This window comes from Hemitrygon akajei, unplaced genomic scaffold (assembly GCF_048418815.1).
Source record: "Hemitrygon akajei unplaced genomic scaffold, sHemAka1.3 Scf000136, whole genome shotgun sequence".
In the NCBI taxonomy this organism is placed as follows: Eukaryota; Metazoa; Chordata; class Chondrichthyes; order Myliobatiformes; family Dasyatidae; genus Hemitrygon; species Hemitrygon akajei.
In genome coordinates, this window is record NW_027332022.1 from 1 (window position 1) to 107902 (window position 107902).

At 44.7% G+C, this 107902-nt stretch overlaps 2 protein-coding genes across 2 annotated transcripts; one reads left to right on the forward strand and one right to left on the reverse strand.

Moving 5' to 3' along the window:
• The first annotated feature begins 34646 nt into the window (after nucleotides 1–34646).
• On the forward strand, nucleotides 34647–100293 carry LOC140723789 (uncharacterized). Its single transcript, XM_073038323.1, has 16 exons — nucleotides 34647–34660; nucleotides 36442–36536; nucleotides 50031–50197; nucleotides 61871–62036; nucleotides 62134–62199; nucleotides 70914–71080; nucleotides 72003–72174; nucleotides 72273–72323; nucleotides 80793–81368; nucleotides 82206–82530; nucleotides 88354–88440; nucleotides 88597–88749; nucleotides 95432–95564; nucleotides 95941–96250; nucleotides 98657–99087; nucleotides 100228–100293. The coding sequence occupies exons 1-16, from the start codon at nucleotides 34647–34649 to the stop codon at nucleotides 100291–100293; spliced, it is 2979 nt and encodes a 992-aa protein (XP_072894424.1).
• A 2720-nt stretch (nucleotides 100294–103013) lies between these two features.
• LOC140723790 (uncharacterized) lies at nucleotides 103014–107370 on the reverse strand. The gene is made up of 2 exons (XM_073038324.1): nucleotides 107320–107370; nucleotides 103014–105080 (listed from the first exon to the last, which is right to left on the reverse strand). The coding sequence occupies exons 1-2, from the start codon at nucleotides 107368–107370 to the stop codon at nucleotides 103668–103670; spliced, it is 1464 nt and encodes a 487-aa protein (XP_072894425.1). The 3' UTR covers nucleotides 103014–103667.
• Nucleotides 107371–107902: the final 532 nt, after the last annotated feature.

Consider the following 107902-nt stretch of genomic DNA (forward strand, 5'->3'; position numbering starts at 1 on the left):
TAATTGAGTTTGAGATTAGTTTGTGCCTTAAGCGAATTTCCGACTCAGGCAACATTTGCATTTCGTCACACTGAAAGGGATCAAAGGAGGGTTATATGGTGTCTGGCCTCATTCCTCAACTGAGTGAATTTAATCAACAGGATAACGGTGAAGGTGATGCGCAATTCCAGTGCGCCAGCTATTTCTGGTGCATGGTTTTAGGAGCGGTCGGATCCGTGGCTTCAGCTTTTGGTTAATTATAGTTGGGAGAAGACGTGGAGCTGAGGGGAATAGTCATGTCGGGATCAGGCAAACAACCCACCCGTTCGGACATGTTCAACGATGAGTAGCGAGGCGAAGCGGGTTGAAGACAAGAACCAAACGGAGAATATTTGCGGCTTTTGTGATGAACAAATCCAAATATCAGAGAAGGGGTGGAACGGCCAGAAGCCGCGATATTCCAGCTGCAAAGTGTGTCCCCGGCTTTAAAATGCGGGACAGTGAGTGCGTTTGCATTGGATGTGGGATGATCTCTGCAAGGTCTTGACGAAACCCTGTGGGAACATGTTTCCTTTTGTGAATAAAGGAGGATCTACCGCGTGCAAACTCAAATTATATCCCTCAGAGCAAAAACAAAGATGGACCGTTTAGAAGTTAAATACACGCCATCTACAGGGTGAGGGGCGAGCACAAAACAAAATAGAACATTCGCAGCTGGAGAGTCGTCCTGACAGCTGCGACATCCATCTAAACAACGCATGTTCCAGATGAAGTTCAAACTCACAGCGTCAGCATTTCCCCACCGTGTACTGACATATAGCGGGGCCCTGCAGAGTCAGCATACGGCTTTGAATATCAGGAATGTCGGCTGAGAATAAAGACTTTTCTGAATAATGGCTGCCTCATCTTTCAGAGAGACAAACACTCATTCGGGAAGCAGGGTAGGAAGGAGAAATGAATATCTGGCCCGAAGAATGACTAAGCATCTACGTGCAAATACAGGTAAAAGTTTCTTCGGAAAACACCATGACGAAATCCATAGTTGAGTAAATCACAGTCTGACCGCCTGATCCATGGGAGATTTTATTTGGTGACAATAAAAACCTTCCCTTCACTCAAAGCGAACGAAAGCGGCACCAGAGCGGACCTCTACCGAACACCACTAATCAGCTCCGTTCAGTCCCACTCCTAACATTTTGCCATTCGCACAATCTTCCATTCATCACAGTATATTTCTGTATTAAAGACGTTTTATCCTGTTTGAAGCCTCAAGCGCGGAACAATGTGAAAGGCCTTCTGAAAATCCAAGTAAACAACATCCACTGACTCTCCTGTGTGGAATCTGCCTTTCGATTTCCTCAACTCATTCCAACAGATTTATAAAGCTACATTTCCCCTTTAGGAAACTACGGTAAAATCCGCCCTATATTATCATTAGTCGCCATATACGAGAAATCTCATCATTATTAATGGGGTCCTGCATCTTTCCAACCAGTGGGGTCAGGCTATCCAGCCTATAGCTTCCTGTCGTTTGCCCACCTCTCTTCTCAGAGTGGCGTGGATTGACATTTGTTACTTCTTACTCTTCCGGATTATTCCAAAATCCAATCATTATTCAAAGTTCACCGCTAATGCCGTCCTCAGCCACGTCTTTCAGAAAACGCAGGCTGTTGTCAGATCCACAGCCCCAGATTCCCCGGTGCAAATACTTTGCATCTGGCAACAGATGGCAACAAACTGATCAGACATCAATGCGTCTGTGAACCAGACAGAGCATCCTGGCCTCCTCCAGCTGGTCCAGATGATTAGTGCTTCGAACTTCGCGTATTTCAGCCTCTCAAACATCTTCTCCTCAGCAATAGCAACTACACTCACTTCCATCAATAACAGTCGCAACATTCTTTCATACTGCTGGTGTCATTCACGCTGCAGAATGATGTGAAATATTAGGTTCATCGTTACCGTAAAGGAAAGAGGGATGATATTAATTATTGTATTAATGGGCGTGTGGATGAATTGCAGAGTTTGATTAGACGGTGGAATATTAGTGGGTGGGTTGAGAGAGAGGCGAAAAGGATTATATTGGGTACAGCATTAAGCGGCGTGTGGGAAGGACATTATGGATTTACACTAGGTGAAGTGTACGAGGTTAAGTGGATAAAGCGGAATTTGGAATTCTGTCTTGTCTGAGGAGGTGACATGGCGTAGGGTGAGGTATTAAGGGAGCGAAGAGGGTTGGAATAGACGGCGAAATTATTTTTTTTCGAAGGGAGATCTAGGTGTAACGATACTCATTGATGTGTTAATGGGTGTATAGAGGGAAAGGTTGTTAGGGAATGGGAGATATTGATTGAAGGAAGTTTAGAATGGGTTTGAAGCACTAGAGTAGTAATCTTTCTGTATAGGGAGAGGACGTTAGCGGACGGGAGATGCTAACCGGATTCTGGAAGGATGTTAGAATGAGTTTGTAATACGATTGTAGTAATCGTTGTGTCGGGGGTGTTCGGTGACGGGAGATATTACTCGGAGTGTGGAGCTAGATAAGAATGGGTATGAAATAATGGTGTGGGAATCTTTGTGCAGAGGGAGAGAAGATTGGTATTTGAGTGGGGATATTAATGGCTGAATGGATGATGATAATTCGCGCAGTGAACTGGTGTGTGATGGAATGGGAGACTCAATAATGATCGTCAGTAGGTCAAGCAACATCTACGACAATAAATAAACAGTCTACGTTTTCGCCCATGGTTTTTCATCAGAGCTTGAAACGAAAGTAGAAGTTGCCAGAATATGAAGGCTTGCAGGAGAGGAGAAGAGGTAAGATACCAAGGTGGAGAAATGAGGAATAAGGAAGGAAGTAGGGAAACATATCAGAAGTTAGATGAATCGATGGTGATGCCATTAGATTAGAGGATACCTAGACGGAATATGAGGTGTTACTTATCCAAACTAAAAGTGGCCTCATTATGGCACAAGATGAGACCATGGACAAACATGAAACGGAGTGGGTAAGTGTATTGAAAGTGTCTGGCACTGTGAATTCCCGCATTTTTGGTGGATAGAGCTGAGGTGCTCGAGAAAGTGTTAATCAATATGATTAACAGTTTCCCTGCGTTCAGTACCAGTTTACAATTTAGATTTGTACATTAAGATTCTACAATTTAGTGCCATACCTCATCACAATTGGGATTTTACTTGAATGACATCATGTTTATTTTTACCCCAGCTGTTGGAAGACACGTCAGCCTTGTGTAGTATTGAATATTCAGCGTGCTGGAGAGAGTATAAATGAATGACCGTGGAGATTCATCAGCTCAGAGTTTCTTCAGCGAGATCGCGGGCAGCTGGAAGACAGGCTGAATCTCACACAGCATGATTGAAACATTTTACCGTGTGAGGAAGATATGGTACATGATCATTGCCGTTATCGGTGTTCCTGGTAAGAACATGGGCGAAGTAACATTTGCGGCTGTGACTGCGCTTTCTTTAGACTAGTTCGGTTGTTATGCGGTTATAAGTGCGGTGGAGACATTGTGACAGCACTCCGTGTTCGTTGTGAAGTTTCTTTGCAGTTTGATCCGTAGACTCGGCCGAAAATAGATCGGCAGCTGAAACAGATGTAGAGTGGAAGATCGCGGAGACGAATTCATTTTGTGGGTTCATGGCGGGCAGTTTTGATTTATCAATGCAAAGCATCTGCTAAAGTAAGTTCCGATAATCTGGACCGCTGGGCATCTTTACGGACTATTGGTGTAATTCCGTATCAACACTGTAACATTCTTTAAATTCAAATTTAAAGGTACTGCGCTATGCGTTTAGAAATCGCTACAAGTTTGAAGGGAATGCGAGAAGAGAATCGCCGCTGAGATTTCGGGAAGAAACGCAGACAGCACTTGTCAGTCTCAAACATCCGGAGTTTCGAAAGATTAAAGAAAAAGTTCTGTGTAGGTCCAGTGTAGCAGGATTTGTTTTATGCCCTGTTATCCGTGAACTGAAGAGGGAGTGAAGGGACAAGATCGCGAAGTCTGATGAAGCTTAGCTGGGGTAAGGTCCCTGCGATTCTCCGCTCAGGAACAATGAGCATTGAAGTATTTGGAACAATGCTGTAGCAGTTTGGAGCAAGTCATGACAAGACATACGAACGGGGGAAATCTGCTTTTCTAATGGACAGAGGCGGATAGGCGGTGCTTCGCTGTATGAGGAGAGTGTCAGTACATCGGTGACGGGATCGCGGCAGTGAGAAATGCACAAGAGTATCCAGACTTTACACATCAGCCTAAAGGAGGACAATGTTTATGAAGTGCCTATGTTATTCCTTTTTTTCTTTATGTATTGGATGTTCAAAGCACTAACGTGCAAGATACATCAGGCATTCAGTGGACCAGACAAAATTATTAAAAGGGCGAATAGGAACTTTCTGGTCGGACACTTTGACATGGTGTGAAGGACCCCGGGAAGGAGTAGCTGCAGAATTTAAAAGAAGCGAGGTAAGCGGGGCCCCTGCGGGCGGGTGACGAACGGAAATCAAAGAGGGGACGAGGACATGCGACGGGTGGCTGTAAATTTGCTTTGGACTGTGTAAGTGGACAGAGGCGGAGGGAGCGGGACCGCTGTATCGGGAGAGTGACAGATCATAGGTGACAGTAACGCGGCAACCATCATCGCTGAGAAATTTGCCCTGGTAGCCAGGCTCCACGTATCACTAGAAAACCTGATTGCTGGAGATTTACATTAATTTCTCCAAAGCCCTCTCGGCAATCAATTGACAATGCCTTCTTTCCAAACACTGCTCCTCTTCCAGTACCGAACATTTGTAAACTTCCAGAAATGAGTTGTCTGCGAAGTTGTAATGTGCTCAATTTCCAGCTTATCTGTGGCTTCAGACCCACGGAACGGTGAGACAGTAATTCACATTTTGTTTTTTTGCTGTTCCCGCAGTGAATTTAGTGGCGATTCTGATCCTGTCCCGGGGAAAGTGCGGCCTCTCCACCTGCACCACTCGCTACCTGGTGGCAATGGCAACAGCGGACCTACTAACCATTATATCTCAGGTTATATTGTGGCGGATCAGTTATTATTACTTCCCAGGAACTTTCCTGGACATCACCCCCGTGTGCAGAGTGATCTTTGCCCTAGGACAGGCAGCCGCTGACTGTTCAGTCTGGTTCACCGTCACTTTTACATTTGATCGGTTTGTTGCCATTTGTTTCCAGAAGCGGAAAGAAAAGTATTGCACCGGGAAAACTGCGGCTGTGGTTCTGACAACAACCGGCGTTTTGTTCTGCTTTAAAAATGTACCCAACTTCTTTATATACCAACCTGTGACAGTGATTGACAATATACCCTGGGACTGTACTGAAATACCGGGCTACTATACAAATCCCGGGTGGGTGGGATTTGACTCGCTTTCTACCGTCCTAACGCCGCTACTCCCGTTCGTGTTAATACTGCTGTTCAACGCTCTGACAGTCAGACACATTTTAGTGACTAGTCGCGTCCGTAAGGGGCTGAGGGGTCAGAGCAAGACGGAGAACGGCAGTGACCCGGAGATGGAGAGCAGGAAGAGGTCTGTGATCTTACTTCTCACCATCTCCGGAAGCTTCATTATCCTGTGGTCGGTGACTGTTGGCGAATTTCTTTATTGCACGATTTCCGGATTGGATCAGAATAATTACAATGATTCGGAATATATATTTGGACACACGGGAGATATGTTGCTGGTGTTAAGTTGCTGCACAAACACGTTTATTTATGGGGTAACTCAGTCCAAGTTCAGAGAGCAGTTCATCAGCGCAGCAAAATTTCCGCTCTTGTCAATTATTCAACTGATTAATAAATAATATATATTGAGTTGTTTTTACAGGCGGTCGCACTGTTTTCCATCTTGACACTGCAGAACTGACTGTCACCGGACAACGTGCCAGCGGGGGGAATAAAACTGGGGGAACAGGAGGGGCAGGACTGGCAGCTCAATGCTCCAGGGTTCGGATGTTTCAGACGTGTTAGAAGCAGAGGAAAGACGGGTAGGGGGGCATTGCTAGTTAGGGAAAATGTCACAGCAGTGCTCAGGCAGGACAGATTAGAGGGCTTGTCTACTGAGGACATATGTGTGGAGCTGAGAAACAGGAAAGGTATGACCACATTAATGGGGTTGTGTTATAGACCACCCAATATTAGGCGAGAATTGGAGGAGCAAATCTGCAGAGAGATGGTGGACAACTGCAGGAACATAAAATTTTGATAGTAGGGGATTATAATTTTCCACATATTTATTGGGATTCCCATACAGTTAAAGCTCTAGACGGTTTAGAGTTTGTAAAATATGTTTAAGAAAGATTTCTAAACCAATATATAGATGTACCAAATAGAGAGGATGCAATATTAGATCTCCTATCAGGAAACGAGTTAGGACAGGTGACGGAAGTGTGTGCAGGGGAACACTTTAGTTCCAGTGATCACAGCAACATTCGTTTCAACATGATCATGGTTAAAGATAAATCTGGTCCTCGGGTTGAGGTTCTAAACAGGAAAAAGAACAAATTTGTAGAAATGAGAAAGGATCTAAAGAGCGTGGATTGGGACAGGTTGTTCTCTGGCAAGGATGTGATTGGTAAGTGGGAGGCCTTCAAAGGATAAATTTTGAGAGTGCTGAGTTTCTATATTCCTGTTAGGATTAAGGGCAAAGTGCATAACAATAAGGAACTTTGGTTCTCGAGGGATATTGGAACTCTGCTAAAGAAGAAGAGAGAGATGTATGTCATCTATAGGCAACAGGAAGCAAATCAGGTGCTTGAGCAGTATAAAATTGCAAAAAAAATATACTGAAGAAAGAAATCAGGAAGGCTAAAAGAAGACATGAGGGTGATTTGGCAGTCAAGGTGAAGGATAATCCAAAGAGCTTCTACAAGTATATTAAGAGCAAAAGGAGAGTAAGGGATGCAAATGGTCCTCCTGATGAACAGAGTGGTCGGCTATGTATGGAACAAAAAAAAAATAGGGAGATCTTAAATGGTTTTTTTTTGCATCTGTAGTTACTAAGGAAACTTGCCTGGAATGTATGGAAATAAGGCCAACAAGTCATGGAGGTAGTAAATTGGATGATAGGAAATAGAGGAGGAGGTGCTTGGTATCTTAAGACAATTCAGTGTAGATAAATCCCCAAGACCTGACAGGGTATTCCCTCGGACCTTGAAGAAGACTGGTGTTGAAATTGCAGGGGCCCTGGCAGATAAAATGTCGGTATCTGCGGGGGAGGTACTCACGGATTAGAGGACAGCTCATGTTGTTCCGTTACTTAAAAAACGCTCTAAAAGTAATCCGGAAATTTATAGGCGGGTAAATTTGACGCCATTACTAGGTAAATTATTGGAAGGTGTACTAAAAGATAGGATCTACAAATATTTGGTTAGACAGGGACTTATTAGGGAGAGGCAACACGGCTTTGTGCGTGGTAGGTCATGTATAACCAATCTATTAGAGTTTTTCGAGGAGGTTACCAAGAAAGTGGATGAAGGGAAGGCAATGGATGTTGTCTACATGGACTTCAGTAAGGCATTTGACAAGGTCCGCATGAGAAGTTAGTTAGGAAGATTCAGTCCTAGGTGTACATCGAGAGGTAGTAAAATGGATTAGACATTGGCTCAATGGAAGAAGGCAGAGAGTGGTAGTAGAGGATTACTACTCTGAGTGGAGGCCTGTGACTAGTGATGTGCCACTGGGATCAGCGCTGGGTGCATTGCTATTTGTCATTTATATCACTGATCTAGAAGATAATGTGGTAAATTGGATCAGTAAAGTTGCTGATGTTACAAAGACTGTAGGGGTAGTGGCCAGTGAGGAAGGTTATCAAAGCTTGCAGAGGGTTTTGGACCAGCTGGAAACTTGGGCTGAAAATGACAGATGGAGTTTAATGCAGGCATGTGTGACGTATTGCACTTTGGAAGGACAAACCAAGGTAGAACATACAAAGTAAATGGTAGGACACTGAGGAGTTCAGTACAATAGAGGGATCTGGGAATACAGATAAAAAGTTCCCAAAAAGTGGGGTCACAGGTAGCTAGGGTCGTAAACAGAGCTTTTGGTACATTGGCCTTTATAAATCAAGCTACTTAATATCAGAGTTGGAATGTAATGGTGAGGTTGTATAAGGAATTTGAGAGGCAGATTTTGGAGTATTGTGTCCACTTTTGGTCACCTAATTACAGGACAGATATTAATAAGGTTGAAAGAGTGCAGAGAAGGTTTACAGGGATGTTGCCGGGATTTAAGAAACTGAGTTACAGAGAAAGGTTGAATAGGTTAGGACTTTATTCCCTGGAGCGTAGAAAAATGAGGGGAGAATTGATAGAGGTATATAAAATTATGATGGGTATAGATAGAGTGAATGCAAGCAGGTATTTTCCACTGAGGCTAGGGCAGAAAAAAAAAACAGAGGACATGGGTTACTGGTGAAGGGGGCAAAGTTTAAAGGGAACATTGGGGGGGGGGGGCTTCTTCACACAGAGAGTGGTGTGCGTGTGGAATGAGCTGGCAAAATAAGTGGTAAATGCGGGCTCACTTCTAACATTTAAGAAAAACTTGTACATGTACATAGATGAGAGGGGTTTGGAGGAATATTGCGTATTTGCAAGTCAGTAGGACTAGGGAGAAAATGATTCGGCAAAGCCAAGAAGGGCTAAAAGGCCTGTTTCTGTGTTGTAATGTTCTGTGTTTCTGTGGTCCAGAACCTGAGGGAGACATAGCTTCGGAACTGTCGTCACCCAGCCCACGATAACCACTTCCTACCAATTATTATACTCGCCCTTCCCTTTGTTTTCATTTATTTTTTTCAACCATAGTCCCGGTCTTGTCAACCGGCATACCGCTTTCGATATTGAATCCAGCACGCGAACGTAAATGTTCATCGGTTAACAGGCCAACAAAGCCGTTACTTCCCGGCGAAAACTCCGGAGAGGACAGGCCGTAGGATCCGATCCGGTGGGGACCGTGATTCGGTGGAGACAACGTGGGGAGTCTGCTGCGGATCGATGAGTCCGGGTTTTGGAAGTTTTGTGCTCCAGCCTGTGCACATTCAGTAATATTTCAGCTCTAAATAAACTTCTTTTATTTGCATACCGTGTGAATTTGTTATCTCCTGCGATGAGCTGTAACAGGGCAGCAAAACACACAGCATTCAGACAAATGCTCAGGCGTGGGTGGGCGGGACATCCCGATCTCACGGACTGGCGGGACCGAGCGTGTAAACCCCAGACGTACCAGGTTGGAGAATTGCGGGTTTCTCGGCGCTGAGTTGGAGACTGCCGGCGAGGGCGAAGGAGCCGTTTACTGAGACGTCCGGGAAGAAAGGGGGTTTCCGAATCAATTCTGAGATTCGCCACGACCTCAACTCCAACGACACCCCGATATCTGTGATCGTACCTGTATTTGACGACACATCCCGAAATGCATACATTGCCAAATCCCTGTACACCCGCAAACTCGCTGACATCCCCACATGCACACATCGTTATCCGAGTGAAAAATAATAATAATCTCAAGTAGTTCACAAAATAGTTGTCTCCTCGTTAAGGAAGCAGTTTAAAGTTCAGTTTAAAGTGCATTTATACATTTATTAGTAAAGTATCTAGAAATGAAACATTCCTGAGATACGTCACGTGTCCAAATGCACCGACACTCTGCAAATTCGTGCGCAGCCACATATTTGACGACACGCCCATAAATCAGCGCACATCCCGAAGTGCTTGTGCATCCTAAAACCGCGTACAGCCACAAACCTGCTCAAACCCCCATCTGAATATTTCATTATCTCAGAGAACGTGTCATTTCAAACATTTCACGGAATTTCTGCCTCCATATTAGAGACGTAGACAGAACAAGTTTCAGTTTAAGCCCATCTATTATGAAAATACCTGTAAATGAAGTAAGTTCGAGACCCAGGTCCACTGGCAACCCCAAATCCGTGTGCATCCATATGCGCCAATAAATCCCTAAATCTGCTCACGTACTCCCACATCCGAGTGCACCCTAAATTCCTCTGCGCCAATATTCCCCAACACACTCCATAATCTGCGCACATCCCTAAATCCATATGAACCCCAAACCCGTCACATCGCCAAACCTGTTGACACCCCACACGCTCATTTGATTATCCCAGAGCAAGAAACCTTTCAAAAAGTTCAGAAAATAACTGTATCCACGCTACTAATACAGCAAGAGCAAAGTTCAACATTGAAAGTGCATTTATTGTTTAGGCGTCTACAAATGAAACAGCCTCGAGATTGTCATATCTCCAAATCAACCGACATACGCACTTGCAACCGTTTTTCACCAACACAACCCTAAATCTGCGCACAGCCCCAAATCTACATGCAACATCAAATCAGTGTGCAGGCCCAAATCCATGGGCACCACCAACTACGCCTGAACCCCACAAATCCACACACCCCGACAGACGCAAATCTCCGCACATCCCCGAAATTCGTTTGCAATTTCAGAGTGGCTGACACACGGTTAAATCAATGAACATACCCAAATTAGTGTGCACCTCCATATTGGCGGACATATGTCGATGCAATGCTCCTCAGACAGGATGAAGAGGTCAATACTCCCCAATGCCATTAGGCTTTACAATTCAACTGCCAGGACTTAAGAACTTTTTTTAAAGCTATTATTAATGCTTTTTGAGTTAGTGATTTAGATGCATATCATATTATTACTGAGTTAAGTATTGTATGTAATGAGTTTTTGCTACAACAAGTGTATGGGACATTGGAAAAAATGTTGAATTTCCCCATGGGGATGAATAAAGTATCTATCTATCTATCTATCTATCAATAAATCACAGAGCAGGAATCATTTCAAACAGTTGAGAAAAAAATGACTGCATCAACATTAAAAATCCGCACATAACATAACATTGCTTTTCAGCTCCAGATCCGCGTGCACCCCCATTTTCCAGATCACACCCCTAAGACTGCGAGCATCCCCAAATCCGTGCACCCAGCGAATGCTTCCGCGCTCCCATATTTGAAGCATACACCTAAATCTGTGCAATCCAAAATTCAGTATGTAGCCCCATATTAGAGAAAACACCCTAAATCCGTCCGCATCCCGAAATCCGGACAGATTTGTGGTGATTGCTGAGGACTTTAACCACACCAGCTTAAAGACTTGTGTTCCCCAAATTCCTGCAATATGTGGATTTCAAAACCAGCGGAGACAACACACTGGACTTGGTTTATACCAACACCCCACAGGCATACAAAGCAGCCCCCTGCCCCCATCTTGGCCACTCTGACCACATATCTGTCATGTTAACACCAGCATATAAACCACAGTTTAAACATGTGAGATAAAGAGAAAAGGCAGATAAGGGTCTGGCCAAAAGGATCAGCCTCGGCACTACAAGACTGTCTTTTGCACACAGACTGGGGCATATTCAAAACAGCAGCCTCCTATGATGACCATACAGACATTCAGGAGTATGTGGAGGCAGTAATCAGCTACACAGCCAAATGCACGGAGGATGTCACTGTGATGAAAATCTTCACCGCACGTGGTTATAAAAAGCCATGGATGACAACAGAGGTGCGTTCACTACTGAAGGCCCGTGATCAGCCTACAGATCGGGGGACAGGTGTACGCTTCGCTCAGCCAGGTCTGCGCTTTCTCTAGGGATCAGGAAAGCGAAAAATACATGGACACTTCTGTGACACAGGTGACACCAGACGGATGTGGCAGGGAATTAAAGCTCTGACAGTCTACAAGATCAGGCAGAAAACCGATGACAACGTCGCCTCTTTTCCAAATATGCTTAACAAATTCTTTGCACGCTTCGAAGCATCAAACAATACAGCAAGGGGGAGAGCCAGTCCCTTCTTACCATCTGACCAGCCGGCTCCAATCATTGATTCAGAGCAGACACAGAGGACCCTTGCCATAGTCAACCCACGAAAAACGGGAGATCCCGACAACATCCCTGGAAGTGTGCTTTAGGAATGTGCTGATGTATTAGCAGATGTCCTGTCAGACATTTTCAACATTTCCCTTAGTCAAGCCATTGTCCCCAGATGCTTCAAAACCTCCACAATCATCCCTGTAGCAAAGAAATCAGTTGTAGCCTGTCTGAATGATTACCGTCCCGTCGCCCTGACCCCCATAGTGATGAAATGTTTTTAACGGCTTGTCAAGCCTCATATCACAGCCAGCCTCTCCTCATCGCTGGATCCTCTACAGTTTGCTTATCGTCCAAATCGCTCTACGGAGGACGCAATATCCACCACACTGCACACAGTTCTCTCTCACTTGGACAACAAAGACGCTTATGCCAGAATCCTGTATATTGATTTCGGTTCAGCGTTCAATACCATCATCCCGCAGAGACTAGTGGAGAAACCGTCACTGCTTGGCCTTAACACTGCCATGTGTCACTGGATTCTGGATTTCGTGACAGAGAGACCACAGTCAGTCCGTGTTGGTCGGAAGATCTCTGACTCCATCACACTGAACACTGGATCCCCACAAGGATGTTTGCTTAGCCCATTGCTGTTTACATTGCTAACACATGACTGTGCAGCTAGATTCAAAGCGAACCTGATCATTAAATTTGCTGATGATACCACAGTGGTGGAGCTCATCAGCAAAAATCATGAAACAATGTACAGGGAGGAGGCCAAACACCTAGAGAGCTGGTGCAGTGACAACAACTTGTTGCTTAATGTCACCAAAACCAAGGAGATGATCGCCGATTTCAGACGGTCTCAGCCTGAGTACACACCCCGCAGCATCAGCGGCTCCACAGTGGAGTGTGGAAAACATCAAGTTCCTTGGGGGGCAGATCTCGGACAATCTTACCTGATCCAGGAACACCACTGGGATTGTGAAACGAGCCCAGCAGAGATTGCACTTTCTGAGGAAACTTAAACAAGCATCACTCCCCACTAACATCTTAACTACATTCTACAGAGGCGTGGTTTAATGTGTGCTGACCTTTTGCATCACCACCTGGTACTCCAGCTGCAGTGCTGCCGACAAAAAAGCCTTGCAGAGGGTGGTTAGGGGAGCAGAGAAAGTTATTGGGGTCTCCCTACCTTCTGTCCAAGACCTCTTTCAGAGTCGATGCCTCCAGCAGACACAGTACATCATTAAAGACCTGTCACACCCTCTCCATGAACTGTTTGTTCTTCTGCCATCAGTCAAACGTTAGAGAAGCATCAAAACAAAAAACACAAGGCTGCCAAACAGCTTCCTCCCACAGGCAGTCAGGCTGCTAAATAGCTGTTCTACCTAACTTGCACTGAACACTTATAACTTGACTTTAACTGACATGTGGCAGTTGTGTTTTACTATTTATTGATATGTTTATTATTTAGTGTTGCATTTGCTATGTTATGATTGCATTGCCCCTGGGAAACACTGTCTCAATCTGCCCTGCAGAGTTGATGTACGGTTAGAATGACAATAAAGTTTTTGAATCTTGTAAAAATCCCATCATGAACACTAGCTTGCCTCTCATCGAGGATCCCTTCAAAAGGAAACATTAAGGACACAGAACCAGACATGATACACCCTTTTCTCATTAATGCCATTGTTGAGGAGGTACAGACTCATGAAGACACACACTCAATTTTTACGAACATCATTTCGCTCTCCAGCATCAGTTTCCTGGACGAGCAGGAACTATTTTTGGTTTGGTAATGATTATCTATCTATCTATCTATTTATTTATTTATTTATTTGTTTGTTTGTATTTTCATATTTTCAGTTAATTAAGGCATCAGTTAATTTGGGTAGCAATTTATTTGGGACCACTCTTGAAGAATATAAACGAAGTAGTTAAAATGTCCGGAAATTCCCTTCATTTATTGAGGACACTATGCCGCTTAATTGAGTCCTTCATCTATCTTTGTATCATTGGCAAATTTATCTACAATTCCATTAATCCCATAATTCACATCACAGACATATATCTTAAAAAGGAGCGGGTCCAACGCAGAACCCTGTGGAACTCCACCGGTAACCGACAGCCAGGCAGAATGGGATCCCTTTATTCCCACTCCCTGTTTACTGCCGAGCAACCAAAGATTCACTGATGCTAGTAACTCCCCTGTAATTCGATGGGCTCTTCTGTTGCTAAGCAGCCTTGTGTGCCAAATGACTTCTGAAAATACAAGCACACCATATCCACTGCATCTCCTTTGTTTACCCTGTTTGTAATTTCCTCAAAGAATGTAGTAATTTTAGGACACTATGCTGACATTAGCCTATCTTGTCAGGTGCCTCCAGGTACTCCGCAATCTCATCCCTAACAATCGATTCCAACAACTTCCCAACCACTGATGTCAGGCTAACATGTCTATAGTTTCAATTCTGCTGCCTCCCACCTTCTTAAGTAGCGGACTAACATTTGCAATTCTCCAGTCATACAGTACAATTACTGGAAGATCATTGTTAATGCCTCCGCAATCTCTCCAGCTACTTCCTTCAGAACCCTGGGGTGCATTCCATCAGGTCCAGGAGATTTATCAACCTCCCGACCATTAAGCCTCCTGAACACCTTCTCAGTCGTAATTTTCACTGCACATACTTCACTTCCCTGACAGTCTTGTATATCTTGTATACTGCAGACGTCTTCCACTGTGAAGACTAATGCAAGATACTCATTCATTTCCTCTGCCATCTCTTCGGCTCTCATTACAATAACTCCGGCATTAGTTTCCATTGGTCCTATAGCTACCCTTTATATCTTATCTATATCTTTTACCCTTTATATAGTTATACAAAAACGTTCCTATCTTCTTTGATATTAGACGCCAGCTTCCTTTCATATTTTATCATTTCCTTCTTAATGACCTTCTTAGTTTCGTTCTAGAAGTTTTTAAAAGCTTCCCAATCCGCTATCTTCCCACTAACTTTGGCTTCCTTGTATGCTGTCACTTTTGTTTTGGCTTTGGCTTTGATTTAATTTGTCAGCCGCGGTGGTGTTCTTCTTCCATTCGAAAATTTCTTCTTAATTGAAATAGTTCTGTCTTTCACTTCCAACCTTTTTCGCAGAAACTCCAGCCAATGCTGTTCTGCAGTCATTCCTGCTGGTGTCCCTTTTCGTTCTGCCTTGGCAATTTCCCCTCTCATACTATTGCCATTTCCTTTATTCCACCGAAATAACGACACGTTGGAATTTAGCTTCTCCTCCTCAGATTTCAAAGTGAACTCGATCATATTGTGATCACTGTTCCCTAAGCGTTCCTTAAACTTAAGTTCTCTCATCACCTCCGGATCATTGTGCAACACCCACTCCAGCACAGCCGATCCCTTAGGGGCTCGACAACAAGAAGTACTAAAAAGCCGTCCCTTAGGCGTTCAACGAATTTTCTTTCTGAGGTCCAGTACTTGCTATTCACTTTCATATTAAAATCCCCAACAATTATCATGACATTGACCTTCTGACACGCCTTTTCAATCTCCTGAAATTTGTAATCCCTATCCCGGCTGCTGTTCGGAGGCCTGTATACAGCTGCCACTACGGTACATTTACTCGCCAGTTGTTTCCTCAACCCATAGAGACTCTACAACTTCCAGTCATATGTCATCTTTTCTAATGCTTTAATATTATTTCTTATAAGCAGGACCACTCACCTCTTCTGCCTACTAACCTATCTTTCCGATACACCGTATACCTTTGGAAGTTCAGCTGCCAAAAAAATGGCCATTCTTTAGCCAAGTTTAAGGGATGGCCACAACGTCATACTTTCCAACCTGCAGCTGAATTTCACGATCGGCCATTTAATTTCTTATTCTGCGTGCATTCAAATACCACACTTCCAGTCCAGTATGTGCCGTTCGTATTGTAACTGCACCAAGCTTCTGTTGTCCTGTAACTCATCCCACTGGCTGTGATTATGCCTCGTCTCCTGCCTGTCCTTTCTGTAATCTGTGTCGCGCACTATCTCTGATTTATTTCAGTTTTCCCTTTCCTCAGCCCCATCACTCCACTTCCCATCCCCTTGCCAAATTTGTTTAATTAAATTCCACTTGTTAACGTTTTCTTCCATAGTGATGATTCATCTTTCTGAACTGGCCTCTCATTTAAGTATTCTGGTCTGTATTTCTTAGCAGACTTCCATATACTCTCGTGGAGTGCAAAATCCTGTTTATTTTTTATATACAAGTACATACTTTAGAAGTGTTATCAGACTGTTGGGTGATTTTTTAAAAAGTCTGTATAGCGTTTCCTCCTTCTGTCCTCGGTAGTGTTAATCTAAGTGGTTTTCAGTGTAAACAGTGCATTATTTTTTAATTTGTCGTTTCAGTTCTTATTTTTCATTTGTAAAGTTTCCAGGTTGGAAAGGGAGGAAGTAAATTTTGCCGAAATAATACTTAAATATTGGTATAGCAGAAGCGTTTATTGCCTTTGATGTATTTGCTATACAATGGAGATCTGCTTGGCAAATGTTCTTAAGCCTTGCAGTAAATTTTGTCATGTTTTCCCTTTATCGCACGATTTTATATTTCACTTGCCTGTTGGCATTCTAGAAACCCGCGTATCAAGAGTTCTGATGCAGCGTCTTAGCACAAAACTTTGATTCCCGTCCATAAATGCTGCCTGACCTGGTGAGCCCCTCCAGCACGTTGTGTGTATTGCTCTGGATTCCCAGTATCTGCAGTATCCAGCACATCTCATGTGTCCGATATACTTGTAAGTTTCTAGAAAGGACGCACAGGGACGCAGAAAAGGTTGCTTAGCTCTGTTGGTGAAAAAATCAAATCAAATTTTAGCATTCCTTTCAAGAGGACTTGAAGATAAAAGCAAGGACTTAATATTGAGGCTTAATAAAGTACTGGCGAGGTTTCAATTGGAATACTGTAAGCAGTTTTGGGCCCCTGATCTTAGAAAGGATGGGCTAACATGAAGTGAGTTTAACGGAGGTTTACGAAAATGATTCCAGGATTGAATATCTTGTCATAAGAAGAGAATCTGATGGCTGTTATAATTGAAACCTATCTAATGTCTCGATGGATTGGATGTGGAGAGAATGTTCGATGGTGGGAGAGTCTAGAACCAGAGGACAGAGTTTCTGAATAGAGGTGCGTCCTTTTGGAACGAAGATGAGATTAGCCAGAGAGTGGTGAATCTGTGGAATTAGTTGCCAATGGCAGTTGTGGAGGCCAGTTCACTACGTTTATTTCAGACAGTGTTTGATAGATTCTCCATTGGTCAGGAGATGAAGGGATATAAGGAGAAAGCAAGAGATTGGGGCTGCGTGGAAAGTTAGATCAGCCATGATGAAATGGCGGAGCAGACTCGATGAGCCAATAATTGCTCCTGCGTCTTATGGTCTCATGTTTCATGCTCATCTCTTGGTGGTATTGTATCTTGCTGATTCTACCAGCTCTATTACAACTTTCATGCTTTACTTTGCTCTGCAATTATCTTGTCCAATGTTCGTGTTTATATCTTTAGATATAAATTCTATTAATTAAATTAATTGCTCTGCCTTTGATGATGAAGCAGCGATCGTCCGCCTGTAGAGGATTTGTCGACCTATAACAAACAATTATTATATTTATATTGTTTCTCAGCTCAAGCTGGTAAAACTGGGAGTCCGGGCAGCGCGAAACGGACTCATTTCTCAGTTTGCTAGGAACTTGTCTGCTCATCTCGCGGGGATGTTTTCAATGGAGGGACATTAGAGGTTAACTTAATCTTCTATAGTGACCATTTCTTCATTTCACTGGATTGTGCTTTCACTTAAGTTTATCTGTCTGTACTTCTTATTATTTTTACACATCCGTCATGGAGTGCGAATCCTGGTTTCGTTATAGAAAATATATCCTGAGGAGATTTTTTACTTCACCACCCCCCTCCCTGTTTCATCAACAAACTACCTTATACTTCCTCCCCTGCCCCGTACACCTCTTACTCTGACTTACCATCTATTTCCCCACCAATACCAATAATGAAAGCGCAGAGGGGGCAGAAGTGAGCATAGATGCGATTACTGAGGAGAAAATGTGCTTTGGAAGCTGAAAGGCCTGAAGATAGATAAGACTCCTGGAGCAGTATTCAGAAAAAGGTAGTGGAAGAGTTTGTGAAGGCATTAGAACCATATAACACTAAAACACAAAAATCCCATTCGGCCAATTTAGTCTATGCCAACTCCGTACTCGGACCAGTTCCAGCAATCTCCAGCGGAGCCATATCCTTCCGTACCCCTCGCTTCCGTGTATCCATCCAAATTCACTGAAATGTAGAAATCGATACAGCCACTTGCTCTGTCAGCCCATTCCACATTCTCACCGCCTCTGAGTGAAGAAGTGCAGCCTCATGTTTCAATTACAGAAGGAGTAATGATCTTTCAAGAGGTTTTCGATTTTGGAATGTTTCTGGGGACTAGAAAGTTGCAAATGTCACTCCACTCTTTTAAAAGGAGGGAGGAAGAAGAAAGAACATGATAGAACAGATGGTCTGACTTCCGTGGTTGGGAAGACTTTGGATTCCTTTCAGGATGATTTCTCGGTCTACTTGGAGGCGCATGAGTTTTCCTTTGGGGAAATCTTTCCTGAGAAATCTGTTGGAATTCTTTGAGTAATTAATAAGCAGGATAGAGAAATGAAAGGCAGTGGATGTTGTTTGCATGAATTTTCAGATGATCTTTAGCAAGGTTTTGCACATGAGGCTGCTTAACAACATCACAGGTCATGGTATTACAGGAATGCTACTGGCATGGATCGAAGGTTGGATTACTGGCAAGAGCAAAGAGTCAGTACAATGCGAGCCGACACTCTTTGCAGCCGGTAACTAACGGTATGTTGCTGGGGTCAGTATTGAGAACGCCTCTTTTCTTGTTAGATATCAACTATCTGGATGAATGATCAGTTCTGGATTCTGGACCAATGATCAGAATTTATGGCCTGGTGACCAGCTTTTCAGATGATACAAACGTAAGTGCAGGATAGGCAGCTTCGAGCAAAATGAGTGTCTGCAGAAGTACTCAGACAGGTTTGATGAACCGACAATGAAGTGGCAGATGGAATACAGTGTAGGGACTGCGGTCTGCAGTCAGGTACTCAGCTTCCCTCAGTATAATATTGCATGAACATTATTAGCAAAAAAACTGCGCCACCATATAAGTTTCATTTCGTTACAGACAGAAATTCCATCTTGGTACTGCAAGTACATTTCCACAGTGGCGGAGGAACACCCAATCACCCCTCGCCATCCGTAAATCCCTTTCAACCCCTACATTACTCCCCATTTCTGTAAAACCCTCCGACCCCTACAGCACTCGGCATCTCAGCAAAACCCTCCACCATCCACCCTGGAGCATTTAACGACAGCTGACCCGAGAAAGACGCTGTCCGTGGCCGAAGGAAGGGCCCATAAAACACCCTGCTGACTAAAAGAAACTACTGTCTGATCAAGGACAGGGGAAGCAGACACACCAGTTCTCTCTGTTTCCCCCGCGAGTTTGTCTACTCTTGGATAATCTAATCAGAGCAACTGAATGTGGACACAGGAAGCTTCAGGTGAAGATCTGCTAAACCTGAGACCATTCTCAAACAAGTCGCCATTTGTTATGTTAAGGGACTGATTTCTCTACCTCCCCCCCCCCACCCCCACACCATTCGGTGGACTCTGGACGGATTCTTGCTCTTGGATAATCTAATCAGAGCAACTAACTATGGTGGAAGGTTCAGGTAATGATCTGCTAAACCTGAGGCCATTCTCAAACAAATAGCCATTTGGATTCTGAACTGATTCTTGATTCTGGGACAATCTAATGAGAACAATAAACCTGAGACCATTCTCAGAGGAGGAGCTACTTGTTATGTAAAATGCCAGACCTACCAAAGAAGAAATCTGTAATCTCGCGAGACTCTGTCTGGTTTGCCTCATTGAACTGGCGTGGACCAGTCAGAGTGTAAAGACACAAATACAGAAGGCTGAGGTGGGCAGAGGCATGAAACAATGTTGGTTGTAGCCCTGTACAATGACCTGTAACCAGGTGACCCAGGTCGGTCAGGTGACCTTGAGCCAATGGGTTGAAGATCCAATGGTTCAATTGATAAGGAACAATTTATGACGCAGGAGCTCCAAATATGCAGGGGAGATAACTCTCCAGCAGCCAGGACCAACCATCGTGGAGAAGGAGGACCGCACAGACACGTGGAGATCGAGATCGCGAGGAAAGCATGATCAGTATAGACTCCTTTCCCGGTTAATACCTTTTCTTTTCATTGACTGTTCATGGAGTGTCAGGAGTTCTAGTAGGGTGCACACAGATAGATAGCGTGTGACCCTACGCGCCATTTAGTTGAAATAGTAAAAGATACTTGTTGTTAAATACCGATTCTCTGTGACTCACTGATCATTATTAGACGGGGTGATCCTTGTAACAGTGGCGTCCATCATTAAAGCCGCCACCAACAGTACACGCCCTCTGCACAGTTTTACCGTCGGGAAGGGGAGTCAGAAGCCTGGAAGCTCACGCTCAGCAATTCAGAAACAGCTTCTTCCCCGCCAGCACTTAGTTTTTCCCTATTTTTATTTATCCTGTATTTCATTGTACTGTTGCCGTAAAGTTGACAAATTTCACGACGTATGGCTGTGATTTTACATCTGGTTCCGATTCAGATTCAGATGCGGGGTGGGGGTGTTAGATTGAACTTAAATTAGTTGAAAGGTTCTTAGAAACTCGTGGGACGAAGGGTTGTATTGTGCTGTAGTATTTTCTGTTCTATGCCTTGTCTAGTCTACTGTATCATACGATCTCCGTCCAGTCGATGAATTATTTAAAGCTACGACGCCTTGCTTTTCCAGACAGCTCTCAAAGCGTTTGATAATAAAATGCTGGAGGAGAATTTAACACGAAAAGGCCATAAATGTCAATGCCGGCCGCTGGGTGATATCGATAGTTTTGCTTGGAAGGGACTCGTCAAGTATTACGTAATGAGGATTTGTCCTCGGTGTTCAGATTACGCTGGTCATGGGGTATGAAGAGAAGTATATGAACAAAAAGGAACATGAGCGACAGTCAGTATGGGCCAGTCCGTACTAGGTCATGTCTAACCAATCTTACAGGCCTTCACATGGTACTGACCAGGAATGGCGTTGAAGGCAAGGCAGTGGATGCCGTCTACAGGGACTTCAGCAAGGAATTTGCAAGGTTCCGTATGGGAGAATGCTCGAGAAGGTTCGGTCGCTTGACTTTCACGATAAGGTATTGAATTGGATTAGCCATTGGCTATGTTGGGGAAGCTAGTGTGTGGTAATAGATGGCTGTCTCTCTGACTGGGGACCTGTGACAAGTGAAGTGCCGCAGGGGTCGAGGCTGTGTCTGTAGTTGTTTGTCATCCATTTCAACGAACTGCATAATAATGTCGTTAACTGGATCAGCATATTTGCCGATGACAACAACACTACGGGTGTAGTTAACAACGAGGAAGTCTGCTGGAGCCGAAAGCGGGATCTGGACCAGATGGAACAATGGGCTGAAAAATGGCAGATTGGAATTAACTCAGACAAGTGTTAGATTTTGTCCTTTGGGCGGACTAGCCAGGGTTGGTCTGACACAATGAGAAACAGGGCACAGAGGAGTACGATAGAACAAACGAATCTGGGAATGCAGGTTCATAATTCAATGAAAGTTCCGGCGCATTTTGACAGGGTCGTTAAAAAATCTTTGCGCGCATTGGACCTCAGAATGGAAATCAGAATCAGATTCATGTTATTATCGTCGGTGTGAAACGTGAAATTTGTTAACTTAGCAGCAGCAGTTCAATGCAAAAGATAATATAGAAGACAAATAATAATAATAATGATGCATAAGTAAGTAAATTAATTACAGTATACGTACATTGAATAGATTAAATATCGTGCAAAAAGCAAACAAAAAGATACATATTTCAAAAATGAGGTAGTGTTCACTCGTTCAAAGTCCATTAGGAATCAAATGGCGGAGGGGAAGAAGCTGTTCCTGAATCTCTGAGTGTGTGACTTCAGGCTACTGTACCTTCAGCCTGATGGTAAAAGTGAGAAAAGGGCATGCACTGGGCGCTGGAGGCCCTTAATAATGGACGCTGCTTTTTTGAGACACCGCTCCTTGAAGATGTCCTGGTGAACTTGTGGGCTAGTAACTAAGTTGGAGCCTATTAAATGCACAACCCTCTGCAACTTCTTTTATTTTAAATCTACGCACGATTTCTACTATATTCAATAGATGTATACTGTAATTTACTTATTTATTTGTTATTATTATTTTATTCTGATTTTTTTCTTCTATATAATGTATTGCATTGAAATGCTGCTGCTAAGTTAACACAATTCACCTCACATGCCTGTGATAATAAACCTGATTCTGATTCTGATTCGGAGCTTCGTTCGGTCCTGTGCAGTAGCCAGACCAGACAGTAATGCAAGCTATCAGAATGCTTTCATGGTACATCCATAAAAGTTTTTAGTGTATTTGTTGGCGTACCAAATCTCCTCAAATTCCGAAGGAGGATTCGCATGTGTTCCTTCTTCTTACCCTTCCTGATGTCCACAATCAGCTCTTTCGTCTTACTGACGTTGAGTGCCGGTTTGTTGCTGTGATACCACTCAAGTAGTTGGTATATCTCACTGTTCTACGCCCTCTCCTCGCCATATGAGATTCTACCAACAATGGTTATATCATCAGCGAGTTTATAGATACTATTTGAGTTATGTCTAGCCACACAGTCATGCGTATAGAGAGAATAGAACAGTGAGATAAGCACACGACCTTGAGGCGCATCAGTGTTGATCGTCAGCGAGGAGGAGATATTTTCACTTATCCGCACAGATTGTATACTTAGGTTAGGAAGTCGAGTGTTCAATTATAGAGGCCGAGGATCTGTAACTTCTCAATCAGGATTATGGGAAAGATTGTCCATTAAAGTACTGATTACATGGAAAGTTATGTTCATGTTGTTTAAGACTTTGTTGAGGCTTAATTTGGAATGTTATTGCAGTTTTGTTCAGCTACCTGTAGGAAATATGTAAATAAGTTTGAAGGAATGCAGAAAAAAATTGCACGGCTTTTGCCGGGACTGGATGTCTTGCATTCAAAGAAACGATTACATATGTTAGCACTTTATTCCCGAGCGGAAATTGGAGGTGGGAAACCTCGGAAGTCGTTGGATGCTTGGAGTTGTGGAGTCGTCATATTTTTATTGTGTTGAATATTAACTCGTCGACGATATTCACTCCGGGACCACTTTTGGGGCAGGTGTGACCCGTACAAAAAGAAGGGTTACACTTTAATCCTAGGGGGACCAATACCCTGGCGGGGAGATTTGCTAAGGCTACTGGGCAGACTTCAAACTAGAATGGTTCGGGGGGGGGGGGGGTGGAAATCAATTTGAAGAGACTAGGGGAGAGGAGGTTAGTTCACAAATAGAGCAAGCTAGTAGACAGTGTGTGAGGGAGGATAGGCAGGTGATAGAGAAGGGGAGCGCTCAGACCGAAGTTGTCGGGGAGAAGGAGGAAATAGATAATAAAGTTGATTGCATTGTTAGGGATAAACAGAGAGGAAGAGGTGGAGAGTTTCTTAAATGCATCTATTTTGATGTTAGGCGCTTTGTAAGAAAGGTGGATGAGCTTAAAGCATGGATTGATACCTGGAAATATGATGTTATAGATATTAGTGAAACATGGTTGCAGGAGGGGTGTGATTTGCAACTAAATATTCCTGGATTTCGTTGCTTCAGGTGTGATAGAATCGGAGGGGGAGCAGGAGGTGTTGCATTGCTCATCCGAGATAATGTTACAGTGGTGCTTTGGCAGGTTAGATTACGGGGCCCATCTAGGGAGACTATTTGAGTGGAATTGAGGAATGAGAACGGTGTAGTAATACTTATATAGGCATGTATTATAGACCACCTAATGGGGAGCGAGAATTAGAGGAGCAAATTTGTAAGGAGATAGCAGATATTTGTAGTAAGCATAAGGTTGTGATTGTGGGAGATTTTAATTTTCCACACATAGATAGTGAAGCCCATTCTGTAAAAAGGCTGGATTGTTTGGAGTATGTAAAATGTGTGCAGGATAGGTATTTTTTGCAACAATACATAGAGGTACCAACTAGAGAAGGGGCAGTGTTGGATCTCCTGTTAGGGAATGAGATAGGTCAGGTGACGGACGATTGTGTTGGGGAGCACTTCGTGCCCAGTGATCACAAGACCATTAGATTCAATATAATTATGGAGATGGATAGGACTGGACCCAGGGTTGAGATGTCTGTTTCGAGAAAGGCTAACTTTGAGGAGATGCGAAAGGATTTAGAAGGAGTGGATTGGGACAATTTATTTTATGGGAAGGATGTAATTGACAAATGGAGGTCATTTAAAGGTGAAACTTTTGTGGGTACAGAATCTTTATGATCCTATTAGGTTGAAAGGAAAGGTTAAAAGTTTGAGAGCACCATGGTTTTCAAGAGATATTGGAAACTTGGTTCGGAAAAAGAGGGAGATCTACAATAAATATAGGCAGCATGGAGTAAATGAGGTTCTCGAGGAATATAAAGAATGTAAAAAGAATCTTAAGGAAGAAATTAGAAAAGCTAAAAGAAGATACGAGGTTGCTTAGGCAAGTAAGGGGAAAATAAATCCGAAGGGTTTCTACAGTTATACTAAAAGCAAAAGGATAGTGAGGGATAAAATTGGTCCCTTTGAGAATCAGAGTGGACAGCTATGTGTGGAGCCGAAAGAGATGGGGAAGATTTTGAACAATTTCTTTTCTTCGGTATTCACTAAGGAGAAGGATATTGAATTGTGTAAGGTCAGGGAAACAAGAAGGGATCTTATGGAAACTATGACGATTAAAGAGGAGGAAGTATTGGCGCTTTTAAGGAATATGAATGTGGATAATTCTCCGGTTCCTGACAGGATATTTCCAAGGACCTTGAGGGAAGTTAATGTAGAAATAGCAGGAGCTCTGACATAAATATTTCATGTGTCATTAGAAACGTAGATGGTGCCAGAGGATTGACGTATTGCTCATGTGATTCCACTGTTTAAAAAGGGTTCTAGGAGTAAACCTAGCAATTATAGTCCTGTCAGTTTGATATCAGTAGTGGGTAAATTAATGGAATGTATTCTTGAGATGGTATATATAATTATCTGGATAGACAGGGTCTGATTAGGAACAGTCAACATGGATTACAAATTGTACATGCAAGGTCATGTTTGACAAATCTTATTGAATTTCTTGAAGAGGTTACGGGAAAAGTTGACGAGTGTAAAGCAGTGGATGTTGTCTATATGGACTTCAGTAAAGCTTTTGACAAGGTTCCCCATAGAAGGTGAGTTAGGAAGGTTCAATCCTTAGGTATTAATATTGAAGTAATAAAATGGATTCACCAGTGGCTAGATGGGAGATGCCAGAAAGCAGTGGTGGATAACTGTTTGTCAGGTTGGAGTCCGGTGACTAATGTTGTGCCTCAGGGATCTGTTCTCGGTCCAATGTTGTTTGTCATATACATTAATGATCTGGATGATGGGTTAGTAAGTATGCAGATTATACTAAGGTAGGTGGAGTTGTGGATAATGAAGTAGGTTTTCAAAGCTTGCAGAGAGATTTAGGCCAGTTAGAAGAGTGAGCAGAACGATGGCAGTTGGAATTTAATGCTGATAAGCGTGAGAGCATTGAGTATAGGAGTTGGGATGTAATGTTAAAATTGTACAAGGCATTGTTAAGGCCGAATTTGTATTGTGTACAGTTCTGGTCACCGAATTATAGGAAAAATGTCAACAAAATAGAGAGAGTACAGAGAAGATATACTAGAATTTTACCTGGGTTTCAGCACCTGAGTTACAGTGAAAGCTTGAACAAGTTAGGTCTTTATTCTTTGGAGAGTAGAAGGTTGAGAGGGGACTTGATAGAAGTATTTAAAATTATGAGGGGGCTAGATCGAGTTGACGTCGATAGGCTTTTTCCATTGAGAATAGGGGAGATTCAAAAAAGAGGACATGATTTGTGAATTAGTGGGCAAAAGTTCAAGGGTAACACGAGCCGGAATTTCTTTACTCAGAGACTGTTGGCTGTGTGGAATGCGCTTCCAGTAGAAGTGGTAGAGGCAGGTTCGATATTGTCATTCAAAGTAAAATTGGATAGGTATATGGGCAGGAAAGGAATGGAGGGTTATGGGCTGAATGCGGGCCAGTGGAACTAGGTGAGAGGAAGCGTTCGGCACGGACTAGAAAGGTCGAGATATCCTGCTTTCGTGCTGTAATTGTTATATGGTTATATGGATATATTACTTTCTGCGTCTCTTTGTCTTGGAGTCGAAAGGCTTTACTAAATATTGCATGATTGCAATTACAGATGTTTGCTAACTATTGAACAAATAAGGGTATGTCATTTTCTGCGATATTTTGAAAATATGAATGCATTGGGGATTTAATATATAGCACGAGGTTTGGACATATTTGAGTTCAATTTAAAGAGAAATAGAAAGATTACAGCCATGAATGACTTCATGGTAGTCATGTGTTTCTGCAGATTGTGCTGGATGGATAATTAAATTAATCTTCTTTTACACCATACATGAGGCAGACAATTTGTGTCTCCTTGCGAGAAGTGTTTTCCAGGAACTGATGCGAAATTCGGAGACTGCATATCTTTCCGAAATTTTAAAGAAGTGCTAATGTATGTGAGTCTCAGGTCTCCACGTCTCACTCTGCTAGGTTCTCTAGAATTCTTGCTGAGGCCTTTTGCTTTGGAAATTGTTTATTCTATATTTCCCAATTGCCTGCGACGGTGTTGCAGGAAGGCAAGTGTGAGCCCGGATGTTTGGTTTGCTTGCGCCGCTTTTTTAGTTTGTGTAGTTATGTATGCTTCATTTATTATGGATTTCTGATGGAGACACGGACTCCACACCGGCGATGTGGATTCAGGATTAAAGGGATCGAAATTTGACCGTTTCTACACCCGAAACAATAAAATCACGATTCAGAGGTCAATTGGATTTAGGTTAAATTGGTGGGTACTTGAATTGGCATTTTGGAAGGCTGGTTCTTTCAATGAGAAGCAAAAGCTGCTGCTGAACACTTTGAAATGTTGGCATTAAGTTGTAGGTCTCCTTGGAAAAGATCGTTTTGAGGTCATTGTACCATTTGCCCTGTAATATGTAATTGACAGGTCAGTTTAGATAACGTGGCGGTGTAGTCAATCGCTCAGCGATTTGCTTACGTCATCAGCCCTAATTCCATAAATTATCCAGCTGCTGCTGGGTGGTCAGATTAAATCGGTTATTTCCCTCTATAAATGCAAAGTCCAAATATAGTTGAAAAGTGTACCGAAATTTCGACCCACTACTGACATAATACTCGCTGGACTGCAATTCGAAGGAGTATCCCTATTATCTCTCGTCAACAAAGGACTAACATTTGCAACCCCCCCCCCAACCCCCCAATCTTCTTGTTCTACTTCCATGGCCAGCTGAGACATAAATATTCCGTCTAAAAGTACAGCAATATCTTCGCTCGCTTTCCAATATTACCTGGACTGTATCCCTTCTGACACCGGAGAATCATCTATCATAATGTTTTCAAAGTTTCTTAGCGTCGGCATGTTCTAGCCTTTTGACGCTGTGTTCACATTCATCATTGTATTCAGTGAGGATCCTTCACCGCCTCCTTTGATTCCAAACACAGTTTTCCTCTTTTACCCCTGATCTGCCCACGCTCGATCTAGTCATCCTCCTGTTCTTCGCTTACTTTAGTGCAACTCGCGAAGGCATTCTCAAGTCCCCTTATGTCTTTTCTAAGTCCACTGTTAAATTATTTCCTGTCTGCATTGAGACTCGCCATTACCCTACCAGATCCTTTCTTGCTAAACCTAAACTACCTTTTTCTTCTTCTTGAATCGTCCATATTTCTTGTTACTTTACGCTATCATTCTTTCCCTGCGTCAATGAGACAAGCACGTACTGAACCCCGTGTCAATGCTCCCTAAACAATGCTCACATATCTGCTGCGCCTTTCACTGAGTACATCACTCTTGGCCCTCTTTTACTCTTGAGACAGCTGATAAATGATTTTGGTGTCCAATTTTACATTACTGGCTAGCTTGTATTCATATTTCACATTTTCTCTGCATATTGTTTTTTAAATTGCCGCTTTTGATTATTGAAAGCTCCTAAATTCTCTAGTTTCAACTATTTTTGCTATTTGGGATGACATCTTAAATCAGTATCTAGATAGACCAACAAAAGCAGGAGCTGTAATGGACCTGGGTTTGTGTACTTATTCTTGCAAGATGCCCGACCATTTGGTAGTTGAACAGTTAGGGCAGAACGCCTCAAGTTTAAGAGAGCTAAAGAGAAGGAAAGTGTAGACTTTGCGGGAAGGTAATCAATTGGATCAGTGTAAATTTCGAATTCATAAGGCAGGAACTAGGGAGAGTTAATGGGAAACAAAAGCTTCTGGCAAGTCCACATCTGACATGTAGGAGGCATTTAAAGTCCATCTGCACGGAGTAAAGGACGGGTATATTCCAGTATGAAGAAATGACGAGATTGGCAGCGTCAGAGAACCTTAAATATCGTGAGAAGTGATGAATTTAGTCAAGCAAGATAAGGAAAAGTATGTAAAGCTCAGGATGGTCGAATCAAACAGAGCCCTCCAGGATGAGTGTGGTCCTTAATGAGTAACTTACATCAGTAGTTACCAAGGAGAAAGATATGGAGGATAGGGAGATCAGTGTGGAGAGTACAAGTATGCTCGGGCATTTTGAAATAAAGGATGAGACAGTGTTGGGTCCCTTAAAGTGCATTAAGGCGTATACGTCTCCAGACCCATCAGGGTACAGAGAGAGGAAAGTGAAGAGTGAAGGCCTTGATCAATATCATTGTGTCCTGCCTAACCACCAGCAAACTCCTAGAGAACCTCATGTAGATGCATTATTCAAGAAGTGATCCAGGGAATAAACCTGATCAGCATTGAAACTGCCGAGATACAGTTAGCTATGAACCAAGTGCTGATAAATGGGAGCAGTGTAGACAGTAAGTGGATGGTCAGAAAAGGTATGGCTGGCCAAAGGCCTGTTTCCGTGCTGTGTAACACGCCATTCCGGACATGCTAAGCTAACGATGGTGGCACCGCAGGGCGCAGATTTCAAAACACCACACCCCTCTCCAACCTGAAATAAACCCCTTTGTCACCACTGGGAATATCTGTTTCTGTCAAGGTAACGTAACGATTGGACACTTCTGCTAATCAACTGGCAATTGATGAAGTTCCTGTGTCTTCTTCCATTAATGTTGTTTTCTTACAGTAAAACTAAACCTCTCACTGTGTCAGAATCAGTGATTAAATCCGGGCCAGACACTGCTTTCATCCCTGCACATTGTAACTTGAACCATCTCACTGAGGGTCTGATGGAGATCCAAACCCTGCTCTCAACACATGCGATCACATCTCCCCTGCTTCTGACATTTCAAATACCCTCAGAATGGTTTTCCGATTCAGTCTGAAGGTTATGGTAAATTTAACTCGTTTTCAGACCTGACAAACCATGTCTTCCCACAGCCAGTTCCACCTGTTGGTGTGTCCTCTTTCCTCCACCTCCAGGGAAGCTGCATTTCCATAAGACCATAAGACCTCCTTCCAATTAGGCACTAATTTATCAATGCTAGAATCTTTCCTGCAACACCACGGGCTCGTAGCTTGCTAAGCAGCCTCGAGCGTGGCACCTTGTCACAGGGCTTTCGAAAATCAAAGTACCCAACATCAACATCTCTAACCCGCCTGTTATTTCTTCAATTAGAAATAGCCGAATATCCTGCTACTAATTCAATATGCCAGCAACAACCTCCGACAAATAAGAGACCCCGTGAATTTAATGTTTCGAGTTCTTCCATCACTCATTGATGAAAAACGCTTGATGTATGTTAAAGTAAATGTGATATCAGGCAAATTCACCAGCGGGAGATAGTCTAAATTTCATATTATGGCGCTGTGATCCTACAATTTGTTTCCAGTAAGTGAACGATAAACTGATGGAGAAGGGCATCCTTATCTTGCTGTCGATTTTGACTGGTGGTTATCTCTGGGAGATAGTAATCTCGGCACAGCCGCTCCCCACTTGCCCATTACCCTAATGTTACAACTGCAGACAACTGTTAAGCATGTTGAGTCTTTCTGTGGTTTAACACAAGCGTTGTGGAACAAGGTGTGGTGTTACATGCTGAATAGGGTGAAGTTCAGGTTTACGAGCGTGTTATCAACTGAACATTGCTCAGGGTGTGTTCACTTACTGTTAGTGTCCATACAATTCAGATACTCGGATTCACTGAATCCAGACCCAGGAGTCCTGCATCAGGTAGGAACAGGGAGTGTATTCGGCAGTGTTATGGTGTTTTAATAAGCCCACTTACAACGGCAGTATTTCTGATGTTTCTACCATATCAATATTATCATTGAGATCGCGCGGCTTTACGGATCTGTGTGCTTGATTGTTCTGTATATGTTGTTTTTTAGGGAAGACGTGGTACTTCTGGCAGTGATATTTATATTAAAAAATAATGTGGTAATTCTCACTGGCCGTAGTTAAAAATTGCAAATTCTACCCCCAGTGGGCACTTTACAATGTACCTCCTGTACCTAATAATGTGGCCACTGATTGCATGTCCGGGGCTTCTGATGCCGTTGCCTGTCCACTTCAATGCTAACCACTGCGCTGTAATCGCTGGTATTCGATAAAGACGGGGAATTGATTGATTCCTTGTTATTTAGGAGGTGAGGAGGTTGTATCCGCTGATTCCTTGCTGGGGACATTGAGCATTACGCGGAGTCTGCACAGGAATGTGGCGAACACGAGGAAATGTGCAGATGCTGGAAATTCAAACAACACACACAAAATGCTGGTGGAACACAGCAGGCCAGGCAGCATCTATAAGGAGAAGTACTGTCGACGTTTCGGGCCGAGAGCCTTCGTCAGGACTAACTGAATGGAAATATACTAAGAGATTTGAAAGCAGATTTGAAGCGAGGGGGAAATGCGAAATGATAGGAGGACCGGAGGGGGTGGGATGAAGCTAAAAGCTGGAAAGGTGATTGGCGAAAGTGATACATAGCAGGAGAAAGGAAAGGATCATGGGACGGGAGGACTCAGGAGAAAGAAAGGGAGAGAGGGGACCAACACAGGTCCGGTGCTGCCGTTGTGGCCTTTTATATGTTGGTGAGACCCGACGCAGACTGGGAGACCGTTTCGCTGAATACCTACGCTCTGCCCACCAAAGAAAGCAGGATCCCCCAGAGGTCACACATTTTAATTCAACGTCCCATTCCCATTCTGATGTGTCTATCCATGGCCTCCTCTACTGTCAAAATGAAGCCACACTCAGGTTGGAGTATCAACACCTTATATAACGACTGGGTATCCTCCAACCTGATGGCATGAACATTGCCTTCTCTCCCTTCCATTAATGCTTCTCTTTCCCTTCTAAACCCCATCTCTGACATATTTCGCTGTTTGTTCTTTTTTCTCTCTCTCTCTGCCCATCACTCTGCCTGTTCTCAATCTCCATCTGGTGCTCTCCCCTCCCTTTCTTTCTCCCGAGGCCACCCGTCACATGGTCCTTTCCCTTCCCCAGCTCTGTATCACTTTGGCCAATCACCTTTCCAGCTCTTAGCTTCATCACACCCCCCTCCGGTCTTCTATCATTTCGTACTTCCCCCTCCCCCACCAGTTTGAAATCTCTTACTATCTTTCCTTTCGTTTAGTCCTGACGAAGGGTCTCGGCCCGAAACGTCGACAGCGCTTCTCCCTATAGATGCTGCCTGGCCTGTTGTGTTCCACCAGCATTTTGTCTGTATCGTAGGAATGTGGCGAACATGTTTATGAAACACAAGAAGATAGATGAGGTTATTTTTCTGAGGTGGAACTAATGTGTCTTTGGAATTCTCTTCCACAAATGAAGGTAGAAACAGAGCATTCTTTCAATGTGCTTAATTCTGCAGAATACAAATTCTCTACAGGCAAGGGAGTGAACTGTCCCAGGCGGTCGCAGGGGTGTGTCACTGAAATCACAGTTCAGCTGTGGTCATAGAGATTGGAGGAACAGGACTGAGTGGACGAATGTCCTGTAACTAATTCAACATACCAACAGCGCACTCTGAGAGATCAGAAACAAAGTGAATTTAGTGTTTGGTGATTTTTCTATCGATCTCAGCCGAGGAACGGGAGATGTCCTAGTAAAATAAGTGCGATGCCAGGCAAGTTCGCCAGCGGGAAAAGATCATAATTTTATGTGATTCTACAGAGACATGGTAACTTGTTTCCAGTAAGTGAGTAATAAACTGAAGGGGAAGAGTGTTCTTATCTTGCTTTTGAATTTGACCGGTTGTTATCTCTGGAAGATTGTTATCTCGGCACAGTTCCTCCACAATCGTCCAATTGTTCTAATGGTCCAACTGCGGACTTCTGTTAAAGTGGGTCTTTATAAACAGGCTGACATTGAAGTACCTCCTTCAGGCAGCCGGGGCACACTTACAGAATGCCCAGTTTTCAAAAGGAAACGAAAAATAAATGGCTCCAAATGCAGAATATTTTACAACCGTTGACTGCGCCCTTCCTTCTGCTGTCTCTGTGCAATAAACCCACAGCGATCTTTGCCCTGAGCTGTCTCTGGGGTTTATAATCTGACAATAAACTAGTCCTAAGGTGAACAATAAATTAAAGCCGACGACACCAAAAGAACCGAACCAGGATGCGGGTTGTGATTCCTCTCTGGAGCGGATCAAATATTCTAGAGAGGAAATTACTGCATCGCTTGCGCTGTAGTATTAATTCTAACTTAGACCACTTTTAAGAGTGACTCATTCATGTAAAATAAGGTTTCATGTGGTTTAACACAAGCGTTGTGGAACAAGGCGTGGCGTTACATGCTGAATAGACTGAAGTTCATGTTTATGAGCGTGTTATCAACTGGACATTGCTCAGCGTGTGTTCACTTACTGTTAGGGACATAACATTCAGATGCTCGGATTCGCCGAGAGCTGACTCAGGAGTCCAGCCCCAGGTAAGAACAGGGACTATCGGCGGAAATGTTATGGTTGTTAAATCGCCCACTTGTCCCGGGGTAGCATTTCTACCCTCCATGGAGAATAAGAATAGTCTGCAACCACTCTTTGCCTACTGTGGGCAAGCCAATTCTGGATCCACAGAGCAATGCCCCTTCGGATCCCATACCTCCATTCTTGGTTCTGTTACGTCACGATCATCTCAAAATGCGTTGACAATTCCCTCACTTTGTAAGATGCCCCAAGTGCTTCGCTCTGTAGTGATCGCCCAAAAATTGGAACTGTCATGAATTACAGTAACATATCACTGATTCCTTTGGCTATTGAAACCTGCAATGATACTCTTGCCCTCCAGTGTAGAGTTGTACAGGCCTCTGCTAGCAACAAACTCATTTGAAGTCAAATGTCCTATCATCACCTTTCATTCAGACCTAACTAGCAAATGCCAACCAATAATTTACATACCCTGGAGTCATCAAGTACTTTTCTACTAAATAAGTTGTAAGAACGATTGAACCGCTAATTAAGCGGTATTGAAATAAAGTTATGTTCCAAATTGACCCTGTACCAAAGGCGTGGCTTATCCCTGTACTTGCAATGATTGCAGCCAGGTCAGCTGGAGCTGCCGGGGTCGGTTTAAACTCAGTTATTGCGGGATGGGAACCAGAGTATTGGGTCAGATGATGGATCGGTTGATATAAAGGTAGGTGCGATGTTCAGAGAGGCTTTGGAAGGATTAACTCTGGGCAGGCATCATGTAGCAGTTGGGTTGGTTGAAATGTGTTAACTTTAATACGGTATGTATTAAGAATAAGAGTAACTTAGAACATGGTTCAGTACATGGATGGTACGTGTTAACACCGTCACACAGACTTGACTGTTACAATGACAGAATTGTAACAGAATTGGCTATTTGTTGCAAAGTGTAGTTGTTTCCGAATGCATATAGAGGGAGGTCAAATGGGGACAATCGTTATGACTAATCAGCGATGGTATCACGGTACAGGAACGGAGGACATCATGGAGGGACCGTCTACAGACTCTGTTTGGGTGAAGGTCAGTAGCAGGAAGGGCCAGTCATACTGGAGCATTATATAGTCCTGCCCCCAAAGCTTCTAGGATAATGAGAGCAGATAACCTGACAGTTTTGGGAAAGGTACAAATGCAACAGCGTTGTTATCATTGTTGAACTCAACTTTCCTGACGTTGATCCCACCTCCTTGTTCCAAAATGTGTCAATGGGACAGAATGCGTTGTGTGTCCAGGAAGAATTCTTGACCTAGTATGTGGATGGGCTAACTGGAGGAGTTGCCATACTGCATCTGGAATGAGGCAATGAAGCTGGTCAAGTGACAGAAGTCTCGATGAGTTACGTTTTTGAGATAGTGACTACAACACCCCAACTTTTATCATGGTCAATTATAGTAGCAGCCGATACGGGATAGTATTTAATTAGTGGATGGACAATTATGACGGTATTGTTAGCAACATGGGAGCGTAAATTGGGAAAATGTTTCTCAGAGAAATGCACATCTGATTTGAGGAGGTGGTTTCAGGGACACTTTTATAGGGTTCTGGATAGATTTGCCCAGCAGTCATGGAAATGATGTTCAGATAAACAAATCATGGTTCACAAGAGGTAAGGAACATTTAGGCAAGAGGAAAAATTAAGCATTATTCAGGGTTAGGAAAAGAATATTCAGCAAAGGCACCAGAGAATTTTAAGTTAGTCAGGAAGGATCTTAAGAAGGATTTAGAAGTCGAATGGGACTTGAGAAATCCTTGGCAAGGAGGATAAAGGAAATCCCCAAGGCGTTTTACACGAGTGAAGAACAGAAGGATGAATAGTTTGAGAGTAGGACTACTCAGGAGCAAAGCTGAAACCGTGTCTGGAGGATGAGGTGAATGGTGAGGTTCTTAATGAATTACTTGTTTCAGAATTACCAAGTAGATGGGCTGTGATTGAGACATTAATGTAGGAACACGGCAATGTTAAGAAAGAGCTGTCGATGGAGCTTCCAATATACACCACGTTACTACGGGAAGTGAGGGAGGAGTTTACAGGAGCATTGACACTGACCTTTATGCCCTTTCCGGCCATAGGCGTAGTAACACCGGATTGGAGTATAGAAAATGTTCCGTAAGTCAATAAAGGTAAAAAGGATAATCCTTGGGATTATAGACCAGTGAATGTTACATCTGCTGTGGGCAAAACCTTCGAAAGGATACTCGCGGACAGGAATTTTGTACATTTTGAGAAGCAAAATATTATTAATTGTTTCCATCATGGCTTTTTATTGGTGAGTGGAGAAAAGTGTAGGGGAGATGCCAGAGATAATTTTCCACAATATGTGCAAGTTACGCACAGAATATATACCAACTTTTGGATCGACAGCGTCTGATCATGAGTACCAGGGCATTGTGCATGGAAAGTTGTTGTTTTTTAAAAATAATACCTTTTAAGGTTTTTGAAGATCAGTGTCAATGAGGGTAGGGGTGTGGATGTTGTACATTGGACTTCTGCAAAGCCTTTGACAAGGTGCCACATGACAGCTCGGTCTGGAAGATAAAATTCCATAAGATCCAAAGAGATCAATGTAGCTGGATTCAAAATTAGCCTTCAAGGGAGCAAACAAAGTGTGGCTGCAGAAGGTTTCTCCTCTGAATGAAGTCTCGTAACTAGTGTGCGCCGCAAGGTCTCAAAGTAGGGACTGGCCCGAAACGTCGACAGTGCTTCTCCTATAGATGCTGCCTGGCTTGCTGTGTTCCACCAGCATTGTGTGTGTGTTGTTGTTTGAATTTCCAGCATCTGCAGATTTCCTCGTGTTTGGACTTTAGATATGTGTTAATTTATAGCAATGATCTCGATGCGAATGCAGAAGGCTTGATCTGTAAAATCGCAGCTGACACAAAATTAGGAGATGGAGCTCGCGGTGAAGATTATCGTAGTTTATAGTGTATCTAAATGGTCACTGGAGTGGTAAATAGGTTGCTAAATGAACACGAGCAGCAATGGTTTCATGTGGAGGCTGGTGATCTTCTGGAGGGAGCAGCCAGAGGAGGTGGATGAGACAGGCACAATTGTATAATTCCAGAAGCAGCTGGAATATGAAAATGGAGTGAAGAGGCAAGGAGGGAAATGGACCCATCACAGGAAATTGGGATCATCTTGCTGGGTACTGTGGTCGGCATTGTCTCGTTACGCAGAAGGGTCTATATTGGTGTTCTATTGCTCTATGACCATATCGGTAGAGGGCGCAGGTATCACTGGACAGACGTTCACAAATGGCGTAGAAGTTAATGATAACGGGGAATGTTTAGCCCCTAAGCCAACTGCTGCACTGATACAGGGGATGGAGATACTATCATATTTGCAAAGTCATCGTTCTCTGTCTGACTCAGCTTGTTTTTGTAATTCAGAGCATCACCAGCAGGTGGAGCTTTCTTGCACCCGGACCAGTGGAAAAAGGAAGACGAAAATCAGCAATCGTCAATCACAGTCAGAATGACTACAGGTATGTTCACTAGGATCTTTATGAATAAAATTCTGTCCTGTTGGTGCACAATAGTTCAGATGAAGAAACTTACACTGGCCCTAACGGAGCACAGAGAAGTTTCATGACGCATGGTCACTGATCCCACTGGTAAAGCTGCATTAAGTAATTAATCAGTTCCAGCGCAGGGACCTGACACCGGCAATGGTCGAATCACTCCGGTCATCATGCAAAGCTTCAGCTGTGTGAAAGGAGCAGAGACTCCTGAATCAGGTGGATGTGAGTGAAACACAGGAATGCAACATCGGGCTTGTGCGTTGTGTAAAAGTCCAGGGTCAGTTTCTGCTTCACGTCTAGACAGGCCCTGACAACTACAACTTTCACTTATAAAATTCAGAGCAAAATGGTTTGAGCATTTCTAGGATTTCAGAGATTTTGTGCTCCCTGTTTTCTGTAGCCGAGCCGAGAACATTGCCAGCTTTGATCAGGAGACCCTTCATTCTAGTTAAATTTGTGTTCTGTTTCGGCGTTTTATTATCAGTATCTGGGCTATGGAGAAATGGTGATCGTGGGTTTCTCAAAAGACCTTTAAGGAACATCAAAGCTCTCAGGGCACAGGGAATGTAAAATAGCAGGAGATAAACATCTGGACCAATGTCATTGATGAGTAGGATTACAGTGAATCTCACGGCATTTCATGGGGCTAATTCGATCTGGTAACACGCAAACAGATGGAGGAACTCAGCAGGTCAGTGAACATAGATGGAGGGAAATTAATAATTTAAATCTGAGCCGAGTCTCTGAATAAGACCATGTGCATCGGATCTAATCTCCTATAATTGAACTATTCGGTCTGCAATCCCCAGTACTAATAGAACCCTCCAGTATACTGACCCAATCAGCAGGTTATAAACGTTAAAAGACCACGCTGCAATTTTATTCTGTGCTGCAGCTAATGAAGACAAACATGCCAATTATCCACGCCACACTTTGCTACCAGTAATCTTCGGAGAATTAGAAGTTCAAAGTGCACTTTCGTTTAATCAAAGTTCATATACGTCATCATATATAACATGGAGGTTCATTTTCTTGCAGGCGAACTAGCCAACTGGATATGAAATTGCCTATGCGGAAGGATTCAGAGGGTTAATAACAGAGTGCTATTAAATTTGCAGGCTTGAGGCTAGTGGTGTGGATGGGCTACAAGGTCTACTGTTTGTTTTTTTGATCTTAATGATTTGGTAGATAAAGTTGTTAATACCGTTCGTAAGTTTACAAATGACATCAAAATCGGTGGTATAAAGGGGTTATATAAGATTACAAGGAGACTGAGACGAACGTGGAAAGTGCATTCTGGAATAGATTCACTTTGTAAAGTTAAACCAGAGCAGGAGTTGCACAGTGAATATTAGGGCCCTGGAAAGTGTTGTAGAACAGGGGCAGCCAAGAGTACAGATGCACGATTTGCTGGAGCTGTTTATACACATGGGCAGGACACAGGAAGGATGTCATTAAGATGGAAAAAAGCACAGAGAATATTCCGGAGGACATTACCTGGAGTGTAGCTATTGAGCTATAAGGGGAATCAGGACAAGTTGGCACTGTTCTTCCTGTTGCACGATCTATGTGTCCTTATCTTGAGGAAGAAGCAGAAAAAGTTCCATATCCTTCCTCCAATTTTCGTGTCATCTGGAAAGTTACTCAATCAACCTTCCGCCTCAAAATCCAGGTCATTTATTAAAATCACAACTAGCAGGGGTCCCAGGACTAGGCACCACTAGTCACCGACCTTCAGGCAGAATAATTATATGCTGATGCATTTTGGAAGGACAAACCAGAAGAAAGGATTAACGGTCAGTTAGTTAAGAGTACAGATGAACAAAGAGACCTTGGGGTTCAAATCCATACATCCCTCAAGGTCGCTGCGCAGGTTGATAGGGTAGTTAAGAAAGCCTATGGGATGCTAAGCTTCATTAACCGGGGTATTGAGTTCAAGAGTATAGAGTAGATAGGTCATGTTGCAACTCTACAAATCTCTGGTGAGACCGCACTTGGAATATTGTGTTTAATTCTGGTCACCTCATTATAGGAAGGATGTGGAAGTTATGGAGAGGGTGCGGAGGAGATTCATCAGGATGTTGCCTGGTTTGGAGAACAAGTCATATGAAGCAAGGTTAGCAGAGCTGGGACTTTTCTCTTTGGAGCATAGAAGAATGAGAGGGGACTTGATAGAGGCCTACAAGATTATGAGAGGCATGGATAGGGTGGATAATCAGTACCTGTTTCCCAGGGTACCAATTGCAAATATCAGAGAGCATATGTACAAAACTAAGGGAGGGAAGTTTAGGGGAGACGTCAGGAGTACTTTTTTTATATACAGAGGGTTGTCAGTGCCTGGAATGACTTGCCAGGGATGGTGGCTGAGGCTAAAACATTATGGGTACTTATGAGCCTCTTGGACAGGCGCATGGTTGAAAAAAAAATGGAGGGTTATGGGGTAGTGTGGGTTTCGTACTTTTTCTTTTAAGGATTACATTGGTCGGCACAATATGCAGGGCTGAAGGGCCTGTACTGCGCTGTAGTGTTCTATGGTTCTATGGCAATGCTCAGTATTCAACCCAAGTGATGGGACAGCGTGTTGTACAGTGGAATAACAGATCTAGCGGATTGGACAGTATGTAATCCAGTGGCTGGTCTGTGATTGAAACAGGTGACTGGAAACTTTGTGATATTTGCTTGTGGGAGATAGTCACAATGATAGTCCCAGTATCACCAGGCACTGTTTCATTAAGATTGTCTGGTCATCCGTTTGTTCAACTTCCGCTTTCAATTGGGGCACGAATGCGCAAGCGCGTGGACGTCAGCTAGTGAGAACAACGAGGAGAGTTTAAAAGCGAGAAGGCTTTACAGAGCGGGCTACGAAGGAGCAGGCGATGGAGTAGAGGAAGACAGAATAGGAACGCTTTGGTTCACCGGGGCTTAAACAATGAAGGGTTGAGAAGAGGTAGGCTGCCTGTGTAGAATTAGAGACAGGAAGCATGTGTGTGAGGCCGTTGGTCTTTGCTGGGTGTCAGATGTGGGAAGACCTGGAGACTCTCAGCTTCCCGGTTGGCCACATCTGCGCCAGGTGCGTCGATCTGCAGCTCCTGAGGGACCGTGTTAGGGAACTGGAGATGCAGCTCGATGACCTTCGTCTAGTCAGGGAGAGTGAGGAGGTGATAGAACGGTGCTATAGGCAGGTAGTTACACCGGGGCCCAGGGAGACTGACAAGTGGGTAACAGTCAGGAGAAGGAAGGGTAAGAGTCAGAGGCTAGAGAGTACCTCAGCGGCTGTCACCCTTAACAATATGTACTCCTGTTTGAGTACTGTTTGGGGGCGACCGACGTGCTGGAAGCAACAGTGGCTGTGCCTCGGGCACAGAGTCTGGCCCTGTGGCCTAAAAGGGCAGGGAAAGGAAGAGGACGGCAGCAGTGATAGTGGGCTCTATAGTTAGGAGTCAGACAGGCAATTCTGTGGAGGCAGGAAAGAAACGCGGATGGTTGTTTGCTTCCCAGGTGCCTGGGTCCGGGATGTTTCTGATCGCGTCTACGATTTCTGAAGTGGGAAGGAGAACAACCAGGGGTCGCGGTACATATTGGTACCGATTTCCCATCTTGTAGCTTATGGATTAAGTCGCGTTCCTAGCGGCTCTCTCTCTTTTAATATATTTTATATCCCACTAACAGATCCTTTTTAGTTTTGATGATTTATTACTTCTACTGAAGGATTTACGACTTAATTACAATGGCCGAAAAAGATGATTCTGGTATTGAACTGAGAAGCGGCAAGATTTTTTCTGAAATGGAACAAACGGAACAACCAAGAAAACGAAGGAATCTGTTACACGAGCAGGAATATTTTCTTCAATACAAGATATGAAATCGGAATTCAGATCGCTTAATATTATAATTGATAAGCTGGCCAGTTCAAACGGGTAGCTTGAAAAAGCTCTTTCTACGATTCAAGATTCTTTGAAAAACTTGGACTCTCAATTTCAAACACTTCAGCAGATTGCAACCCAAATTGAAAGTGAGCATGATCTATTCAAGCAAACTATTAAAGATCAAGGAATGAAGATATCTTCGATGGAAAAGAAAATCAATGAAATTACCTCGGAACTATCTAAAACGAAGAAAAGAATGATTGATCGAAATAGTAGAGGGCGTCGGCGGAATCTGCGTATTCTGGGACTGCCTGAATATACTGAAGCTGGCGATTTGTTAAAATTCTTTTCAGATATCCTGTACTCACTTTTCAATGAGACTCTTGAAGCTCGCCACTTAATCGACAGAGCTCACAGAATTCCATTTTCTCGCCGTTCAGCCGAATTACGTCCTCGAGTAGTTGTACTTTCTTTGCATTATTATACGACTAAAGAAGCCAGAAAGAAGCGGATGTGATGTTTAATTCGACACAGATTCGTATAGTCGAAGATTATCCTCCCGAGACTTTTGCCGAAAGAAAAAAATATCGAGAAGTTATGAGTGAAATGTATAAATTAGATGTAAATCCCTCCCTTCGCTTTCCAGCAAAACTCATAATTTTTCCTGAAAAATCTCAATTATTGAGAATCTACTCTCCTCAAGAGGGATGGGAATATATTAAAAACCTTAAAGTGAAGCCTACCGAATAAAATATTAAAGTTATTCCGATTACTCAATAGGCAATTTTGAAGTATTTGCTGTATGAGTTGTTTATGGAGCTTCTGAGTTAAGTACATTCTATACCTTTTTATTCTCTGGTATGGGACGTGGTTGATTTTTTTTACCTTATTAGTAATTAGTACATATGTAACTGTCTTGTAGGGAACATTTATAGTATTGTACTTTAATGGTCATTGAAGGACCTGCTGTGCATTGATCTTTTTATTTATTTTATTTGTTTCAATGCTTATAGTTTTAGGTCTGTGTTATACATATATATATATATCTAAATATTTATATATATACTCATTTATTTTTCTTCTTCGAGAGAAAGAATATTGTTTGTAACATAATTCGGCCGGATTTATTCTTTTTTCTGAATATGTGTTTAAGCTACTTTGATGATTCTAAGATGGCCGTTGTTGATTCTGCTTTTATTAATGTTAGACATAACATTATAGTAGTTGAATTCTGTTTGTGTCTTTCATTATGGCTATTTTCCGTGGGATTTTTGCTTTATTTTTACTATACGGAGCTGCAAGACGGAGAACAGGTTCAAGGGTTATTAGTCAGCATGGGACCAGCCTATTGGTTCTATAGTCTCTATCTTTTGGGTGGGGGGAGGGGGAGCGTTCTATTAGAGTAGGTTCTTTTCTTGATTGGGCCGTTCTTTTGATGGATTTCTCTTTCGTAAATGCATCACTCCTTCTGGTTGTACTCGCGCCTTTGGGTTTGATCTGTAGTTGTGAAACATTCCTTTTATATAATATTAAATTCAATTTTAAACATGGATGTTAATAAAAGCAATATAATATCTTGGAATTGGAACGGTGTTAATCACCCCATTAAGCGTAAAAAGATTTTTAAGAAATTACAAACACTTAATTCAGATATTATTTTTGCGCAAGAAAATCATATATGAAAACAGGATGAGGACAGGTTTTTCCGCTTTTGGAAAGGACCCTATTTCACTCGCTGTCGGATAGTAAAATAAGAGGCATTTCTATATTTCTTAGTCCCAAAATCCCTTTTGTACACTTTAATACTACTACTGATTCGAATGGAAGATATTTAATTGTTACTGGTTTATTATGCGAGCAAAAGGTAGCTCTGGTGTGTGTATACGCACCTCATGTAGATAATTCTGATTTTTTTTAAGAAACTTTTTTCGGAGTTACTGAATCTCAAAGAATATAAGCTGATCATGGGTGATGACTTTAATTGCGCCTAAATCCGGCGATTGACAGGTCATCAAACAATCTGTCGCTTCCTAATAAAGCGGCAGCTTGTATTAACTCTTTTTTATTAGTATATGGCCTTGTCGATATTTGGAGATATAAGCACCCCAATGATAAAGATTTCTCTTTTTTCTCACACGTCCATCACAAGTATTCTCGAATTGATTTTTTTTTTAGATACTTGTCTGTTAAACTCCGTTGTTGAATGTGCGTATGACATCATTGCGCTCTCAGATCACGCGCCTTTAAAGTTAATCCTTAAGCTTTCGGATAGATTTTTGAAAATCTCACAGTGGAGATTGAACCCCGTATTGTTACAGGATCCAGCTTTTGTTAATTTTATTAAGGAGCAAATTTCTATATTTTTTGAATTTAATGCAACTGAAGAAATGTCAAATCTGGTTATATGGGACACCTTGAAATCTTTTCTTAGTGGACAGATAATCTCATATTCAGCAGCCTTGAGAAAGAAAACTAAAGCAGAATTGTCAGTGCTTATTAATAAGATTAAACAGATAGATAAAGTGTATTCAGTTAAACCTACTGAAGACCTATATAAAGAAAGGGTCGAACTTCAATCACAGTATGATTTGCTCCTGACCTTCCCCATTGAACAGCAATTTTTTAAAACTAAAAGTTTATTTTATATACATGGGGAAAAATCTGCCAAACTTTTAACGGGTCAGTTAAAGGCTGGGATGCTCAGAGGACAGATTTTAAAAATTCTCCGACCAGATTGAACAGAAACTTTAGATCGTTATGAAATTAACAAGATATTTATGGACTTTTATTCTAATCTTTATAAATCTGAACTCTCTGATAGTACTATTGCTATGAATAGATTTTGCAAATGTTAAACATACCTCAGATTTCGATTCAAGATGCTGATATGTTAGATGCACCTATTAAACAAGAGGAGATAGCCAAGGCTATATCCCCAATGCAAATACGTAAAGCTCCGGGACCGGATGGTTATATGGTAGAATTTTACAAGACTTTTCATGAAATGCTTATACCACATCTTCATCAAACGTTTACCGACTCTACGTCCTCTGGGAAACTTCCTAAAACTTTTTATGAAGCACTAACTTCATTGATTCCAAAAAAAAGAAAAGACCCACTGGAATGTATATCCTACAGACCTATTTCTTTACTGAATGCAGATTTTAAAATTTTCTCTAAGATTCTAGCAAATAGGCTTGAGAACATCTTGCCTAATGCTATCTCCAACGATCAAACACGATTTATAAAAAATAGGTACTCACATACTAATATTCGAAGATTGTTAAATATCATTTATTCCCCCTCAGCCAAAGAATCTGAATATAGTGTATCTTTGGACGCAGAGAAAGCCTTTGATACGGTGGAGTGGCCTTATCTATTTCAGGTTTTGAAGAGGTTTAATTTTGGTCCAGGCTTTATGCCCCGGTAGCTGCGGTTCTAACTAATAATCAAACGTTTCCTTATTTTAGATTATATAGAGGTACCCGTCAGGGTTGTCCCCTTAGTCCTTTATTATTTAATTTGGCTTTAAAACCACTTGCTATTGCTCTTAGGGATTCTAATTCTGTGCAGGGTATTAGGAGAGGGGATAAATTACATAAGGTTTCATTATACGCGGATGATTTACAAGTTTACATCTCAAATCCTAGGAAATCAATTTTTTATGTTACCTATATGTATGGAATTTGGTATTTTTCTGGATATAATCTTAATTTACATAAAAATGAATTATTTCCTATTAATAATTATTCTGATTATTATGATCAAATACATTTTAATATTGCCAAAAACCATTTTACTAACCGTATCAAAATTATTAAAAATGTTAAGGACCTATATAGGTATAATTTCTTTCCTTTAGTTGAATATACTCAACAGACGCTTTCTAAATGGTCACCTGTGCCGATGTCATTGATAGGTCGAATAAATGCTACAAAAGTGGTTATTCTACCGAAATTTATGTATATATTTCAAGCAGTTTCCTCTTTTGTTCCAAAAACATTTTTTTCTTAAAATAGATTCTCTGCTTTTGTCTTATGTTTGGAATAATAAAAGCTCTAGCGTGAATAAACTTTTATTGCAAAAATCAAAAAAAGATGGAGGCATGGCTTTACCAAACTTTAGATTTTATTATAGGGCAATTAATATTTGTTATATTACTGTGTGGATTTATGATATAGACGACCAAGTTCGCCCTTCATGGTTACAGCTGGAGGAAAATTCAGTAATGGGGTTTTCGTTAGCTTCTTTATTAGGAGCTCCTCCTCCGTTTTCGCTCGCCAGAATAGGTAGACAAGCTTTCAACCCTATTGTCAAACATACGTTAAAAATTTTGTTTCAATTTCGTAGACTTTTTGAACTAAATGATTTTCTACTTTCTGGTAATATTTATTCAATTTTCTTTTTTAAACCATCAACTTTGGATAAGGCTTTTTTAACATAGAAAATTAAGGGAATAAAAACTGTTTTAGATCTGTTTTTACAAACCTTTAATGTCTTTTTCACAGTTAATAGATGAATATGATATCTCTAATGCACATTTTTTCAGATATTTACAGGTTAGGAATTTTTAACGTGTTTTTTTTTTTACCGAATTGCTTCTCGGCCTGCTCTTTAAATTTGGCTTATGGTAGTTTTCAGTTTAAACCTTTTCAAAAACGATTAAAAGCTATCATTTATAAACAGTTAATGAATGCTTGCATGTCGCCTAATGCTAGGGTTCAACGCACCTGGGAAGTAGAACATCAGCATTCACTTTCAGATAATCAATGGAGTAAAACTGATTATTTAGTCAATGATTCATCTATCTGCGCACGCCATATCTTAAATCGTTTTAAGATAGTACACAGGGGCCCATATGTCCAAAGATAAATTGGCTCATATTTTTCCTAATATAAAACGCAGAAATGGCTACTTTAACTCATATGTTTTGGTCACGTGTAAGTTTCAATAATTTTTGGAGGGATGTGTTTGGAATATTATGCAAAGTTATAGATGTTGATATTCAACCGAATCCACTTACAGCAATTTTTGGGATAATTCCAGAGCAAGCAAACAAAGTTTCTGCTTCGGCCCAACACGTGATAGCTTTTTCAACTTTACTGGCTAGGACAGCTATTTTGCTACACTGGAAAAAATCTAACCCACCTACTGTTTTTTATTGTCTTTCCTCCATTATGTCGTGTCTTAGCTTGGAGAAAATTATAAGCCGCATATTTGATATATCCTTTAATTTTGAACAAGTCTAGCGACCCTTTATTCAGTATTTTCACATGGTTTAATTAATTTTTATTGATTTATTTTTCTTTATTCTCTTTGAGGAAAATCCTTATCCAGGAAGGTTCGGAGATGACTGGAAGGATGTTTCTTCTCTCTTTCTTTAAAATTTTCTTCTCAATTGGACTGCCCAATCTTTCTTTTTCTTTCTTTTTTTTCTTTCTCTTTTTTTTGGTTTCAGGTTAGTTAGCGTTTTTCTATCAATATAATTTCCAATTTTTTTATGATTGCTATGAGGAGTTGTAGTATTTTTGACCATTGTATATATAACAGCATAATATTTTATCTATCTGATTTTGAAATTATATACTTTCTGTTTTTATTATTGCTGTTTATATGTCTTTTATATTATCTGTTTGCTAAACTCCTCCTGTGATTTGTATATTCTTTATTTGAAAATCAATAAAAAGATTTAAAAATGAAATGTACATATTGGTACCAACGACATAGGTAAGAGAAGGGAGGAGGAAACAGATTACAGGGAGTTAGGAAGGAAGCTGAGAAGCAGGACCTCAAAGGTAGTAATCTGGGGATTACTGCCTGTGCCTCGCAACAGTGAGAATAGGAATAGAGAGAGGTGAACAATAAATGCGTAGCTGAGGGATTGGAGCAGGTGACAGGGATTCAGATTTCTGGATCATTGTGACCTTTTTCGGGGCTGGCGTGAACTATACAAAAAAGACGGGTTGCACTTCAATGCTGAGAAACCAATATCCTGGCGGGGAGGTTTGCTAAAGCTACTGGGGAGAGTTTAAACTGGAATGGCTGAGGATGGGAATCGAACTGAAGAGACGGAGGAAGAGGCTGTTGGCTCTCAAATAGAGAAAACTTGTAGGCAGTGCGAAAATCAGGTGATAGAGAAGGGACGCGCTCAGACTGCTGATTTGAGATGTGTCTATTTTAATGCAAGGAGTATTATGCACAAAGCTGATGAGCTCAGAGCGTGGATCAGTAAATGGAATTATAATGTGCGTCCATTACAGAGACTTCGATGGCTCAGGAGCAAGAATGGTTATTTCGACTGCCAGGCTTCCGATGTTTCAGAAAGGATAGGGAGGGAGGCAAAAAAGGTGAGGGCGTGGCACTTGATCAGAGATAGTGTCACGGCTGGAGAAAAGGGGTATGTCATGGAGGGATTGTCCACAGAGTCTTTTTGCTAGAGGTGAGAAACAGGAAGTGATCAATAACTCTACTAGGTTTTTTTAATAGACCACCCAATCGTGACAGGGACATCGAGGAGCAGATAGGGAGACAGATTCTGGAAAGGAGTAATAATAACAGGGTTTTTGTGGTGGGAGATTATACCTTACCAAATATTGATTGGCATCTCCCTAGAGTGCGGGGTTTAGATGGAGTGGAATTTCTTAGGTATGTTCAGGCAGGTTTCTTGACACAATATGCAAATAAACCTACAAGAGGAGAAGCTGTACGTGACCTAGTATTGGGAAATGAACCTGTTCAGGTGTCAGGTCTCTCAGTGGGCGAGCATTTTGGAGGTAGTGATCACAATAATATCTCCTTTACCATAGCATTGGAGAGGGATAGGAACTGACAAGTTAGGAAAGCATTTAACTGGAGTAAGGGGAAATATGAGGATATCAGGCAGGAAGTTGAAAGCATAAATTGGAACAGATGTCCTCAGGGAAATGTACGGCAGAAATGTGGCAAATGTTCAGGGGCTATTTGCATGGAGTTTTGCAGAGGTATTTTCCAATGAGACATGGAAAGGATTCTAGGGTGCAGGCTCCATGTTGAAAATCTAATCAAGAAGAAAATGAAAGCTTATTAACGGTTAAAAAAAAAACTAATTAATGATGGGCATCTAGAAGATTATATGGCTAGCAGGAAGGAGCTTAAGAAGGAAATTAGGAGTGCCAGAAGGGGATATGAGAAGGCCTTGGCGGATAGGATTAAAGAACATCCCAAGCTATTCTACAAGTATGTGAGGAGCAAGAGGATAAGACGTGAGAGAACAGGACCAATCAAGTGTGACAGTGGAAAAGTGTTTATGGAACTGGAAGAGTTAGCAGAGGTACTTAATGAATACTTCGCTTCAGTGTTCACTACAGAAAAGGATATTAGTGACTATAGGGATGACTTGCAGCGATTCCGAAGGATTGGAGGGTTGCGGATGTTGTTCCCTTAATCAAGAAAGCAAGTAGAGATAGCCCAGGAAATTATAGACCAGTGCGTCTTACTTCAGTGGTTGGCAAGATGATGTAAAAGATCCTGAGATGCAGGATTTATGAAAATTTTGAGACTTATAATATGATTATAAATAGTCAGCATGGCTTTGTCAAAATCATGTTGTGCCTTAAGAACCTGATATTATTTTTGAGGATGTGATAATACACGTTGATGAAGGTAGAACAGTAGATGTGGTGTATAGGGATTTCAGCAAGACATTTGATAAGGTAGCCCATGAAAGGATTATTCATAAAGTAAGGAGGCATGGTAACCAAATGGATATTCCTTTGTGAATCCAGAATTGGCTTGCCCACAGAATACAAAAAGTGGTTGTAGATGGTTCAAATTCTGCATGGAGGCCGTTGACCAGTGGTGTGTCTCAGGGATCTGTTCTGGGACCCCTTCTCTTCGTGATTTTTATAAATGACCTGGATGAGGAAGTGGAGGGATGGGTTAGTAAATTTGCTGATATTACAAAGGTTGGAGGTGTTGTGGATAGTGTGTAGGGCTGTCAGAGGTTACAGCGGAATATTGCTAGGATGCAAAACTGGGCTGAGAAGTGACAGATGGAATTCAACCTGGATAAGCGTGAAGTGGTTCATTTCTGTATTTCAAAAAGGATGGCAGAATATAGTATTAATAATGAGACTCTTGGCAGTGTGGAGGATCAGAGGGATCTTGTGGTCCGAGTCCATTGGACACTCAAATCAGCTACACATATCGACTCTGTGGTTAAGAAGGCATACGGTGCATTGGATTTCATTAATCGTAGGATAAATTATGGGAGCCGAGAGATAAAGTTGCAGCTATTTAGGATCCTGGTCAGACCACACTTGGAGTACTGTGCTCACTTCTGGTCTCCCCACTACAAGAAGCATGTGGAAACCATAGAAAGCGTGCAGTGGAGATTTAAAAGGATGTTGCCTGGATTGGGGAGCATGCCATATGTGAATAAGTTGAGTGAACTCGGCCTTTTCTCCTTGGAGTGAAGGAGGATGAGAGGTGACCTGATAGAGGTGTTTAAGACGATGAGAAGCATTGATTGTGTGGATATTCAGAGGCTTTTTCTTCCAGGGATGGAATGGCCAACAGGAGGGGGCACAGTTTTACGCTGCTGGGAAGTAGCTAGAGAGGAGATGTCAGAGATAAGATTTGTTTTTACGTGGAGAGAGGTAAGTATGTGGAATTGGATGCCAGCGACATTGGTGGAGGCGGATACAATAGGGTCGTTTCAGAGATTTCTGGATAGGTATATGGAGCCCAGAAAAATAGTGTGCTATGGGTAACGCTAGGTAAATTCTAAGTTAAGTACATATTCGGCACAGCGCTGTGGGCTTTCAATGTTTCAACCGCATAGTCATTGTCTATCCTGTTGTTTTTCTGGGAGTGGATGTGCCCAGTTACGGGTTCATCGAGGTGGTCACCTGGCAGGAGGTGTGTTTCACATTCACCAGCACAGTCCCACTCCAAATCTGGTCAGCCAGAGTCTCGGCTCCATTGCAGACACCCATTGTGAATCCTTGTTCTGTTCGGCTCATTGAACACGGAATTCACAAGTGCACGACAAGGAGCGAGTAAGTGATATACGAGAGTGATGTGGTCGCAGAATGCGGTTCCTTGTTTGAGGTTGGTCAGTTGGTTACGGGGGAAATGTGTGGGTGTGATGCATGTGTTGTAGTGGGGCAAACGTTTCCCCACTACAAGAAATGTTCTACCTGCTCTTAGGGTTTCCAGGATGGGTAGCAGAGCATATGGAGCTATACGGATGAAGAGTGCACTTCTGGGGTGTGAATTAAGGGACATGTAGCCGCCCAGAAGCAGAGGGTATCTTTATGAAGTGAGCATCATTGGCAATCCCAGCATTTATTACCCATCTAAAATAGAACTGTAGTGGAGTGGAGTGCGTGAGTGGAGTGCCAGGGTATAGCTTCTGGCAAAAATGGTCCTTTTTGGTAAAGTAACTCCCAGTTCATTGTTGGGTAGGGTTTAAGGCCAGTGTTGGATGTTGGGAGATAATCCGCGTTTGTAGCTGAGTGCCGGAGTCTCGATACATGAATGGCCTATGGTGAGAGCGTTGGAGACGTGGTAATTTGGGTTAGTGTCTGCTTTCTTCTTTTCATATCCGCAGTCGCAGAGTCTACAATCTCCGCCCTCCTGGCACAGTGGGACGAATATGGACTGTACGAACTAACAGAGTACTACAGGGACAGGCTGGAACAAGCGATAGAAGAAGGGGTCAAAACACTCAGATGTATGTCTGGACAGGAAGGACATTTCCGTGCAGAAGAACATGAGGTAAGTGTATTTAGATAATTATCATATAACTGCTTATATCAGGGGGGATGGTGATCAAAATTAATCTCCTGTACGTTCTGGGTTCCACATGGCAAAATGTTTGATCTCCGAATTGCGTTGAGCAGAACAGGCCTCAGCCATGAACCGATTAAGGTGGGAAGCGGCTGATATTCTCCTCAAACCTGCTGTAAAACGGAGGTCTTTTAAAATCTGCCGGACGATGCTGGGGATGTTCTCCGAGTCTGTGGTGGCCAGTGCTATCATATTTGCTGCTGTGTGCAGGGGCAGTAGGCTGAGGGTAGCAGACACCAACAGAATCAACAAACTCATTCGTAAGGCCAATAATGTTGTAGGGGTGGAATGGACTCTCTGACGGTGGTGTCTGAAAAGAGGGTGCTGTCCAAGCTGCATGCTTGTTTCCCATCCACTCCATAAGGTACTGGTTAGGCACAGGAGTACATTCAGCCAGAGACTCATTCCACCGAGATGCAAAACTGAGCTTCATAGGAAGTCATTCCTCCCTGTGTTCATCAAACTTTACAACTCCTCCCTCGGTGTGTAAGACACCCTGAGCCAATAGGCTGTTCCTGGACTTATTTCTTCTTGGCATAATTAACTTATTATTATTTAATCATTTATGGTTTTATATTGCTATATTTACATACTATTCTTGGTTGGTGCGACTGTAACGAAACCCAATTTCCCTCGGGATCAGTAAAGTATATCTGTCTGTCTGTCTGTCTGTCTGTATTTACCAGTGTGGCATTAAAACAGTTTCTGCATAACCGGACTGTTCAACAGGCAGTCGATTTCAAACTAACTACGCATCTTATCAGGGCAATCGGTAAAGTTCAGTTGACCCGCTGGCTTCATTGCAGCCACTGAGGGACGGAACTCTTGCAGCGATACCAGCTCTTCTCCATCTGAGTTCGCAAATAACTCATTGGGTGACATTTCTTGGAGATATAGAGAAGTAGTACACATTGACAACCTTCCCTACTACTACTATCCGTATACTTGTACAGCATCATCGACAGCCTCCCGAACCCCTACAATCCCTGCACCCATATAGCACAATCGACACACTTCCCTACACCTGCCATTTGTGCACCAGTACAGCAGCATTGACAGTGTTCCTATGCCTACCATCCGTGTACCTGTACAGCACCAGATCACAGCCTTCTCTACACCCATCCGTGTACCCGTATAGCACTATCGACAACCTTCCCTACATCCATCCGTATATCTATACCGCAGCATCGACAAATTCCCTACATCCACTATCAGTGTATCTGCACAGCACCAGAGAAAACCTTCCCTACACCAATCCATGTACCTCTACAGCACCATTGACAGCCTTTCCGACACCCATCCGTGTACAGCGCCATCGACGGCTTTCCTACCACAATCCGTTTCACTATACAGCCAAGTCGACAGCCTTCCCCACACCCATTCGTGTACCTTTACAGCGCCATCGACAGACTTCTATAGAGTTATCCGTGCATCTGAACAGCACAATCGTCAGCCTTCCCTATACCTGCCAATCCTGTACCTGTTCAGCACCATCAGAAGCCTTCCTTACACCCATCCGTGCAACTGTACACTGCCATCGACAGCTTCCGCGACCTCTACAATCCTTGTTGTATAGCGCCATCGATAGCCTTCCCTACCCCCATTCGTGTACATGTACAACACCGTCGACAGACTCTCCAACACCTACCATCCGTTTACGTGTACATAACCATCTCCAACCTTCCTACAAGCACTGTTCCTAGACTTGTAAAGCACAATCAACAGCCTTCCCTACACCTGCAATCCTTGTACCTGTACAACACCATCGATAGCCTTCACTAAACTCACCCCTGCACCTGTACAACACAATGGACAGCCTTCACTACACCCATCCGTGCCTGTACAACACAATCGACAGCCATTGCTACGCCTACGATCCGTGTACCAGTAGAACATCATCAACAGCCTTACCAACCACCACATTCCATGTACGTATACTCTCTACAACCTTCCCTTCACCTGCTATCCGTCTGCCTTTACAGCGCAATCGACAGCCTTACTACACCATGTACCTGTATAGTAACATCGACTGCCATTCCTACACTTGCCATCCGTGTATCTATACAACACAATTGACAGGCTTCCCTACTTCTACCATTTTTGTACCTGTACAGCACCATTGAGAGCCTTCCCTTCACCCATCTCTGTAACTGCACAGGACCACTGACAGGCTTCCCTACACCCATCCGTGTACCTTACAGCTCCATCGACAGTCGTCTCTACCCCTACAATCTGTGCATGAGTACAGCACAAACGACAGTGTTCCCTACCCCTATCCATAGCTACTATAAACGTTGAGATCGAACTTGTTTGCACCACTTGTGCTGGTAACTTATTTTACACTTTCTCGCCCCACTGAGTAAATAAGTTTCCACTCCTGGTCCCCTTGAACCTCTTACATTCTCCCCTTAAACCATGATATTTAGTTTTAGTGCCACTGAACCTCAACTCAAAAAGCTTGCATGCATTTCATTTATCTGTGCCTTATACGGTGTGTGCAGCATGGGCCTATACATTAGTGTCGTTGCGAACAGCGGCACTAGAGTGACCTCTCCCCGGTACAAGCCAGGGCGGAAGGTGTAGAGTTCCAGTCGTCAAGATCCCATTCTTGGCCACATCGCTGAGGACAACGGAGAGCGATGCAATTCGTTCGGCACCAACTTGGCCACAGCAAGACGCTGGAAAGATGCTCAAGTCAAGTCAAGTCTCTTTTATTGTTATTTCGACCATAGTACTACAGCTGGTACAGTACATATTAAAAATGAGACAACGTTTTTTTCAGGACCATGGTATTACATGACACAGTACAAAAAACTTGACTGAACGACGTAAAAAAAAAAAACAACAACACAGAGAAAGCTACACTAGACTACAGACCTACACAGGACTGCATAAAGGGCTCAAAAACAGTGCAGGCATTACAATAAATAATAAACAGGACAATAGGGCAAGGTGTCAGTCAAGGCTTCGGGTATTGAGCAGTCCGATAGCTTGGGGGAAGAGACTGTTAAATAGTCTGGTCATGAGAGACCGAATGCTTCGGTGCCTTTTCCCAGATGGCAGGAGGGAGAAGAGATTGTATGACGAGTGCATGGGGTCTTTCAGAATGTTGTTTCCTTTGCGGATGCAACGTGTAGTGTAAATGTCCATGATGGCGGCAAGAGAGACCCCGATGATCTTCTCAGCTGCCCTCACTACCCGCTGCAGGGTCTTGCGATCCAAGATCGTGTAATTTCCGAACCAGGTAGTGATGCAGTTGCTCAGGATGCTCTCAGTACAACCCCTGTCGAATGTGATGAGGAAGGGTGTTGGGAGATGGAGTTTCCTCAGACTTCGAAGAAAGTAGAGACGCTGCTGGGACGGAGACGGAGCTGGTGTTGAGGAACCAGGTGAGATTCTCCGTCAGATGAACACCAAGAAATTTGGTGCTCTTTACTATCTCTACCGAGGAGCCGTCGATGTTCAGCGGGGAGTGGTCGCTCCGTGCCCTCCTGAAGTCAACGACCAACTCTTTTGTTTTGTTCACATTCAGAGACAGGTTGTTGGCTCTGTACCAGTCTGTTAGCCCCTGCAACTCCTCTCTGTAAGCTGACTTGTCGTTCTTGTTGATCAGACTCACCACGGTTGTGTCATCGGTGAACTTGATGATGTGGTTCGAGCTGTGTGTTGCAGCACAGTCGTGGGTCAGCAGAGTGAACAGCAGTGGACTGAGCACACACCCCTGGGGAGCCCCCGTTCTCAGTGTGATGGTGTTTGAGATGCTGCTCCCAATCCGGGCTGACTGAGGTCTCCCAGTCAGGAAGTCTAGGATCCAGTTGCAGAAGGAGGTACTCAGGCCCAGTAAATTCAGCTTTCCAGTCAGTTTCTGAAGGATGGTGATGTTGAATGTTGAACTGATCTCTGTGAACAGCATTCGAACGTGCGTGTCTTTTTGTCCAGGTGGGTTAGGGCTAGGTGGAGGGTGGTGGCAATGGTGTCATCTGTTGAGCGGTTGGGACGGTACGCAAACAGCAGGGGGTCCAGTGAGGGGGGCAGCTCTCACCGAGAGGTCTTATTATCTTCATGACGAGCCACTCAAAACACTTCATGATAATGGATGTGAGTGCAATGGGACGGTAGTCATTTAGACAGGACACTGAAGAATTCTTCGGCACGGGGACGATGGTGGCGGCCTTGCAGCACGTTGGAACGGTGGCGCTGCTCAGGGAGATGTTGAAGATGTCAGTGAGAACATCTGCTAGCTGGTCTGCACATCCTCTGAGCACTCTACCAGGGATGTCGTCTGGTCCAGCATCCTTCCATGGGTTGAACTGCACACGGTTCTTCTCACGTCGGCCACGGTGAGACACAGCGCCTAGCCATTTGTAGGAGGGGTGGAGTTCCTCGCCGCCACATCATTTTCCGCCTTAACAGGGCGTAGAAGTTATTCGGCACATCTGGGAGGGAGGCATCACCTGCATAGTCAGGTAATGTTGTCCTGTAAATGGTGATGTTCTAGATGTCCTTCCGCATGCGCCGCGTGCCGCCGCTGTCCTGGAAGTGGCTGTGGATTAGCTGAGCGTGTGCACCCTTTACCCCTCTGATGGCTCGGGACAGTTTGGCCCTTGCTGTTATTAGAGCTGCCTTGTCACTTGCTCTGAAGGCGGAGTCGCGGGACCTCAGCAGCGCACGCACCTCTGCGGTCATCCATGGCTTCTGGTTGGCACGTATAGTGATGGTCTTGGACAGAGTAACATCATCAATGCACTTGCTGATGTAGCTGTTCACTGATACTGTGTACTCCTCTAAGCTGGTAGAGTCGCCATCAGTTGCAGCCTCCCTGAACATGTGCCAGTTAGTGTGGTCAAAGCAGTCTTGAGCAGAGATGGCTCCTGCTGGCCAGGTTTTCACCTGCTTCTGAACTGGTCTGGAGCGCCTGACGAGCGGTCTGTATGCTGCGATTAGCATAACAGAGATGTGGTCTGAGTATCCGAGGTGGGGGCATGACTCTGCCCGGTACGCGTCGGGGATGATCGTGTAAACCAAGTCCAACACGTTCTCCCCCATCGTTGCAAAGTCCACGTACTGATGGAATTTGGGGAGCACTGACTTAAGGTTCGCGTGGATAAAATCACGTTCATTTGCATCCAGCTGCCTTTGGAGCCCCACAGCGATTTTTTCAGTCTGTGTTTATTCCCAGAGCCTCCGTCTCTCCCGAGGCTGCCTATAAGGCAGTGGGGCTACTTACCTATAGCTAGGGATCTTTTATTCGTGTTTTCATTTTCCCGGTAGATAAGTGACCTGAACTGCACACAGTCCTCCAAGTTAGACCTCCCCAACGTCATATACAACTTAAACATCCTATCTCCTCTAATCAATACTTTGATTTATGAAGACCAATGTACCAACAGCATTCTTAACTACGATGCCACTTACAAATAATTATAGACCTCATTCTCAGATACCTTTCTTGTACTACACTCCTCTGTGTCCTGTGCCCTACCGTTCCCTGTGTAAGATCTGCCCACGACTAAAGTGCAACTCCTCGCACTTAGCTGTATTAAGTTCCATCTGTCATTTTTCCAGCTGGTCCAGATCTCACCGAATGCTCTGATGGTCTTCCTTGCTGTCCACTGCACTCCCAAGTCCTTGCGTCACCTGCAACTTTGCAGATGCAGCTAACCATGTGATCATCCAGACTGTTGATATAAATGACAAACATCTAGGAGTCCTTCACCAACCCCTGAGACTCGCCACTAGTTACAGGTCTCCAGTCAGAGAGGCAAACATGTGCTCCCACTCGATGGCTTCTCGCACAAAGCTAGTCTAATACAATTTACTACCTCATATTGAATGCCCAACAACTGATCATTTTTGATCGACCTGCTATGTGGGATCTTACCAAGTGCCTTGCTAAAGTCCATATAGAGAACATCCATGACTTCATCAACTTTCCTGGTACCTTCCACCAAAAACTAAGCTTCATTAGACATGACCTACCACGATTGAAGCCATGCTGACTATCCTTAGTCACTCCAATTGTAGCCAAACACTTATATATTGAATCCCTTAGAATAACTTCCAATAACTTTCCCACAACTGATGTCGGGCTCTCTGGCCTATAATTTTCTGTTTTATTTCTCGAGTCTTTCTTGAATAGATGAACGACACTGGCTATCCTTCAACAATCTGGTACCTAACCTATCGTTAAAGATGATAGGTGTCAAGCAAATCCTGCACTTGCCTCCTGCAGGGTCTGAGGGACCACTTTGTCAGGCCTTAGGGACTAATCCACACTAATATGCCCCCAAACAGCAAACATCTCCTGATCAGTATGGAGTTCATGATGTTTTCTCTTACGTGTATAGACTTTGTGCCCGTCTCCTGAGAAAATATAGATGCAAAAATGCATTTGAAATCTTCCCCATCTCTTCTGGCTCTATGCACGATTCACCAATCTGATTTTGCACAGGACGAAGTTTGTATTTGCTCAATTTCGTCCAGTGCAATTCTTTTGCTCTTAACATTATCTGTAGAATCTCTTTGAATTCTTCATCATTTTGTCTGCTAATGGAAGCTCATGACTCCTATTAGCACCCCGATTTCTTTTCTTAGTACTTTTTTGCATTTCAATACTCCATAATCACCTCATTTTTCCAAACAGCCTACACCTGCAATGCATCTCAATTTGTTATCAACCAGGGCCTGAATATCGCTTGAAAACCAAGATTCCCAAATTTGTTAGATTCACATTATATGCCAGTAGGCATATAGTAGGCTTTGTACTATTAAAATTTCACTTCTGACATCTCCCACTTATCAAGTACACATTTGCCAAAAACCAGCCTGTCCTATTCGGCACTTGCCAGATCATTTCTGATACATTCAAGATTACCCTTCATCTAATTTCGAATAATTTAGTATCGCAACCCATGGATCAGGCCTATCTTTTTGCATATTCACTGTGAAACTAATGGCACCGTGCTCACTAGATGCAGAGTTTTCACTAGACAAACTTCTGTCACCTGCCCTGTCTCTTTCACTAATAGATAAAGTAACGCACATTTTCTCATTGGGATTTCTGTGAGCTGATTAAGAAGACTTTCCTGAACACATTTGACAAACTCTATCCCATCTAATCCTTTTAGACTATGGGAGACCAAGTCATTAAGTGGAAAAAGCAAAAGTATCATAATTCAGCGATTGTCTGAGTTCATCATCCTTTCCTTCTATACGTATTGCATTGAGATATACACTCCTCAGGACTATATTCACCCAATGCTCAATCTTTTGATGCCTATTTTTGATTTTTAATGACATATATCTCTACACTCTCCCCACTATCTGGGCCGGCGCTTTGGTTCCCATCCCTCTGCAATTCCAGACTGAACACACTCTACACTCCAACACCCCGCCCCCCACTCATAATGTATAACACAAGCAGACCTTCCCATTACGATATGTCCTATCCAGCCAGTAGCGGTATTAGAACATTATGTGCATGACCCAAGTGATTGACTCTGTTGTCGGCGCTATAAGTAATTAATCAGGCAAGTGTAGCAATTTGTAAATATGTATTTTCATCTATAAATTCATCATCTAAAGACTTCAGTTTTACTGGTATGGAACTTAAACCTTTCAATCCCTTTCACAACTGTAACTCCTCGGACCCGGTAGTAGTGAAACTGAGGGATTATTTTCCAGTGCAGTGGACCATAAGTAAATTATGCTGAATTATTCCATAATTATTTGCACTATTCCTGTTAGGGGAACTCATTCCATTTTCCTACTGGTGCCCTTTCTTGGCGATCTGTCGTTCTAGTCCCAGAACATCACTAGCTATTTCTCTGAGCAAAGTCCGAGGCCGATCTATCTTCAGTTGCATCCTGATCCTCCATTCCATCATAAGGTGTTAGGTGTATGTTGGCTGAAGATAGATATAAATATCCACTATAAATATACCCAATGACTTAATCTCTACATCCATCTGTGCCAACGATGTCTGCAGATTCGCTTCTCACTGGATAAGGAAATTCCTCCTCATCTCCTTTCTAAATTGAAGTCTCTCTATTCTGTGGCTGTGTCCTCTGGTTTTACACTCCCCCAATATAGGAAACATCCTCGCTACATCCCTTCAATGTTTCACAGGTTTCAATGAGACTTCCCTTAAGCCAAGGAGTACAGGCGCAAAATTACTCAAGGCTCCTCATACGTTAACACTTTCATTCTAGGAATCTTCCTCGTGATTCTTCTCTGGACCCTCCCCAAGGCCTCTCAATCCCATTCTCTGGCAAAATAAATTTCTTCCCATCTCCGTTCTAAAACGATGACCATCTATTCTGAGGCTGTCTCCTCTCGTCCTATAGTACCTATACTCTCAAACCATAGTAAACATTCTCTCCACATCCTCCCTATCAAAGTCTTTCGCTATTCAGTTGATTTCAACGAGGTCTTCCCTCGTTCTTCTCATTTCTTGTAAAGACAGGCCTAGAGCTTTCAAACGTCCTTCATATAACAAGTCATTCAATCCTGTAGTCTTTTTCGTGAACCTGTTGCACCCTCTCCAGTTTCAGCACATACTTTCCTAGATAAAAGGATCAAACATGCTCACAATACTCCAAGTGGCGTCTCACCAATGCTTTATAAATGTTTTTGCTCTATATCATTGCTTTTATATTCTAGACCTCTTGCAGTGAATGCCATCATTGTTGTTGTCTGCCTCAACACAGACTCAACCTGCAAATTAACTTTTAAGGAATTTTGCAGAAGGACTCCCAAGTCCCTTTGCACCTCAGATTTTTTTAAATTTTCTCTCTATTTAGAAAATTGCCAACAGTTTATTTTCTTCTACCAAAGTACATGAACATACCCCAACACTGTATACTTTCTGCCATCTCTTTGCCCGTTCTCCTAATCTGTCTCAGTTCTTCTGTTGCCTCTACTTCCGCAAAACTACATGCCCTCCACCTACCTTCATATCATCTGCAAACTTTGCAACACAACCATCAATTCCATAATGCAGATCACTGCTGTATAATATAATGCAATCGGTCCCCACACAGACTCCAGTGGAACACCACTCATCAACGTCCCCCAGCCAGAAAAGGCTTCTTTTATTCCCACTCTCTGTCTCCTGCCAATCAGCCACTGCCTTATTCAAGCCATAATATTTCATGTAGTGCCATGCTCTCATAGCTTGTTAAGCAGCCTCATGTGTGGCACATTGTCAAAGGCTTACTGAAAATATCAATCAAGTGCAACCAGCCAATTATGCATGCATGCAGTTTAGACCCCAAATCTTCAGTCAACCGCAATAGAGCTTTGCCCCTGTCAAATGAACACTGGAGTGCGCCAGCTATATGTGCCTCTTTGCTGGTAACTATAAAACAGGGAACCCCGCGGCATAAGGCCCTCAGACCAGTCCACAGCAGGACTTGTTTTCTGCCGAGCGAAACACTGGGAGAGAGCACTGACTCCATCCTGGAGGCTGTGTCACACCAGTCCCGGGCTGTGAACTGGTTTTAACTTCTCTCTCCTGGCTTAAGTTCATATCCTCACTACGACCGCTACCACGCAGCTGTCCCGCCATCCTCCACTGTTCTCAGCCCAATAAATTAGGGAATAAAACTTGTGGCATGCCAGGAAAAGCGACCATGACTGCCACTCGCTATTAGATTGTAAACCTTCTCAGACTCAGGAAGCAGCACGTTGAGTAGTTCCTTGATGTTCTCCGCCAGCGAAGAATTCGCTGATTGTGTTGCCCAGCATTAAGTTAGGTTCTTAATGCACAGAAGGATCTAGCGATCATTAGGACCGTTAGCGACACCGATTAGGATCATTAGTGACCGAACGCGCCCCCAACTTACCGAATGCCTGTTTCTCTGACTGTGGCCTTTTCTAATTATCTGCAGTGTAGCTTCTGAAAATTCAGTTATGTTCCTATCTATGTGAGATTTGATCCCATAATCCATCTTTTTAACTCTCGCTCTACCCTCCCCTTGCCTTCTTGTTGTCAGACTGTAATTTTGTCATTTGTCACACTGCTTTGTTTCCTCATCATTCTGCCATTGTCAACTCCATCAGATATGTGTCGTTGGATGGAAGAAAAAGTAACATTCACAGAAATACAGCCTGCACTAACCTTCTAATATATTGCAAAATATGTGGAGAGGGGTTTTATATCAGCAGTAGTTGTGCCAAAAGAACATATATAACAGGTCAGATGTAAATTTTGAATTATTCAGAGCTTCTTATTAAAGCAACGGGGGTCGTTGCGGAAACATGACGGTGATGTCTGTTTGCTTGCATTCATCTTCAGTAAAATGTCCTTTTAATTAGATATGTCACTTGCTGCTGGCTTGGATTAGATGAAACCCTGAAGGATGAAATGATGAAGTTGTGGAAACAGCTCTAACATATTCAATAGTTGACACATATTGATATCTCTACTGATGAAATATTTGAAACATAAACCTTATTCCACTCTCCCTAAATAACGGATAAACTGCCAATTATTTTCATATTGTGTCGTTTTGTTTTGCTTTGTAGTATTGATTTAATTTTATACAGATGTTTCATGCCACTGTTTGGTAAACTGATGCTTATCTGACAGATTGAGCAAACTAATCACAATGAGCATCTGCAAACTAATGTGAAAAAGACTAAGGAGCTGGTGGTGGACCTGAGGAGGGCCAAGGCACCGGTGAACCCTGTTTCCATCCAAGGGGTCAGTGTGGACATGGTGGAGGATTACAAATACCTGGGGATACGAATTGACAATAAACTGGACTGGTCAAAGAACACTGAGGCTGTCTACAAGAAGGGTCAGAGCCGTCTCAATTTCCTGAGGAGTCGGAGGTCCTTTAACATCTGCCGGACGATGCTGAGTCTGTGGTGGCCAGTGCTTTCATGTTTGCTGTTGTGTGCTGGGGCAGCAGGCTGAGGGTATCAGACACCAACAGAATCAACAAACTCATTCGTAAGGCCTGTGATGTTGTGGGGGTGGAACTGGACTCTCTGACGGTGGTGTCTGAAAAGAGGATGCTGACCAAGTTGCATGCCATCTTGGACAATGACTCCCATCCACTCCATAATGTACTGGTTAGGCACAGGAGTACATTCAGCCAGAGACTCATTCCACCGAGATGTAACACTGAGCGTCATAGGAAGTCATTCCTACCTGCGGGCATCAAACTTTACAACTCCTCCCTCGGAGTGTCAGACACCCTGAGCCAATAGGCTGGTCGTGGACTTATTTCCACTTACAGTGATTAACATATTATTATTTAATTATTTAATGTTTTATTTTGCTATATTTCTACACTATTCTTGGTAGGTGCGGCTGTAACGAAACCCAATTTCCTTCGGGATCAATAAAGTATGTCTGTCAGCCAAATCTTCTCCTGCTGAGGGTCGCTAAAGCCTTATTCAGGCACAATATTGACTTGCAATTTCATTCAGCTACGCTTCTCTCTGAATGACAATGCCCAGATCTTTAGAGGGAGGATGAAATAGTGAAGTAGCTGAAGTAGCATTGACTGTGCCTGTTCAGAAAGCAACCGAGCCATATTCTCCATGTCTTTTCGTGTGCAACAAAATGAATTCACTGCTTCCCTTTTATAGAAAGTCACTGAACTGAAGGGAAACCGGATAGAGAGTTTCAGACTATTCATCAGTTTGGTGATGGGCAAAGACTCGCAGACCCGGAGGGTGATGTGGGAATCCATTGTGAAAATGCGGTCTGAGTTACAGAAGTTTGACAAAATACTCAAGGATATACAAGTGCTCGGTATGTTAAAGATAAGCATTGAACACAAAGTGACATTGAATTATAACAATTTTAGATCATAAACTCTGTTTTCATGAAAGCCTTTTGATTTAAACAGGCCCCGACCCACAGGAGTACATGAACATCGCCCAAGGGATATCTGAGTTACCCACTCAACTGATAGGTGAGTGATGAAATGCACAGTTCAAACGGCATCTCAAATCTTAGACTGAGGCTTGGCAGAACCTGGGAATCGATTTTTTTTTCACCATAATCATGTGCTGATTTCTGGATGCATTATACAATTGAAAGAATGTCGCGTTGCACCCTGAAAATGCTACAATGTATTTTAACATAGAACATAGAATAGTACAGCACATTGCAGGCACTTCGGCCCACAATGTTGTGTCGACCCTCAAACCCTGCCTCACATATAACCCCCCACCTTAAATTCCTCCATATACCTGTCTCTTAAACTTCACTAGTGTGTCTGCCTCCACCACTGACTCAGGCAGTGCATTCCACATACCAATCACTTTCTGAGTGAAAACCCTCCCTCTAATATCCCACTTGAACTTCCCTCCCCTTACCTTAAAGCCATGTCCTCTTGTACTGAGCAGTGGTGCCCTGGGGAAGAGGCACTGGCTGCTCACTCTGTCTATTCTTCTTAATATCTTGTACACCTCTATCATGTCACCTCTCATCCTCCTTCTCTCCAAAGAGTAAAGTCCTAGCTCCCTTCATCTCTGATCATAATCCATACTCTCTAAACCAGGCAACATCCTGGTAAATCTCCTCTGTACCCTTTCCAATGCGTCCTCATCCTTCCTGTAGTGAGGCGACCAGAACTGTACACAGTACTCCAAGTGTGGCCTAACTAGAGTTTTATAGAGCTGCATCATTACATCGCATCTCTTAAACTATTTATCCGTCGACTTATGAAAGCTAACACCCCATAAGCTTTCTTAACAACTCTATCTACCTGTGAGGCAACTTTCAGGGATCTGTGGACGTGTACCCACTGATCCCTCTGCTCCTCCACACTACCAAGTATCCTGTTATTTACTTTGTACTCTGTCTTGGAGTTTGTCCTTCCAAAGTGTACCACCTAACACTTCTCCGGGTTGAACCCCATCTGCCACTTCTCAGCCCACTTCTGCATCCTATCAATGTCTCTCTGCCATGTTCGACAATCCTCTACACAATCTGCAACACCGCCAACCTTTGTGCCGACTGCAAACTTGCGAACCCACCCTTCTACCCCCACATCCAGATCATTAATAAAAATCACAAAAAGTAGAGGTCCCAGAACAGATCCTTGTGGGACACCACTAGTCACAACCCTCCAATCGGAATGTACTCCCTCCACCACAACACTCTGCCTTCTGCAGGCAAGCCAATTCTGAATCCACCTGGCCAAACATCACTAGATCCCATGCCTTCTGACTTTCTGAATAAGACTACCGTGTGGAACCTTGTCAAATGCCTTACTAAGATCCATGTAGATCACATCCACTGCACTAACCTCATCTATATGCCTGGTCACCTCCTCAAAAAATTCTATCAGGCTTGTTAGGCACGATCTGCCTTTCACAAAACCATGTTGACTGTCCCTGATTAGACCATGATTCTCTACATGCCCATAGATCCTATCTCTAAGAATCTTTTCCAACAGATTTCCCACCACGGACGTAAGGCTCACTGATCTATAATTACCTGGACTATCCCTACTAACTTTTTTGAACAAGGGGACAACATTCGCCTCCCTCCAATCTTCCGGTACCATTCCTGTGGACAACGAGGACATAAGGATCCTAGCCAGAGGCTCAGCAATCACTTCCCTCGCATCGTGGAGCAGCCTGGGGAATATTCCATCAGGCCCCGGGGACTTATCCGTCCTAATGTGTTTTAACAAATCCAACACCTCCTCTCCCTTAATATCATCATGCTCCAGAACATCAACCTCACTCATATTGTCCTCGCCGTCATCAATTTCCCTCTCATTGCTGAATACCGAAGAGAAGTATTCATTGAGGTCCTCGCTCGCTTCCATAGCCTCCAGGCACATCTTCCCACTTTTATCTCTAATCGGTCCTACTTTTACTCCTGTCATCCTTTTGTTCTTCACATAATTGAAGAATGCCTTGGGGGTTTCCTTTACCCTACTCGCCAAGGCCTTCTCGTGCCCCCTTCTTGCTCTTCTCAGCCCCTTCTTAAGCTCCTTTCTTGCTACCCTATATTCCTCAATAGACCCATCTGATCCTTGCTTCCTAAACCTCATGTATGATGCCTTCTTCCACCTGACTAAATTTTCCACTTCATTTGTCACCCATGGTTCCTTTACCCTACCATTCTTTATCTTCCTCACCGGGACAAATTTATCCCTAACATCCTGCAAGAGATCCCTAAACATCGACCACATGTCCATAGTACATTTCCCTGCAAAAACATCCTCCCAATTTACACCCACAAATTCTAGCCTTATTGCCTCATAATTTGCCCTTCCCCAATTAAAAATTTTCCTGTCCTCTCTGATTCTATTCTTTTCCATGATAATGCTAAAGGCCAGGGAGCGGTGATCTCTGTCCCCCAGATGCTCACCCACTGACAGATCTGTGACCTGACCCGGTTCGTTACCTAATACGAGATCTAGAATGGCATTCCCCCTAGTCAGCCGGTCAACATACTGTGACAGGAATCCATCCTTGACACACTTAATAAACTCTGCCCCATCTAAACCCTTGGAATTAATCAAGTGCCAATCAATATTATGGAAGTTAAAGTCACCCATGATAACAATCCTGTTAATTTTGCACCTTTCCAGAATCTGCCTCCCAATCTGCTCCACGGTATCTCTGCTGCGACCAGGGGGCCAATTGAATACACCCAGTAGAGTAACTGCTCCCTTCCTGTTCCTGACTTCCACACATACCGACTCAAAAGAGGATCCTTCTACATTACCCACCCTTTCTGCAGCTGTAATAGTATCCCTGACTATTAACGCCCACCCCTCTTCCCCAACCCCCCATCCCTTTTAAAGCACTGAAATCCAGGAATTTTGAGAATGCTTTCCTGCCCTGTTGCCAGCCAAGTCTCTGTAATGGCCACTACATCATAATTACATGTATGGATCCAAGCTCTCTGTTCATCACCTTTGTTCCTGATGCTTCTTGCATTGAAGTACACACACTTTAGCCCTTCTACCTTACTACCTTTACACCCTTTATTCTGCTTCTCTTTCATCGAAGCCTCTCTATATGTTACATCTGGCTTTACTCCATGCACTTCTTTAACTGCTCTAATGTTCCGGGTCCCACCCCCCTTGCAAATTAGTTTAACCACTCCCCGAACCATGCTAGCAAACCTACCTGCAAGGATATTGTTCCCCCTCGAGTTCAGGTGCAATCCATCCAATCTGTATAGGTCCCACCTTCCCCAGAAGAGATCCCAATGATCCAGAAATCTAAAACCCTGCCCCCTGCACCAACTCCTCAGCCACGCATTCAACTGCCATCTCCTCCAATTCTTACCATCACTATCACGTAGTACTGGCAGCAATCCTGAGAACGCCACCCTTGCATTTCTGTTCTTCAGCCTTCTGTCTAGTTCCCGAAACTCACACTTCAGAACCTCATCCCTCTTCTTGCCTATGTCGTTGGTCCCAACCTCTGGTTGCTTTCCCTCTCGTACCAGGATGTCATGCACCCGGTCAGAGACATCCTGGACCTTAGCACCCGGGAGGCAACAAACCATGCGGGTGTCCTTCTCACGTCCACAAAATCTCCTGTCTGCTACCCTGACTGTAGAGTCTCCAATGATGACATCTCTCCTCTTCACCGTCCCATCCTTCTGCACCACAGAGTCAGACTCAGTGCCCGAGGCCCTGCCACCGTGGCTAACACCTGGTCGGTCGTCCTCGCCAGCAGCATCCAGGACGGTAAACTTATTATTCAGGGGAATGTCCACATTCTGTAGACTCTGCACTACCTGCGTACTCTGCTTCGCTTTCCCCCTCGGAGTGTCACCCAACGACCTGTTTCCGGCAGCCTAGGTGTGACTACCTCCCTGTAGCTCTCATCTATGACTGCCTCATTTTCCTTTATGAGTCAAAGGTCATCCAGCTGCTGCTCCAGATTCCTCATACGGTCTTCCAGATCGCCCAGTTGGATTTTCCACGAATTCAGCTGTTGATTCTGCACACAAACAAGAGGAAATCTGAACAACACACGCACACAATGCTGGAGGAACTCAGCAGAACAGGCAGCATTTGTGGATGGTTCCTGATGAAGGGTCTCGGCATGAAACGTTGGCTACTCTTTTCTCACGGATGCTGCCTGACCTGCTGAGTTCTTCCAGCGTTGTGTACGTATCCGTTGATCCACAGCATCTGCAGTTGTGTATTTGTGTTTAGCATTTGTGGACACAAGTACAGTCGATGTTTCTGGACGTCTATTGATAGAAACATAAAAAAAGCCTACAGCAAATTAAAGTCCCTTCGGACCACAAATCTCTGCTGAACATAGCGTAACTTTAGAAATTATCTCTTATTACACACAGTCCTCTATTTTTATAAGATCCCTGTACCTATCCAGAAGCCTCTTAAAAGACCCTGTCGTATCCGCCTCCACCACCAGTGCCGGCAGCCCATTTCACACACTCACCACTGTCTACGTAAAAAAAATAAGTTACACCTGATATCTCCTTTGTACCTACTTCCAAGCACCTTAATATTGTGCCCTCTCGTGGTAGCCATGTCAGCCATGGGGCGGCGGTGGGGGGGGGGCGCGGTGGGCTGTGGAAATAATCACGACTATCCACAGGATCCTCGTATGATAACCCTTTCATTCCTGGAATCATCTCATCATCTTGGACACCTCTATCAGGTCACCTCTCATCCTCCGCCGCTCCAAAGAGAAAAGGCCGAGTTCACTCTATCTATTCTTATAAAGCACGCCCCACAACCCAGGCATCACACTTGTAAATCTCCTCTGAATTCCTTTGAAGGTTTCCACATCCTTCCTCTAGTGAGGCGACCAGAACTGAGTACAGTACTCCAAGTGGTGTCTGATAAGTGTTCTACTAAGCTAAAATATTACCTCTCAGCTTCCGAACTCAATTCCATGAATCTGAAGGTTAATGCACCGTATGCCTTCTTAACCACAGATTCAAACCTGCACAGCTGCTTGGATGCCTGCAATGCCCCCTTGGATCCCATGCCACCTTACTTTCTCAGTCAGCCTTGCATGGAGTACCTTATCAAATGCCTTGCTGAAATCCTTATACACTACATCTATAGATCTACCTTCATCAATCTGTTTGGTCTCATCCTCAAACAATTCAATCAGGCTCGTTAAACCTGCCTTTGACAAAGCCATACTGAATATTGCTTACCATATTATGCCTCTCCAAATGTTCACAGATCCTGCCTCAGGATTTTTTCAATCAAGTAAGACTCAACGGTCTGTAATTTCCTCAGCTATCTCTCCTCCCTTTTTTAAATAAGGGAATTACATCCGCAACCTTACAATCCTCCGGATCCTCTCCCATTCCCATTGACGATGAAGAGATCATTGCCAGAGGCTCAGCAATCTCCTCCCTTGCCTCCCACAGTAGCCTGGGGTCATCCCGTCCGGTCCCGGGGACTTATCCAACTTGGTGTTTGCTATAAGCTCCAGCTCATCCTCGTTCTTCATGTCTGTATGCTAAGCGTTTCAGTCTGCTGCAAGTGATCCCTACAATCGCCAGAATACTTTTCCGCAGTGAATACTAAAGCAAAGTATTCATTAAGTACCTCTGCTATCTCCTCCGGTTCTGTACACACTTTTCCACTGTCACACTTGATTGGTCCTATTCTGTCACGTCCTATCCTCTTGCTCTTCACATATTTGTAGAATACCTTTGGGTTTTCCTTAATCTTGTCAGCCGCTCTTCTAATTTCATGCTAGCCTTGCAATCTTCTAGATCTCTATCATTACCTAGCTTTTCGAACCTTTCATAAGCTCTTCTTTTCTTCTTGAATAGATGAACAACTGGCTCTGTACAGCCTTTGTACTCCATGGTTCCTGTACCCTGCCATCCTTTCCCTGTCCCATTGGACCGTATCTATGCGGAACTCCACGCAAATAACCCGTGAACATTTGCCGTGCATTTCCCTGAGAACATCTATTCCCAATTTATGCTTCCATGTTCCTGCCTGACAGCCTCATATTTCCTATTACTCCAATTTTACCTTTACTAACTTGTCTGTTCCTATCCCTCTCCAATGCTATGGTAAATGAGATAGTGTTGTTTATTCTGCTGAAGCCTTCACTCCTGGTCCAAACACATTGAGAATACCCACACACCCGAGGCAGACTTCTGATATACTGTGTCATCCAGACCAGGTAACTTACCTCACTTCAAGCATTTCAGCTTCTCCTCCGTAATAGCAATTACAATCACTTCTGCCCCATTACACTCTGAACTATCTGGCACACCGCTGGAACAGCAACGGAAAATACTAACTGAGTTTGTTTGCTATTCCTGACGGAAAGTATTCATTGAGTTCATCCGGTATTTCTTTATCCACTATTAGTACCGCAGCAACTTCATTATCCAGTGGTTCAAAGTCCATTCTCTATTTAACTCTTTATGTATCCGGGGAGGCGGGAAGGGAAAGATGATGACATCCTCTTTTAAATTATTGACCAGAGCCTTTCATTTTTGGGTTCTTTGTACATCTGGGAGCATCTTAAACACGCCCGTCATATTTGCTTCACCTCCCGCTGCGGCAATACATTCCACCACTCTTTGAAAAAACTACCCACATGTTCTTTGAATCTAACACAACTCACCTTAACCAAATGCCCTCTGGTATTAGATATTTCAGTTCTGCCAAACCATATATTGCCATTGGTGTCAATGCCAGGCGATGTTAAACTGAAAGGAGACGGTGAGAATCAGGTGCGACTAAGAAATCTGTATAATTCAGTGATGAGAGGAATAGATGTCCCATTGGTCTGCGGAAATGTTTCAACCCACACTGCTGAAATAGTTGTCCATTACTCACCATAGCGCCACCAGTGCTAGGAGGAGCAAATAGGTGGGCGCAGTCTGTTCAACCTGCCTTGATATTTTGTTGACACATCACTCCCGGTCCAAGACACAAGACTGGTTCATAACAGGGAATTGCCGGCATTATAGCGAGGGTACCTCGGAGAATCCCGGCACGGTGTACAATCCATGGAGAAAGCTGAAATGGGTATTGTGTGAGTGTGGGTGAATGGGCGCAGCTCGATCCAGCTGTGTCAGTCGATGGTTCCAAAATATTTGGAGGTGCTTTCCTCAGTTTATAAACAAAACAATGTTCTCCGTTACACCTCAATTAATGTCTGACTGTCGTGGTCTAGTCCATGAAGTCTGCATTCCGGATCACGGTCCGGTCTATCAATCCTTATTCCAGGTTTTCCGTTTTTCACGTGTTCTGTTGGAGTGTCTCAATAGAGGCACATGATTCTCATTTTGGGCTGGATACATAAGTTGCTCCTGGGTTCAGTGTGGGACTGTTCCCTTCCCTTCCTTCTGAAGCTGTATCCTGCCCAGGAGTACCGCATCCTGCCCGAGTGAAGGCTCTGTGTTCCCATACTCCCAATACCGAGGCTCTGTGTTTCCAGTCTCCCAAGACCTAGTCAAGGCTTCGTGTTCGCATCCTGTCCGTGCGTCTTGTCCTGTCCTGTAGACACACCACGACCTGTAGCCACGTATGGTCCTAGCCTCGACCCGTGTTCCTGTTCCAAGTCAAAACCCAGGTTCCGAGTTCCAACCAAGACCCAGATTCAGGGTCCTTGTCCAGGCTCTGTTGCGGACTTCCGTGTTCCTAGTCCAGGCCAGTTGTTCCTAGTCCACGCCCGCGTCCGGTGCCTCTAGTTCATGTCCTAGCCCAGGCCCTGAATCCTGGTCTCCTCCAGGGCCTGTGTCGATGTCCAGCATAATTTCCTCCCCACTTCCCTTGTTTTCTTGACACAACTAGTCCTTTTCCTAGTACCACAGTGTCTCTGTCTTGCATTTGGGTCCGCCACCAACGCCCTCCGAGCGACACTGACCCTGTTGTTGAGCAGCAAAATCTGATCACACCTTAACGGGCGGGCAGGGGTGGAGTTCTAGTGACATCAACCTCGGGAAAGGTCACGAAAAAATGTCAGCGAATTTATAAATATTGCCTTGATTCTGTGTCTGAGTTTAATTCAATATCGGCAATGTTCAAAATATTTGTGAGGGGACTGAGCAGAGAGATGAAAGAGAGAATTGACATGCGTGGGAGAAGCACCGTCACACGTGGAAGGGATGCAATTACTGTCTGTTTTTTGCTTCTGTCACAAACTGAGATGCACGTTAAAGGAGAGAGGTGTTCCAAACACAAGACATTCTGCAGATGCTGAAAGTTTTGAGCAACAAAAGGACACACGAAGTACTAACGGAATTCAGCAGATCAGGCAGCATCCATGAAGGGGAACAAACAGTTAATGGTTCGGATCAGGACCACAATGAATAGAAAGTAATGTGGCAATATCTAGAATTTCTGTCTCCTCATTTCGAGTCCGATGAAGGTCCTTGGCCAGAAACGTTGATTGTTTATTCCCCTCCATAGATGCGACCTGGCCTCCAGCAATTTGTGAGATATTCCAGAGATTTGCTGAGGAAAGGGTTGACCAGGCAGACAGACAGCAACCCAGAGCAAAGCGGTGGTGATGGGCAGCACCAGGAGAGTGATGGCGATGGTTACTGTATTCTCAGCAATAAACAGAGTCATTTCAAGTCTTCAATTTCGGACTGTGTTAGGTGATCTTTAGGTTCCAGAGAGAAAGATGCTGCCCATATGGGGTCAGTATTTTGTTTAATTATCTCCATTTTCCTTCACAGGTCCGGGCTCAGCGATCACCGAGCTCCTGGCAAGCTGGAGTGATTTCCAGCTGCTGCAGTTGACGGACTTCTACCGGGACAGGCTGGAGCAGGCGATGGAAGGAGGGGTGCACAGAGTGAGCCTGGCGTTAACGGCCGAGAATCAGTTCAGCGGAGAGGAACATCGGGTGAGTGGGAGGGAGAATGGGTTTGAATTTTCACACATCACAGGACTGATGGGTGTCGGAACTCTGACTCATCGGATATTAAGTTAGATACAAGAACAACTGGGAAATAAATCCTGTACATGCAATCTCGAACATATGAATCTGAACCAGTGATAGAAAGGGGTGAAAAGACCCCGCGGACTGGTGGGTAGCTGCTCAATGTTCAGAGTGAGTTGAGCAAGTAACTGTTGTGTGGGGTTACAGTACTAAATGGAAATATGACAAGAAGTTCCAGTCGTGGAAGAATGTACAGAGTGACGGCAGGATGTCAGTGAGAACTGGGGCATCAACTGTGGGTGCCACAGGAGCTCGAGTGTGTTCTGTCCTGGGTGGCGATGATTGTGTTACAATCTGTATTTGCAAACAGTGTGGATCGGGGAATACTGCCATGTTGAAATGTGTAATCACTGAATAAACCTCCACTGGAAAAGGCAAAGGAAAGGCATCAGGTGTCAGCCGGTAATCCGCTGTCATGTTGGACACTGGCGGACTGAGGCGATGAATCACATCATCTTTTCTGCAACTTCTCCGAGACTGTTCACTCTGTTATAAAAAAAACCCCTGACTTCTTTCATCATCTGTGATCGTTATTTTCTGATTTCTGTTTTACACCGTCAAATCCGGTGAGGGATTATTTATGGATTAGGTGCCACGTCAATGATGCGGTCACAGACCAGCCAGGATCGCATTGACTGGTGCACCAGGTTCACGGTGAATGTCCCTCCGTGTGCTCTGCACTCAGAATGTACAGTCCATGTCCAGACAGGATCAGCACCCGTCCGGGTGACTGCTCAGTGTGATCCCGTTACAGAGCACATCATTTACTTCTCATTCTCTGTGTGAATCTGTCAGTACCCAATATGTTCATTGTTACTCTTCACAGAAAATCTCTGATCTCGCTGATAAGGGAGAGCGGGCGGACAGTTCTAAACTCCTCCTGAGCCTGGTGATGGAGAAAGGCTCCCGCGCCCCGAGGGTGATGTGGGAAACCTTTGTGAAATTGCGGATTGGTGTCCCAAAGTTGGACAAAATACTAAAAGAAATTGAGAAGCATGGTGAGATAATATCAAATACTAAATTAATTTTGGAATCAAGCATTACATAATTATAATTTGACACATTTCAATTTCTCAAATTGTATAATTCCGAACAGGTTGTGTTCCGGTCCATCGACCCGTACCGGAGATTCCCAGGGAACTGAAAGGTAATTGAAGAAACCACTGTTTCCACCAAATGTTGATATTATGTAGGGTCATGTCGTTGTTGAACCACGGGGACTTGATCAGGTAAATGTTCCACCGTGACACAGCGCACAGTGAGACACATAGAAAAATGTTTGCTGGAGGGAGACTTTTCACAGGACATTATAAGGAACAACTCAGAGAGCAGGTGAGTTTGCTGAAAGGGATCACTCCTCCCTGGGTCCCGCAACTACAGATCCCACCACCGGGGTCAGAATGGAGAAAAGCGTCATCTGAGGAGCGAAAATATGGGAAATGTCAACCCCCGGTACAGCCCTCATCCTAAATCACTTTTCTAAATACCCTCAGTTCCTACAGGTCATCATTTTTAGAATTGGGAGTCACAGAATAACAATGACAGCAGCCATTTAATGAGAAAAGCAGATAGCACTACAACTAGCCTGTTTAATCCCAGAGCAGCATATGAACCCCACTCTCTTCACATCTGCAACGCCTTAGTACAAACACTGCTAAAGTTATCCAGATCAATTTCCCACTCAATAATCCTGGGAATTCCATCAGGAGACAGTATTAGTGAGGGTGAGATCGGAGACAAAATCCTCAGCTCAGTACACAGAAGCTGAAATTGATGTGATGTGTGATGGACACTGTGAAGGGTGAGAGATGGGAATTAGGACAGAGAAACCGCGAGTTGTGAGCTTGCGGCAAAAAGGTGGAATGGACTGAAAATATCTACAAATAATATTGCAATTTATGAAATTGCAATATTATTAAATTACTGAAAGAAAGCATGCAGGTACAGCAGGCAGTGAAAAAAAGCTAATGGTATGTTGGCCTTTATAGCAAGGGGAGTTGAGTATAGGAGCAAAAATGTCCTTCTGCAGTTGTACAGGGCCCTGGTGAGACCACACCTGGAGAATTGTGTTCAGTTTTGGTCTCCAAATTTGAGAAAGGACTTTCTTGCTGTTGAGGGAGTGCAGCATAGGTTCACGAGATTAATTCCCTCGATAGAGGGACTGTCATATGTTGAATGATTAGAGCGACTGGGCTTGTATACACTGGAATTTAGAAGGATGAGAGGGGATCTGATTGAAACACCTAAGATTATTAAGGAATTGGACATGCTAAAGGCGGGAAACATGTTCCCGATGTTGGGGGAGTCCAGAACCAGATGCTACAGTTTAAAAATAAGGGGTAGACCATTTAGAATGGAGTTCAAGAAAAAACATTTTCACCCAGAGAGTTGTGGATCTATGGAATGTTCTGCCTCAGAAGGCAGTAGTGGCCAATTCTCTGGATGTTTACAAGAAAGAGGTACATAGAGCTCTTAAAAAATAGCGGAGTCAAGGGATATGGGGAGAAGGCAGGAACAGGGGACTGATGACTCCGATAACAGTTTTCTGATGACACTGCCATAGTTGGATGCATCAGCACGGGAGATGAGGCGGAGTGCAGGGCTACGGTGGGGATATTTTGTCACATGGTGTGAGCAGAAACATCTGCAGCTTAATGTGAAAAAGACTAAGGAGCTGGTGGTGGACCTGAGGATGGTTGAGGCATCGGTGACCCCTGTTTCCACCCAAGGGGTCAATGTGGACATTGTGGAGGATTACAAATACCTGGGGACACGAATGGACAATGAACTGGACTGGTCAAAGAACACTGATGCTGTCTACAAGAAGGGTCAGAGCCGTCTCTATTTCCTGAGCAGACTGAGGTCCTTTAACATCTGCTGGACGATGCTGAGGATGTTCTACGAGGCTGTGGTGGCTAGGGCTATCATGTTTGCTGTTGTGTGCTGGGGCAGCAGGCTGAGGGTAGCAGACACCAACAGAATCAACAAGCACATTCGTAAGGCCAGTTATGTTCTGGGGGTGGAACTGGACTCCCTGACGGTGGTGTCTGAAAAGATGATGCTGTCCAAGTTGCATGCCATCTTGGACAATGTCTCCAATCCACTCCATAAAGTATTGGTTAGGCACAGGAGTACATTCAGCCAGCGACTCATTCCACCGAGATGTAACACTGAACATCATAGGAAGTCATTCCTCCCTGTGGCCATCAAACTTTACAAATCCTCCCTCGGAGTGTCAGACACCCTGAGCCAATAGGCTAGTCCTGGACTTACTTCCACTTGGCATAACTTACTTATTCTTATTTAATTATTTATGGTTTTATATTGCTATATTTCTTCACTATTCTTGGTAGGTGCGACTGTAACGAAACCCAATTTCCCTCAGGGTCAATAACGTATGTCTGCCTATCTGCCTGAATGTGGATGATCAGCCATGATCATATTGAATGGAGGTGCTGGCCCAAGAGGCCGAATAGCCAACTCCTGCACCTATTGTCTATTGTCTAATTTGTGACCGTCTGGATAAGAAACTCACTACATCCGTAAGCACATTGTGTCGGAGAAAATGGAGCCCAGGGCAGTGCATGGGCTCAAAAGATTGTAAGGTTTCATCATCGCAGACTGAGTTGGATTACACAACTGCATATTTAACAGAGCAGTGAGACCCCACACACCCCTGGCAGGATCCCCACACACTGTGAGACCCCAGGCACACCTGAAACCCCACACAACCCTGACAAAGTCCTGACACATTGTCAGACGCCAAACAGCCTTGACAGGGTCCTGACACACTGTGAGACCCCACACAGCCTTGACAGGGTCCTAACACACTGTGAGACCCCACACACGATTGGCAGGGTTCTCGCACAGTGTGAGACACCTCTGTCAGAGTCTCGACACACTGTCAGACCCCACACTCCCCAGCAGGGTCTTGACGAACTGTGAGACCCCACACAAAACTGGCGGCGTCCTGACACACTGTCAGACCCCACACACACCTGACAGGGTACTGCCACGCTAATAGACCCCGCACACACCTGGCTGGGTACGAAACACTGTGAGAACCCACACACCCCTGACAGAGTCCTGAAACCTTGCGAGACCCCATTCACCACTGGAAGTGTCCACTCACACTGTGAGACCCAACTCACTCTTGACAGGGTCGTGACACACTGTAAGATCCCACACACCTCTGACAGGTCCTGACACACAGTGTATCCACACACAACCCTGACAGACTCCAGACACACTGTGATACCCCACACACATCCCTGTTAGCGAACTTATACTGTGAAACCCCACACAGCACTTTTATAGTCCTAAAAACAGTGTGCGACCCTAAAACCCCTCGCAGGGTCCTGATACACTCTGAGACGCCACGCACTTCTGACAGGTCCTGACACACTGTAAGACCCCACACACTCCTGGCATGGTCCTGACATACTGCGAGAACCCACACATCGCTACGAGGGTCTTGACGCACTCTGAATCCCACACAAACCGGACAGGGTACTGACACGCTGTGAGAACTCACACACCCCTGTTAGTGTCTTGACCCAATGTGCGATCCATCACAACCCTTTTAGGGAACTGACGCACCGGGAGACCATACACACTCCCGACATGTTCGTGACACACTGTGAGACCACACACACCCCTTACAGGGTCCTGGTACCTTGCAAGACCCCATTCCCCTCTGGCTGGGCCTGCACACTGTGAGACCCCACTCAACCCTGGCAGGGTCCTGACACACTGTGATACCCCACTCACCTCTGGCAGGGTCCTGACACATTGTGAGACCCCAGACACCCCTGGCAGGGTCCTGACACACTGTGAGACCCCACACACCACTGTTATGGTCTTGCCACAATGTGGGATCTCACACAAACCTGTTAGGGACTGTACACACCGGTAGAACACACACAACCACGACAGGTTCCTGACACACTGTGAGATCCCAGACACCCCTGAAAGGCTCCTGATACCTTGCAAGACCCGATTCACCCCTGGCCGGGTCTACACACACTGTGAGACCCCACTCAACCCTGGCAGGGTCCCGACACACTATGAGACCCCGCAGACCCCTGACAGGGTCCTAACACACTGAGAGACCCCACACATCCGTGACAGGGTCCCCACGCATTGTGAATACCACACAAACCTAACACAGTCCGGAAACACTGTGCGACCCCACACACACCCGGCAGGGTCATGATACCTTGTGTGACCCCACACACCCCTGACAGGGTCCTGACACACTGTGAGACCCCGGACACATCTGACTGGACCTGACACACTGTGAGACCCTACACAGCCCTGACAGGGTCCTGACAAACTGTGAGACACCACACACTCCTGACAGGGACCTGTCACACTGTGAGACCCCACACACTATTAAGAGGGTCTTGACACACTGTGAACACCAGACAACCCTGACAGGGTCCGGACACAATGGGAGACATCACACACCCCAGGCAGGGTCCTGACACACTGTGAGACCCCACTCACCCCTGACAGGGACCTCACACACTGTGAGACCCCATACACCCCGGACAGGGTTCTGACACACTGTGAGACCCCACATGCCCCGACATGTCCTGACACACTGTGAGACCACACACACTCCTGACAGGTTTCCGACCCCAAACACCCCTGGGAGTGTCCTAACACACTATGAAAGCACACACGCCGCACAGGGTCCCGACTCACTGAGAGATCTAACATACCCTTGACAGCTTCCTTACCACTGTGAAAACCCACACACCACTGACTGTTCCTAACACGCTGTGACACCCCACAAACCACTGACAGGTTCCAACGCACTGTGAGAACCCAAACACCCCTGTTAGGGTGTTGACACATTGTGAGACCCCACACACCACTGACAGGGTCCAACACACAGTGAGAACCCACACACCCCTGTTAGACTGTTGACAAACTGTGAGACCCCACATACCCCTGTTAGGGTGTTGACAAACTGTGAGACCCCACACACCCCTGTTAGGATGTTGATACACTTTGAGATCCCACACAACTCTGACAGGGTCCAACGCACAGTGAGAACCCACACACCCCTGTTAGACTGTTGACAAACTGTGAGACCCCACACACCCGTGTTAGGGCGTTGACACACTGTGAGACCCCACACACCCCTGACAGTGTCCTGACGCAGTGTGAGACCCCACACACCCCTGACAGGGTCCTGACACACTGTGAGCCCTCATACACACCTGACTGGGTCCTGACACACTATGAGACCCCACACACCTCTGACAGGGTCCTGACACACAGTGAGACCCCACACACCCCTGACAGGGCGCTGACACACTGCGGGAACCCACACACCCCTGACATGGTCCAGACACACTGTGAGACCCCACACACATGGCTGACGGGGTCCTGACACACTGTGAGACCCCACACGCACCTGACAGGGTCCTGACAGACTGTGAGAACCCACACACAGGACTCTGACAAAACAGTGAGACCCTACAAAACCCGGGCAGGTTCCTCACACACTGTAAGATCCTACACCTGAGATAGGTCAGAGATAGGTCAGGTGAAGGATTTATGTGTGGGGTAGCACTTCGGGTCCACTGATCACAATACCATTAGTTTCAATATTATTATGGAGAAGGATAGGACTGGACCCAGGGTTGAAATTTTTGATTGGAGAAAGGCTAACTTTGAGGAGATGCAAAAGGGTTTAGAAGGAGTGGATTGGGACAATTTGTTTTATGGAAAGGATGTAATAGAGAAATGGAGGTCATTTAAACGTGAAATTTTGAGGGTACAGAATTTTTATGTTCCTGTTAGGTTGAAAGGAAAGGTTAAAAGTTTGAGAGAGCCATGGTTTTCAAAGGGACATTGGAAACTTGGTTAGGAAAAAGAGAGAGATCTACAATAAATATAGGCAGCATGGAGTAAATGAGGCGCTCGAGGAATATAAAGAATGTAAGAAAAATCATAAGAAATAGATTAGAAAAGCTAAAAGAAGATACGAGGTTGCTTTGGCAAGTAAGGTGAAAATAAATCCGAAGGGTTTCTACAGTTATATTAATAGCAAAAGGATAGTGAGGGATAAAATTGGTCCCTGTGAGAATCGGAGTGGACAGCTATGTATGGAGCCAAAAGAGATGGGGGAGATTTTGAACTATTTATTTTCTTCGGTGTTCACTAAGGAGAAGGATATTTAATTGTGTAATGTAGGGGAAACAACAAGGGAAGTTATGGAAAAAATAACGATTAATGAGGAGGAAGTACTGCCACTTTTAAGAAATATAAAAGAGGATAAATCTCCGGATCTTGACAGGATATCACCTAGGACATTAAGGGAAGTTGGTGCAGAAATAGCAGGGGCTCTGGCTGAAAAATTCCCAATGTCATTAGAAACGGGGATGGTACCGGAGGATTGGCGTATTGCTCATGTGGTTCCATTGTTTAAAAAGGGTTCTAAGAGTAAACCTAGCAATTATAGGCCTGTCAGTTTGACGTCAGTTGTGGGTATATTAATGTAACATATTCTTGTGATGGTATATATAATTATCTGGATAGACAGGGCCTGATTAGGAATAGTCAGCGTGTATCTGTGCGTGGAAGGTCATGTTTAACAAATCTTACTGTATTTTTTGGAAAAGTTGACGAGGGTAAAGCAGTGGACCTTGTCTATATGGACTTCAGTAAGGCCTTTGACAAGCTTCCGCACGGAAGGTTAGTTAGGAAGGTTCAATCATTACGTCTTGATATTGAAGTAGTAAAATGGATTCAACAGTGGCCAGATGGGAGACGCCAGAGAGTAGTGGTGTATAACTGTTTGTCAGGTTGGAGGCCGGTGAATAGTGGTGTGCCTCAGGGATCTGTATTGGGTCCAATGTTGATTTTCATATACATTAATGATCTGGATGATGTCGTAGTAAATTGGATTAGTAAGTATGCAGATGATACTAAGGTAGGTGGCGTTATGGATAATGAAGTAGGTTTTCAAAGCTTGCAGAGAGATTTAGGCCAGATAGAAGAGTAGGCTGAACGATGGCAGATAGGGTTTAATGCTGATAAGTGTGAGGTGCTACACTTTGGTAGGAATAATCCAAATAGGACACACATGGTAAATTATAGGGCATTGAGGAATTCAGTAGAACAGAGTGATCCAGGAATAATGGTGCATAGTTCCCTGGAGGTGGAATCTCATGTAGATAGGGTGGTGAAGAAAGCTTTTGGTATGCTGGCCTTTATAAATCAGAGCATTGAATATAGGAGTTGGGATGTAATGTAAAAATTGTACAAGGCATCGGTAAGGCCAAATTTGGAGTATTGTGTACAGTTCTGGTGACTGAATTATAGGAAAGACGTCAACAAAATAGAGAGAGTACAAAGGAGATTTCCTAGAATGTTACCTGGGTTTCAGCACCTAAGTTACAGGGAAAGGTTGAACAAGTTAGGTCTTTATTCTTTGGAGCGTAGAAGGTTGAGGGGGGACTTGATAGAGGTATTTAAAATAATGAGGGAGATAGATCGGGTTGACGTGGATAGGCTTTTTCCATTGAGAGTACGGGAGATTCATGCAAGAGGACATGATTTGAGAGTAAGGGGGCAAACGTTTAAGGGTAACACGAGGGGGTATTTCTTTACTCAGAGAGTGGTAGCTGTGTGGAATGAGCTTCCGGTAGAAGTGGTAGAGGCAGGTTCGGTATTTTCATTTAAAGTAAAATTGGATAGGTATATGGACAGGAAAGGAATGGAGGGTTATGGGCTGAGTGCAGGTCGGTGGGACTAGGGGAGAGTAAGCGTTCGGTACGGACTAGAAGGGCCGAGATGGCCTGTTTCCGTGCTGTAATTGTTATGTGGTTATACGCACCTGACAGGGTCCCCACACACTGTGAGACCCCGCACACCCCTGTTAAGATCCTGACACACTGTGATCCCCAGACGCCCCTGACAGAGTACTGACACACTGTGAGACCCCACATACCCCTAAGAGGGACCTGTCAGGATGTGAGAACTGAGACACCCGTGTCAGGGTCCAGTCACAGAGTGAGACCCCACACACCCCTGACAGGTTCCAGTCACAGAGTGAGACCCCACACACCCATGACAGCATTCGAACACACTTTGAGATCCCACACGCACAAACCAGCCACCCACAGTGCACGTGCTGATGCGCAAAGTTACTTCTTTGTATTTTAAATCAGTGACGGTCGGAAGGGAGGGGGAGCTGTGACTCCCCTACCTGTTCCTGTGACAGAATGCCCACCACCCTCTTCACTGTCTCCATACGCCACATCAACCCTGGGGAGTAAAAGTTTCTTCCTCAGGAAAAAATGACAGCTGTGACAGAAGTGGGAGATTGCCCGGTACGGGACAGTCGGGGGTCAGTAAACTACCAGGGAAATACTCAGCTTCACAGCACAATTAATGTGGAAATGTGATGACCTGGTGTTTATCTGGACCAGGCCTCTCTGTCCAGTCAGCGGTCTGTTAATCGAATTTACTTTACTGTACGAACATTCATTGTTGAATCCAATTAATGCAATAGCTGTGAGCTAACTCTTGTGTGCTTAAATACTGAGTTCTGAGTTGAGGCATCTAACAGCTTGTCCACTGTCTGTTCCCATGGAAGATGTTCAACAGAAACACAAGGAAACTCTGCGGGCACAAACTGAAACACTGAGAGTGAACACGATCCTGATGAGGGAGAAGGTGAAGGTTTTCCAGCTGGTTGATCGATACGCTGAGCTCACGGTCATTTCTACTGTTCGAGATCGGAGACTGGTGGAACATGAGCTGCTGGCAAGAGGCAGATGCCACGAGGAGTGGAGAGAGAAACATCTCCGCGGAGAGCTGGAGAAAATCCAGACTGATCAGTTGTTCCAGAGCAGCTTTTCCCGGAGTAAATCCAAATCTGGGAGTTCGGCAGCAGTGGCCGGAGTCGCAGGGATCGGGAAAACAACAATGGTACAAAAGATTGTTTATGACTGGGCCACGGGGAAAATATACCAACAATTCCAGTTTGTCTTCAGTTTCAAATTCCGGGATTTAAACACCATTAACTGCAGAATAAACCTGAAGGAACTGATTCTGGATCAGTATCCTTACTTTGGGAATATCCTGAGAGAGGTCTGGAAGAACCCAGAGGGATTGCTGTTTATATTTGATGGTTTGGATGAATTCAAAGACAAAATTGATTTTTCTGACAGTCGGGGACACGCAGAACCTCCTTCCACATGCACAGATCCTGAATTCAAGTGCAAGGTGTCTGACATTGTGTACAGTTTAATCCAGCAGAAGCTGCTCCCAGGGTGTTCAGTGCTGGTGACCACCCGCCCCACTGCGTTACATTCATTGGAAAAGGCTGAGATCAGTGTCCGGGCTGAAATCCTGGGATTTGTTGGTGAGGAACGGAAGGAATATTTCATCAGGCATTTTGAAGATCAGACGGTGGCAGCAGCTGTTTTCAAGCACGTGAAGGAGAACGAGATTCTGTACACCATGAGCTACAACCCCTCCTACTGCTGGATCCTCGCTCTGGCACTAGGCCCGTTCTTCACACAAAGAGTCAGGGACCCACAGCGAGTTCCCAAGACCATTACCCAACAGTACTCCTACTATATTTACAACATCCTGAAAAACCACGGCCGTGAGATTGAGAACCCCCGTGATGTGTTACTCAGGGTTGGTCAGATGGCCTTCAGAGGAGTGTCCGAGAAGAAGATTGTGTTTACAGAAGGAGATTTGATCAAGTTCAATCTGCAGCCTTCCCAGTTCCTGTCCGGGTTACTGATGGAGCTCTTAGAGAGAGACGATTCTGCCCGGAGCGTGGTGTACACATTCCCACACCTCACCATCCAAGAGTTTGTAGCTGCAGTCGCACAATTCCTGAATCCACATCCCGGGGATTTCCTGAAATTCCTCACTGATGTCCACAGCACAACTGATGGGCGATTTGAGGTATTTCTCCGTTTTGTTGCTGGTCTCTCCTCCCCAATGACAGCTCGGGCCCTGGAGGAGTTTCTGGGTCCATTTCCTCATCAAGCAACCTGCCAGGTGATTGACTGGGTGAAGGGGGAGGTTAAACGCCAGAGTGGAAACACATGGAGTGAAGCTGGTAAAAGGAGCCTCCTGAACACATTGCACTACCTGTTTGAGTCTCAGAATCGTGGACTGGCTCAGGCTGCACTGGAATCTGTGGAAACACTTTCATTCAGTGGAATGACACTGACCCCGGTTGACTGCGCGGTCCTGTCTCATGTCATCGGACTCTGTGATACAATAAAACACCTCAATCTGGGGAACTGCCACATTCAGTTTGAAGGAATCCAGCGGCTGGGACCCGGGCTTCACAAGTGCCAGGAGTTGGGGTAACTTGATTTATCTCTCACTCTGAACTGTGAAACTGTCTCATTGTTTTGTTTCAATGTAAAGGAATTTTGGTTAAACTGTAGTAAATCAGATTGTGAAGAATTGTGACAAATGCCCAGGGGATTGGTCAGTAATTCCCCAAGGACGGGAAGGTTCTGAGGTTCCTTGTAAAGGGATGTTGGAGACTTCATCAGATCAGTGAACAACGACCATTGGTTTAATGGTAGTAAATCACAGGAATGGCCGTGTTTCTCGCTGCCTGTGACACGTCCATTGACAATGTTCCTTCTCACTGTTACTGACACCCAGACCGACACTGACTGCAGCAGGAGGGTCAGAGATTCACACCCCCTTCCCGGTGAGGGACAAGAGACCGTCAGCAGACTGTCCCAGTGAGAAGGAAAGAAATACCATTGTGAGATTGTCCACCACTGCCAGTCCCCGTGTGTGACTTTGCTCACTTCCAGATACGCAAAGAGCGAGGGCGCATATCCTCTGGGGCTCTGTTCAGACCCAACACACAGGTACAAAAAATTTCTGCATCCTCTCGTCTTGTAGGATTATCGTTTACCCCTGGAATCCTCCCATGGGACCTCTCATCCCAATCTTGCCCCCATCCCCATTACACCTGTGGGCTCTCTATTACTCTTTCCCCATACTCCTGTGGGATATCTTTTCCACATACACACCCTTCCTGTGAGATCTCTCTTTCCCATCCCCCTTCCTTCTAAGGATTTCTCTTCCCCATACCTTCCTGCTGTTGGAACTTTCTTCCCCATACCCTTTCCTCCTGTCGGATCTCTCTCCCCCATCGACTTCTTCATGTCGGATCTCTTTTTGGCATGCCCCATTGTCCTGTGGAATTTCTCTTCCCCAACCCCCTTCCTCATGGGAGATCTCTCTTCTCAATCCCACATCCTCCTGTGGGAACTCTCTTCCACATCCCTCCTCCTCCTGGCCGATCTCTCAAACCCATCCCACTTCCTCCTGTGGGATTTATCTTCCCCATGCCTCATCCTGCTGTGGGATATCTCTTCCACACTCCATGCCGCCTGTGGGATCTCCCATTCCCATCCCCTTCTTCCTGTGGGATCCCTTCCTCCTGTGGGTTCTCTCTTCCCCATCCCCCTTCCTCCTTTGTGATCTCTCTTCCCCATCCCCCATCCTCCTGTGGGATCTCTCTTCCCCATCCCCATCCCCCTTTCGCCTGTGGGAACTCTTCTCCCATAGAATCATAAAATCATAGAACACTACAGCACAGAAAACAAGCCATTCGGTCCTTCTAGTCTGTACCAAAACCTTATTCCGCTAGTCCCATTGACCTGCTTCCAGTCCATAACCCTCCAGTCCTCTCCCATCATGTATCTATCCAATTTAATCTTGAAGCTTAAGAGTGAGTCCACATTTTCCACATCAGATGGCAGCTCGTTCCACACTCTCACCACCCTCTGAGTGAAGAGTTTCCTCCTAATTCTCCCCCCAAACCTTTCCCCTTTCACGCTGAAGCCATGTCTTCTCATATTTATCTCTCCTAATCTATGTGGAAAGAGCCTATTCGCATTTACCCTGTCTATGCCCTCATAATTTTGTATACCTCTATCAAATCTCCCCTCATTCTTCTACGCTCCAAGGAATAAAGTCCTAACCTGTTCAATCTTTCCTTGTAACTCAACTCCTGAAGACCCAGCAACATCCTAGTAAATCTTCTCTGCAGTTTTTCAAACTTACTGATATCCTTCCTATAGTTAGGTGATCAGAACTGCACACAATACTCCAAATTTGACCTCACCAATTCCTTATACAACCTCACCATAATATTCCAACTACTAGACTCAGTACTTTGATTTATGAATGCCAGGATGCCAAAAGCCTTCTTTACAACCCTGTCCTACCTGTAATGCTACATTCAGGGACTTATGTATCTGAAACCCCAGATCCCTTTGTTCCTCCGCACTTTCAGTGCCCTACCGTTTATCGTGTATGTCGTACCTTGATTTATTCTTCCAAAATGGAACGCCTCACACTTGTCTGCATTAAATTCCATCTGCCATTTTCTGGCCCATTCTTCCAGTTGGTCCAGATCCCTCTGCAAGCTTTGAAAGCCTTCCTCGCTGTCCACAACACCTCCATCTTAGTGTCATCCACAAACCTGCTGATCCAATTTATCACATTATCATCTAGATCATTGATATAGACAACAAACAACAATGGTCCCAGCACAGATCCCTGAGGACACACCACTAGTCACAGGCCTCCAGTCTGAGAAGCAATCGTCCACTACCACTCTCTGTCTTCTCCCACACAGCCAATTCGAATCCAGTTTACAACCTCTCCATGGATCCCTAGTGTCTGGACCTTTAGAACTAACTTATTACGTGGGACCTTGTCAAAGGCCTTACAAAAGTCCATGTAGACACCATCCACAGCCTTTCCTTCATATGCATTCTTGGTAACCTCCTCGAAAAACACTACAAGATTCATTAAACATGATCTACCACATACAAAGCCATGTTGACTATCTTTTATCAGCCCTTGGCTGTCGAAATCCTTGTATATCCGATCTCTCATTACACCTTCTGATAATTTACCGACTACTGATGTCAGGCTTACTGGCCTGTAATTACCTGGTGTACTTTTGGAGCCTTTTTCAAACAACGGAACAACATGAGCTACCCTCCAATCCTCCGGCACCGCACCCGTGGCTGAGGACATTTTAAATATTTCTGCCAGGGCCTGCGCAATTTCTACACTAGTCTCTCTCAAGGTCCGAGGAAATATCATGTCAGGCCCGGGGGATTTATCCACCTTTATTCACTGTAAGGTAGCAAGCAACCACTCCTCGTTAATCTCTATATGTTCCATGACACTACAGTTTGTTTGCCTTAATTCCATATCCGCTATGCCAGTTTCCTGAGTAAACACTGACGCAAAAAACTGTTTAAGATCTCCCCCATCTCGTGAGGCTCCACACATAGACGACCACTCTGATCTTCTAGGGGACCAATTTTGTCCTTTACTATCCTTTTACTCTCAATATACTTGTAGAAACCCTTCGGGTTTACCTTCTCATTATCTGCCAAAGCAACCTCATGTCTTCTTATTGCCTTCCTGATTTCCTTCTTTAGTATTCCCTTACATTTTCTGTACTCTTCAAGTACCTCATTTGTTCCTTGTTGCCTATACCTGCTAAACACCTACTTAACCAGATCGCCAATATCCCTTGTAAACCAAGGTTCCCTATGCCTGTTAACTTTGCCTTTAATCCTGGCAGGAACATGCAAACTCTGCACTCTCAAAATTTCACCCTTGAAGGCGTACCACTTACTGAACACATCCTTGCCAGAAAACAACTTATCCCAATCCACTCTTCCCAGATCCTCTCTCATTTCCACAACATTGGCCCTTCTCCAATTCAGAACCTTAAATGGTGGACCAGTCCTATCCTTATCCATAATTATCTTGAAACTAATGACATTATGGTCACTGGACCCAAAATGTTTGTTTACACATACTTCTGTCACCTGACCTGTCTGATTCCCTAATAGGAGATCAGGCACTGCACCCTTTCTCGTTGGTGCCTCAATATATTGATTCAGAAAACTTTCCTGAACACATTTGACAAACCCCACGCCATCTAACCCTTTCTCAGAGTGGGCGTCCCGGTCAATATGTGGAAAGTTAAAATCCCCTACAATTACAACTTTCTGTTTCTTACATTGGTGTGCTAACTCTCTACAGATTTGCTCCTTCAATTCTCTCTGACTATTGAGCGTCTATAATACAACCCTATTCGTGTGGTCACACCTTTTCCCGTTTCTCAGCTCTACCACTATGGCCTCTGTAGAAGAACCCTCCGGGTGTCCCGTCTACGCACAGCTGTGATATTCACCCCTCACTGGTAATGCCAATCCTCCCCCTTTCATCCCTCCCCCTATCACGTCTGAAACACGGAACCTCGGAACATGAAGCTGCCAGTCCTGCCCCTCCTGCAATCAAGTCTTACTAATAGCAATAATGTCGAAATCATCATGTGCCAATCCACGCCCCTAAACTCATCTGCCTTACCTACAATACTCCTTGCAATGAAATAGATGCACCTGAGAACATTTCTATCACGTACATTGATATCTGTCTATACAAGCAGTCCTCGCGTGACCCTTATCCTCTCTACATCACTATCTGCTCTAACACTCTGCCCCCTCCTCCTGCAACCTTGTTTAAAACCCCCGGAGCAGAACTTGCTAACCTACCGGCAAGTAGGTTAATTCCCCTCCAGTTCAAGGGCAAACTGTCCAATACGAACTGGTCTCACCACCCCTGGAAGAAAGCCCAATTGTCCAGAAACATGAACCCCACCCTCATGCACCATCCCCTCAGCCACGTATTTAGGTGCATTTTCTTCCTATTTCTAGCCTCACTAGCACGTGGCACGGGTATCAATCCACCTGTGGGATCTCACTTCCCAATTTCCCTTCTCCTGTAGCATCTCTCTTCCCAATCCCTTACATCAGGTGGGATCACACTTCCCCATCCCACTTCCTCCCGTGGCATCTATTTTCCCCATCCCTCTTCCTCCTATAGGATCGCTCCTACTCATCCCTCATCCTCCTGTATGATCTCACTTCCCCACCCACTTCCTTACTGTCTCATCTCTCTTCCCCATGCCCCATCATCCTATAGGATCTCTATTCCCCATTCCCATTCCTTCTGTGAGATTTTCCTTCCCCATCCACTTTCCTGCTCTGGGATCTGTCTTTCCCCATGCCCCACCATCCTATGGGATCTCTATGCCCCATTTCCCCTTCCTCCTGTCGGATCTCTGTTCCCCATCACCTTCCACCTGTGGGATGTCCTCTTCCCCAACAACCTTCCTCCCGTGGGATCTCTCTTCCATCCCCATTCCTCCTGTTCCATCTCTCTTCCCTATCCACCTTCCTCCTGTGGGGCCTCTGTTCCCATCCCCCACTTCCTGTGGGATCTCTCCTACTCTTCCCCATCCCCCTTCCTTCTGTGGGATCCCATTTCCCCCATCCCCCATCCTCCTGTGGGATCTCTCTTCCCCATACCTCTTCCTCCTTTGGGATCGCTGGTCCATCCGACTTCCTCCTGTGGGATCTCTCTTTCCACATCCCACTTCCTCCTGTGGGTAGTCATAATGCCCCCTCTTGCTGCGGGATCTGTCTTTTTCCTCCACAATCATCCTGATGTATCTCCCTTCCCATTCTCCTTCCAACTGTGGGATATCTCCACCCCACCCTCTTTCTTCTAGGGATATATCTTCCCCAACCTCCTTACTTCTGTGGGATCTCTATTCCCCATCTCCATTCCTCCTGAGGTATTTCTCATACTCATCCCCCATCCTCCTGTATGATCTCACTTCCCCGTCCCTCCTCTTCCTATCGGATCTCTCTTCCCCATGTTCCTTCCTCCTGTGGGATTTATCTTCCCCATCCCCTTTCTTCCTGGTGGATTTCCCTTCCCCTCCCCCCCTTCCTCCTGTGGTCTCTCTTCCCCATCCCTTTAGCTCGGGTGGGTCTATTTCACTAAGTCCCATTGATATTTCTGCATTTCCGTCAGGAACACTTTTCTCTCCATCAGGGAATGAGACAGAATATGTGGAGTTTACAGGGACACACCGACAGACGAAATTACTGACATTCGGTGAATACCCTCGAGCTGGGCAGTGAGGGACATTGACAGGGATGGGAACTCCGATCAGTGATATACAGAAGGGTTTAATGTTTCCTGAAATATCCGAATGAGAGAAATTACCCCAGACCCACGGTTTGAATCACTTTGTTCATCAATTTGTCTGTGTTTAGACTTGGGTGGAACCAACTGGGAGATTCAGGAGTGAAACTGGTGTCTGCGGCTCTGAGGAACCCGGAGAGTAAAATACAGAAACTGGAGTAAGTACCAGACTGTGGGAGATTGTGGTTTACAGTCACTGGGTGTCTGACACTGAACATTAATGTGATCAGTAATTGTGTTACTGATAAACACTGGGGATTTGTACCGTCTCCTGTCTCTCTGTGTCCTTCACCCTCACTCTCTCTCATCTCCAGTCTGTACAATGTCGGTCTCAGGGATTCTGGTGCCGAGGATCTCGTCTCCGCTCTCAGTACAAACCCATCGCTGACGGTGCTGAACCTGGGATCAAACTCACTGACAGATGGATCTGTCCCCGCCTCTCCGCCGCCTCATACTGACCCTCCCGAGTCTGGAGTGGATCGAGTGAGTGTTTGTGTTAATGTTCAATGTGATAAATTATCAGCGGAACCGCGGGTTTTCTGGTGATATTTGTCTGTGAGTGTTGTTGAAACATTAACCCCGGTCCCCTGTTACTGACACTGTTGTGTAATCTGTTTATTTCATCTTTATTCTCCCATCTGTTTCAGGCTGGACGGGAATCGGTTCAGTGTGACCGGGAGGAAGGAACTGAGATTTGTGTGGGGAGTCAGACCCGCACTGGGATTGGATCCTGTCAACATCTGAATGTGTGAACATCCCCGCCGCGGGATGGGGACATTTTGGCCGATTCCCCGCCCTCCCCTTTAACTCCCACCCTTACCTTGAATGGCCGCGAGCCGGAGCTGATTCCCAACGGTTTTAACGGAACCGGCTCGGGTCTCGCGCTGTTTGTCGTTCGGAGCGGTCCCGCAGTGACGTGTTTCCGCCTGTTGTCCAGCGGGGCAGCTTCCGCCGGATGTGCGTGTTCGGGACTCCCACGTGACACCCCGGGAATTTACCCAGGCAGGAAGAGCCGGGGTCGGGGGCTCAGTCTGGGACACCGGTATCCCGGGGTGGGATTATCCCGGGAGAGAATCCTTTTGCTCCCTTTGCTGAGGACGGTGCATTCGGCAGTCTGCCGATATAATTATGTTAAATTGACAAATCCCTTGGCAGTGACCCTGGATCTGCAGCGATCCCGTCACGGCCCTGAAGTGTGATTTTATAATCATCGGTTCCCCGATGCAGAGTGACGGTGAGAAACGGGACTGATTATTCAACGGTCACTCGTTGTCGCTGGTCAGTTAATTGTGTGTAACTGTGAGTGAGTCGATTTACATTTGTCATGATGATATCAATAAACCGCTGTAACTTCCTGGTCTTGGTGTCAGACTTTGGTCTCATTAGAGGAGAAACAGTGACCTGGGGTTACTGCTGCCCCCAGCACCCGATGAACTGAAATAATACATGGTAAATGATAGGGCATTGAGGAATGCAGTAGAACAGAGTGATCTAGGAATAATGGTGCATAGTTCCCTGAAGGTGGTATCTCATGTGGATAGGGTGGTGAAGAAAGCTTTTGTAAATCAGAGCATTGAGTAGAGGAGTTGGGATGTAATGTTACAATTGTAAAAGGCATTGGTCAGGCCGAATTTGGTGTAGTGGTGTACAGTTCTGGTCACCGAATTATAGGAAAGATGTCACTAAAACAGAGAGTGTACAGAGAAGATTAACTAGAATGTTACCTGGGTTTCAGCACCTAAATTACTGGGAAAGGTTGAACAAGTTAGGTCTTTATTCTTCGGAGCGGTAGAAGCTTGGGGGGGGGGCTAATAGAGTTATTTAAAATTATGAGGGGGATAGATAAAGTTGACATAGATAGGCTTTTTCCATTGAAAGTAGGGGAGATTCAAACAAGAGGACTGAGTTGAGAGTTAGGGGGCAAAAGTTTAGGGGGTAACATGAGGGGAGAACTTCTTTACTCAGAGAGTGGTAGCTGTGTGGAACGAGCTTCCTGTAGAAGTGGCAGAGTCAGGTTTGATTTTGTCATTAAAAAAAATAAATTGGATAGGTATATGGACAGGAAAGGAATGGATGGTTATGGGGTGAGTGCAGGTCAGTGAGACATGGTAGAGAGAGAGCGTTTAGCACGGACGAGAAGGGCCAAGATGGCCTGACCCATCAGACACTCGCGGGGTCAGACACAGAGTGAATGTCCCTCCACACTGTCCCATCAGACACTCCCGGGGTCACACACAGACTGAATGTCCCTCCATACTGTCCCATCACACACTCCGGGGTGAGACACAGAGTGAATCTCCCTGGCACACCGTCCCATCACACACTCCCGGGGTGAGATACAGAGTGAATCTCTCTCTGCATTGTACCAGCACACACTCCTGTGGTCAGACACAGAATGAAGCTCCCTCCACACCGTCCATCTGACACTCCCCCGGCTCAGTCACAGAGTGAAGCTACCCCCACATCGTCCCATCACACACACCCGGGTTCAGGACACAGACTGAATGTCCCTCCACACTGTCCCATCACAAACTCCCAGGGTCAGACACAGAGTGAATCTCCCTCTGCATCGTACCATCACACACTCCTGGTGTCAGACTCAGAGTGAAGCTCCCTCAAAACCATCCCCATCACAAACTCCCAGGGTCAGACACAGAGTGAATCTCCCTCTGCATTGCACCAGGAACACACTTTTTTTTACAATATTTTTTATTCAGAAAAAGAAAAAAAAGATTTGCAGAGTGCAACACATAGATACATCTCAACATAACTTGTGTGTGCATTCATATATTGTGATAGAATTGATCAAAATGTTATAGCATAACACATAAAGGTATACCACTCTGTATTCAAAAATTTAAAGATAGGTCATACAGCATAAAAGAAATGTTTTATATAAAAAGTCAACACCCTACCAACTACCAAATAAAAAAGCTGATGGATGATAATGGATAAATTAGAAAAAAAAAACATAATCGCTTAAGAAGAGAAGATAAAAATATACATTAAATTCTGGTGCACTGTTAAACTTTATAAATTGGAAAAGTAATTTAGGAAAGGTCCCAGAAATCATAAAAAGATTGTTTCGAATTTAAGTCTGAGCAGCGATCTTTTCTAAATTTAAGTAAGACATATCACGTACCAATTGAAGTTGTGTAGGAGGGGTAGACTCCTTCCAATTAAGCAAGATTGCTCTCCTTGCTAAAAGTGAGGGGAAAAACTAAAACCTGTTGGTTAGAAGTATTTAAAGGTATATCTTCATTTGCAATAATACCAAACAAGGCAGTAAGGGGATTTGGGTCAAATTGGACCCTAAAAGTGAGAAAGTATGGAATGCTTCCTGCCAAAACTTTTCAATTTTAGGGCAAAACCAAAGCATATGAATTAAAGAAACATCAGCAGAGTTGCATTTATTACAAAGTGGAGAAACATTCGGATAAAAACTGGACAGCTTCTGTTTAGAAATGTAAGCTCTATGAAACACTTTAGATTGTAAAAGAGAATGACGGGCACAGAAAGATGATTTATTAACCCGTTTAAGAATTTTATTCCATCTTTCATCACAAATCCGACAATTGAGGTAATCCTCCCAAGCTTCTTTTTATTTTATCTAAAAAGTCTTGTCTAGAATCAATTAGCAAGTTATAGACACTGGTAATAGAACCATTAACAAAAGTTTTTAAATTTAAAATATCGTCCAGTAAATTTTTATCAGGACCTATAGGAAAAGTAGTTAATTGGGAAACGTAAAAAATCTCTAATTTGAAGGTATCTGTAAAAATGTGTTTCCAAAAACACTTAATACCTAGTTCATCCCAATCCTTAAAGAATTTGTCAGTCATGGAAGGGATAAAAAAAAATTAAGGAGAATGGGAGATGATAATGAAAAAATTCGCTAAACCCAAAAAATGGCCTAAATTTAGATCAAATCCTTAAAGTTTGCTTAACCGTAATGTTATTTGTTATTTTATTTTGCTGAAAAAAGAAGAGTATGATCCAAGAAGAGAGACAATAGAGGATTTTTTACAGAATTAACTTCTAAGGAGACCCATGATGGGCAATCTTTACGATAAATATAATAAGACCAGAAAGTAAATATTCCCTTATATTGGACAGCCCCAATAGTAAAACCTAAAATTGGGTAGGGCTAATCCACCCATCTCTTTATTTCTTTGTAGGTAAACTTTACTTAAACAAGCTTGCTTATTATTCCAAGTATAAGATGTTAAATTGAATCTAAAGAATCAAAGTAGGTCTTTGGAATAAAAAATAGTTGAGGCCTGAAAAAGATATAAGAATTTAGGAAGAATTTCATTTTAACCGAATTAATTCGGCCATTTAGGGATAAAGAAAGATGAGACTATTTAGAAAGCATCTTTTTCACTAATTCAATAAGGGGTTTAAGTTTTCTTCAAAATACATTCTTGAAGTTTTTAGTAATTGTTACACCTAGATATGTAAATTGACTTGTAACAACTTGGAACGGAAGTTTGGCATTTGATGACATTAGGTCATTTAAAGGAAATAGCTCACTTTATGTAAGTTCAGCTTATATCCTGAAAATGAACTAAACTGGGAAATTAAAGAAAGAACCGAAGATAAAGAAGGTTTCAGTGTTAGAGATAAGAAGTAAAATATCATCAGCGTATAATGAAATTCTATGAGTCATACCTTTCCTCAGTATACCAGAAATGTCCTTAGATTCTCGAAATGCTATTGCTCAGGGTTCTATAGCTAAAGCAAATGTAAAGGACTAAGAGAACAACCTTGTCTAGTTCCCCGCTGTAATTTAAAGGGCTTAGAAATTTGAGAGTCGCATACACAGACACCCAGGTTGAGACACAGAGTAAAGCTCCCTCCAAACCGTACCTTCACACTCACTGCGGGTCAGACACAGAGTGAATCTCCCTCCACATCATCACAACACACACTCCCGTGGTGAGACACAGAGAGAATCTCCCTCTGCAATGTCCCATTACACACTCCTGGGGTGAGACACAGAGAGAGGTTCCTCCACTTCTCCCATCACACACTCCCAGGGTCACAAACAGAGTGAATCTCCCTCCACACTGTCCCATCACACACTCCTGGGATCAGACACAGAGTGAATCTCTCTCCACACTGTCCCATCACACACTCGTGGGGTCAGAAACAGTATAAAGCTAACTCCACATCGTCCCATTAACACACACGTGGTAAGACTCAGAGAGAAGTTCCTTCCACTTCTCCCAACACACACTCCCAGGGTCACACACAGATTGAATCTCCCTCCACACCGTCCCTTCACACACTCCCGAGGTAAGACACAGAGCGAATCTCCCTCTGTATCATCCCATCATACTCTCCGGGGATCAGACTCAGAGAGAAGTCCCTCCTCACCATCCCATCACACTCCCTCCGAGTCAGATACAGAGTGACTCTCACTCCCCTCTGCCCCATCACACACTCCCAGAGTCAGACACATAATTAATCTCCCCCCCTCAACATCCCATCACACACTCTCGGGGTCTGAGACAGTATGAAGCTACCTCCACATCGACCCATTACACGCCCACAGGGTAAGACTCAGAGAGAAGTTCCCACCACTTATCCCATTAGACACTCCCAGGGTCACACACATTGAATCTCCCTCCACACTGTCCCTTCACACACACCTGGGGTCAAAACACAGAGTGAATGACCTTCCAAACAGTCACAACACACTCCTGTGGTGAGGCACAGAGTGAATCTCCCTCTGATTCGCACCATCACACACTCCTGGTATCACACACAGAGTGAAGCTCCCTACACACCGTCCCATCACACACTCCCGGGTGTCAGACACAGAGTGAATCTCCCCCCTCACCGGCCCATCACACACTCCCGGGGTCAGAAACACTATGAAGCTACCTCCACATCGTCCCATTACACGCCCCCAGGGTAAGACTCAGAGAGAAGTTCCCACCACTTCTCCCATCACACACTCCCAGGGTCACACACAGATTGAATCTCCCTCCACACTGTCCCATCACACAGATCTGGGTCAGATACAGAGTGAATCGCCCTCGAAACCATCCAATAAGACATTCCCGGGCTCAGAAACAGAGTGAATCTCCCTCCATATCATCAGAACACACACTCCCGGGTCAGACACAGAGTGAATCTCCCTCCCTCTTATCACAACACACACTCCCGGGGGTGAGACACCTAGTGAATTTCCCTCTGCAATGTCCCATCACACACACCCGGGGTGAGAAACAGAGTGAAACTCTCACCACACCGTCGCATCACAGACACCCAGGGTGAGACACAGAGTGAATCTCCCTCTGCATCGTACCATCACACACTCCCGGGGTCAGACACAGAGTGGGGCTGTTCTGATTGCGCTGGGAGAAATCGAGGAAGAACTGCTTTATGAAGGTCGTGATTTACTTGGAAATTGGTTTGAAACGTCTCTTGAACATCTAAATGAGCGGCTGGTTTAGTGTGGAAGCTTCGTTTGGAGTTTTTCTGCCAGTTTGGACGGGGTTCGTTGACGGCTGCGAACTGCGTAGCTCCCAGCTGTGGCCGCTGGCAACTCGCCGGGGAAGCCGGGTCGCTCCAAAAACCGGAGACAAACGCCGTTGTTCCCTCACTGACATCGGGACAACCTCCTTCCATCTCTATCGTTCGTGACCCTTGATCGGTGTAGGAGCCGAAACATTGTTTGAAACGTCTCTACCTCTCACGGCCTGGAAGTTCTGCAGAACTAACGGAGCCTTTCCTGGCGTTGGAATTTCTGGCACTGAGCCTGCAATGGTACTGTCGAGTACAACTTTTCCGGCCAGTCACTCAACTCGCTCCAGGACTTTATAAGCAGCACCACCACCGTATCATTCTCGATTCGGACACAGAAGCAACATGCCGGACCGGTCTCCAGGGAGTCGCAGGCCTTCGGGGAGGTTATGTAAAGGCGGCTGCCTCTCCAGCCTCGGACAACGCCCTGTTTCGGTCGGTGGAAGTGGAACACGGGGTGCAATGTATTTTGCGTCCTGGAACTACCCTGGAAAAGTGCGCGGAGGCTATGGAGGACTTGTTGGGGAGAAATGATGTTTTGGCCACTGAGAAAGAGTTCGGGAAGGCAGTGTTTTACCTGAGGAATGATGAGTTGGTGCATCGGGCCCTCAGTAGGGGGATCACGTGGGAAAACATCTTTTTACAGATGGAGCTGGTGACAGCTCCCACACAACGCATCGTCTTCGGTCACGTTAAGCCTTTCATCCCCAACAAGGACCTGCTTCCCACACTAGCACGCTTCGGGCAAGTAAGGTCAGAAATAACTGCCATCAGTTACAAATTTATGAGGACGCACCCCTCCGTACCGTAATCTCTTTCCGACCGTCATGTATTCATGCAGCTGGAAAAGGAGGACGACGTTGAGGGCCGATTTACTGTCCGGCACGAGGGGGTAGACTATCAGGTGTATTGGAGCTCTAAGCGCCCACGGTGCCATGCGTGCGGGGAGGTGGGGCACTTTCGGGAGGGACTGTCCTAACACCCGAAAACCCTAGGGAGTCCACTTCGGGTACCAGTGCCCCAGCTACCTCTGCACCTGGCCCTTCTTCTACCCTGTCCCTGCCCCTACCCCTGTCCCTATTCCTACGTCTGTTTCAGTCCCTGCGCCCGCCCCTGTCGTTCAGGCGGGAGATCTTGAGGTTACGTGCAGGGAGGGTCCAGGCGAGGGTGGGGCTGGAGCTGTGTGGAGAAAGAAAGCGAAGGAGAAGTCCAAACACCCTAAGAAGTCGGCCCCCGAGAGAGCAGAGCTCACACCCATTTGCCCTGAAGTGGAGCAGGAGGCTCCGGGAAGTGCACAGTTGGACGGGGTGATGGAAGCGGAGAGTAATGCTCCATCGGTGAATCCCGCACCTGTGTGCTCCTCCGGCTTGAAGAGGAGACGGGAATGTTTCCCCAAAAGGGCAGGGAATGAAGAGGCGGGGGAGCCCCAGGAAGGTATGGGAATCCGGGTAAAGATTGGTTCTAACCCTGAATCCCCAGGATGTAGCCACCAGTCCTGTGGTAGGTGATTGTGCAGAAAGACAGAGCTGGAGCCCTCCACCCAGGACTTAGCAGTAAGCGCCTCCCTGGAGGCAAGTGTATTAAACAGTTATGAGCGGAGAGGAGACCAAGCTCTCCTCACTGTCAGCATCAGGCTGCCGGTGAATCCCTTGGACCAGAGCTGCTGGGGTCCCCTTCATACCTGTCTCCTGGGGAGGGTGATATACTCTGCATGCCGACCCCATCAACTAATGGTCCGCATGGAGTTCCTGGGAATTACCCCTCCATTGTCGTAACTGTGGATAAGACTGATGCGACGGAGGAGCGGGAAGGTATGAGGGAGGGTACCCGCTGCGCAGTGTGGGTTACAAGTGCAGCCACCTATTAGAACACATGAGGAGGAAGATGGTGGGATCTGTCTGCAATGAGGGGTTGGAGGAGACTAAATTTTAATGGTAGCAGGGGTTCTCTCCGCAGATAAAAGAATCTCTCAGTCCTTTGGGATCGGAGATATACGGTGGAATTTTCCTGTAGGGAACCCATAACACCCCGGGGGTCGAGTCTCTTGGTTCCTGGAGTGACAGGGAGGGGTCTACATGAGCCACCTCAGCTCCAACTCCAGCGGGGTGGCGATCCTGTTGGCCTCGACCTTCCAGCCGGAAATGGTAAAAGCTCAGGATGTCGAGCCCGGCCGCCTGCTCCATCTGGCTGTGCGCCCGGATGGTGAACCTCTGCATTTCATCAACGTGTATGCCCTGAGGGGCGAGGTGATGTAGATGCGCCTACTCCCTATTCCGTCTGCTGTCCACTCTACTGAGCTCCCTGGATCCTGGGGGTGGGGGGACTTCAAATGTATCTTCGAGGTGGGGAACCTCTGCAGCCTCCAGCGCGACAGAGCATCGGCAAAGAAGTTAAAGGAGTTAGTCGGCTTTAACTCCGCGGCAAATGTCGTCCTGGAACCATCACCTTGTGTGGATGGAATTTCCCCTCTGCACTCTGAGGTGGGGCCGGCTGGTGGAGTCGTGGCATCAGCGCCAGACTCCGGAGCGAAGGGGCCCGATTTCGAATCCAACGGATCCTTTGCACGCTTAACTTGACCTCGTAAAAATAAAACTGCAGAATGCTATAGAAACGAAAAGATCAGCGCATAAAGCTTGTCATGACGGCGCCCGATGACTCCACTAGGAGTTAATGGTATTCTTCTTCTCCGGTTCCGGCACTGGCGCTGTAAGAACCAGCTGCTGAAGGACAGCCGGCTCCGCGTCTCGTTCCGAGCGTTCTAGGTCGCCTGGAGGAAAAGATGGGTAACTGTTTTTATGTCGGGAGTACACTAGTAGGTCGACAAAGAGGCGGGGCTCTGAGATAGAGCGGTTTGAGCGAGCTTTGCTGGACCTAGTGTATCGGAGAGGGTCGTGACTGTCACGTGACCGCACTGCCCACTACCCAGTCGGAAGCCACGTCAACTGCTAATCAAGGTTTGACCCCTCCTCGCCCATCAATACACTGTTACGAACCCGCAGGTTTCGTTCACTGTGGACTGTCACTTTAACAGAGCGCTTCAGTGAGGCAGGACTATGATGTTGTTCACTGACCGACACGCAGCTTGTTTACCTTTAAAACAAGGACACAGACAGTCACGGTCAGGAGTGGGGGGGGGGGGGGAGAGAGAGAGAGAGAGAGAGAGAGAGAGAGAGAGAGAGAGAGAGAGAGAGAGAGAGAGAGAGAGAGAGAGAGAGAGAGAGAGAGAGAGAGAAACCTGGAAAAGGTAGCAGTTCCAGCTTGTCGAAGCTGGGAATTTGGAACTCTGCTACACCCACAAGGGTGGGGTGATCATCGATCCGGTGCACATCGGATGTGTGGCTGTCACTCCGTATAATCCAAAGGAGTGGATTTGGGAATGTCCTGTGGGGCGACTCGAAGTTACCCCTTGCCTGGGTGTGTGATGTGGTAACCCCTTGAAGACGGCATCCCTGTGACAGATCACTCTGGTGGTCATTCGTGTGTGGATTTGGAACGGCTCGACGGAGGATCTTCCACCACTGATGTTTATTAATTACCACCGTGGAACCCGTGGAATTCGGCGTAATTGCCTTCTCTCTAACTTTCATCCTGGATTACAATATCTCTCTCCCATCATTTACTCCGTGGATGAACTGAACTTCCATGCTTTCCCATCTCAAGACTCTAAGCCTTGTTCCACCGAGCTCAATAGTTTGGGAGTTACATTTACACACACCTACACATAACACTGTTAACTTTTGTTTATCTTGGTTAAGTTGTTATATTATCAGTAGATACTAATAAAGATAGTGGTTTTAACATCCGGGCACTCCAGTGACCACTGCCGATGGTGCCGCTAAGCTGGGGACTCCCTGGACTTTGAACGGGACCCGCTGGGTTTGCGGCCAGCGCGCCTACCCGTGTCTCCCCGCGAGCTGGTCCGGCTGTTGCTTTATGTGCCATATGTGCTGCCCTTCATCCACCCCCTGAACGATCTGGGGGAGCACCAGACACACAGCGGCCACCGGGACAAGTGGGCCATCACAGAGGTGGAGAGGTTCTGGATGATAGCCTCTCCCAGATACGGCACGGCCCAATTGCCCCGTGAGGTGATCCAGATGACCAGTGTACTCGGGACGCTGGCCAACGAGACGGCAGTGACACTGCAACACACCGAAGATGCCCTCACCCGACGGCGGCAGAGCTGGCGGCCGCCAGGATGGTCACCCTGCAAAATCGACAAGCCCCGGATTACCTACTGGCGGCTGATGGTGGTACCTGTGCAATCATTGGTAAGGGGTACTGCACGTTTACCCCGGACGTGTGGATCAACATCACCCACTTGGCTGCTCACATTCGGGACTCGGTGGCTAAAATTCAAACATCGAGGGACCAGCTTCTCCTGCACGACACCTCATGGGGAAACTGGTGGCCGTTTGGGTCCCTGGGCAACTGTCACCCACTGGTCGATTGCATTCATTCTCGGTATCATCGCTGTGTGTATATTATGTTGTGCTTGCCAAACTACTCAGAGCACGTCCGCCTTTTTTCAGGCCTGTACAGTCACATACAGCGTTAACCTTAGAAATAGTTGAGTGTAAAACTTCCATTAAGATATATCACTTTCCTTCTCACTGTGTTACATGTAATGTTTGGCGAGTGGCGTGGATCCGAGTTATGGATTTTATTGGACGGGGTCGTGACTGTCACGTGACACCACTGCTCACTTCCTGGTCGGAAGGCACGACACCTGTCAATCAAGGTTTGACCCCTCCTCGCCGATCAATGCACACCCCAACATTGGCCCCTTTAATTAGCCTTGTACTTGGCCTCGAGCAATTGGCCTTTGTAATCGGCTTAACTCTGCTGGTACCGAGCCATTAGCCCCCCTGGGAATTACCGGGGCGGGACCCTCCAGCCCTGCTGCACTATAAAGGGTGCCACGTGTGCTGGACCCTTTCCCTTTGCCATCTCCGAGGGACCACCCTGCTTCACTCCAGGCTGAGAACCGTGGAATGGCGCTGGAAAACTTGTTGGTGAGCTGTGCATTGAGTAGGGTTGGGAGCGTCGATTAGTGTCCCGAATAGCACAAAGCCGAGCCTGCACTCGGTCAAGGTGTGGCGCATATCGCATTGGTTGTGTGGGTGTGTGCGTGTGTACTTTCTTCACAGGCGATTTTCCCACGTTCGATAGTAATTGTCCGTGTGTGTTTTATTGCCGATCCGATTTTCCCCCGACTGCTGTAAATTGTGTGCATGTTGCTTCAGTTGCCATTTTCCCACGTTTGCCTTCTGTAAATAAAATACTTTTCTACCAAGACTGTGTGTCCAAAGTCCTTGCCTTTGAGACCTACCGAATCTGTTTCCCCACTTACAACAATTGCTCAGCCAATTTAAATTTTCTACATTCATGCGATATGGGTGTTTAATCAGTTTTGCTTGACCAATATCTACGTCATGTACTGCGACCGTGGTTTCCTTGGGAACATCGAGAAATAAATCTTTAAACTTCAGAATTAATTCCTTCAGCTGTTGTTGTTGCTTTGGCTGCAGATGAGCCAACCCGTTATCAATGTTTTCTAGAACAACCGAGTTCATTAGCCTAACTGGGACCACGTTTGGCTTGTGAAAAGTCTCAGACGAGTCAATTGTTTCATTCTCAGGGTTACCAGATTCATATGTTTTGACAACAACACTCACAGACGGTGCCTGCTTGTCAAAATAAGGCTTTATCATATTTATCTGTACAACCTGTGTTAGTTTACATCAGTCGGGTGTTTCAATACTATAATTCACATAATTAATTTGAGAGACTATTTCATACGGTCTGTTGAATTTCGCCTGAAATGGATTCGTCAACATTGGAAATAAGACAAGCACCTTATCCCCCACCTGGTATTTTCTTTTGCAAGCCCGCTTATCAAACCAACACTTCATTTTGTTTAGAGAAATCTTTAAGTTTGTCTCGCTAGACTACAGGCTTGGTGTAGTTTATTTTTGAACTTCAAAACATAGTCTATCAAGTTAACATGTACATCCTCATCAATCCACTGTTCCATTAACAAGGGCAAAGGTCAACTCACTCTGTGACCAAATACAAGTTCAAATGGAGTAAAGCCCAGTGATTTTGTACCGACTCTCTTACTGCGAACAAAAGTAAATGTATTCCTTCATCCCAGTCTTTTCCATTTTCAACATTTTAATGTCATAATCATTGTTTTGAGGGTAGAATGAATTTTTTCTAAAGCCCGTTGTGATTCCGGTTGGTATGCAGACGATGTAATTTGTTTAGCTCCCAGTTCTTAAACTACCTGCTGGAATAATCCAGATGTAAAATTACTTCCGTGTTCAGACTGGATTTCTTTAGGCAAACCAGAAAAGGTAAAAAACTTGGCAAGAGCTTCGCCACAGTTTTAGCTTTAATATTTCTGAGAAGTATTGCCTCTGGGAATCTGGATGCAGTACACATAATAGTTAGCAAATACTGATGGCCAGCTTTAGTCTTTGGCAATGGGTCAACACAATCCACCATAAATTTTGAAAAGGGTTCACCGAATGCAGGTATAGACCACAGTGGGGCACTGGGGTGACCTGATTAGGTTTACCCACAACTTGACAAGTGTGACAGGTTCTGCAAAAGCTCACAACATCTTTCCTCAGATTAGGCCAGTAGAACTATTTCATAATCCTGTTTACAGTTTTATTCACTCCAAAATGGCCACCTGAGGGCAGAAAGTTAAACTTTCAGCCCTATAAACTTTACGAACTACAACTTGGTGAACAATTGCCCATTCCTCACTCACTGGTATAGCAGGTGGCCTCCACTTCCGCATTAACACACCATCCTTGAGATAATACCCTAGTGGCACTTTCTTAATCTCATCATCTGAGAGAGCTGTTTCTTTTAAAGCTTCAATCTCGGGGTCTCGGTTCTGTTCTGCTATAAACTCGTCTGCGTCGGCAGACTTTTTAGCCATACTTCACGTTACTGCGCAGGAAGGATAAATGTTAAAATCCATCTGTGGGTTGTCAGTGGTTGGCATAGTTGTTAACTGCACTGCAGGAACAACTTTACCATCTGCCAGGTCATTCCCTAACAACAAACTAACATCTTCCCCCAAATACGTCTTTATGTCATCAGGGATGCACCTTTTCAATTCTTCAATTAAAACCAATTCTTTCAAGCTGTTAAAATCATCAGTCACATTTTTACATGTGCACCAGTGGTCAAAACACACAAACTTCTCAGAAGCAAATTCCTTATAAGTCTGGTTCACAGATTTCCTCAGATTTCTAAACTTTTGCCTGTATGATTCTGGTGCAAATTCGTAAGCTTTGAGCACAGCCTGTTTCACTATGTCATAATCAGCTGCTTCATCAAGTTTCAAAGCAGAATAGGCTTGCTGAGCCTTCCCCTTAAATTACACTTTGTAAGAGAATAGGCCAACCCTCTTCTGGCCACTTTAAACTCTGAGCAACCTTCTCAAAATGCTGAAAGTATTTATCAACCTCTGCGTCATCAAATGGAGGGACCAATTTAACTACCCAACTGGCCTCAAATTTATCACCAGAGACTAACGCTAGACTCTTTTGCTGCAACCTCTATCTTCTCCAGCTCGAACAGCTTCTGTCTTTCTGTTTCCTCCCTCTAATTTTCTGCCTCTTCTCTGTTTTTCTGCTTCTCGAGCCTCAAACTGCCTCTCCCTTTCTGCAGCCTCCAGCTTTAATTTTTCTCACTTGTACTGCTCAAGCTCACTAGGTTTACTTTCAGGAAAAACCTCCAACTCCTCCACTTTAAACACACCATCAAATTCATAATGTTCAGCTATTAGGCTCTGCAACTGTGCCCTCCTCATTGTCAATTTCACCTTAGCAAGTTTTAACCTTCTAGCAAAGCTCAACAACTCAATCCTTCTGGCGTCCTCTAATGCCTCAGAGGTTGGTTATTCCAGACATCTATCAGCATCCATTGTTGCTGATTTTCCGCACACAAATAAATCAAAAGGGATGAAATTGATAATTAATCAATATGCCCCAAAATCTGTTCATATCCAGGACACAGGCCCCAATTTTGTTACGAATCACAACGTTTTACAAACGAACCAGCAGCAATAGACTATACCTGGAGTCTGTTTTTGATGTTAAAACTATCTTTATTAGAACCTACTAGTAATTTAGTAACTTAAGTAAGATAAAAGTTAACAGTGTTATCTGTATGTATGTGTGTAAATAAAACTCCCAAACTATTGAGCTCGGGGGAAACAAGACTTGGAGTATTGAGATGGCAAAGTATGAAAGTTCAGTTCAATCACGGAATAGGTGATGAGAGAGATATTTATAATCCAGGGTAAATGTTGAGAGAAGGCAATTATGTCGGATTCCACAGGTTCCATGGTGGTAAAACGAGAGTACAGTCACTGTAGATTTTATTTGTTGTCTTTCCAAACCCACATACGATTTATCACCGAAAGTGACTTGTCACAAGGGGATTCGTCTTCAAAAGAATTACCACACCACATCCAGGCAAGGGTTAACAAATCAGTGGTCTTCACAGGATACCCAAAATCAGATCCATTCCTATGGATCAAACGATGTGACAACCGCACATTCGATGTACGGTGAATCGATAAATAATCCACCCTTGTGGGCATAGGTAAGTTCCAAACAGTGACCCTTGGCCACTAGTTCACTTGGTTCAATCCTTCCATTTTGCCTCCTTCATCTCCGTCTGTCTCTGAGTGTCTGTGTCCTTGGTTAAAACTATACAAGCTGTGAGCGATGTAAACAAGCTGCAAGTCAGACTGATTCACCTTCTTAATCTCTCTCTCTCTTAAAATGACAGTCCATAGCAAATGAAACTTAGGGAATCATAACTATGGCCACTCCCCATTGTGAACTGACTGGTGAGCCAGTAGTTGGGGCGACTGAGTGAATCCCTTCCCACAGACTGAGCAGGTGAATGGCTTCTCCCCAGTGTGAACTCGCTGATGACTCTGTAGGTGGGATAACCGAGTGAATCTCTTCCCACATTCTGAGCAGGTGAACGGCTTCTCCCCAGTGTGAACTCGCTGATGATTCTGTAGGTTGAATGACCGAGTGAATCTCTTCCCACAGACTGAGCAGGTGAATGGCTTCTCCCCAGTGTGAACTTGCTGATGTTTCTGTTGGGTGGATGAATCAGTGAATCCCTTCCCACAGACTGAGCAGGTGAACGGCTTCTCCCCAGTGTGAATTCTTTGATGAATCTGCAGGTGGGCTGACTGAGTGAATCCCTTCCCACATTCTGAGCAGGTGAAGGGCCTCTCCCCAGTGTGAACTCGCTGATGATTCTGTAGGTTGGTTGATTGACTGAATCTCTTCCCACAGACTGAGCAGGTGAACGGCTTCTCCCCAGTGTGAACTCGCTGATGTCTCTGTAGGTTGGATAAGTGAGTGAAGCTCTTCCCACAGGCTGAGCAAGTGAACGGCCTCTCCCCAGTATGAACTCGCTGGTGACTCTGTAGGTGGGATGACTGAGTAAATCCCTTCCCACAGACTGAGCAGGTGAATGGCTCTTCCCCAGTGTGAACTCGCTGATGTACCTGCAGGGTGGATGAATGAGTGAATCTCTTCCCACATTCTGAGCAGGTGAACGGCCTCTCCCCAGTGTGAACTCGCTGGTGTCTCTGTAGTTGGGACGACTCAGTGAATCTCTTCCCACATTCTGAGCAGCCGAATGGCTTCTCCCCAGTGTGAACTCGCTGGTGTTTCTGTAGGCTGGTTGAATCAGCGAAACTCCTCCCACATTCTGAGCAGGTGAATGGCTTCTCCCCAGTGTGAACTCGCTGATGTCTCTGCAAGTGGGCTGACTGAGTGAATCCCTTCCCACATTCTGAGCAGGTGAACAGCTTCTCCCCAGTGTGAACTCGCTGATGTCTCTGTAGGTGGGATGACACAGTGAATCCCTTCCCACATTCTGAGCAGGTGAATGGCTTCTCCCCAGTGTGAACTCGCTGATGACTCTGTAGGTGGGATGACACAGTGAATCCCTTCCCACATTCTGAACAGGTGAACGGCTTCTCCCCAGTGTGAACTCGCTGATGACTCTTTAGGTGGGATGACACAGTGAATCTCTTCCCACATTCTGAGCAAGTGAACGGCTGCTCCCTGGTGTGAATTCGCTGGTGAGCCATTAGGTCAGATGACTGAGTGAATCCTTTCCCAGTAATACAGCAGATGACCAGCCTCTGTCCAGTGTGGTGTGAACTGACTGGTGCCCCCAGGAGGGAAAACTGAGTGAATCCTTTCTCACACACAGAACAGGTGAATGGCCTTGCCTAGCGTGAACTTGCTGATGTACCTTCAGTTGAGATGACCGAGTGAATCACTCCCCACAGTCTGAGCAGGAAGGATGGTCGATTGAATCCCTTGCTCCACTTCTTGAATATCTAGACAGAGACAATAAAACTGGCGTGTCGTGTTTAAGCTTCCTGGAGACAAATTCCTTCTCGGTTTTAACCTGTAAAAGGATTTACAAAAACCATCAATGGGTTTAGGGCATTTCAGATGAGATTACATGATTTGCCAAGGTTTGATCTGGTATCACACCATTACAGTGAGGTTCAACCCAAGCTGGACAGAGATATATTATCTCCTGACTGGGCAGAGTGCTGGTATGTGGAATGACCATCAATTCTCTGATGCTCTTCCTGTCTCCATACGAATGGGACATTTCTGCTATCTCCAATTTGTACCCTCGCTCAGTTTGTCTCTCTCCATTGGTATTATTCCCTGTTCCTGCTGAGCTGCATGGGTGCCTGGCCCCACAGTAACTGAAACAGTATCACATAAATTGTTTTTCTTGACGTGCAACTGGGATGTTCTTTTATGTATTATTAACTTAAAGTGCCACAGTTTTAATGCCAGATAAAAAATTCCTGCTGAGATGAATTGTTGGTCCACACGTCTGATAAAAGGACTTAGAGAGAATGTTTGTATTATTTCACGTTCTTGTCACAGTCATAGAAAATTAAAACACTGAAACAGGCCCTTTGGGCCATCTAGTTTATGCCGAACTACTTAAATTGCCCACTCCCATACCCTTACCATCCAGGTACCTACACGAACCTCTTAAATGTTGAAATCGAGCTCGCATGCGCCACTTGTGCTGGCTGCTCATTCCACACCCAGATGACTGTCTGTGTGAAGAAGTTTCCCCTCATGTTCCCCTTAACGTTTCACCTTTCACCCTTAACCCATGGCCTCTGGTTGTAGTTCCACCCCATCTCAGTGGAGAAAGCCAGCTTGCATTTACACTATCTATGCCGCTCTATCAAAATCAAATCTCCCATCAATCTTCTACATTCCAACAAATAAAGTCCTGATCTGTTCAATCTTTCATTAAAACCCAAGTCCTCCAGACCTGGGAACATCCTTCTGAATTTTCTCTGAACTCTCTGAACCTCTTTTACATCTTTCCTGTAGGCAGGTGACCAAAACTGCACACAATACTCCAAATTAGGCCTCACCAATGTCTTCTGCAAGTGAACATAAAATCCATCTATTGTCAGTACTTTGGTTCATGAAGGCCAATGGGCTAAAATCTTTTTTTCCATCACTATCTAACTGTAATACCACTTTCAGTGAATTAAGGGCTTGTATTCCCAGGACCCTTTCTTCTACAACACTCCTCCGTGCCCGACCAGTCACTGTGAAAGACCTCCCTTGGTAGGTCAGACCAAAGTGCAACACCTCACATGTGTCTCCATTAAATTCCATTTTCCATTTCTCAAACCATTTTCCCAGCTGGTGCAGATCGCACTGCAAGCCATGATAATCTTCCTCACTGTCCACTACACCACCAGTCTTGGTGTCATCCACAAATTTGCAGATCCTGTTAACCACACTATCATCCAGATTACTGATATAGATGACAAACAACAACTGATCCAGCGCTGATCCCTGTGCAACCACTAGTCAGAGGCCTCCAGTCAGAGAGGCAACCATCTGCTACCACACTCTGGCTTCTCCCAAAGACAGTGTCTCATCCGATTTGCTATCTCATCTTGAACGCTGAGTGACTGAACCTTCTTGACCAACCTCCCATATGAGACTTTGTCAAGTGCCTTGCTAAAGTCCATGTAGACAACATCCACTGCCTTGCCTTCATCCACTTCCCTGATAACTTCCTCGAGAGAGTCTGTAAGACTAGTTAGATATGACCTACCATGCACAAAGCCATGCTGTCTATACTTAATCAGTCCACATCTATCCAAATACTTATATATCCGGTTCCTGCACATAATAACGTTCCAAGAACTTTCCTACTAGTGATGTCAAGCTCACCAATGTACAATTTCTCAGTTTATTTTTACAGCCTTTCTTGAACAGCAGAACAACATCGGCTGTCCTCCAATCCTCCAGTACATCACCTGTCACTTACGATTATTTAAATATCTATGCTTGTGCCCTGACAATTTCTGCACTTGTCCTCCGCAGGATCCTGGGGAACAACTTATCAGGCCCTGGGGATTGATCCACACTTACTTGCCGAAAGACAGCGAACACCTCCACCTCAGTAATCTGTACAGGGTCCATGAAGTTGATGTGGCTTTGCCTCACTTCTATAGACTCTGTGTTCATCTCTTGAGTAAATACGGATGCAAAAAAAATCTCCCACATCTATTTTGTCTCCTCATATGGATTACCATTCTGATCTTGCAGAGGATTAATTTTTTTTTCCATTGCTATCTTTTCGCTCTTAACATATCTGCAGAATCGCTGAGGATTCTCATTCACCTTGTCTGCTGGGGCAAATTCATGCCTTCTTTTATTTCTTTCATAAGTGCTCATTTGAATTTCCTGTCTTTCATAAGTACCCCATTTGTTCCTATCTGCCTGTACCTGGTATGCACCTCCTTTTTATTGATCTGGGAGAGGAAAGCCAGAGGTGTGATAGATCTGCATGGTGGGAGGTGGGGGTAAGGAGGGTTAAACTAAAGTTGCAGGGGGAATGGGAGCCTGAATGGTAGTGGAGAGGTTGTGGAGACAGATGTTGTTCAGGCCTCAGACAAAGTCAGGAATGAAAAAGTTGATCATGGTGCAGTGAATATGCTGAGCCCTGTATATT

What these genes read in the sequence shown, in the direction of transcription:
- LOC140723789 (XM_073038323.1), top strand. An exon ending in GTTACCCACTCAACTGATAG is followed by an intron (nt 62,200 to 70,913) that starts GTGAGTGATGAA and finishes TTTCCTTCACAG; the next exon opens with GTCCGGGCTCAGCGATCACC. An exon ending in AAAAGAAATTGAGAAGCATG is followed by an intron (nt 72,175 to 72,272) that starts GTGAGATAATAT and finishes AATTCCGAACAG; the next exon opens with GTTGTGTTCCGGTCCATCGA.
- LOC140723790 (XM_073038324.1), bottom strand. Translation starts at nt 107,370, where the DNA reads ATGGACCCTGTACAGATTACTGAGGTGGAGGTGTTCGCTGTCTTTCGG. An exon ending in TGTTCGCTGTCTTTCGGCAA is followed by an intron (nt 105,081 to 107,319) that starts GTAAGTGTGGAT and finishes TCTGTGTGTGAG; the next exon opens with AAAGGATTCACTCAGTTTTC.